Raw genomic sequence first — 144,179 nt, 5'->3', positions numbered from 1 at the left:
CCAGGATTAGAATTGGGATAAAAAGCGATACTTTAATTTTTACAATGTTTACATAATTTTACATAAAAATGCTTTTATGTATTACCTATAGTGCCTTATTTAAGTTTGAAAATAAATAAATGCTTAGAAATGGTTTCACATTCATAAATAGTGAAGATGACTAAGAAACTTGATGTACTGTTCTTGGGGATGAATTATACATTCTGGTTTTCTTATTCATTTTTAAAATGCTAGTGAACATAGTTTGTCTTTACTTTTTCATGACCATGCACTTTGACAGAAAATGCAAATAGGGCTCATATTCTATCGAATTTAATTAGGTTGAATGTCAAAACTTTCAACTCAATGACTAAGTTATATCTTTTACAGTGACACAAGGTATTTAATATATGAAGTGATACTCCATTTTCCATTTTATGGCATTTTCTGTGCTTCTGCATTTTCTGTTTTCTATTTTATGTCATATTTTCTACTTATAAGAGAAAAGATGACAGTTTACTCTGCCTCTTACAGAAAACAAAGCAAGATGTTTATTGTAGTCTTTGTTTTCTTTTGTGAAAAAGAGAGAGAATGTGAGTCAAAATTGTCAACCAACTTTTTGGCCTTTGTTCTCTATGTATTAGTCTGAGACCATCTAAGAAATTTGATCACTAAGAAAAGAAACCCAGGGAAAATTATGATAAAAATTTTAAAATACATTAAAATTCTTACTAAATTGTATATTCAAAGATTTCAAAATGCTAAGATGCTGGGAAGCTATGTTTTTCATCCTTTAATTCCATCATTATATTCCATTCATATATATATTATTATATTCCACTGGTGGTTTACCTTGTTTGCAAACCACCAATTTGGCCTTTTCTAAATAAAAATATAAATAATAATTAAACACTTTCAAAAATTACTTAAGATTTATTATTCTTTCTTTTGAAAACAATTATATATATAATTTTTAAAATCTTGATTTAACAAAAGTCACTTAAAAAATTAAGGTGCAGATGTCTCTTTCGTTTTGTATTTACTTTTAAATCATTATCTGTTTCATAAGCCTTAAGTTGCCATTGAGAATGTTTACAAGTCAAGTACCGAATTCAGCCTTCAGTCAGAATCTTGAAAAAATAGGCAGAAGAAGTTATTATTAGAGATAGTGTTATGCAGGCTTCCATTTTTTTTTTTTTTTGGACATCACTTTAAGTGCAGAGAAAATGGGGATAACTACTAACTTATGGGTACTCCAGAGTTGAGATATTCATCAGTTAACATTAACACGTTTGGAAAGAAATCTTGAAATGGTCTGAATAATGCAAGCTCTCTGGCATTCTGTTTCTTCAGATGTAAACTTGAGCTAGGGCATTCCAATACTGATTTCATGTGAAGTCTTGCTAGCTAGCAATAGACTGAGGCTAGGTCTTTCTGATCTCCTTTTTACATTCTGCCTTAATTCTGCTGTAAGTGGTGATTGTTTTCTCTTATATTCTCAAACTTAATTTATTCAAAATTGGTCAATTTCTTTTAGTAATTTTTTCCTATGAATTCTAATTCACTTTAACCGTGTTCACTATTAATAAGTGAAATAATTTAATCAGAACTCTTATTTAGAATGTTAGATTTTGATATATCAATAGTGAGTAAATAACTTTGGATTCTTTGGTATATCTCCAAGTCTTGATATTTCCATTTCCTCTAAGAGATAATGGGGTAGCCGGCACTGTGGCTTAGAGGGTAAGGCTGCTGTGCCAGCATCCCGTATGGACACCAGTTCAAGTCCTGGCTTTTCCACTTGGGATTCAGCTCTCTGCTATGGCATAGGATAGCAGTAAAAGACGGCCCAAGTCCTTGGGCCCCTGCACCCACGTTGGAGACCTGGAAGAAGCTCCTGGCTTCTGGCTTTAGATCTGCCCAGTTCTGGCCATTGCGCCACCTTAGTAGTGAACCAGCAGATGGAAGACACGTCTCTGCCTCTGCCTCTCTGTAATTCTGCCATTCAAATAAATAAATGAATCTTTTTTAAAAAGAGACATAGTGACTACTTTGCATCTGAGAATACATTTTAAATCTGTTTATACTTAGGGAATTGCCTCACTCCAGGAAAATTTGACTAAGCTTTTTGACTCTGCATCAGAATAATCAAATCCAAGCAACTTGAACAAATAATTAATGGCTATTTGCACCATTGAAAAAGAAAAAACAAAACTTAAGGAAAACTTAGGCTACTTTTTTATCAATTGACATTAGTAACTGAATATATGCTCTGGATTCTTCAAGTACCTGTTTTGATTTCCTCCTCAGGTGCTTTGCACCTAGAAAAATATGTCTGCTAAGAAAAACTAAAATATATTTTAAAAACTCTTGGGAAATGTTTCCCTATGTCCCACATACAAGCATTCTATTATAATTTGCTTCAGAAATTAAAGATGCAAGCCATAATAATTCTAGTTGATAATAAGCCTCTGGTTATATACCTATATATGGAAGTGAACTTGTGTTATTTGTAAATATAGCTTACTACCCTAAGTAAAATTAGGATGAATAGAAAAGTTGTTCCAAAATACTAATTATATATGCCAGCAAGGAACAAGCATGAACCAAAATAATAGAATAGCAATTCTCATCTGGATCAGTGTCTGCTCCTGACCTAAGTGTAAAGCACCCATCAGTAGTTAAGTCCATTTGTTCATAAGTTGGACATGACTCACATAAATGTTCCATGGGAAAAATGATCACAGCTACCTCTTAATATTTGGTAATGATTCATCAAGAATCTCCCTTCAATGTATTTTTTAATTTAATGTCCCTAAAATATTTCATTTTTGTAAGAAATAAATTTGTAAATGAAATTTACTGCAATTAAAAAGAAAATAGCACAGTAAGTCTATTTTCATTATCCTATAATTTCTATTTCCTCTAAGCCATATTTTTTTGTACCTGAGAGTAATTTTTTAAATATTTATTTATTTATTTGAAAGTCAGAGTTACACAGAGAGAGAAGAAGAGGCAGAGAGGGACAGAGAGAGGTCTTCGATCTTCTGGTTCACTCCCCAGCTGGCTGCATCGGCCAGTGCTGCGCCGATCTGAAGCCAGGAGCCAAGAGCTTCTTCTGGATCTGCCACGTGAGTGAAGGGGCCCAAGGACTTGGGCCATGTTCTACTGTTTTCCCAGGCCATAGCAGAGAGCTGAATGGGAAGTGGAGCAGCCGGGACTTGAAGCGGCCCCATGTGGGATGGTGGCACTGCAGGTGGAGGCTTTACCCACTACGCCACAGCGCCAGCCTCTCTAAGAGTAAATTTTAAAGCTGGTTACTTTCCACATTCAGTGGAATCTGAACTAAGCTTTATTTTGTCCTAGGGTACTATTTTTATGTAAGTCACACTTGCAAATCATATACAGTCTATAATTTGGTCATGTGCTAGTGAGTTGTGACCAGCATTAAATTAGAATAGAATAACAAAGAAAATGAAATATTGAAGTACCTTCTGAAGTACTATTGTCTTGTGACTCTTTCACTTAAATTGTTTCTGTCTGAATTTATGTGTCAGGAGGTAAAATGTAACTCTTACTACAGACTGAGGTCAACATATTTGAAAGCCACTGCTTGAGACAGCAAAATGACCGAAACTAAAAAACCAATGTGATTACGGAAGCATCAGTTGACTGTAGGCAACATTGTCAAGCCTACACTTGGGTGAGTGATTGGCCTAAAAACTTTCATGTTAACAGTTCTAAGCAGAATTTGTGCAACTTCAATAAGCCAGATCTTAACCATTCTAATATAGCTCAGCAAAATTCTGACCTCTGCTATTTCAACTTCTGTTTCAGAAACACAAAAATCTGACTGGTCTGATATCAAGAAATATTTTATGGGATTCCTTTTCAGTCCTTTCTATAATTAGGATCTCCCTTTGGTCTTTTAGTTGCTCAGCAAGAAAATAGTAATTGCCTTACACCCTGTCTTTCTTCTTAATCCAAGCAGAGCTTAGGCCTCCTCCATTAAACCACCATTTTCCATCACTGTCATTCTTGACTTTTAACTGTCACTTTTAGAGACAATCCATTTTCCAGTAACATGGATTTTAGATAATACACATCAAGGAGGGACACAGTGGGATATTGCTATCTGTCCCCTGTTAACCTGCTTATTCCTTACATCTAGTATAGTGGTAGGTTGCTTAGTTAATAACAGCTAAAGCATTATATGACTATTATTTCTATATGTACAACTTTTAAGTAGTTCAGTATTTTTCTAGAAATATGCAGAAAATGTAATGTAGTTCTTCTTTTTTTTTCTTTGACAGAGTTAGACAGTGAGAGAGAGACAGAGAGAAAGGTCTTCCTTCCATTCGTTCACTGCCCAAATGGCCACTTGTGCTGATCCGAAGCCAGGAGCCAGGTGCTTCCTCCTGGTCTCTCATGCATGTGCAGGCGCCCAATCACCTGGGCCATCTTCCACTGCCCTCCTGGGCCACAGCAGAGAGCTGTACTGGAAGAGGAGCCACTGGGACTAGAACTGGCACCCATATGGAATGCCGGCGCCGCAGGTAGAGGATTAACCAAGTGAGCCACCGGCCCCCGTAATGTAGTTCTTAATGTAATGGCCAAGGACTCATCTCTTTTATTCTGAAAACAGAGTGGATTTGTTGAAGTATGGATAGGAAGTGAGGTGGTGGGAAGTTTTCCCAGCCTCTTAGTTGCTATGATAGAAAATTTGACTTGATAGAACATCTACCAATTGAATGGCAATTAGTTGAGAATCAAAATAAGTTAATGATAGATGCAATCTAGGAATTTTGGTATTGCTCTTTTTCACAAATGTAAAGTATCTTAGGATTTGCAAACTTGTCCCAGAAAAACACATGGAAACTATTAAATTAATTTGAAACCCAGCCTAAGGTGAGATAAGGGGAGTGTGTGGATAATTAGATAACTGGTGATGTTCTATGATGAATATAATAATTAAACCAACTACCTCCCTTCCCAGAATTGCTCTTTCTTGTGTCACTGCCACTAATTATTTCCCCAATTTGATGTATAAAGATGGTTTATGATGTTAAAATATTATTATTCATGATATTTTTTAGAATGTTGTCCTTGGTCCATTGCTCATCTCATGTGTCAGTCTCTCTGCTCGTCTCATCTGTTTTCTTGCCTTCACTAATACCTGCATGTGAATGACTCCTAGCTTTTCTTTTCTTGCTCCAGTCACTCCTTTGAGCTTCCTAATGGATATTTCACCAGCACACCACATAGGCCTTTCAAACTTAACATATTCACAACAGAACTAACCCTCTTCTTTTTTTCAAAAAGATTTTATTTATTTATTTGAGAGGTAGTTACAGACAGTGAGAGAGAGAGACGGAGAGAAAGGTCTTCCTTCTGTTGGTTCACTCCCCAAATGGCCGCAACAGCCAGAGCTGTGCTGATCCAAAGCCAGGAGCCAGGTGTTTCTTCCCAGTGTCCTATGTGGGTACAGGGGCCCAAAGACTTGGGCCGTGTTCTACTGCTTTCCCAGGCCACAGCAGAGAGCTGGACTGGAAGAGGAGAAGCCAGGATTAGAACTGGCGCCCATATGGGATGCTGGTGCCACAGGCAGAGGATTAACCTACTGTACCACGGTGCCAGTCCCACCCTTTTTCTTTCTAAATACACTCTTCTTCCAGCACTCATTTTTTAGCAGAGAGATTACAATTCACTCCATCACACATGCTGGACAATGAAGCAATTCTTGGCTCTTTTGCCTAGCTTCTATATCCATTAGTACATCATGTGTCAATATTTCCTAAATTTGACCTTTTGTTTTCACCTCCATTTTATTTATTTTTTAAAGATTTAATTTATTTGAAAGGCAGAGTTACACAGAGAGAGAAGGAGAGGCAGAGAGAGAGAGGTCTTCCATCCATTGTTTCATTCCCCAACTGGCTGCAATGGCCAGAGCTGTGCCAATCCTAAGCCATGAGCCAGGAGCTTCTTCCAGGTCTTCCATACAGGTGAAGGGGTCCAAGGACTTGGGCCATGTTATACTGCTTTTCCAGGCCATAGCAGAGAGTTGGGTGGGAAGTAGAGCAGCTGGGCCTTGAACCGGTGCCCATATGGGATGCCAGCGCCACAGGCAGCGGCTTTACCAGCTATGCCACAGTGCCGGCATCTCCTTCGTTTTATTTAGCAAATGTAGCTAGCATTCCCAGTGCTACAGGTTTTTTTTTTTTGGACAAAAATGTAAAACTGTCATGCCTTTCTGGAGTTTATATTCTTTGTTGGAGGAGAGAATAAATAATATAATAAATTGTCAGAAACTGGTAAGTACTATAGATTAATTAATATAGAGCAAGGTAAAGACAGGAATTTAGGGATGGGGAAATTAAAACATTAAATGGATTTTTCATGGTAGATTTCATTGAGTTAGCCATCAAAATACAGAAGAATGTACCATGAAGTGGTAAGAGCCAAGTCAAAACACATGTGATAGTTGGAGGAATAAGAAGAACTCAAGTAGCCATGGGAATCCTTCTTATTTCTGAACAGTCTCTTTCCAATTGTGTTCCTCTTTACATTTTTACTAGTTCTCCCCATTTAAAACTCTCAACAGTTATCCACAGACCACAAGAAGCAGTTAAACTCTGAACTGATGTATAAAGGTTTCTATGATCTGGATAGTTTACACTTCTAAATGTCTACCTCATTTCCTCAATTACTTGATGTCCCAGAATTTTATATTAATACATTCTATGTAGAATTTCTACAGCTCTTTCCTTGACTAATAAGAATCATCTCTAACCACACCAATAGATCAAATTCAGTGCAGCTTTTTTCCTATCTACGCATATCTTTAACATTGCTCTTATTAATTGTGTTTATTATGTCTTTATGTTTTTTATTGGACTCTGCTGAGCTCCTTAGGTATCATGAATGTGTGCCTTGTAGATAATAGATGCCAGAAAATATTCTAGATAAATGATTACTATCACATCTAACTTCTTATAAAATAATGAGCATCACTTAGATTGCAAGGTGAACTTTTGTTTTCCATTATTGTAAGACAAAAATATAACATTTTTTATCTGTCATGAACCTCAATTTTTGGGTTCCACTTTTCTTTCAGGTTTTGTGTGTGTAAAATGTTATGTTCTGTCTTCTAACTAGTTTCAGTTACTTAGTAATTAGTAATTAGATAGGCAGTCTAAATAAGGAGTAAAGTAAAAATTTATCTTTTATTTGAAGGTTTCACATTTCCGTTCCTTTTTTTTTTCTCTCCTGACCTTTTCTCTGAAAGGGGGAATATGCTATGTACACTAATGTGCTTTAATTTATTCATTGAATACCAGCATCCTTGCATTAACAATAAGTTAAAAGATGATAAATCAGTGGTGAATCACAGTACATTTCCCCCAAGATAATCATTTTATGTACAGTAAGCATGTACAGAAGTACCACTATTCTCACACCCTGTGAACTAATTTTCAACTGTCTGAAAATCTGGTTCCCCTTTTACTTATAACTGGGAATTTAATTGTATTAAAAAGACACTTTAGGGATAACAATGAAAGAAGTCTTTCTTCAATGTAGGCATTGCTAATATCTACTTCATTTTGTAGAGGGAAAAAAATCCTCAAATCTGATTTTCTGAAAAAATATATGATTATTTATGACTGGTAACCATTTTATGGTCTTTATTATTAATTATTATCATTTATTATTAATTTTAATAATTAAAAGTTTTAATAAGGTAGTTATTTTCTCCTGAAGTGTCTTTGCAACATCATGCTGTCTTCCTCTAACTGGATTTTAAGTAGATCACAATGACTTCTTTTCAATAGGCCATCCCGGTTCCACTTAATCTATTGTAGATCTGAAGATCGCCTGTAAGGCTAGTTTTAGTACTAAACTGTGATCGATGGGTTTGGATCTGGGTTATTTCTCTGCCCAATATGGTTCCTGTCACATGAATACTGGATGCCAGGGGAAGTGATGTGTCCCAGAGGTCAAGCACACAGGTTCTGGCACTAATACTTAGGTTACACTCCTAGTCTCATTGTTTCTTATATTTTTACTTTACTTTTTCCAAATGTAAAGGTGAATGCTGATATTTATTCCTTAGTATTAAAAACTACATAAAAAACCACATGTGATCTCTATATAATTATACCTTGTCAATATAAAGTGCTTTAAAACTTTAGCTATTTTTACTATGACAATATCATCACTTTGACTTACTCTGTGTGTACCCTGTACCTAGTGATGATAAAACCCTAAGCTAAGCCACACCGAAGTTTCAGTTTCTTATTCAACTAAATAATTGTTACCCTCAGTAACCCTAAAGTACTCTGTAAAGACAAATTGATGAAACTAGCATTTGAAAAGGCAAGATGAGAGATGTTTTCAGGACAAAGGCGATGACAGAATCATATTGAATGGCAAGTTGAGCAGTTTCATACCTTTTTTTCAATGTCTTCCTTTTTCACATATTGGAGAATATAATCTAAATTCAATTCTGTGTGGTTATTCAATGAGAGGACGCCTGTGAGAGATTACTCAGCACATAGGCTGAATTAGAAAAATCCTGACCAGTGATGCAGCCCTGCGCATGTGGCTGAGAAAACTGTTGTCCTGGGAACAGCCTTGGACAAATACATATGTGTTCTGGCCAGCCAGGTGCTGGGCCTAGGGGAACATGCACACGTGTGAACAAAGGCAGCAGGACCATGGGCAGTTTTAACACTCTAAGAGCACAACGTTTATTAGGAATAGAATTAAGAAGACAGACACTCTTCGTCTCACTTTGAAGTTGTTCCCAAACCTTGCACCCCTACACAACATGGGCCAGAGATGATGTTGAAAATAACATCTGGGGTGCCACCGCCTGCAGTGCCAGAATCCCATATGGGAACCGGTTCGAGTCCTGGTTGCTCCACTTCCAATCCAGCTCCCTGCTAATGTGCCCAGAAAAGCAGCTGATGATGACCCAAGTGCTACGGCCCCTGTACCCATGTGGGAGACCTGGAAGAAGCTCCTGGATCCTAGCAAGTGAACCAGAAAATGGAAGACCTCTCTTTCTCTCTCTCCCTCTCTCTTTCTCTCTCTCTCTCTCTCTCCCTCTCCACCTCTCTCTAACTCTGCCTTTCAAATAAGTATATAATTTTAAAAAAAAGAAATAAACAAAATAACATTTGTAGGTACCAGCTCCACTGTAAATGTCTCCAGGAAGCTTTAAGAGCTATTTGCAGAGGGAGTGACTTGGGATGGGAGAAGGTTTGAGGGGCTTGGAAATACTGTAATTTTAAGTTTTAATGTAAATATTATCCTATTCATATCTCTAGTGACAAAAATAAAGTTTGCATTTAGTTTTATTGTTCTTATTTTTACTCTGATGTGTCTTTCTGTGGACAGTGCAAGCTCTTGAAGGACAATAATTGTGTCCTAGTGCTTTCTTTTATTCCCAGTGCCTTGAACACTGCAAGGAAAAAAAAAAAAAGAGTTATTCAGTGATATTTTTTAAGTACATAAATGAACAAAAGAAATTATGCAAAAGGTTGTCCTTGGCATTTCCTCCAAAGATATTTATGGGTTCAGATATATCAGAGTGATGTTGTTAACGCTCATACATCACCAAGAGAAACCCTTAGCAACTCTGCTCTGCCATGATAAGGATGAAGCTGGGGACTTAGAAAACAGAAAAGTTCATAGCACTTTTGCCTAAAACTGAGAAGATTCTAAATTCTATCTTCAAACGATATTTTTATCATCCTTTCCAGGAAAATTAGAGATTTTTTAGGCTCCATAAATACTATAAACACAAAGGAAGAGAATTATTTATGACAAACTATTTGAATGTTTTATAAACAGCAAAGAGTTAAATGAGATGCTATTTTAGGGGGAATTTATTCTGTTATTTGTCTGTGAATGCTGTAATTAAATATTCTAAGCAAACATGATCACCTTATATATAATAAATTTGTAATAAGCTAAAAACCTCTCATGCAAAGACTGAAACTCATAATTATGCAAATAATACACTTTGCTATATTTTGAGTTCATTGAGCAAAATTAATGATAATACTTCATATTTATGCTTAGAAAATTACATTATGTGAAGGATATATATATATGGGTAACTGGTTTCTCATTGAAAGTGTCATTTCAGGAAGGGAATTCTCTATAAAGTTGGTATCAGTCACACTAAACAAATTATATTATGATAGTTTACTCATAATCAATAAAGTTGGATAAAACAACTCTAACTTTTGTCTTGTTGAACGTTGTTTTGCTGTATATAAAGAGACAGGTGTTTTGTGAGTATTTTATGTGACCATAAACCTAAGAGCTACTCAAACAAGCTATTTATGCTTTTGGATTGGGATTGAAACATATGGTCTACCTTAAAATCTGTTTAGTGCCTCTAGAAATTATTGTTTGATAATTTAAATTATTTTAATTATGTTGTTATCAAATAAAGATGTGACCAAATAGAAGTACCTCTGTATCCCAATATGCCTTTACTTAAAAGAAAAAAAAATGGGGCCGGCGCTGCGGCTCACTAGGCTAATCCTCCGCCTAGCGGCGCCGGCACACCGGGTTCTAGTCCCGGTTGGGGCGCCGGATTCTGTCCCGGTTGCCCCTCTTCCAGGCCAGCTCTCTGCTGTGGCCAGGGAGTGCAGTGGAGGACGGCCCAGGTGCTTGGGCCCTGCACCCCATGGGAGACCAGGAAAAGCACCTGGCTCCTGGCTCCTGCCACCGGATCAGCGCGCTGCGCCGGCTGCAGCCATGCCATGGCGGCCATTGGAGGGTGAACCAACGGCAAAGGAAGACCTTTCTCTCTGTCTCTCTCTCTCACTGTCCACTCTGCCTGTCAAAAAATAAAAATAATAAAAAAAAAGAAAAAAAAATGACAGACTTAGATATTTGGTATTTGTTTTCTCAGTTCATCTCAGACTCAAAAACATCCTGAATTTTTTAGGACAGTAGAGGAAAAAAATAGTGGCCCAGTGAGCTGATCTATATTTTACTATGATTTTAATCATATTTGATTTCTTTTCTTCTCCTCCCTAGTTACCTCTGAAATTTATTACATAAATTTAGCAAGTGTTAGATACCCCTCTTCCATCTTTGTTCTCTTGCTCCTTCCTTCCTTTCTTCTTCATTACATTCTTTTCATTTTTCCTTTCCTTCCTCTCCTTCTGTCTGTCCCTCACTTTTTTTTCTCTCTCTTCCTTCTTTATTTGTCTGCTCTCACATCGCATATTCCCTGGACTCCGTACACTGTGGTTTGCATATTAGTTTTCATGTTGAAAGTCCCTCCAAAGGTCGCATGTTGAAGTTTTGGTCCCCAAGGTCTTAGGTTAATGGTACGCAGGGCTGGGGAACATAGTCAAATCACAGCACTTTAGAGAGTGATTGGATTAGAATGGGTTGTTCTGATGCAGCCTCCCTGATTAATCCTGGTGCTTTGTAAGAAATCATATAGAGATCGAAATAGACACACATGCTTCCTGTTGCCATGTGATGATCTGAGCCAGCTCAGGCCTCTGCCAGCAAGAACACCATTACCAAAGTTTGAGTCAATAGATTGTGAACCATGAAACACAAGAGACTTCCTTTCTTTATAAAATTAATTGCTTCAGGCACTTCATTGTTGCAAATGAAAATCTAACACACTATCAAATATTTTCACTGGCCGGCCAGGAGCCATAGTTTAATCAGAGCTTAAAGCTCTTATTTTTTACCCTTTAATCAGTAACTTCCCATTCTCTTCTCATCTGCTGCACTGTGAGGTTTCTAGAGTCAATAATAATGTACTGTAGTTTTCAAAATAACTGAGAGTAAATTCTAAATGTCTCAGCATTAAAAAGTGATAGATAAGTAAGCTAGCTAATGGATGTGTTAATCAATTCAGTTAAATCATTCCATATATTACAAAGATATTCACAAAGTTTCTTGGAAATGGAATTTTAAAAGATGGTATTTTAAAACCTATGCACAGTTTTTTTTCATAATTTCTGTATTCCATGAACATTTTGAAGACTCCTCTTAAGCACAAATTTCAAAAATGTTTGTGCCAGAATTAACCTTTAATTCTATTTTCCGTGAACATTTTGAAATACCCACAAATACATATATTGAAATATCACCTTGTATGCCTTAAATGTGTTCAACTATGATTCGTCAATGAAAAAATAGCATTAAGCTATTATCTCCCCCCCCCCAAGAAAAACAACACTCACTTAATAGATTCCTAGCTCTGATGTAATACTTTCTCTGGGTTGAAAGTTTTATTAGTGAACATTTAAATCAGTGTTTACAAAGCTTCTGGGTTATAAAAATTACATAGGAATAGCTTGATAAACCTATAGCCAGAACCAAAGGAAATAAATATCTTTTAATAACTCTGTTGATGATCCTTACGACATGAATCCTTCAGGAAAGACTAATCTAGGTCAACCCCCTCAGTCTATGCAGGATTTTTCTCACTGTCATTCTGACCTGTGGGCATACACCACCAGCTTCAGCCCAATGATAAATACACTTTTTAAGAGGAAGCCTATTCTATTGTAAGACTTCTCTAACTACGAAGGGAAAAATGTTCTTATGTTGTCCTAAAGTCAGTTTCCTATTTTTCAACTTACAGTTTTATCATGGGCAAATCCTGCTATCAATACATGAAAATCTATTCTCTTTATTTTAATAAAAATAGATGAACTACAGAAAAAAAAATCAAAGCACTCTAATATATATGATGTGACATGAACAGGTTTTTGTCAGCAGGAAAGCAATGAAAATGGGATCAAGTCTTCCCAGTAAAGGAAATTAACCAACAGGAGTCTGACAATTGTAGGCTTATTTTTAGGGAATGGTGATATGTTTTGAAGGTTATTAAGATGTAACCTCTTATTCAACTAGAAACTTAAATGTTTCTCCTTGAGAATAATCTTTAGATCTTCAGGAAAGTTGCAAATTGCTACTTCCAATGTGCCAGACTACTGCTATTATCACGTGATTTTAATCAGAAAACTTGACTTTAAATACATTGCAATTTAGACATAGTAGTCTTGTCATCTTGTATAAATGGTTTGACCTTCATGGACATTTGTTTTTCATGTGTGATCTTTAATAAGACAATTCTGACACACAAACCTAGATTTGAGCTAAGGATTTAAGATGAAAAGTGATATAAAAATTATCATAAAATTTAATTTTATAAATACACTACATGTGAAGAAACTCCACTACACTAGTTTCTCAAATATGTCTCTGGTAGGATTTTTTTTAGAATGAATTGAAAAAAAAAAGCATTGTGAATTAATTGACATTCATCTAAAATTACATGTTCCTAAATGTCACATCTATGGCTCTTGAAATATTATTCCACCATCAGCAGACATCTTTCTGTCTTTATTAGAGTTCACATATTTATTGAGGTGGGAAAATAGAGAAAAAGGAAGCCAGAGTAAGAAAGATTGTGCCTTAAAACCAAAGTCAGTTCTCACTTCTTTACACTGGCCACACAAGACAATAGAACTATAGATCAAATAATCATTTAATGGATTTAAAAGAAAATATAGAAAACTGCATGAATTATGGAAGTTCCCAAAGTTATCTTAAATGAATCCCCCTGAGGGGAACACATTCAGGGCAATTCTTTTATTGTACTTTGTGTGGCTTTTATTGTCTTGGCCAAAACTGTTTTTAGGAAACAAATTAAATTCCCCATTTTCTTTTTACATATAATAAATCAATGGATATATTCAAGACAATACTTCAATGTTTGAGTTTTTAAATTCAAAAGGGGTAAAATTATGTCTAGAAAAAAATTAAGCCCTGGTTTTAACATTAACTAGCTGTTTATTCTTATAAAGACATACCAACCAAAAGGTTTTCGATTGCTTTTTTTCTTTTAAGGTTTATTTATTTATTGGAAACTCAGAGTTACAGAGAGGCAAGGCAGAGAGAGAGAGAGAGAAAGAGAGAGAGAGAGAGATCTCCCATTTGCTAGTTCAGTTCCCAAATGATCGCAATGGCCAGGGCTGGGCCAGGCCAAAACCAGGAGCCAGGAACTTCTTCCAGGTCTCCCAAGTGGGTACAGGGGCCCAAGGACTTAGACCGTCTTCTACTGCTTTCCCAGGCCATAGCAGAGCGGAAGATCAGAAATGGAGCAGCCAGGATTTGAACTGGCGCTCATATGGGATGCAAGTGGTGGCTTTACCTGCTACACTACTGCACCAGACCTGATTGTCTCACAATGAGGCAATTATGTCAGTATCACTGAGTGATGCATCTAAATTTCAATCTTGAAATGATTCATATATGCATTTTAATTTAAAATATAAACAAAAAACTTGAGCACTAACAGAAAACAAGTAAAACATAGCCTTTTTTACATGAAAGACACAAAATACACCTGGATTTATATTTTGAGTTTGTTCTGTCAAGTATTCATCTGAGGAAATAATATCAGGAAAAAACAGATTAGGTGAAAATTTAAATATAATATTAAGAAAATATGACATTAAAATTCAAAAGGTACTATTTACTCTACTATTACAGAAAAAATACTTGTTATTTTAAGCCCAATATGAACATTAGCCTTTTAGTAGAACAAAGCTAAATTTTATTACAGTTTGAATATATACTGACTTTTAAAATATTTTTAATGTGTGTACAAAAAATTTAGACTCTAAATTATCTCAGTTTAGGTTTATTGTTTAATACTGGTGAGGTGGGGTTGCAGAAATACGAAGAATTTCAAATTGATTTTTGAGCTCCTTCTGTATTCAGAGTACCGGAGAAGGAAAAGAATTCAAAGGCAGCGTATTTGGGGCTGACATTGTGGCACAGTGAGTTAACCCACAACTTGAAATACTACCAGTTTGCCTCCTGGCTACTCCACTTCTGCTCCAGCTCCCTGCTAATGTGCATGAAAAGCAGCAGATGATGGCGTAAGTACTTGAGTTCTGTGGGAACTTATGACTTCTGTGGGAAATGCAAATAGAGTTCCTCCCTTCTGGCCTTGGTATGGCCCAGCCCCATATTATTGAAGCAATCTGGAGAGGTAAACAGTCAATAAAAGATTTCACTTTCTCTCTCTCTCAAATAAATAAAACCTTTAAAAAAAAAAAAAAAAGTCAATGTACTCATTCAACAATACTGAATGGATTTCACAACCATGCCAGGAAGACTAATGCATAGCAGAATTATTCTGTGAATACTCTAACAGAAATATTAACCAATTACCACTAGAAGAAAATGAAATCAGATTAATTTCTGCTGTGAATGTCTGAAATGGTTTTGTAGGACAGACTTATTAGAGTAGTCATCAACAATACCTGGGCAGTCCATCAAAGTCATACACAAAGTTATACACAAAGTTACACACAGCAGTAAAGGAAGAAAATTAACAAGTTTATGGACATCACACACGCATATTTTAAAGACATTTTTCTGAGGCTGATTCCGTGGCATAGGGGACTAAGACTCTGCCTGTCATGCCAGCATTCCAAATGGGCTCCAGTTTTTGTCCCAGCTGCTCCTCTTCCAGTCCAGATCTCTGATATGGCCTGGGAAAGCAGTGGAAGATGGCCCAAGTGCTTGGCCCCTGCACTTACATGGGGGACCTGGGAGAAAAAGGAAGGGAGAACATCGGATCAGCTTAGCTCTGGGTGCTGTGGCCATTTAGGGAGTGAACCAGCAGGTGAAGACCTCTCTCTCTCTCTCTGTAACTTTACCTCTCAGATAAACAAATCTTAATAAAAGAAAGATATTTTTCTGTATTTAATTTCAGAATCAATGTTAATAACAAGTTTAATTCTCCAAATAAACATTATTACTAGACATTCATTTCACAGAAATTTTGTTTTAAAACAACCTCTACATTTGCTTAGGATGTGTGGTTTAAGTGAAAGCTTTTGCTAGGAAAGTTTTATGGCAATGATGACAATTTTCTTATTTATAAAATTAATAAATTAATAATTGAAAATTAATAAATCATTATATTATTGAATTATTTTGGCTTTTCTTTAATTATCCACAAATTTCCAAGCTATAAGTACTAGATTTTACTAGGCTACAAGTCATTCTGTGTAAGTAAGGTGGCATATTTCACATTTATGTATACTTTTGTGATTTTATTCCTTACTATGTTAATTGAAGATTTCATACAACAAATTTGTCTATTTTGTGAAAACAATCTCAATTGCAAGATATTTTAAGACTGTAATTATAATTAGTCATTAAAAATTTTAATTCCATGAAATGATCTAATCAAATCATTATTCTTGCTCACCTTTGGTTCACTATAGTAATACAACTAAGATGATCTGCAAAAAATTGACTGATAAAATGTCATTTTTATTTTTTATCACTAAGCAGATATATTTTCATTTCTGGACTTTCTTGACGGGGTCTAACACTACCAATATATTTTAGGTAATTTTGTAAATTCAGTATTTTACTTATAAAAATTAGAATATTTAGCATTTATATTGTAACATATCACCTTTCAGCATACTTATGTCAATTTCTTCTTTTGCATTACTGAAACAGTCTACCATGACATTTCACTACTTAAACCTTAAAATCTGTTTCTTTGATCTTAACTTCATGCTTCATATAACTCAAGTATGATAATCCTAGTTCCAAAAGTTTTTTTTTTCTGAAAGAAGAAATTACTTTATATATTGATTTTAAAATTTAATTTTTTCATGACCATTTATTGAGCACTTACTGCATGCAGTATACTTCTGACATCTTTCATCTCATTGTACTTTTCAGAAAATGATAGTCACATTTCTTTTTAAGTGTTCAAATTATGTTCACTTGTTGCTTAAATGGCAGTTCATAAAGAATTAATGGAAAGTACAATGAGATGCAAAGTAAAATGATTACAAAGAGAAAAGTCATCTTTGATGCTTCCCATTTTGAAATTCGCTAGCGGCAGTCTATCACTGTGTTCAGCCATTTTTTTCCCCTAAAATGTCCCTCAGATTTGCCCTTTCTTTTCAATTCTGACTACTAAGACTGAAGCACAGCCTTTCATCTCTTCATGCTTGGAATACTACAACACGTATTTAATTGGTTACCCTTTCCCTAGTCATTTCTTCTTTAATCTGTCTTTCCATTATAATCATTTTTCGAACAGTCCAATATTGTTATGCCACTAGTCTGCTCAGGAAAATCTTACAATCTGCCTTCTGCATGCAAAACTAAATTCTCCAGCCTTACTTTGATGATCACTCATAATTTCGTGTCATTCTACTTGTGAAGCTTTATTTTCTAAGTTTTCCCAGGTTCATTCTCTCTGCCTCTGTCAAATCTGCCAGCTCATTTACTTCCTTACAGTATTATCCAGAGCTAGGAAGAGTAATAAAACATACACAGACACACACAGACACACACACACACACAATATTAATTTTGGGACTAGCACTGGATGATTACGGAATTCCAAAAGTCCCAGGATCTGTCATTGGCAAACTTGAGGCCCAAGAAAGCCCGTGAAGGAATTCAATCTGAGTTCAAAGGCCAGGGTGAGTAGTAGAAAGCCACTGTCCCACAGTCCCTGCTGTCTGTCATTTTATCAATGGCAACACAATCAAAGGCTTCCTTGAAGCTACTTGTGGCTAGGGACTGATTTCTAGCCAGCGAGGTGTTAATAAAAGTGACATTTGCTACTTCCAAGTTATTTTTCTCTTTATAGACATTTGCCCAGGGCTCTCTCTTCACCTCAGTCTCTAACTTGAGTTTGGTGAACACTTGGGGAATTCTTGGAAGTCATGTGTTGAAGGTAACAAAGCCACACTCCAGACCTAGGCTGCTTCTCTCTGAACTGCTTCATAGAAGGAAAAATCATTTCCCTTGTACTTTTGTCTTTCGTTCTCATTGAAGCTTGCCCTCCTCTAACCAAGCTCACAACCTAAAACCATACCCTTCTGCTGCCTTTCCTTAAAACAAAGTAATATTTTGGAGGCAATTCCAAGGTGTGGACAGAGCAATTAATACCTGCACTTTTGACATCACATCCCTTATAGAAAGAATAGAGTTTTCTCTCATAATTTATGAATATATATTTTCTTATAATACAAGATGAATAGTTGTCCAACACAGATAACAATTACGGCTCTTACACTTTTTTTTTTTTTATAAATTTGGGGTAGTGAGTGCAAAATTGATTTGTAAAATGTACATTGATTATCATGATTTAAGATAGCTGAGAGGCAATCTGTTTTTGACAATGACCATCATCATTAAGGCCTTTCTGAATTGTTAAAAATATAATACATTTATTCACTAGAGTTTGATTTGCAGGCATTATATACTTTGTAAATTTTGGCAAATTGTATTTTATGTCAATTGGTGTATTAAAAATATGGTATAGGAAAATACCATAGTACCTAATTAGAAGATGATAAAAATGAAATGTCCTTAGATTTACATGTATCTGATTTTTCATCAACGTTTGGTGGAACCCTTTCCAAGGTAATTAAACCTATTATTAGAGCCGGCATTGTTGCAAAGGGGATAAAGTTGCCGCCTGCAATGCTGGCATCCCATACAGACACCAGTTTGAGTCCTCGCTGCTCCACTCCCATTCCAGCTGCCTGCTAATGCACCTGGGAAAGCAATGGAGGATGGCCGAACTGCTTGGGCCCCTGCACCCACAAGGGAGACCCAGAAGGAGCCCCTGGCTCCTGGCTTTGGTCTTGCCCAGCCCTAGTTGTTGTGGCCATTTAGGGAGTGAACCAGCAGATCGAAGCCATCTCTCTGTCCCTCCCTCACTCTCTCTCTAACTCTGCCTTTCAAATAAATAACATAAATCTTTTAAAGAAATAAAATAAAATTAATGAAAAATTATTATTGTGTTGATAATTTATTATTTCTTTATTTTTAACCCCCAATGAATGTCATCATACAAGTCCCTTTTCCCCATGGATTTTCTAAAAATCCTAATGGGCAGGGGCCAGCGCTGTGGCGCAGCGGGTTAACGCCCTGGCCTGAAGCGCCAGCATCCCATATGGGTGCTGGTTCGACACCCGGCTGCTCCACTTCTTATCTAGTTCTCTGCTATGGCCTGGGATGGCAGTGGAAGGTGGCCCAAGTCCTTGGGCCCCTGTACCCCATGGGAGACCAGAAGAAGCTCCTGGCTCCTGGCTTCAGATCAGTGCAGCTCTGGCCATTGTGGCCAATTGGGGAGTGAACCATCCAATAGAAGACCTCCCCCCTCCCCGCCTCTCCTCTCTCTGTGTAACTCTGACTTTTGAATAAATAAAGAAATAAAAAAATTATTGGGGTGTATTTTGCTTTACATTATTTATATAGAATATTTATGTGTGGATTAGAAACAATTCACCTCTCCTTATAGAGAAGCTCAAAATATCTGGTAGCGAAGATGGTGGTATGTGAGAAGAAGAGGATTTACACACCAAAGTCTATGAAAGCTACTCAGAATTTTTATAGATTAAAAAATCCAGTGAAAATATACATTTATTGACATACAAATAGATAGAGAAAGGTAGGAGTAGAATATATATATAGGTATCTACTGTTAATTAAATATATCATTAATATCACTATTATTGGTTGTGATAGGCAATGTTCATCATTTCAAATAATCCCATGACTGTTAGAAATAAAGATAGTACATGTGGCAAAATCTCATGTACCTAGTTACTTGTAGAAATAAATGCATACATATAATGCTAATTCTCAGTCAGCATATTTACTTAATCAGATCTCACTCAACAATTTTTGATCAATAAGAGCTTACTCTTTTGCTCAGTATGGGTCACCAATCTATCTTATTGGTTTTTGAATTTAGAAAATGTAGAAGTATCAAGTTCCATCTTTTTCATGCATTAATGAGCAACTAACATGAACTTTGTTCTCACTGGGAAATCTAAGACCTTGAACTGTTCTTTTATTTCTGGTTTATCAGCCTCTATCTGACTTCACTTTTCTCCTTCACTTAGATGGTGATATCTGTGTAAGCTTCTTTAATTGTCTTATTAATATCAACAAATCCCTCATTCATTTGACTTTTGCTGTGTGTCTCCTAATAACCCCCAACTTAGAATTATCCTTATAGCCTTCTTTCTTCACTGCTTTGAGACAATTTTTGCATTTCTGGAGAAAGTAAACACCAGTGCCTCTAAAGATCCTACTGCCCAACACTACTCATGTTGCACTATTACTCTGTATTCTGATTTAATATTCCATTATTCTCTGAAGGAATTTCAACCCTTTACACACTAATTTATTCTATTTCTCCATTACCAGGTTGATATCCTCACTGTCCATTTAATTCTGTGTATCAATGCCACTTTAAATGATCTCAGCCATACAAAGACTTCATATATATCCAACTTCATATTCTCCCTTCTTGTCCCAAAGAAAAGAAGAAAATAGCCATAGTTCTCCAAACTCTCTATCTGAATTTTGATATTAACTCTTTCTTTCTTGAAAACATGTTCCATCAAATAATAACCAGGTTTTATAGTTTTCCATTTCTTTTCACATTTTCTCTGCCTTCAAATGTGCTAATTACATTTTCCCTTCTTAAAAAAGCTTTCCTCCCATTGCCATTCTCTCCAGTATTTTGTGTCAACCTCTTGTACTCTGGAGCTTTCACAAAAATCCCATCATTCCTTCACTTCTTGTAGACTAACTTTAACTTCTTGTGGCTTTCACTATAAATACTTGATACTAACTGTTCTGTAAACCTTTTCCCATTCTTTATTTTGATTGATTTTTTATATTTGACAACAGTAAATATCTCGTTTCTTTGTTGTTGTAGCTGTTGTTTGTTGATCTTGACCTTTACTGACCTTTATTTATTCAAAGTAACTGAAATTTTTCATAAAACTGATGACTATGGGCAAGCATATAGCAAGTTTTTGCTTTTGAAATGAATTTCAGTATAAGGTCATGCAAAACAAAATGTGAAACAAATAATTTAAAGAAAAACCAGACTGACACTAAATTACACATTCAGTGGTGGTACTGCTCCTATAGGAGATGCTGTGATGGGAATATTTTAGGCCTCAGATCAGTGGGAGAAAGAACAAGCAAACAGGAACCACAGGGAAAGCAGCAGGTATGGCTGAAATGGAATTTATTCTGATTAGGATTCTTCACAGAATAAAGTTGTGAAAGTGCATAGGCCAAGCAGGCTACCTTGTGCAGTTCCCTGGTCTGAGTTCTGTGCTAGTGCCTTCGTCTCAGTATGTGCTCCGTGGTTGGCCTCTGGTACGCAAACAGGCCACCAGCTATGACCCATGACAGCCAGCTTCAGACTCCTCACTCCAGTGTGCATCTCGTTTCTCTGCCACAAGTTTGATGAATTGAGAGTGACTGGCATAAAGCTTCAGTTTATCACTGATGTCCACCCATTTCACTTTTCCATCATCATCTCCAGCTTCTAGGGTAATATTGTCCATTATCTCACCTGTTTCATCATGGTAGTTCACAGCTTCTGTCTCCACCCATGCGTTATCAGTGTTCGGGGATCATCTACATATCCCTTATATATCACCAGATGATCCTGGCTGAAGAGTCTGTGCAACTGTTTCTCTATTTCTCTTTTCAGCGCTGGATTTCTGTAAGGAGTTGAGAGCTTCCTCACCAAATTCTCTTTTCAGTGCAGCACTAATCTTCTCTCCTGGGTCCACCATGCCCCCTGGGATTGCCCATTCTCCACAGTCTTTCCTTTTTATTGCAACAAACTGTAAGATGTGTTTCCCAGAAACAGGATGGGTGATTTTATTTCCACTGTTATCCTTTTTCCACCTGGTTATGATGGGATCTGCAGCATGATTTGGGCCCCATCGCCCCAAAAACCCCAGCCAACCAATCCTGTCCATCCTGCAGGATTTCTAGGTCTTCCTTTTTGAATCTCCTACAGGCCATTCTTGCTCTTTCTCTCAACATGCCCATCCTTTTCATTAAACTTGGGAGAAAAGTTAGTTTCACTGATCTGAGGATCTGCCCACATGGGTCCAGCCAGGACAGAGACAGCAGTGTACTCCACAGGGTTATAGTCCTGCCACTCAACTAGCCAGCCCACTTTCTCACTGGGAACCTGGCTTCATTCAACTTTTGAACATGGGTAAGGAGATGTTCGGGCCTTGTGGGAATTTCCTTTGATGCTATTAGAACCAGACATGATGTTGCAATTAAGATGAATCTAACAGGATGAAAATGAGTTTCAGCAGGTAAAGCTTCAGCGACCAGCGCCCAGTCCCGTGACGGCCTCGGCGCGTCAATATCTCGTTTCCTGAGAGCCATTTTACTCTTGCTTGAACACCATGGTTTTCATTTCTCTGACCATTCCACTCACTGTTTCTACAGAAAATAAATGGATTTGTAAGTTATTTCTGCTTTGGTTTAGATGTTTTAAAATGTACTCTAACAACCAATATCTTCACTTAGCTCCCAACAGTAACCATTTTCCGAAAGTCTATTCTTACCACCCACATTCTCTATGATTGGTGTTGCTTCTAAATGAACAGATCTCAATTCTTTATTGCAATCCCAGTACCTATGCCTTGACCTACAAACTTACACATCCACATATTTGCTCTTTGACTTTACTTTAATATTCTGATAAAGCAAACATAACCAATTGTCATCAAATATATGGTTCTTCTCTCCAAATTAGCTTTCCTTTCAGACTTTTTTATTTTTATTTATTTTTCTCATAACATATTCTTTGAGTATGTGTAGCACAACTTAAAATCTAAGAATAATCCTTTATGCCCCTTTTTTCTTCATTTAAAAGAATTCCAGATTTTTGGTTTCCATTTTTGATTACATCCTTTTAACCTTTCTCCTTTTCAATTCTTACTGGCATTGTGTTAGACTTTTTTCTTATTTTCCATTACTTGAGTTGTGGCCAAGCTTCCAAATGATATCCTTGCCTTCAGCAATTCTATTCCTAACATTTTACTTAAATGTTCTTTGAACTGTCATGGAGAACAAGGTATCTTTTTTTATTTTTATTTTTATTTTTTTTTTTTAGATTTAAAAGTATTTACTAGAATCAAGGAACTCCAGCCACAGTGGCGTGGAGGGGGTTTCCAAGACAGGAAAACCCAAAGAGGACCAGTGGCAGTTGGCTGTAAGTACAGTTTCAAGGAAAAAAAACTTGACCATCAGATTGTCATTCACTTACCAGGCAGGGACAAAAACCATCAAAAGACCTCATTTACAATTCTCCATCCTGTCTGGACTGCTAAGGGTGGGATAGGTAACTTGTTTTCACAATAAGCTGTGAGCTCAGGAAGAGCTCCCTGAACAAGGTATCTTTAAGACACTTAAAATTTGGCCCAAATTTGGCCAGCGCTGAGGCTCACTAGGCTAATCCTCCACCTAGCGGTGCTGTCACACCGAGTTCTAGTCCCGGTCGGGGCACCGGATTCTTTCCTGGTTGCCCCTCTTCCAGGCCAGCTCTCTGCTATGGCCTGGGAGTGCAGTGGAGGATGGCCCAAGTGCTTGGGCCCTGCACCCCATGGGAGACCAGGGTACGTACCTGGCTCCTGCCTTCGGATCAGCGCGATACGCCAGCCGCGGCGGCCATTCGAGGGTGAACCAACAACAAAAGGAAGACTTTTCTCTCTGTTTCTCTCTCTCACTATCCACTCTGCCTGTCAAAAAAAAAAAAAAAAAAATTGGCCCAAATTTACCTTCTCACTTCATTTCCTATTATTTGTCTATACTTTAATTCCCATGTCTGTTACTCATTTCTTTGAACATAGAGCATAAGTTTTTTGTTTATTATTTTGCTTGTGCTAGATTTTCTTGCCTGAAATGCTCTCCTCCAAAATAACTTTCAAAATTCAATGCAGTATTTAGACTCTTTTTTCATATGATAGCCTTTCAATGATGCTTGTTCTCAGTGGAAAGTTTCTCTCCTCACTTTGTTGAATGCCTGTTCTAGGATTTTGTCATTACTCTGCCTTGTAATGAGGCTTGTTTTTGTAGGTCTTAACTACTGTTACTTTTCTTTGTATGCATTAACTGAACTTTTTAATCATCATATCTCTTTAAATATATGTGTGTGTGTTTGTGTTTGGGTGTGGGAATAAAAATAGGCAAAATGAATAAATCATTGAATGACAAAGAAAATACTTCAAGACTTTTGAAAAGTAGTTTGAGTAGTCCCTTGCTTCTTGGTTACATCTTGTTTGGTAACTTTTATCACGAATAATAATAAATTTGTATGCATAAATTTCATTGTATTTTTAATTGATGCATAATTTTAATTGCTTCAGTGAATTTTTCCAAAAAGATTTATAAGGCTCTAAGACTTCTGAAATGTCTCAGATTCAGTTATACTGTTTATGTGTCCTGAAGCATCTATGCTGTTTGATTCTAAAATATGTAGGGCCTTCTGGTATAATTCAGGAAGCTATACATATGCTTTCTCCTTTTTAGTATAACATTTGTGGTATTTTCCTTTTATTCATTAGGAATTCTATATTTAGCTCATTTTAAATAAAAAAGACAAATATATACAAAAAATGTGGATGATATCATTTTCATCAGCAAAATCACAAGTGTGAATAATTAAAAAATTGTTAATAACAGAATAGTATGCCACATTATTCAGCTATGGAAAAGGTGAATTCACATACCTTTATCATATGATATCACCAAGATGAGTGTAAATTATTTTAGGACAAGAATCACCAGCTATCTCTTCTTGAATCCATTTCCTGAGCCACATATTGTGGTGTAGTCTTGATCTGTTCTTTTGTCATCTTTTTTACTTAAAGAGGATATTGGCAAGGAGATTGGAATCCAATAGATATTATTGCTACCTGCACTGCTCCCTCCTCAAATAAGTCTTGAATTCTGACTTTCAATTGCATCTAACTCTTCATGAAACTATCTACTTCTATTCAGTGTTAAAGATTGATTTAAAACGATTTTCTTGGTCAGTAGATTAAATTACTCTATAAGGTCAAAGGGCTGCAGTATGGAATTAAACCTGATGTACAGAAGAAATAAATTAGCAAGAGAATGTAAAGGGAAATTTTCTCCTTTATAAATAATGAAGTACTGTTTTATTGCTGAGATTAAATAATAATATTAAATTTTTTGACAGGGTGTCTGCACCTCTACCAGGCCTCTCCATAATTCTAAAAACATGACAGCAGATATTCGTTGGCCTATGTGAATATTTGGCAAAACATTTATTATTAGGCCCCCTCTTAGCAGACATTGTTTTCTTATCTGGTACTTAATAACTTAAATGAGTGTAAGAAAAAGCTTTAAAAGCCACTCTTCAAAATGTTAAACTTCATGAAATTTGAGGCATCACAAAATAGTTGTTTACATAGAGTTTGGCTTGATGTTGGAGAAGAAAATAAGAAGCAAAAGTCAAAGAGATCTTCAAGAGCAAAAAGTTTGTTGATCGTAATGTTTCTAGCCCATGGACTAGAACACAGTAGGCATGCCTAGGAATTTACTGAATAAATTAAAATTGAACTTTTTTAATAAAAGACTTATTTTTTATTTGAAAGTAAGAATTACAGAGAGAGAGAGAAAAAAAGAGAAAGATATTCCATTTGCTGATTCCCTGCCCATATAGCTAAAATGGCCAGTGTTGAACAGTGTTGAACCAGGAGCCGGGACTGTTATTCGGGTCTCCCACATGGGTGATAGGGTCCAAACACTTGGTCCACCTTCCATTGCCTTTTCCTGGCCATTAGCAGAGATTTTGATTCAAAGTGGAGCAGCCTGGAGTCAACTAGCACCCATTTGGGATGCTGGTGTCACAGGTACACAAAATGGGCCCCAGAATTAAATTTTAAATGCCAAAAATTGATATATATATGAGATATTACTGCAATGTTTCCTAAAATAATTACACATCTAAGCTCCAATAACTTTCATTTAAAAAAACTTCACATTTGTGTTACATTAAAAAGTTTACATAAGTACTTCTGTGGATTTCTGTTTTCACCAGTGAAGTCATAAAAGGAATAATTGATTGAAGGTATGAATTATGTTCTTCAGCATCACCTTTTTTAAATTTTTTATTTAGTAAATATAAATTTTCAAAGTACAGTTAATGGATTACAATGGCTTCCCCCCCCCCACAATTTCCCTCCCACTCACACCTCTCCCATCTCCCGCTCCCTCTCCCATTCCATTCACATCAAGATTCATTTTCAATTATCTTTATATATAGAATATCAATTCAATATATATTAAGTAAAGATTCCATCAGTTTGCACCCACACAGAAACACAAAGTGTAAAATACTGTTTCAGTACTGGTTATAGCATTACTTCACATTGGACAACACACTAAGGACAGATCCCACATGAGAAGTAAGTATACAGTGACTCCTGTTGTTGACTTAACAATTTGACACTCTTGTTTGTGGTGTCACTAATCTCCCTAGGCTCTAGTCATGAGTTGCCAAGGCTATGGAAGCCTTTTGAGTTTGCCAACTTTGATCTTATTCCGACAGGGTCATAGTCAAAGTGGAAGTTCTCTCCTCCCTTCAGAGAAAGGTACCTCCTTCTTTGATGGCCCCGTTCTTTCCACTGGGATCTCACTTGCAGAGATCTTCCATTTAGACCTTCCTTTTTTTTTCCAGGGTGTCTTGGCTTTCCATGTCTAAAATACTCTCATTGGCTCTTCAGCCATATCCGAATGCTTTAAGGGCTGATTCTGAGGCCAGAGTGCTATTTAGGACATCTGCCATTCTATGAGTCTACTGTGTATCCCGCTTGCCATGATAGATCATTCTCTCCCTTTTTGATTCTATCAGCTAGTATTAGCAGACACTAGACTAGTTTGTGTGATCCCTTTGACTCTTAGACCTATCAGTGTGATAAATTGCAGCATCACCTTTTTAACTCTAGTCTATTTTGTAGGTGAGCAGACTAATGTCAAAGATTCTCAAATGGCAACTCCTGACTCAGGGTCCAATTGGTCTTCATAGCTCTAAGAACAGAAAATATGTCTCTGTCCCTTACCTCAGTTTTGAATCTTGATAAACTACTTTGTAAAACAAGTGTAATACACTCCATCTCACATTTCTGATTTTTCTCCTCATTACTAACTCAATGATATCAATCATCAAATTAGTCCTTGTATTTGAACCATTATCTCTATATCTGTGTATCAACATATTTATGTGTCTATCTAAATAATGTTTCTATTTTTGTTGTCTCTATCTATCTATCTATCTATCTATCTATCTATCTATCTATCTATCATCTCCCTCTGGATTGCTTTATATGATGCCCTTAGCATGAGCTTAATCAAATAATTCAGCACTGACATAACCTCAGATACAACAAAATGAATGAACATATATAATTTGTTATTTGAAAAAAAGCATTTTGGTAGATTCTAAAAGAAAGAGGAGTGAGGAATTTGATAGTGAAGGGGAAATTAATTTCTGTACAACAACAAAAATTTATTTATGAAAGCAGTCTTTTAGGGTTTGTAAACATTAAATACTGATTACTAAAACTCTAAATCCTGTGTTGGCAGGAGATCTTGCAATAGCTTTGAAGAAATATATCTTTCTACTCACATGTGAAAGTATAATGACTCAAACCTATAAATTAAAATATTTAAAATTATCTATATTCATGTAAATTTTTTGATAAATTATATACTATACAAATATTTTGACTATTCAGAAAGAGGCACATTTTACTTCTTACTCATTAAATAAGCTCACACATGAAACCAATTATGAAACCATTAAAGTTCTGTGTTAAGTAAAATCTAGGTCACATACTAGTAGGGATGAAAATTAAGTCTAAATGCAAACTATTCTGAGTAAGCCTTGACTTTTATTTCTTTTCTGATGAAACAAGGTCATGTAAAGTTAAGGTGCAAATTAGTTTGAAAAATTCTTTAACTCTTTTTATAGTCAGGTAAAAATTTCATGTCCTAGGGAACAAATAGACATAAAGTCTAAGCATCCTTCAAATATAATGTAGAATGTCACATGTTTTAATTTAAATATTTCATCCTCTTCATTTTTTGGGGCCTTTTCTCTTTAAAGGTTAGTTTGTCTTTAAAGCAGTGAAGTGGACACTAGGGAAAGGAAAGTTAGCAGACACATTATCACCCCATCATTTAAAAAGCAGTACCTTAGTGTTCAATGATGAATTCTCTCACAAATGATGAAAATTAATGTGATGCAATTTCCTGAAGGAAGCATTGAGTTGCAATTACAAATCACTATGAAATATGCATATTTACATTTATTCTAATTACGCTGTTTTGAATTTTTAAATTGATTCATATACACATACATAATGTGTATATACAATAAAGGTACAAATAATTTTTAAAGTTCTTTGGTCTAGAGATTTAGAATATCACCTGTATTAAAAAGTCCATTGTAGGGGCCTGCGCTGTAGCATAGTGGGTAAAGCAGCCACCTGCAGTGCCAGCGTTCCATATGAATGCTGGTTTGAGTCCCAACTGTTTCACTTCTGATCCAGCTCTCTGCTATGGCCTGGGAAAGCAGTAGAGGATGGACCAAATCCTTGGGCTCCTGCACCCATGTGGGAGACCTGGAAGAAGCCCCTGGCTCCTGGCTTTGGACTGTCACAGCTCCAGTCATAGCAGCCTTTTGGGGAGTGAACCAGTGGATGAAAGATATCTCTCTCTCTCTCTCTCTCTCTCTCTGCATCTCTGCCTCTCCTTCTCTCTCTGTGTAACTCTGAGTTTCAAATAAATAACTAAATCTTTAAAAAAAAATCCATTGTAGAGCACTTGTAAACTCTTCATTATTTTCTAAGCCTCAGACTACCACGGAATGGGATGTAATGCCTTCTGATTGACGTTTCACTAAAGATACTTCAGAAAGAAGCTCCTGCATATGGACGATACTTAGGTAATTCAGAAAATTCTGCCTGCCAATATATGTATACATAAATATAAAACTCAAGGAGTCAGTGGTTCCCAAATGTCAACCTAAGGACCAGTTGCTTCCAAATAACCTAAGACATTTTAAAAATATTTGTTCACGGGCTCCAGTACTGTACATTCTGAAAATAATCAGTGTAGGATTCAAGAATCTTCACTTCTAAAGATATAAAGGATGGTTCATATATACGGCTACAGTCTAAAATCCATGTCATGTTTTCACACTTCTCAAGAATCAATAAATGTAGTCAAGTTAAAACAAATAAATAAGCACAGCTATTCACCACTGCTTCCTCCCACTTGTTCTCATTTCCCTGTTGGTAATCACTCCCAGGCTGACTTCTCAGAAATATCCCGCCTTGTCATCACAGAACAGCAGATGCAGAGATGCACCTGGGAGGTGTATGCAAAGGAGTCTTAGTTCCATTAACCAATTCTGCCCAGAATCTCAATATCGTGCAGTTTCCAGCAAAGGGACATTTAACCTCCTGTATCCCATTTGTGCAATTTAGTTTTGGATTGAGAATTGTTCCCGAATGGGATGAATTAATAAGAGGTGCATTTCATTGGTTGGAAACTGGCCCTGACCTGCCTGGTTGGCAACATGAGAACTTTCTCAGTGATGAGGATCCTGAGGAAGAGGGCTTGGAATAGATTGCAAATGCTTGTGGTGGACTGGTGGGAGAAGACAGAAAGAAGCAGGGGCCTACAGATGCACCGCATAGCAAGATGAGGCACGGCTAGGTTCAAGACATACTACCCCAAATATGGTACCCTGGCATTTGAGAAAACAGAATAAGCAGAAAAGCCACTCTCCCTGCCCCCTCCCCCTATTTTCCTAATCTAGGCTACGAGACCTGGGAAACTCACGGTCTGCCCTTCTCCCTCATTTTACCCCTAAAGACTCTTATGTGACAAGTGGTCTGTTGTATACCCAAAGGGAAGGAACGGCACACAAGCACCCTGAGGAGAATGCAAACATGCCTTGCTAAGTTCCCCCAAATTTATAACCATTAAATCATACATTTTCCTCTTCAATCATATTTCTGTACAACTGTCTTTTTTTTTCTTTTTTTTCCAAGAGCCAAAGCAGAAATTTATTAAAGTCCCTCTATGTAGTGTTCTACAGACAAAACAAATGTACAGAGTCCTCCACATTCAGACTCAAGAGTGCTTGATGAGCAAACGGACTGCTCTGCCTTCCCCCAGGAAGATCCTGCTGCCGTTCACTCCTGAGACGTGTTTAATGACACCACCAGGAGAAGGGCAACCCCGTGGGGATCCCAAAGCCTCTGCAGAGAGCGAGGAGATACTAGCAGAGGTGAAGTGCAAGAGAAACAAGAGGCAGCTCTTCGGAGGAGTGTGCACACCCCGTGGGGTGGCCTCAGCTGCGGAGTGTGGCCAGGAGCAACTGCATGGCTTCCAGGGCTTCCTCCTCCTCGTCGTCTTCAGATGCAGCCATTGCTCCTGGGAGCTCGGGCTCCGGCAGGGCGTCGGTCACCTTACTGGGCGCTTTGCCCAAGGCCCCTGCTGTGGTTTCAAGCAGAATTCTGTCAATTTCCATCTCTGCCGCCTCTTCCATTTCTTCCTGATCATCCATGCTTTCAAAAGTGTCCTCCAGCATTTCTTCTGTGATCCCAGCCTTCATCATCTCTTGGACAGCTCCCTCATGGTGGCCTGGATCTCTGGGATCTTCACAAGGCTCTGCATGGCCTTCATCACCTCTGTGCTCTTCTGCAGGGAACCAGCCACGCGCAGGACCGCGAGCTGTTCTTCATCCCCACGAGGACGGCGTTCATGTGGGCTTTGGACGCATACAGCTTGCTCACGGCCTTCCTGGAGCGGATCATTTCCTTGGCCAGAACCACACACACATCCTTCTGGCCCTTCTTGGCGGCATCCTTCACAGATCCTTTCACCTTTTCTTCTTCCCTTTGTATGTCTCTTATTTGTCTATCATTTCTCATTTCTTTTCTAATCTTCAGTGACCATTCATTGACCAGCTCTTTGGGCGGCTTCTCCTGGCTTTTCCCAAACAGCCCCATGGCGAACGGAACTCATCTTGCCCCTTGTATACAACTGTCTTTAAAAATACATGGATTTCCCTGTTTATGGGATTCTTCATTTCTGATGGCTCCGCTGTCTCATAGAACTTATGTTACCGCCGGCGCCGCGGCTCACTAGGCTAATCCTCCGCCTTGCGGCGCCGGCACCCAGGGTTCTAGTCCCGGTTGGGGCGCCAGATTCTGTCCCGGTTGCCCCTCTTCCAGGCCAGCTCTCTGCTGTGGCCCTGAGTGCAGTGGAGGATGGCCCAAGTGCTTGGGCCCTGCACCCCATGGGAGACCAGGAGAAGCACCTGGCTCCTGCTTTTGGATCAGCGCGATGCGCCAGCCATGGCGGCCATTGGAGGGTGAACCAACGGCAAAGGAAGACCTTTTTCTCTGTCTCTCTCTCTCACTATCCACTCTGCCTGTCAAAACAAAAACAAAAACAAAAAAAGAACTTATGTTACGTAAATTAATATGCTTTTCTATTGTGAATCTGCCTTTTGTAATTGGAGTCATTGGCATGATCTTGTGATGGGTGAGGGATCACTTTTTTAGTTTGTATTTTGTTTCAAAGGTCATTTTCTAAGTTTATTTATTTATCTTTATTTATTTGAAAGGTAGAGACAGAGACAGAGAGAGACAGAGACAGAGAGAGACAGAGACTATCCTCTGATTCACTACAAAATGTCAACAATAGCCAGGGCTAGATCAGACTGAAGCGAAGGATTCTATCTGGTACCCATGTGGGTGTCAGGACCCTAGAATTTGAGCTACTACCTGCTGCTTCTCATGATGCATTAGAAGGAAGTTGGATCAGAAGTGGATGTGCACCTGATCAGCCCAATATAGGATGCAGGCATCCCAAAATGTGGGTTAACCTGCTGCATCACAATGCCCTTTCCAGGGAAAAGTTACTACATTTTATCTCCTACAAATGGAAGATTCATATTAGCTCCAATGGAATTTTGCTCTGCAACATTTCTACGGGATTTTATTTTCTCCATATCACAAATAAAGAGGTTTATGATATACACTAAATTGAAAATTCAGCTTAACAATAATTTGGATAGGCATAGTAGAAAAGCAAGCACATATTTAGGTAATTAAAATACAAGGAAGGGTATAATTTTTTAAAGCTGCAATTCTGAAGTGTGCAATTGAAGGTTTTATGTAGGAGGAAGCATTTGAGCTGAATGTGTGAAATTTTGACAGCTTGAATTTAGGAGAAGGGCAAAAAAGCAGAAAAGTGGAAAAATGGAGTAAGCTCTAAGACAAAGATGGGTTGTTTTTGTATGCCAAAAATGAGTCGTGGCTTGGTAGGATCATGATGTGAAATTTAAGACAAGAAAAGGGAGAATCATATATCAAGCTAAAAATTATGCATTTCATTCTGTAGGCAGTATTGACCCATGTGAAATGCTGAGTAAGAACATGACGTGATCAGACCTGTACTTCAGGAAAATCAGTGAGAATGGGAATAAGAGAACCATTTAAAAGTTAAATGCCACAGTCTGGAGAGCCGACAACTGTGCAACTAACCAATCAGAAACCAGCCAAAATAATTACTGGACAAAGCACTGTTTGAGAATTTGAACTAATAATAAGACACAATGGATAAAAAGAACTGAAGAGTTTCAAAAGGCATTGCAGAAATAGAGAACAACGCAGTTTATAATTATCTTACTCTATATTGCTTTAACAAACAAACAGCAACAAAAAAGTCCTCATCATATTTCTTTTAACAGTTATATTGAGACAATTTACATACCATAAAGTATATCAGTCTAAAGTGTGCAATTCAATAGTTTTTATTATATATACAGTTGTTCATACATCACCATAATGTAATTTTAGAACTTTTTATACATCCTAGAAAGAAATTTTACATCCTAAGTACCCATTTAGTCACACCCTTTTCCTCTTCTTCAAACCTTAAGCGACCACTAGCTTACTCATCCTTTTTTATTTTATTTTCTGTTGAACTTTAAGTTACTCAGGGAAAGTCTCATTCTTTTAATTAAAACATACTACTTAATAGTAAACATTTGTGTCAATTATTATTTTAACTCACTTCTTTTCCTCAGTTGCTGTTACACACACACACACAGTGGTGTTTTCAGGGAACACTACTTTACCTTCTATTTTTTTTTTTGCTCTTGCCTAAACCAGAAAGCCTTTGATACTGAGGCAGAGTCTCGCAGAAGGCAGCAATCCGTACTGCAGGAACAACGTGATGCAGGAATCTTACTCTAACATTTCTCTCCTCGGGGGTTTCATCCTTAAACTTTAAAAGAAAACAGCGTCACTGACTCTGGTCAGTGCTAGTTGGGAGGACCTGGAGGCCCTAGGTCCACCCAGGACTATGAAACACACTAAAATTGAGCCTAGGTGATCCCGTCCAGATGAAGCCATGCAAGGAATGCAGTAAAAGTCTGCCTTTAGGAGCATAGGAGATCTTTCATCAGACTCTGAAATTCCCAACTGAGCATCCAGAGGCCTTATGCCAATTTCTCCTCCGTTTTCTAAGAAGATTTGAGCTCCCAGGGGCTTGCAGATCTCTTCAAGCTACTGATTAGTCCTAGTGGTTTTTGGAGCTCTATAAATTTGGAGATATCAGTATCCATTTTATGATTATAATGGTTGTAGAAAGAAGGACAAGTGTTATAGATAGTATTTTTAAAGATTTATTTATTTATTTGAAAGTAAAGTTACACAGAGAAGAGGAGGCAGAGAGAGAGAGAGAGGTCTTCCATACACTGGTTCACTCCCCAGTTGGCTGCAACGGTTGGAGCTGTGTCAAACTGAAGCCAGGAGCCAGGAGATTCTTCTGGGTCTCCCATGTAGGTGCAAGGGCCTAAGGACTTGGGCCATCTTCTACTGATTTCCCAGGCCATAGCAGAGAGCTGGATCAGAAGTGGAACAGCCGGGACTTGAACTGGCACCCATATGGGCTGCCAACACCGCAGGCAGAGGCTTATCCCACTATGCCACAGTGCTGGCCTTCCTAGAGAGTATCTTTAAAAATGAGGAAATCTAAAAAGCCAAGTCACAAGGTACAGTCACAATAATTCTCTGCCACATTCTATGTGAACTTCTCAAGTCACTTAAACTTCTCCCAACCCTCACAGATTGCCTTTCCAAGGTTTGTTTAGGGTTAAGAGACAATGAATGGTAGTATAATTTGTAAAATACAAGGCAATGCGTAGTAGCGATATGGCATTTCTCCATGAAATAGTCCAGTTTGACTTGGATTTATTAGCATGAAGATTCATATTGAGTTCTTTGAATTTTCCTGGCATCCAGAAGGCTTTCCAATACACAGAGCACAACACATCTGATAGAGTATTGGGTGTTTATTAGCCCTAAATGATTCTTTCTGTTTATTAGCCCTAAATGATTTCTTTCTTACTCTACCAGCCAACTGTAGCATACCATCCACTATCCCTCGAGGGCTGTCATGTGACAGGGCATCCAGATTCTCCACAGCTGTGAAAGCAACAGGATCCCAGTGCTATCCATCATCCCTATTCCCTGTATGTGTTCTGAGTCAGCATTTAATGAGTCTCTGGTGTGAAATGTCTCCTTAGCTATGTTTCAGAACTGAAGGATTTTGAACAAGATAATTGCATATTTCTTTATTGTTGTGCTTTATTTTTATAGGTATCAGAAATAATGATTTATTATTCACATTTATTCAAGTTTTTACAATGCCTCTCTAGATGTTTAACATGATTTTAATATGGAATAAAAATATGAAAATTCTTGAATTTCTCAAGTTAAGGTCACTTCAAAGATATTTATCCTGGGGCCAGCGCTGTGGTGTAGTAGGTAAAGCTGCCACCTACAGTACTGGTATCTCATATGAGTGCCGATTTGAGTCCTAGCTGCTTCACTTCTGATCTAGCTCTCTGCTAGGGCCTGGGAAAGCAGTAGAAGATGGCCCAAGTCCTTGGGCCCCTGCACCCACATGGGAGACCCTGAAGAAGCCTGTGGTTCCTGACTTCATCCTGGCCAAATCCCCACCATTTTTGCCATTTGGAGAGTGAACCAGTGGATGAAAGACATAGGAAACCTGGATTGAGTTCTTGGCTTTTGACTTCAGTTTGACCTAGCCCTGGGCATTGCAGACATTTGGGGAGGGAATCAGAGGATAAGATTTCTCTCTCTCTTCTGTATGTTTGTATGTGTGTCTGGGTTTCTCTCTTTTAAACAAGAGTGTCAAATTGTTAAGTCAACAACAGGAGTCACTGTATACTTACTTCTCATGTGGGATCTGTCCTTAGTGTGTTGTCCAATGTGAAGTAATGCTATAACCAGTACTGAAACAGTATTTTACACTTTGTGTTTCTGTGTGGGTGCAAACTGCTGAAATCTTTCCTTAATATATACTAAATCGATCTTCTTTATATAAAGATAATTGAAAATGAATCTTGATGTGAATGGAATGGGAGAAGGAGTGGGCGATGGCAGGGGTGCGGGTGGGAGGGAAATTATAGGGGGGAAAGCCATTGTAATTCATAAACTGTACTTTGGAAATTTATATTTACTAAATAAAAGTTAAAAAAAGTAGAAAATTTAACCAATAATCAAATTGGATTTCCTTCTTCACTGTGATTTGAAGCTGTGCACCAGAAAAAATTCAATCTATTCTCAAATGGACCAACAATTTACTGAATTCCAGGTTTTTAACAAATATTCTATTTCATTTTTATAAAATAGTTACTGTTTTTGTTTTCTTAAAATGCTAAACTTTATTTTTTTTATTTGACAGCCAGAGTTAGACAGTAAGAGAGAGAGAGACAGAGAGAAAGGTCTTTCTTCTATTGGTTCACCCCCAAGTGGCCACTACAGCTGGTGCGCCTTGCTAATCCAAAGCCGGGAGCCAGGTGCTTCTTCCCAGTCTCCCATGCAGGTGCAGGGGCCCAAGCACTTGGGCCATCCTCCACTGCCTTCCCGGGCCACAGCAGAGAGCTGGACTGGAAGAGGAGCAACCGGGACTAGATCCCGGCACCCATATGGGATGCTGGTGCCACAGGCAGAAGATTAACCAAGTGAGCCATAGCGCTGGCCCCAAAATCATAAACTTTAAACTGCAACCTCTGTGACTTTCTTTTAGAGGTAGTAAAATTAAGTAATTCCTTTTATGACAATAGAACTCTTTATATATACAGGGTAAGTCATAATTAATGGCTTTTGTGTAGGTTTTGCTTGTTTGTTTGTTTGTTTGTTTTTCACAGGCAGAGTGGATAGTGAGAGAGAGAGACAAAGAGAAAGGTCTTCCTTTTGCTGTTGGTTCACCCTCCAATGGCCACTGCGGCCGGCGCACCGCGCTGATCCAAAGCCAGGAGCCAGGTGCTTCTCCTGGTCTCCCATGGGGTGCAGGGCCCAAGCACTTGGGCCATCTTCCACTGCCTTCCCGGGCCACAGCAGAGAGCTGGCCTGGAAGAGGGGCAGCTGGGACAGAATCCGGAGCCCCAACCAGGAAAGAATCCGGCGCCCCGATCGGGATCAGAACCCCGTGTGCTGGCACCACTAGGTGGAGGATTAGCCGATTGAGCCGCGGCACCGGCCTGTGTAAGTTTTTTAAAAGCATCTATCATCCTGTAAATACAAGTGCTTGCCTATTTAAGGTTTCCATTAATATTAGAAGCTGAACAGTTGACTTACATCAATTAGTGTTTCCATTAAGCTTTCAAGGGGAAATAAAAGCAAATGGATGTGGTACTATAAGATTAGAGTAGCTGAGAAAAAAGAAGTAATTTTTACATTGATGTTTAAATACACATCAAATTTATGGTCATTATAAATTAATTATTAATTAATTAATTATTAATTAATTGCTATAAATCTTATTTGCTCATCATATCCTACATAGAGTTCAACTCCCAAAAATCAATAGTTGAGCTCATACAGATTAGAGAAATTGGCTGATCTACTGCATTTTCTAAAATCCTCAGTACACTGATGGTCTCTCCGCACAAAAACTACAAAAGTTGTGGAGATTGATTACCATTTCCACTTGGTTTCAAAGCAGCACTTCTTCTTTAACATAAATACAGACACGTAACCAGTAAACCAAAGCTAAAATGGTTTTGGATCATTTGATTTCCTCCATGAAAGCTACCGTGTGCTAGGTCACACTCACTAGAAACAGAAATCAAGCCACCCGATGGAGACTTTTGATTGCTTCAAATTAAAGGTTCTTCCATGACTAAATTCTCATCAACTTTCTCTCTAAGGTCTTCAGGAGAAAGGTGACAAGGATGGTACATTCGAATCAAGTTTACTGATAACAGAGGAGGCTCTCCCTGATTATTAAATATTACGGATGCTGTGTTTTTATTTTGGAATTCTACCAGGTTGGAAACAATGTTTTCTTTCTGCCTATTATACCATACTCACAAATGTCTGCAGAAAACATATTTCTTTAAATCCAAGTCTATTGATAATATACTTTATTAATTCTGTACTTTTGGAAGTATACTGTTATAAACTATTGTTGTTTCTAGCTTTTGTGTGTGATTAGATTAAACCATTCCATTTTCACCATTGAATATTTACTTTGTCTTTGAAATATTCCTATAATCGCCTCTTACCTTATTGATTTTGTTTCTTGCTTCCTGCTCAATATGATTTCTTCACAAGGCAATATGTGCCCTTATTTATTTTAACAAATGAAATTATTCACTTATGCCTTTGATACTTGAAATTCCCTTTCATTTCACTTCGCTAGTAAAAGTCCTCTGCTCTCTTCTAAGTTATGAAGACACATAAGAGAAGACCCCTCTTGATTAACCATATATCAAGTTCAAACTGGTATTTTTGCTTTGGGATCTCTTTAAGAAATCAGGATTTTCAGATGTGATATCAAGAGATTTGAGCATCACTTTCTATTCATAAATCAGAGTAGAGCTGATTAATCATGTGTCTCAAAACTAAAGTGAGATAAAGTAACACAGCTTTTTATACCTTGACATCTGTTAAAGAGAAACATTAAAAGATAGTTTATATTTTTCAATATTTAGAAACTATATTTTAGATAATTTTCCTTTAATAACTAACAAATAAAATTTACTAATTACTGAGGGATAAATACAAGCTCTTCATTTTGATAATAAGGAAGTACAATAAACACAAATTAAATTTTATCTTTAGTCCCAGTTTATTCACAAAATGAAAATGAAAACTTAGTAGCATGTGTTTAGGAATAAACCAATCACCAGGATAATTCCCAAAAGCAAAGACAGAACTTTTCTTCCAGTGTTTCCAGGTGCAAGCAAAATTTTGCTCTCTATTCTTAGGCAACCTCCATTTATAAGAAAAGATAGAAATAATACCCAAAATAGGAAGAAACAGGAAACACTCCAATTTGCACACAGTGACTCCTTCTGAAAATGTCAAATTGGTAATGATGACTCTACAGGGATTGAGATTCCCTTTGCTAATAAAAAACAAGTCTAATTGAGAGACAAATTTCCTGAAAGTCATATTTTATACTCATCCCACCATAATTCCCAAGCAACAGGCAACAGACCACCTGCTCATAAACCACAAAATGCAATTATTTGCTGATTATTTTATTTTGCTTGCATCTCTAATGCTTTGTTGAAAAAGGAAAAGAAAACTACAACTTTGTTGGGTATCTTCTGTGAATATGTTCTTGTGGCCTGTCCTATCCCTCTGCACACAGGTTTGCATCTAAGTTATAAAATCTATAACAATGTGAATATGTGCCTTGCTTTGAGTTTTTTCCCCAAAGCTACTAGTCATGTAATGAAATCACAACAGTTAGTTTTCTGAACAAATTATTTTTAAGAATATTATGACCTGTTTTTAGCCCTTGTTTATACTCCTATGGAACTGTTGTCTTCATACTTTTTACTTGTTGAATAATATGGTTAATGGTTAATCAAGCCTGTTGATTATAGAGTGATTTGAAATTATATCTTTGCAAAAATTGGAGGAAAAAAGAGAGGAAGGAAAGAGGGAGATTGAAGAAGTGTTAAGGGATTGGAGTGAAGAAGTATGGTTATCTTCTTTTTTTTTTTTTTTTTTTTTTTTTGACAGGCAGAGTGGACAGTGAGAGAGACAGAGAGAAAGGTCTTCCTTTTGCCGTTGGTTCACCCTCCAATGGCCGCCACGGCTGGCGCGCTGCGGCCCATGCACCGTGCTGATCCGAAGCCAGGAGCCATGTACTTATCCTGGTCTCCCATGGGGTGCAGGGCCCAAGTACTTGGGCCATCCTCCACTGCACTCCCGGGCCACAGCAGAGAGCTGGCCTGGAAGAGAGGCAACCGGGACAGAATCCGGAGCCCTGACCGGGACTAGAACCCCGTGTGCCAGCGCCGCAAGGCGGAGGATTAGCCTAGTGAGCCGCGGCGCCAGCCTGGTTATCTTATTAGAATTGTACCTATTAAATGCATGAAATTTGCTCTCTTTATATCAATAAAAATTAAATATATATATGTTAATGTTTTTCTCAAATGCTATTTGTTTCCTGTGTTAACATTTTAAAAAATAATTTAATATTAATTTCTTTAATTTCTTGTATTTTCTCAGTCTCTATTTGCAAAGCAACAAAGACTTTCCAACTGTTTAGACAACCCAATTTCTGGAAAAATGTAGTACATAGTATCAAAGAGAATAGTAGATGCCTAGATGGTCTGTCATTGACCCTTCTTGGTTGAACATCATTATTAATGGCTAATTCATAGGAGGTGATGGCAGGCTTGAGATATTTTTATTATAGTTGCCATGAATATGGAAGTTTGAAAAATCTAACAGATGATAAAATCAATATTCAATACATTCTTGGACTTAACAAAATATCAGATCTAACTAGAAAGAATATATAACAAAATAAAAATTAGGGGACCATTTCTGTGGCATAGCATGGTTAAAACTGATGTTTACAGTGTCAGCATCCCATATAGGCTTCAGTTTGAGTCCTGCCTGCTCCACTTCCCATTCAGCTTTCTGCTGTGGTCTGAGAAAGCAGTATAAATGGCCCAAGTCCTTGGGCCCCTGCACCAGTGTGGGAGACCTGAGGGAAGTTCCTGGCTCCTGGCTTCAGATCAGTGCAGCTCCAGCACTTGAGGCCATCTGGGGAGTGAATCAGCAGATGGAAGATCTCTCTCCATCTCTCTGCTTCTGCCTCTCTGTAACTGACTTTCAAATAAGTAAATAAATCTTCAAAAAAAAAAGAAAAAATATTTGCCAAAGTTTTGGGTCTAAAATATCAATTTTGAGAAGGCAGAAGAAGACAGTCTAGACACAGTAAAGAGAATTCAATGGCATGTTTTGGCTGCATATAAGTTCAATATAAGTTAATTTTGCACTGTAGTTTTCCCAAAAAATAAACTGAGTGAGGAAAGAGAGATGAAAACATCTTAATGTACACTCTCTGTGCTTTCATTCTAAACATCACAGTTTAACGGTGAAATCAAGGGACTTAAAAAATTGGAGGAGTATATTGACGATGGGAAGAATAGTTGAAACACTGTATAATAATTAACAACTTGTATGATAATAAAAACATAATAATTAACATTGGGGAGAATAAACTAAGGAAATAAATTAATGTGGTCCAAAAATATTTGTAGGTCTGTCAATTTAGAACAGTAAGGATGAAGAAGAAGTCCCCCAAAAAACAAAGAGTTTAATTTGAAAGAGGGCAAAGAGAGGCCACATAACAGACTCATAGAATGACAAACACCCTAAACACCACTCTGGTCTCAGATTCAGCCCTTAAGGCATTCGGATATGGCTAAAAAGCCCATGAGAGCATTTCAGGCATAGAAAGCGAAGACACTGTGGCAAAAAATGACCTACATGAAAGAGTGTCAATTGTTAAATCAACAATGGGAGTCGCTGTGCACTTGCTCCCCATATAGGACCTCTTTCCTCAATTAGTTGCACTATGAGAATTAACAGTAAAATTAGTTTTCAAACAGCTAGATGTAACTACTCAAAGATTAGTGAGGGACATCCATTAAAATGATACATCATATTAGGTACAGAAGTTTCTGTCCTTGTACCCTAAACTTTACCCATATCCTCCAAGATGTGTTGAATAGCATTCAAGGGAAAACATAATTCATCATATACCCCTTTGCCCTTCCCTTCCCCCTTTAGTATTATTACTCTATGCTAATTAGATTGCAGCCTTCCTGGGTTTTCTAATGAGATGTAGATAGGTGTGCCCAAGTTCTACATTTGCTGAAACGTTCATAGTTCTACCTTCAGAGTTCTCTCTGAAGTCTTCTTGTGTTAAGAAACAGTTACTGATGATACACAGGGATATGGATTGGCACCTGGACTCCTCATGAGTGAAGCTTCCTTCTAACTTCTAGATCTCCTCAAGTGCAAACCTGTATTTACCAGTAGCAGGAAAATCTGAGATGATCTCTTATGATCTCTAACTCTTGGTGCTCACTCCTTGTGTAATTCTCTCCCCCTTGAGAATCTGTGAGTTGCTTCTCATCAATAGAATGTGATAAATGTGATAGGAAGTCACTCTCATTATTATGTTGCTTTACTGTGTCCTGCAAGCTGACTTGTCCTAGAGATTCTCCTTGCTTACTTGATGAAGTACAATTGGCTGGGTGGCAGGCATTGCTGGTGCATTTGTAGAACTCAAAGAACGCTACAGCTAACAACAAAATTAGGGCTGTCATTCCTATAACTGCAAGAAAATATAGTTGTCTAAAAATAGGAATATTCTGTAGTGACCTTGGTTTTCTGGACACCAGGTAGACAATCAGCCTGATATAAATGAAGTTGGAATTGGATTCTCCCACAATAAACTCCAGATGAGAAGAAATATAGGTTACACCTTGATTGCAGCCTATGAAATGCTGAGGAGGAGATCCAGCTAACCTGTGCCTAGAGGCTTGATTCAGTGAAATGTAAAATAATAAATGTGTGTTGTTTAAAACACTAAGTTTGGGGTGATTTCTTAGGTATCAAAAAATTAACTGAGTAACTTTTTTGTTGTGGCAAATTCTTAGCATCATAAATGGGTTGATCGGAACATATTCAACCCACAGCTGGAAAATCTGATGAGACAATCATTTGGTGTCCTATGGCAAAGGACTCAGTATTTACTACAGCCTAGTTTGCACAGTGTACAAGGCATGGCTGTTATCCATAACCCTGGAAGACTGGGCTGCAACTCTTGAATTTTGGCTTGTCAGAGACTCCACAGAGCATCATTACTTGTTATATATACATCTAGTACTATCAGATATACTGAGTATATCAGATATACTGGTCCAAGAGGCAAAACAGACTGTCCCACAAGGCCTCTATTTCTCCAAATCTCTGTATCTTGATAGCTTTCCAAGTTATCCAAACACTGTGTCCAATATCCAGAGTTCATCAAGAGTAGGGCTTCTTAGCGATAGAAGGTACAACATGCAAACATTTCTTCTCTATCTTGTCTTAGTCAACTAAGAGTGTCACCACCTTGGGACACTGATTTTCCATGAATCAGTTTACCGCTTCCTCTCTTTGATGCATGTACTCACATATTATTATATTTGCACTCCCTTTTATAAAGCCTAACAAAGACAGTGTTATTTAGGGAATCAGGATGATGCTGTATGTAAATTCTTTTTTTTTTATTTTTTGACAGGCAGAGTGGACAGTGAAAGAGAGAGACAGAGAGAAAGGTCTTCCTTTGCTGTTGGTTCACCCTCCAATGGCCGCTGCGGCTGGCGCACCGCGCTGATCCGATGGCAGGAGCCAGGTACTTCTCCTGGTCTCCCATGGGGTGCAGGGCCCAAGTACTTGGGCCATCCTCCACTGCACTCCCTGGCCACAGCGGAGAGCTGGCCTGGAAGAGGGGCAACCGGGACAGAATCCAGTGCCCTGACTGGGACTAGAACCCGGTGGGGCACCGCAAGGCGGAGGATTAGCCTAGTGAGCCACGGCGCAGGCCGATGCCGTATGTAATTTCAAGATAGCCAATATATATATATTGACAATTTAAATATATGTAAAAATTTTATATAAAATACATAAATACATTTCATTTATTTGTTCATTTGAGGAATAGACACACACGCATGTGCACACACACATACACACACACAGAAAAAGAGAGAGAGAGAGAGAGAGAGGGAGAGAGAGAATCTTTCTATTGGCTTACTACCCAGTTGCCCACAACAGCCAGAGCTGAGCAGTTCAAAGCCTGGAGCCTGGACCTGAATATGGGTCTTTCACATGGGTGGCACGGATCCAATTTCTTGACCCATCATCTGCTGCCTCCTGAGATGTGCACTAGCAAAAAACTGGAATTGAAAGCAGAGCTTGAACTTGAACCCAATCCCTCCAATAACTGGATATTGGTGTCTCAAGTGGTGGTCTAATTGCTATGTCAAATGCCCAACTCTGTAGATTATATTTTGACAAAGGACAGGGTAGGGAACTTAACCCAGTGACTGTATACTTCATCTCATTATTTGCAATCTGTTTTTGAACTTCCTTAATCTAAATTACTTCTTTCCTGGAACTGTTCTCTGAACTTGACCAGCCAATAGCTCCTTTCTTTGGGTATCTTCCTCATCCCCAGTTCCCAAGCTGCTATTTCATCCTGACCCCCAGATACATTAAATTCTTCTTTTCATTTCATATTTTTGTTTAAAATGTATTGAATTCAAAGCTCAAATCATTAATGTAAACAAAACTTGCTTTGCTCTATCTTCCTTCCTTGAGGGAAAGGAAACATTAATTTTAAAACACTGTGAGGAGTTTTTCTAATGTAGTGAATAAAATAAAACAGGAAGACAAATTTCCATATTATACATATTGAACATTCATATTCTCCTATTGTTGTTTTAAATATTTTCTTTGAAAAAAGAATAATTTTACAGAACAGAAATGTTCCAAGCTTTGGACTCAGGCAGCCAAATAGTTTGCAGCTACTCTCTGAACTTCATAATAGTTAAGTTATAAAATTCCATGTTGAGTTATTGCAAGAATAAATGAGATATATACAGAATTCATATATCACATGGTAGTATTCTATACAAATATAGATGTGTTCTCATATGTATTAGAACTAATTATCAAAGTTATGATGTGTATTTCTGTAAAAGAAAATATAAAGTACTTCAAAAAGCTAATAAAAATATAAGGTGAGTTTGGTTTGGTGCAAAAACATTAAAATTCATACATAGCTTTTTCCAAGAACTTTATGAAGACCTCTTCTGCATGGATCTCAACATTTTCTCACTCCAAAACACACTTTTCTTTGAATTTCAGTTTTCACAAACATCTTGAAGTGTCATATATTTTTCTCTATGGAAAACAAATACTTATTTCATTCTCAAATCACTGTGAAACTATATAAAATTTGGTATTTTCAGTCTAATACAGAATCATAATCCACAATTCCTAGAAATGACACTAAAGAGATATGTCTAGTGAATGTGCCTCCTAGGATATTATTAAGCAGAATATATTGTCATAGTCCAGTCAAAAAAAAAAAAAAAGACCCCCACAAACCATCTACTCTGTCTGAAACAGAAAATTTAGTGCTCAGAATTGCCTGGCAGGGTGGTGCTGAGAAGTCAGTCAAGTCACCGTACGGAGATCAAGAGCACTGCAAGACACTCTCTCCCCTCGGCTGCAGTTTCAAAGAGAGAAGGTAGAAGCAGCATTTTTCCTAGCAGTTAACTCACATGTTACGATAGACACCTGCATCGTACATCAGAGGCAGGAATGAGGGCTCAAGTAATTGGGATCAAGTCACCCATGTGGAGCCCTGGATTGTGCTCTTAGCTGCTGGTTGTCTCAGCCCAGGCTGCTGTGGGCATTTGGTGAGTGAACTAGAGGATGAGAGGTCTCTATATGTCTCTGTCTCTATTGCTGCCCCCTCCCCTTCTCCAGTAAATAGATTAAATTTAAAAACAAAAAGAAAGGAAGAAAGGCAGCGTTTACTAGAGCTCAGAGGCAGACACAGATCATCTGATGGATAGTGAAACCACAGTGGATCTTTCTGAGCCACCCTTGAGGAAGAAGAGTTGGGAGAGGGTATCCTCTCCTCTTTTTTTTTTTTTTTTTTTTTTTTTTTTTGAAAGACAAAGTGAACAGTGAGAGAGAGAGACAGAGAGAAAGGTCTTCCCTTTTGCCGTTGGTTCACCCTCCAATGGCCGCTGCAGCCGGCGTGCTGCGGCCGGCGCACCACGCTGATCCGAAGCCAGGAGCCAGGTGCTTATCCTGGTCTCCCATGGGGTGCAAGGCCCGAGGACCTGGGCCATCCTCCACTGCACTCCTGGGCCACAGCAGAAAGCTGGCCTGGAAGAGGGGCAACCGGGACAGAATCCGGCGCCCCAACCGGGACTAGAACCCGGTGTGCCCGCACCGCAGGTGGAGGATTAGCCTATTGAGCTGGGGCGCTGACCTCTTTTCCTCTTCTAGCAGTTGAAATCAGATTGAAGTCAGCATAGAAGATAGTCTGGGCAATGCAGCCTGTATGAGTATAACCACAGTCCAGGTTCAATCAAGGAGTTCACATTAGGTGGCCAACATGGAGACTAGGTAAGCAGTTTCACATCCTGATGATATATTTGGGAATGTTTCAGTGTGAGACAGTGAAGTTGGAGACCAAAAATCAATCAGTACATGGCTGAGAATAAATGTGGACACATAGCTGTAATCTTTTACTTTGATTTATTTATATTTAAGTAATGATTTGCTTTTCCAGAACTAAATACTAACATTATTGACATTTTACCATGACTTAAATTACAAGGGGAATTAAATCATTCATCTTAATGTTTGGAAGTTTAGTATCTAGAGAACTATTTTTGTTTAAGATTTATTTATTTATTTGAAAGTCAGAGTTACACAGATAGAGAAGGAGAGGCAGAGAGAGAAAGGTCTTCCATTTGCTGGTTCACTCCCCAACTGGCCACAAGGGCTAGAGCTGAGCCAATCCGAAGCCAGGAGCCAGGAGCTTCTTCCGGGTCTCCCACGTGGTGCAGAGGCCCAAGGACTTGGGCCATCTTCTACTGCTTTCCCAGGCCACAGCAGAGAGCTGGATCAAAAGTGGAACAGCTTCACTTGGCTAATCCTCCGCCTGTGGAGCCAGCACCCCGGGTTCTAGACCGGGTTGGGTGCCGGATTCTGTCCCCGTTGCTCCTCTTCCAGGCCAGCTCTCTGCTGTGGCCCGGGAAGGCAGTGGAGGACAGCTCAGGTGCTTGGGCCCTGGACTCGCGTGGGAGACCAGGAGGAAGCACCTGGCTCCTTGCTTCAGATAGGAGCAGTGCACTGGCTGCAGTGCACCAGCTGTGGCAGCCATTTGGGAGGTGAAGCAACAGAAGGAAGACCTTTCTCTCTGTCTCTCTCTCTCTCTCTCTCTCTCTCTCACTCTGCCTGTCAAAAACAAACAAAAAAAAAGTGGAACAGCCAGGACTCAAACTGGCACCCAAATGGGATGATGGCACTGCTGGCGGAGGCTGGACCCTGCTACACCACAGCGCCGGCCCCCAGAGCACTTTTATAAAAAGACTATTATTTTGCAATAGATGGTCAATAAATGCCAATGAATAAATAAAAAAATAAATAAATAAATAAAAAGACTATTATCTACTTAAAAAAATATTGTATGGTGGCAAGAACATCTAATATGAGATCTACTCCCTTAACATGTTTTTTAGTGCACAATACTTTAGTGCTGCTAATGGTACAATGTTATACAAAAGATCTCTAGAATCTTTTTACCTTACTTCACTAAAACCATATGCCCACTGATTAACAACTCCCCATGAAATGAAAACCCTGTGTAGGAAGTGGTTAGAACTATTGTACTGCCATGGATAGTATGGATAATTTTTCATGTACCTATGTATATCAAATACACATGTACACACACCTCAACAGCTTAGTTTAATCATCTGTATTTTAAGGGTTTTTAAACACACTCTCTAGTGTGTTTGGCGCAGTTGTTAAGCTGCTACTTGGCATGCCCACATCCCATATCAGAGAGTCTAGTTTGAGCCTCAGCTGTTCTGATTCCCATCCAGCCTCTTACTAATGCATACCTGGAAAGTAGCAGAGTATGGCTCCCTGCCATTCATGCTGTGGACCCGTGGATTGAGTTCCTGACTCCAGGCTTTAACCTGACTCAGTACTGTCTGTTGTAGGCATTTGGGAAGTGAACTAGCTGAAGCAAGATTTCTCTCCATCTGTTTGTTTTTCTCTATCTTTCAAACGAAATGAATATGAATAAATTAAAAATATTGAAAAAATAAATTAAAAGTCATCCCTGGAAAACACTTCTAAATTTACATAAAAATTAGATTTTATTTTGAGTACAACCTTTTTTTGCTCACTCCATGCAATTAAAAGCAAAGACAAACCCCAAAATAAAAAAGGTGGAAGACAATAACAGTAACAAACAACAAAACAATAAATAGATATTCATATTAATCTAAATGCATCATTAATCAAAATTGAATTTCAGTGGTCTGAATGCACCACAATTAAAAGAAAGACATTGATGCAGGCATTTAGCTTAGTGGTTAAGATTCTGGTTAGGATCCCTGTGACCCGCATGAGATCATCTGGATTTGATTCCTGGCTCCAGCTCCTGATCCTAGCTTTCTGCTGATGCGTACTCTGGGAGATAACTGATGGCTCTGGTAATTGGTCTCCTGCATTCATGTGGGAGACCTGGATGGAGTTCCTAGCTCCCAACTTTGGTCCCAGCCACCTGAAGCCATTGTGGACATTTAAGGAGTGAATCAGTCAGTAATGGGAGAGTTTTTATCTCTCTCTCTCTCTTCCTCTGTGTGCATGTGTGTTTGTGTCTCAAATAGTTATATATACACACGCTTTTTTTTAAATTAACAATTCTTAAAATATGTCAGAATTGATTATAATATGAGACCCAGCTTTATGTTGTCTATAGCAAACTCACTTGAAGTATAAAGAAGGATTAACGATGTACAATAATAACAAAAGGGTGTTGGCCTGTTGGCCGGCGCTGCGGCTCTATAGGCTAATCCTCCGCCTGCGGCGCCAGCACCCCTGTTGGGGCTCCGGATTCTGGTCCGGTTGCCCCTCTTCCAGGCCAGCTCTATGTTATGGCCCGGGAGTGCAGTGGAGGATGACCCAGGTCCTTGGGCCCTGCACCCGCATGGGAGACCAGGAGAAGCACCTGGCTCCTGCCATCGGATCAGCGTGGTGCTCTGGTCGCAGCGGCCACTGGAGGGTGAACCAACAGCAAAAAGGAATACCTTTCTCTCTGTCTCTCTCTCTCTCTTACTGTCCACTCTGCCTGTCAAAAAAAAAAAAAAAAAAAAAAAGGTGACAGGGATAACTATATTTGTTTCCAACAGAGCATATATCAGAGCAAGGAGAGTTACCTGGGGTTTCAAAGGGCTTTACATAATAATAGAAGGCCAGTTTCCCAAGAAGTTATCACAATTTTCAGTGTACATTCCTAACAACTGATGCTGTGCTTGGGCCATTTGTGCTGCTAGTGGTAGCTCATTGCTTTCAGCTTTCTCGTAAATGCAGTTGGTGCTTGTGAACTCCGGAATGGTATGAATCACACGCTTGGTGGAGTCAAGGGAGCTGAGCCTGACCCATGACCAGTACACCTGTGGCAGTTTGAGTGACCATTGCTGCCACAGGATTTGCAGGCCATTATGTTTTGTTAACCACAAGTCATATGCCACCTCAAGCAAAACAAGTTTATTCAAGTCTACCAAAATCTGTTTTCAGTAGTGACTTTTACAGAAGTAGGTTTGAAATCAAGATGACAAAACAAGAAGTAGCATTAATTTTAGTTATAAGCTCTACTGCCAATAAAGGAAAAAATAAAAGATGGTCATTGACAAAATATGTTTTTAAATAACCCAGACAAAGGAGATCTCATTCTCTAGCAACCAAAATCGGTGAAGCTAAAGATTTGCAAGAAGGTCAAGCTGAAAAATGTAGTAAATATATGGTGACTTTTCAGTTCATATTGGCGTATTTATATAAGTACCAACTTTTAATAATAAAATGTCTTTGAGCTACAATTTAAAAAAAAGAGAGAAAATGTAAGCTTAAATTATAGTAAGTGAAAGAAGTCAAGCTTAAATCTACATACTGTATTATTCCAATTCAATGACATTTTTAAAAAGATACAACTGAGGGCTGGCATTGTGGCATAGTGGGTAGAGCTGCCATATCATATGATCCTGTATTCTAGCTGCTCTGTTGCTATCCAGACACCTGCTAATGCCTGGCAAAAGCAGCAGCAGATGACACAAGTGATACCTAGAAGAAGTTCCTAGCTCCTAGAATCAGATCAGCCCAGCTCCAGTCATTGCGGCCATCTGGGGAATGAACCAGTGGGTGAAAGATCTCTCTTTCTCTCTTTTTCCTCTCCCTTTCTGTCTCTCCCTCTCTCTCTGCAACTCTTTCAAATAAATAAATAAATCTTAAAAAAAAAGACACAACTGTAGAGACAGAAATAAGATGAGGATAAATAGTTGGAGCAAAGGATTTTTAGGGCAGTGAAACCACTGTGTGATATAAAAAAGGTGGATACACGTTATTACATGTCTGTATGGATCCATAGAATGTACAACACCAAGAGTGAACCCTAGGATAAACTGTGGACTCTGGGTGCTAAGATGTGAAGATATAGGCTCATCTATTGTGACAAATGCACAACCCTAGTGGGCGATGTTGATCATGGGAAGGCTATGCATGTATGGGAGCAATGGGTATATGGAGGATCTCTGTCCTCTGCTCAATTGTTTTGTAATCTTAAAGCTGATCTAAAAATAAATTCAAATTAAAAAAGACAAAGAAGGATTTCAGAAATCACAATTTCCTACTCTGTTAGAAATGTGTTTTTGTGGGGTCTCACGCTAGATCCTGGCAAGTATCAATAGCTACAGCCTGGGGCTTGGAAGAAATATGTATGAGAAAGCACATACTGCAGTCAGACATTGATTTGCTGATTCCAGATTTCACACTGTTGATATTTCTTTACCTCTACAGAAACAGATTTACTGAGAGCAATTTTTGCTGAACTGAGTTAAGTTCCTAAAAACTAATAGCCCAATCTGTCATTTGAAAGTTAACATTATGCCTGGTTCTAATTTTTTAAAGTTCTTTGCCAGTGTCTTAGACATATCAGTATTTATCACTCAAGGGAAGATTAGAAATATATACCAATTACCTTTTTGACTGGCTTGAGCAAGTGTCAACCTCCATCCTTCTACTCCTGTTTTCCTCTCAAGAGAAAAATTACTGCCTCTCTAAAATGAACTTGTAATTTCTTCACATTCACCAATCAAAAGAAAAAGAGTAATAACATAGATTGATGCTCATTTTACTGAGTACTAAATTGTTTTTCCTGAGCTCCAAAGAATAGCTGATAATTAACTGTCTTTAAATTAACACTTGAGAAATGCTTAGGGAAAAATAAGATTTAGGATTTACAAAAAATAATATTCTGCTGCATGTTCTTGTCAGTGAACCAACTGAGACAATTTATATCTTCAACAACCTTATGTCTTTGGTCTAAAGACAAAGTTTAGACAGGAGATTGTGACCCTTTCTATTTATTTTGGTACAATCTGCCCATGGATAATAGCTACAACGTGAATTAAATACTCTGAAGGACAAACTGAAAATTGTAAATATATTATAGTATTATAAAATTATCTTGTCTTTATTATTATCTAGTTTGAAGAATAACAATTGGAATAAACTGTGCTTTTTTCCAATTCTGTAATTTTATAATAATCTAAATAAATACATTTTAATACAGATGCTTATGCTCCTTTATATTTATGATAAATACTATAAATTCTCTATATTAACTATGAATATATTAGAATTCTGATTTGTATCTTGTTATGCTATTCATTGATACAATTCACTCTTTATGAAGTGATTTTTTCCTCTGATTTTGTTAGGTTTTAGGAAATAATCTGCATACATAAGTAAAAATTTATATCTGTTGATGGCATCTTATCAACAACAATATTCCCACCCATATGCATTTATTGGCAGTAGGCCAAGCAACACAGGTAGGCATTTCCCATTTAGTCAAATTCTGATCCTTTAGATGATGTCTTGAAAAAAGAAAGAGAGGTGGGCTTTTGGCGCAGCGGGTAAGTCCCTCTACTTGAGACATTTGCATCCCATATCAGGATGCTGAGTCGAGTTCTGGGTATTCTACTTCTGATTCAGCTTCTTGCTAATGCACACCTCTGAAGCTGCAGATGATGACTTAGGCATTTGTGTCTTTGCCACTCACATGGGAGACTTGGATTGAGCCCTCAGCTTCTGGCTTCAGCCTAGCCTTGCCTGGACTGTTGTGGCATTTGGAGAATGTACCAGAAGATGAATGGTCTCCCTCTGTCTCTCTTTCAAGCGAAATTAAAAAAAGAGAAAGAATCTTAACTGAAAGGAAAAAATAAGGGCAACAAGTACCGAAAGGAGGGAATTTCCTTAAAAAATAGAATATTTTATAAGTATGCGTTTTATATTTATATTTGGAATTTGTATCTTATGAGTACTTTTGTGTTTTGGATGTTTTCATTTTTATATTTTGATTATTGTTATTCTATATTTATGATGTTTATACATGTATATACATACTGCAAAACAAATAAATTAAGCTAATCAACACATCCATCATACATATCTTCTTTTTGTGCATGCTGGGAGTATTTAAAAATCTACTCCCAGTAATATTCAATTACATACTACAATATTGTTATATATAGTCACCATGCTGTACAATGAGTCTACAGAACTTATTCTTCCTAACTCAGACTTTTTACTCTTTGACCAATCCTTCTCCCTCCCTCACCCCTCAACCCTGGGTAAGCACCATTCCACTCTACATCTATGAATTCAACTATTTCAGTTTCCAGGTATAAATAAAATCATGTAACATTTATCTGCTTCTTGCCTATCTCACTTAGAACAATATCCTCTAGGTTCATTTATGGCTATACAAATAACAGTATTTCTTTTTATTTTTTTTAGGCTGAAGAGTATTCCATTGTATGTTTTCTTCTCCTTCATCTATTGATAAATATCTAGATTGAGTCCATATCTTGTCTCTTGTAAATAATGCTACCATGAATATAGTAGTGCAGATCCCTTCAACGAAAATATTACATTTTCTTTGGATACATACCTATACCCAGAAGTGGAGTTGCTAAATACTGTTTTCTATTTTGAAACTGTTGGGAAACCTCCATACGGTCCCATATGGCTATACCAAATCATGTTCCCACCAGCAACGCAGAGGTGATGCCTTTTCCTCTGGAAATTTTTTTTTTTTTAAAAGATTTGTTTATTTATTTATTTTAAAGGCAGAGTTACAGACAGGCAGAGATGGTGGTAGAGAGTTCCATCCACTGGTTCACTCCCCAGATGGCCTCAACAGCCAGAGTTGTGCTGATCCAAAGCCAGGAGCCAGGAGTTTCTTCCCGGTCTCCCACACAGGTGCAGGGGCCCAAGGATTTGAGCCATCTTCCACTGCTTTCCCAGGCCATAGCAGAGAGCTGGATGGGAAGTGGAGCAGCCGGGTCTCAAACTGGTACCCATATGGGATGCCGGCACTACAAGACTGTGGCTTTACCTGCTATACCATGGTACTGGCCCCAGATTTTATTTTATTTTAAAATACTCACTTATCTAGTTAACTGTTTCCCATCAACCAGTGGAAATTAAGGTGAAGAAATTATTTTACATAATCATAACAAATTATTTTATTATGATGTTGTTTCATGCACCATTAAATGATATAACTAAATATGATTTTCAAGTTGTGTTCCCCAGAAAATGATATGTTGCAAACCAGTGCCAATCATACCCTGAAAAACAAAATTCTGATCACCATAATCTCAAATGTACAAAACCCAAAAGGTCAAAATTCCAAAAGTTAAAAATCTCAAAAATCACTATCCCAAAAGACTAGAATCCCAAATGTTGTAAATTTTATGTTAAAACTTTTAGCTTTAAAATCTAGTCTTTTTTAAAAATTCTTTTAAGTATCAGTTGATAATCACTAGTGGTTTAGTGCAGAATAAACATTACATTTAAACACAGAGATTAATACTTCGTGGCTTTTCTTCCGTCTCTGTCATTTTCCATTATAATTCTTCCTCTCTGACCTCTCACTTATTCCTTACTTCTCCAACTAATTTCTATTCCTAAACAGTGTATGTGAAAATTTCTTTTTTATCCATCTCCTCTTTCCTTGATACTATCCTACACCCATGCCAACTACTTTCATGTAGCTCGTAATTCCATAGCCAAGTTCAAATATATCTTATTTTATGGATGTTATAGAAACGTGACCAATCGAATTCTTTGCAAGGACCTCTTAGAGCACTTGAAGGGGCTGGGGCAATTGAAACTCCTTGAAGTTTAATCCCCATATGCACCTCAGCAAATCTTCCTCAACTCTGAATATTAGCTAAATCTTTCTCCATAATTCCATGGTCATGTATTCAATTACTCGTTCACCAAACTTTCCTAGTGCAGTTAGTACATATAAGGTGTTATTCTAAGTATGAGGGTCACACAGATGTACAATAAAAAAAAATCCCTCTTCTTCCTGATCTTTTCTTTCACTGCAGAACAAGCAAATAAAGAAATAAATTAGAGTATTTTAAATAGTTATAGAAGCTACAGAGAAAATGAAATGAGAGATGATAAAGATATCTGGGTAATGAGAAACTTTAAAATAGTCTTGGAAATTGACTCAGAAGATGATATTCTGAGGCCTCACAAACATAAACCAGCTCTGTAAATGTTTAAGGAGAAATTGTTTCAAATAGAGCAAACAGAAAGTGCAAAAGTTCAAAGGCAAGATAGTGTACGTGTCCACAGAATATTGGTTGTGTGTGGTTAGAGTAGGATGTAGGATGGTAGAAAATGAGAGGCAACTGTGGGATTGTACAAAGCTTTAAAGGCAAGATTTGTGAGGCTGATGGATGTCATTCTAAATGGAATAGGCCATTCCCTCCTGCATGTTCCAAAGCACAACGGCAAGAGACCTAAACCTAATTTGTCATCTTTCTTCCAAAACATATTAATAATCTTTGTTGCCCATCTCAGTTAATAATATCATCTCCTCTCAGTTATAAAGCCTAAAAAAAAAACCTCCAACTCTGTCCCATAATTCTTTCTAGATTTTCAGTTCTCGTTAATTACCAAATCCTATTAGTTGCTTCTTCCTCTTAAATGTCCCTCATTCCACACTCCTTTCCATATGACTGTCACTGCTCCAGCTTGCAACTTAAACATCTTTCTCTAGAATCTCATCCCACCTCCTTAAAAGACCCACCGCCTCTAGTTTTATCCTCTTGACTTAGTCTTTGCATAGCAGCCATCGTAACCTGTCTTAAACAAACATCTGTCATGCCATGTCTCTCGTATGTTAAAGCTCCCCAATGGTTCATTACTGTATAAAGTGTGTATCTTTAGGCACGGAATTGAAATTGTTTATGCTTGGTTCTTACCTACAACTCTGATCTCCAACCTGTCACAAAAATTAATTCTCCAACAAAACCAAACCTCTTTCAATTTCTTTTATGTTTTCACTGTTCAAAACTATTCTTAGTGCATTTTTTGACATTTAGAAAGACTCACTTCATTGTATCCCTTGTGATGAGCCTGCAAAATTCATCCTTAAACACAGAGTTCTGTGTCACTTTTTTTTTATAAAGAATACTTTCCCTGAACACTCACACTCTCTTCACTCCCCCACCAGCCCCCTTCTCCAAACAAACACACACAAACCATCACTACCAGCATCACTTGATTTACTGCCTCTGGGCCATCTCTGCTGTACTTTGCAAACAACTTCAGTGCTATTTCTTCCCCAAGCTGTTATCCTTTATAAGGATTCTATCTGCCTCAAGCAATATGTGATGAGAAGCCTCCAGAGCTTGTGCCTGAACAACATAATGATCAATCATAGTCATAAAATGTTAGACATACAAGTGATTTAAACATCATCAAGGTCATTCCTGCACATTACGAATGAGGAATTTGAAAACCTCTAAATTATGTAGACAAGGTCACCATAGATAGCTTTCTTCAAAGAGCTTATCTTTTTTAAAAGAGATTTATTTATTTATTTTATTTATTTTTTATTTGAGTTACAAAGAGGCAGAGACTGGGTTGGAGAGAGAGAGAGAGAGAGAGAGAGAGAGAGAGAGAGAAGGTCTTCGATCCACTGGCTCACTCCCTAGATGGCTGCAATGGCTGGAACTGTGCCTATCTGAAGCCAGGAGTCAGGAGCTTCCTCTGGGTCTTCCACATGGGTGTAGGGGCCCAAGGACTTGGGCCATCATCTATTGCTTTCCCAGGCCATGGCAGAGAGCTGGATGAGAAGTAGAGCAGCCAAGTCTCAAATCTGCACCCATATGGGGTGCATGCACTGCAGGTGGTGGCTTTACCCACTACTCCACAGTGCTGGCCCAGAGAGCTTATCTTTTTTTTTTAGATTTATTTATTTATTTGAAAGAATTACACACAGAGAGAAGGAGAGGCAGAGAGAGAGAGAGAGTGAGAGAGAGAGGTCTTCCATCTGCAGGCTCAGTCTCCAGTTGGCCACAACAGCCAGAGCTGTGCCAATCCGAAGCCAGGAGCCAGGAGCTTCTTCCAGGTCTCCCACATGGGTGCAGGGGCCCAAGGACCCAGGCCATAGCACAGAGCTGGATTGGAAGTGGAGAAGCCGGGTTTCCAACTGGTGCCCATATGGGATGCTGGTGCTTCAGGCCAGGGCGTTAACCCGCTGCGTCACAGAGAGCTTGTCTTTAAAACCCACCTAACAGCCTGGATTTAGCCTGGAGATTTGTGCTCCAACTGACCTTGCTTCCTTCTCCCATATTTACTCTCATGGATAGTATCTTAAACAGAGAGCTGATGGATAGATACATATTTATTCATTTTGTTTATGCTAAACACTGAATCAGTATTTGTACAACAAATGAATGAAGGGGCTAGCACTATCTTGTAGCAGGTAAAGTCATCGCCTGTGGCACAGACATCCCATAAGGGCACTGGTTCCAGTTATGCCTGCTCCATTTCCAATCCAGCTCCCTGCTAACGTGCCTGGGAAAGCAGCAAAGGATAGCAGAGTCCTTGGTACCCTATAACCACCTGGGAGACCCTTAAAAAAGTTCCTGGCTTTTAATCAGTCCAACTCTGGCCATTGAGGCCATTTGGGGAGTGAACCAGGAGATGGAAGTTCTCTCTTTCTCTCTGTCCCTCCTGCCTTCCCCCATAACTCTGCCTTTCCAATGAATATATAAATCTTAAAAAAAAAAGAATGAAACAATAGTCTTGAGCTTGCCATAACCTACTGAATACCATTAACAAGTGTGCTTCCTTATTGCTTTATTCATTAATACTTTATTCAAAAACTTATTTTACCACTTTTATATGCTTTCATACAAAACGATGTATTTTGCGACTTGCCCCAAACGGTAGAGTTAGAAACATACCAGGGGATTCCAATTCAATCCCATCAAGGTGACATGTACCAATGACATCCCACTAGTCCAAGTGATCAATTTCTGTTCACAATTGATCATAATGACAGGACTAAGAGTCAAAGGGATCACATAAACAAGACTAGTGTCTGCAAATACTGATAGAATAAAAAAGGGAGAGAAAGATCCAACATGGGAAGCGAGATACACAGCAGACTCATAGAATGGCAGATGTTCTAAACAGCACTCTGGCCTCAGAATCAGCCCTGAAGGCATTTGGATCCAGCTGAAAAGCCCATGAGTATTTCAGGCATGGAAAGCCAAGACACTCTGGGGAAAAAAAAATGACCTAAATGAAAGATCTCTGTGAGTGAGATCCCAGTGGAAAGAACAGGTCTTCAAAGAAGGAGGTACCTTTCTCTGAAGGGAGGAGAGAACTTCCACTTTGGACTATGACCTTGTCTAAATAAGATAAGAGTCGGTGAACTCAAAAGGCTTCCATAGCCTTGGAAACTCATGACTGGAGCATAGGGAGATTACTGATGCCATAAACAGGAGTGTCAATTTGTAAAGTCAACAACAGGAGTCACTGTGCACTTACTCCTCATGTAGGACCTCTGTCCTTAATGTGCAGTACATTGTGAAGTAATGCTATAACGAGTACTCAAACAGTATTTTTCACTTTGTGTTTCTATGTGGGTGCAAGCTGTTGAAATCTTTTCTTAATGTATACTAAACTGATATTCTGTATATAAAGAGAATTGAAAATGAATCTTGATGTGAATGGAAGGGGAGAGGGAGTGGGAAAGGGGAAGGTTGCCAGTGGGAGGGAAGTCACTGGGGGGGGGAAAGCCTCTGTAACCCATAAGCTGTAATTTGGAAATTTATATTCATTAAATAAAAGTTAAAAAATGTATTTTGCATGGAGAAAAAAGAGAATGTGGTCTTTGCATTCCAGAAAATCATAGAGAAATGAAACATAACCAAAATACTAAATACAATTAAAAGAAGAATGAATATACTAAGTACATGATTTTACTAAAAAAAAGGAAACAGATTTTTAGAGAAATTTGTATTTGAGCTAATGTATTCATTCATGGCCAAGCGTCAAGTTTAATAACAATACTGCAATAAAAGGAAACTACAAGATCAAGCATGAAATCATCAAGCGGTGTTGTTTATGCTCCTTTCTTGAATCAATCTCATAACTGACAGAACTATTTGTTTATTGTTCTATAAAATTAGAACCTAGATAAGTGAAATAATATTCACATGACCATACAATTTGGTATTGTTTTATTTCTTCTCTCTTTATTCTTACTTACATAGTTTCAAACATTTCAGCTTTACAGTGTAATTTAGTTTTCCTTCTGAACCCTCTGAGGTCGGGATAAGGCCAGAATTCATTTCTGATTCCCCTTCTGCTGATATGAACAACACGCTGATTTTGCTTGCCACAAGAATTACTGTGATGAGGTTCTACAAATGAATGGTTTGGCAAATTGAAATAAAATAGAAATTTCTCTTGCTCACATGATGAGACTGTATCCTATTTCACAGTTTAACAAATTCAGACAAACTTTCTTTTTCCACTTGGTTTTTCATATTTGTTCACTCGATCTGCATCCAAAGACAAATATGTATGTGCATAACCCATTCTTAGTCATAGATTTCTGGAAGTCTAGAAAGGAAAGAATTACTGGAAATCACCAGCCTAATTTCCAAATATAAAAGTTTACAGAGTCCACATAAACATCCCAAAGCTCTAGCCATGTATTTTATCTTATTTACTGTAAAGTTGCTCACATCACTTCTCAAGGTTTTCTATGGTCATTTTAAAACACTGAGTCAAATCTTTCCCTTGTTCCTAAAGGATGTGGTAAGATTTTTTATCTTTGATTTGAGTTCTATTTCATGTAATTAGAAGATATTTCTAATTCTAATAATTCATGAATAAATAAATATAGTTAGTATGGAAAAAGGAAAGAATAACCATCTAACTCATATCTATACACATAGATGTGATACAGATGTATGTGAAATTAACATCCTACTAATACTTAAATTAATGAATCATGGATTTGCTTTAATAATTTCAAAGTACTTTCAATACATACCTCACTATATCTCCACAACTTAGTTATTTAAATGAGGATGTTGAAACTAAATGACTTATCCAAGGTCATATATAAGTTTTTCACATAACTGGATTGTATTAAAATAATATTTAAGCCGTGTTGTAGATTTTTTTACATATGCAAATTTACTCCTTATACATGATCTTTTATTTTGTGATTAAATTTCCAAAGGGCATTTTTGACATTCACATTAGCTTAGTTCAAGTGGAAATTAATTTTCTCTTGACAAGTGTTATGAATTTCAAAACAGCCCCTGTGCACATTTCTTAAAAAGGTTATTTGTATTACAAATATTCATAGCAGAGATATATAAGCTTTCATTATGCAGACATATCTTTCTATACATAGCACCATTTTAAGTTGATGAAATCAGTATTCTGTGATGTCATTGGGAAACTGGTCTCCCACTTCATCATTATATTGTTGTTTTATAGCTTACTTAAATATTTTTTAATGTTTAATTTTAATCTTGTATATTTGATAATGAAATTGATACAAATTCACCTGCCAAGAAATAAAAACAATTTATCCATAATAAATCCATGTACTAAAAGTAGCTACTCCTCGCTATTGTGATTAGTATTTGAGCACTCAAGCTCAAATGCTGGAAGTGTGGAGTTCCTCTGGACAGGAGCTGCACATTACACAGCAGCTGTAGGGGACCATACAAACACAGCAGCAGCACTTCCGTAGACTAAGTTTCTTCATTCCTGCAACCGTGAAATAAACCAAAATGCTGAAGCATCTGGCAGGATATGTGGCAGCTGGAAAATCCCCTAACCACACATTTTAAAGCCCTTAAGATGCCTGTGGTTTAACTCACATATATCATTATTCTAACATTCACTAAAATAAAATGTATTTATACATTAATGAATATTGACTTCATGTATATCAGAATGACAGTTTGCAACAATTTCCTCATAGTGCCTTAGAATTTGTGTGCTAGGTAGCAACTTAAAGAATAATTTAGCTTTCTTTCTAGTTTGAACAAACCTTTAAAAAAAGAAAATGTCTCCAAGCACTGATCACTCTTGTTTTGTCTTCTTTCATTCAAAATATTGAAATATTCAAGGAGTATTTCATCTTCATTCATAAAATGTAATATTCATTTCCAGGGAAGTTTTAGTTTTAGAAAAATATTTTAGCAAGGTAAATTTAATGTGTAAATATTTGTATATGTATAGATGTATACAAAGGCACTTTAATAAGTATGTAGAAAATCAAATTAGAAGATAAGTTTGTTTTGGCTCAAAAAATCTTGAAATTCACCCATAGATTTTTTTCATAAAACACACTTCTCATTAACATTTGGAAGATCCCTTATGCAATTTTACATAGAATTTTCATAAGTGCTCACTCTTAGTTTTTCTTCAGTAAGTCATTTTGTTGCTACTTTTTTTTTTACAAAGAGGAATTAGATGTGAACATGCATGTGTTTTAATCTTTCCAGAATTTCCATTGCTAAAAAGAGTTTTCTTCTATAAAGTTTTTTTTTCACTTAAGACAAGTCTATCTTTTGCCCACCCAGGTAAGAATTTTTCCACTGAAAAATAAGTGGAAGATTCTCAGCCGGCACAGGATAATGCCTTGTTTGACACTGGGAATTATACAAATCTGCACAAATATGTGTGGCTGTTTCCCATCAGTAAATGGTCTTTCTTATTAGGGGACCACCTGCAGTTTCCTGGCTGCTGTCTCCCCTTGCCATAAACCATTCAGATAGATTATGAAGATCCATTGAGTGAGCACTGCACACTGAAAATGTCGTTCTAAAACTAAGATGGCATGTACAATGGCTCTAGACATGAACTCTTAGGACCCAAACCAGCTCTAATGAATCCGATTCTCACATTTTTTGTTCAGCATTGGTGGTGTTTTTATACCAGTTGAGCCATTTAATTTTATTTTGCACTGAGTGCTTCTGGTACAACATGAAATGTGAGTGAAGCACTGTTCATTCTGTCAGATAGTTCCTTATCCCATTTTCCTTCTGGTGGCTGTATAATGTTTTCTTCTTCATTTTTATTTGAGTATCTAAGATGACAGATTTGAGACTGTCCAGGCTAAAATTAAATATATGTGAGTATATGCTTGATAGAAACCAAGTCATCTAGAAGAACACACAACAGAAAATGCAAGGTGCCGGTGCTGTTGTAAATGGGTTCTAGTTCAAGTCCTGGCTGCTCCACTTCCGATCCAGCTCTCTGCTATTGCCTGGGAAAGCAGTGGACAATGTCCCAAGTCCTTGGGTCCCTGCACTCCTATGGGAGACTCAGAAGAAGCTCCTGGCTCCTGGCTTCGGATAGGCTCAGCACCAGCCATTGCAGCCATCTTGGGAGTCAAGCAGTGGATGGAAGACCTCTCTCTCTCTCTCTCTGCCTCTGCCTCTCTGTAACTCTGCCTTTCAAATAAATAAATAAATAAATCTTTAAAAAAGAAAATACAAATAATTAGAGATTATGTTATCACCAGAAGCCACACAATTATCTCTAACTTGGAAACATTAAAAAATTAAAAATCCTTAACTTCTCAATGCTAGTAACAAGATTATTTCAATTTCACTGTAAATTCAGATATGTGATAATGTATTTTTGTAAATACATCCATCATTACAAAAATTTTAAAACATACATTTTAATATAAGGAAATCAAAACAAAAAAACCCTTGCTTTTTGAAAACTTCTCATGACTATTTGATAAATACAAATTTATGCCCTTTGTGGGGGGCAGTGGGAAACGGAGCACTGATAACTGTTGTGATCACCATCTTTTCTTCCACTGCTCCTCACCATATGTGAATTTGGTCATTTAGGAAGCTGCATTTCTTCCAGTCTTGGAATATAGGTGTTTGTTAGCACATTTGCATTCCTTGCTTACAAGACCTTAGATTTGTCTCCTCTGGAGCTCTCTGTCATTAGGACCAGAAGCTTATCACTTTGAGCTGTCTCTGTGATGGAGTTTTCTTAAAACTGCCTTGAAACCCTCATCCTAAAATACTATGCTGGGATCACTTGTTCATTTTAAATAGTCTTTAGAGCCATCTTTTATAAAAGGAAATTGAAAGCCTCTTTATCTGAGTAATTAAATGAGGTACAAGTTGTTGGATATGAGAAGAGACATTTAAACCCTACAAATAAAAGCCTTTCTGGGAAGAGTCGATTACTTTTCAGGTTGAATAAGTGCTGTAGGCTTTATTGCTATTAATGAGAATGTTATCAGTTTAGAACTTTAATTTTGATTCTAACCGTGGTTTTAGGAGAAATTATGTCTTCTATAATTTACTTGAATGAATTAGTTTTTTTGTGAATAAAAACTAAAGAGTTTATCTAATGAGCTATATTAAACAGCCGCTGGTATTTATATAGCACTTAACTATTTTGCTCAAAGTATTTAAAGAATAAAATTCAAAATTTAACAACAAATACAGAAAAATTTCATTATCGCAATATAGAAAATGTGGGCTGGATGGATAGAGATAGTTAGATGGAAAAACAACCTCGATTAATGGATGAGAGGATTGGTCTTTTTTGATAGTCAGTAAGAAGCCTGCCCAAATTTAGAATTCATGGAAAAACTTATTAGAATATCTTATATCTTTTAAATAAATGATCTATACTGGTAAGTTTGCCACAAAGAAAATGTAAATCCATATGGCTTCATCAATGCACAAATTCTTCAAATTAGTACTTGAAAGAATGTAAAAGTAAGTAATGAAAACATCAATATTCACAGATAGAGTGATCAAGAAGAGAAAATTAGAGCATTTAATTTTTACAGAATGTCCCAAACAAGAGCAATCTCATGTTCTATTACTTGATTGATGACATAGGGGACACATTGGCATAGTTGCAAAGACTAGACTTTTTAATAAATGTAATGCATGGGGCAGAGTCAACTATATATCAATATTTGGAAAAAAGAATAATGTATCATGAACTCCACATTACACACAAAGAACATAAAATCTACTTCTAGCTGGACTGCAAATCTAAGTTTGAAAGGCAAAATAATGAAAATCATAAAATAAACAAAGGAAAATATCTTCACAGTGTCGCTCCCCCTCTTCATGGAGGAACGACACTAAACCCTGCCTAGGCTTCATATCCGAGTCACGGCACCATTATGTCGCTCCCCCTCTTCATGGAGGAACGACACAGGACCCTGCGCTGTTCTTTCATCTGCTCGGCCCTCCCCGGGTTTGCTGCTGGTTCTTCCCGGGTTGGCTGCCGTCCCTTCCACCTCCGTGGAAGGGCGGTTCCCCCTGGCCACTTTCCCCACTTCCGCGGGGGAGCGGCACACCGCCGGCTGGCTCTCTCGGGGGCTGCACAGGTGTTCCTCAGGTGTTCCCCTTAGATGTTCCTCGTGCATGTTGTCTCTCTCCTCCTTTATAGTCCTCTTCCACCAATCCATGCTCTGCTACCCACACACTGAGTACGTTGCTCTCCTTCAATCAGGAGTAGGTCCTACAGTTTATTGGTTGAACTGGAGGCAGCTGTGTAGAAGCTGTTTCTCCCTTCTCAGCGCCATATTGTGGGAGAGCAGATGCATAGAATAAGTCTTAATTCCAGTAACTTAGTCTAGTCCGAGTTGCTCCCCACATCACAGTCATGGGCTTGAGGATCTGTAAATAGATCAACAAAGTTCTGTAAATAAATAAGGCACCATTCATATTAAAAGCCACGCATGACCAGCTATAGAATTAAAAGAGGAAGAAAGGAAGAAATGAAGAGAGGGTTGAATGGAGAGAGGAAGGAGGAAAAAGGGAAGAAAGGAAGGAAAGAAGGAAGAGGGAGGGAGGGAGGGAGGGAGGGAGGGAGGGAGGGAGGGAGGGATGGAGGGAGAGAGGAAGAAGGAAGAAGGAAGAAGGAAGAGAGAGAATAAGAAAAGAAACTGTCAAGCTGTTTGGGCATTTGGAGAGTCAGTCAGAGGATGGGAGCTCTTCTAAGCAAAATACATTATAGCAGGAAAAACTATCCCTATTTGTTTCTACCTATATATTTATATCTCTGTCTACAATTGTATATATCTTACATACATAAACATAGGACACAAAGGTCAAGGCTGTGTCAGAACTGAAACCAGGAACTGGGGACGCAGTCCTGGTCTCCCACATGGGTAACAGGAACCCAATTACTTAAGCCATAAATGCTATCTCCCAGAGTCTGCATTAACAGGAAGCCGGAGTCAGGAGCTGGAAGCTGCAGTTGGCACTCAAATCTCGGCACTCTGATGTGAGATGTGGGCAACTTAACTTGCTAGGCTACCCGCCTGCCCCAGAACAAATTAAATGTGCATCAATAGGTGAATGGCTAAACAAAATATGGTATGTATACCTATACAAGGTAATAACACTCAATAATCCATAAAGGCAAAAAAATGAGTAAATCTCAAAACAATTATGTTGGAAAAACCCAATATACACTATATATTTAAAGTAACTAGATTTAGTTTTATTTTATAATGTCAATATATTTACATAAAATTTATATAAATTCTATAAAATTCAATCAAATATATGGTGACAGAAAAAGTCCAGTAGTTCTTGGGGATGAGAACAGCGATTGGATACGTATTGATAGTAGGGGCACCAGGAAACATTTTATGGTCATATTTGCTAGTTTTATTTTCAGAAAGTTTACCAATTGCAAATTGTATTAGCTTCCTAGAACTGATGTACAATAAATTGGTTGACTTAAAATTGCAGATATGTATTGTCTCACTGTTATGGAGAATACATGTCCAAAATCATGGTGTTGGCAGGACCATTCTTCCTTCGAGCCTTGTGGGGGAGAATCCTTTCTTGCCCAATTTAGTTTCTGGTAGTTCCAGATGTTTCTTGATTTGTAGCAACTTCACATCATTCTTTGCCCATATCTTAACTTCACCTATTTTCTTCTGTGTCTGTGTCTATTCCCAAATGTCCCCATTCTTATAGGAACCCAAGTCATATTGGATCAATGACCCACCATACTCTAGTACAACCTAATCTTAACTAATTACATGTGTAGTAACCCTATCCCAAATAAGGATCCTCTTCCCTAATGAGATCCAAGGGCTCAAATTTTAATATATCTTTTTGGGGAATATATATGTTACAATTTGTCAAATCGTAATTTAACACATATACTTAATTATACCCAAAGTCAGTTTGGTAAATATAAGCATTGAAAAAAAAAAAAAAAAAACAGTTCTCTGGGGAAATAAAAAAAAAAGAAAAAAAAGCAGTTCTTATAAGCAAATTACATATTAATAGGCCAATTCTAAAGCAGATTTACAGAAAAAAAATAGGAACAAAAGTGTAGCTATATCATATGCATTGAAAAAGAAACTGAAAAATATCACATAGTGGGTGACAGGTATTTGGTCTAGCAATTAAGAAACAAGTTAAAATCCCTGAGTCCCATATCACAGTGCCTGGGTTTGAGTCCCAATTTCACCTTTCTACCAATGCACAATGTAGACTCTGTGAGGTTGGGTCCCTACCACCTTGTGGCAAATCTGGATTGAATTCCTGGCTCCTGACTTCAGCCTGGCACAGTCCTGACAGATACACATATTTGGGAAGTAAAGGGCAAATGGGAGAGCTTGTTCGTTCTCTTTCTCTCTCTCTCTCTGTCTCTCTCTCTCTCTCTCTTTCCCCCTTTGCCTGTCAAATGAAAAAAAAAAAATGTTTAAAAAGCCTACAAGACACAAAAGAGGAGTGAGTCCCATGAGAGTTTCCCTCAGGAGAGAAAGAGAAGTTGTCAAAAAGATTCAGAGCTACATGATTTTGTCTGTGGGTGTCGAACATATGTGTGATGCATGACTGACTTCCTGTCTGAAAGGTATTTTGCAAAAAATGGTGGTATAAAACACCAGATTTTGAAAGAATAAAATAGCATTCTATGTGTTCAAACCTTAAAGAGTTGTTTCAATGGCTGGAAAGATATTTCAAACATCTACATAATGAAAGGAAATACTTTTACAGGAATATTTAAGTATCTTCAAATATTAACATCTATAAAACAAGAAAATAATTTAAAATAAGAAAAAATATTTAAAAATAAGTTTAGCTCACAGTGATTATTAAAATAAATTTATATGTTTAGGAATGCATTCTAGTATTTGACAGAATGAAATATAAACCAATCAAAATAATTTTCATTTAGTGCAAAAATTTTGATTTTGGGGGTAAGCAATAATGAGAATGAAATATCCTTGAATGTTTCATAATTAGAAACCACCTGGAAAGATTAAATGGGAATTTCATATCCCAAACAATAGAAAATCATAAGAAAAGCAAATTAAACATAGAGTTTCCTTCCATGTTTTAGAGTTTAGAATGAGTTCCAAATGTCACCTGAATTTAGTCTCTAAGAACTGTGTTACCCAGAGAGATTGTTTACTTCCAAAAATTACTGGATTTATTTTCCTTCTGGATAATTCTTAGCAGCATCTAAGCATTTATGATCCCCAGGCCATTTTTTCACCTACAAGACCTCTTCTTGTTTCATTTTGAGATTTTTACTAATAAAATTTTTGAGTGTCTACTGACTTAGTACACGATTTGTTAATTTATTGCAGTCAGTGTGCTTAGGATCAGACATTACTGAGTCTGCAGTTACACTTTCAGTCCAAAGTGACATCTTGTTTTTCCTGTTGTCCCAACATTTAACACAATGTGATGCCCAGAAATAGACTTTGACTAGCTCTCTCCTCTGGTTGGAGGTCTAGTGTAGTTCCAGGCTCTGCCAGTAACCAAAGAAATCCATGTCATAGCCCACTGGGGTTGAGGTTTGGCACTAATCTTTGGATGCATCCTTATGGGAAATCCTTCCATGTGTCAAACTGTCGCTCCCCCTCTTCGTGGAGGAACGACACAGGACCCTGCGCTGTTCTTTCGTCTGCTCGGCCCTCCCCGGGTTTGCTGCTGGTTCTTCCCGGGTTGGCTACTATCCCTTCCACCTCCGTGGAAGGGCAGTTCCCCCTGGCCACATTCCCCACTTCCGCAGGGGAGCGGCACACCGCCGGCCGGCTCTTCTCGGGGGCTGCACGGGCGTTCCTTCAGCTAGATGTTCCCCTTAGATGTTCCTGGTGCATGCCGTCTCTCTCCTCCTTTATAGTCCTCCTCCGCCAATCCTAACTCGGCTGCCCACACGCCGAGTACGCTGCTCTCCTCCAATCAATAGCAAGTCCTACAGTTTATTAGTTGAACTGGAGGCAGCTGTGCGGAAGCTGTTTACTTCTCTCCCAGCGCCATATTGTGGGAGAGCAGATGCATAGAATAAGTCTTAATTCCAATAACTCAGTCTAGTCCGGTTGCTCCCCACACAAACACCATTTTCACTGCTGGAAAAAATCTCTGAAGGTGGCATGAGAGTAAATGGGAGAAATATATCTTATCTTTATCAGTTTTAAGAGACTAGTTTTTTTAACTGTCATTCTTTTCTCTGTCCCTCATCCTCCTAAACTTCAGTGATCAAGAAAGTCAATTTGTTCCACTTATGCATTTAACAATGGAGAACAATCCTTGGGGGCTCTTTTAAGATTACATTATGTGTAATTATCTGGTCTCAAGTGAACAAGACCCTAATTACTTCTGAAAGAAGGTGCCTAAATGATATACATTGACCCTACTTCCAATTTGTTTTGCTCACAGCAACTGAGGAAAACATTTGGTGACAGAAATACAATGTATAGTCTAATTTGGCATGCAATGAATATTTTCAGCAAAGCTAATCTCAGTCTTCTAGAGAAAAGACTAATCTTCCATTGCCATTGACACAATAGGTCAATAACTATGTTCACATTTTTCATATGCCTCCTGCTATGTGCTCCAATAAGAAAATCATGAGTAGATATTAAACACTTATCATTTATAATGCAGTTTAGAAATGTAATATTACACTTCATTCATCTATTTCTCAAAACAAATATGTAAACTAAATAATTTTTGTCATTTCCAGTAATTAATTTAAAGCTTTAGTCACAGAGAGTTTGGGAATTCATCTAAACACAACATAAATAACAACCAGTGCTAATACTGAGTTGTGGAATACTGGTAAACTGCATTTTAATGTGAAACTGTGATAAATATTCAAGTTGCTCTCTGATACTTATAAAAGTTCTGTTGTATTATCATCCTCACTGGATTTCTAATCCTTGCTTGATAAAAAATTCAAAATGGAAAGATTAAATATTATACTTCTTTATTTTTGCTTGTTTCTTTTCTTTTTAGTTACTCTTTCTTTTATTTGATGATATAGCCACTGTATCTCTGTGTGATAGCAAATGAGTGTCTTTCCCTTGATATGAGCATTAACTTTAATGTGTTTTATTTTACCTGTGTTTTTCCCATGGGCACTGCTCTGAGTGCATACTCTGCCTCAAGTACTTTGAAGTCTACAAATTCTCTTAGAAAACTTCATGTAGTTCTTATCAGTGTGAATCTTTTCTCCAGTTTCCCAAATATAGTTTCAAAACTTCAATCAGAAGTTATAAACTGGCAGCCCTTGAGGGAAATTCTTTCAGCAAATGTATTTCTATTGCAATGATTGTTGTGTGTTTTGGTTTTGGTGCTAGTATTTTCTAATTGAGTGACTTCACATTTAAAAATCAGAACATCAACATCGGCTCAACACAGATGCCAACAATTGCTATTTTTCTTACTTGACCCACTTTGTCCATGTATTACTTGCCTGTCCAAACTGCCAATGGAGAGTGCACTGCATGATTAATTTGCATCCAGAGAGCTTGTATATAGTAAATTCTAAAAGTTTTCCCTTACTCCCCACTTCACACTGAGGAATTATACCTCTCCTTTTCCTGCTAAAATTGGATTATTGTTAAATTCAAAGCTGGGGCCTTGCAAAATTTTAAAGTACATAGTAAAAGGTTACTGTTACCCTACAACTTAATTTCTATACCCATTTGAAACCTGTTTCAACTTATGTGTATATATGTTCCATATATAGGTATATGATACATTATTCACATATAAAACTCACATTGTAGTTAATGGTTTTTGTTTCTGTGTCCTAGTATTTGAATTATAAAAGAATTTTGGACCAGGAAAACACTTAACAAAAAGTATTAAATCATTACTAAACCAGAAGAAATATAGTAAGGGGCAAAATGGTGGCAGGAAAATAAATCCTCTTGGAATACACAAATTGTATTGTACAGTTGAACACCTTGCTGTGAGGTTAAATCTCTCTATGCATGAAATATTGCTTGAATAGTGTTAGAACAGCACAAAGGAAGTATAAGAGCAATTTTGTTGATCCAAAGGCTGGTACAAATGCTGGCCAAGTTGTTTCTTGAGGTCAAGGTCCTATTCAAAGGTTAAATCATTCTGGAGCATTTGGGGCCTTGAGTTTACCCTAGTTTCTGAGAAATATCCACATGGGAAGAGCTGTAGAATAAAATCATCCTGGGTGCCTGCATCATGGCTCAGTGGGCTAAACTGCTACCGGCAACACCGGCATTCCATATGGGCGCTTGATCGAGTCCTGACTGCTTTACTTCTTATCCAGCTCCCTGCCTGTACACCTAAGAAGTCAACAGATGATGGCCCAAGTGCTTGAGTCCCTGCCACCCACATGGGATACCTGGATGGAGTTCCAGGCTCCTGGTTTTGGCTTGGTCCTATTCCAGCCATTTGCAGCCATTTGGGGAGTAAACCAGGAGATGAAAGGCAAAGATTTATTTTTCTCTCTCTCTCTCTCCCTCTCTTCCTCTCTCTCTCCCTCTCTTCCTCTCTCTGTAACTATGCATTTCAAATAAACAAATAAATATTTTTAAAAAGAAAGAATAGAATCATTTTAAATTTTATTCTGAGAGAAATCCTACTAGTGTTGGTGAAGTCAGGCAATTCAGGAATTTCACACTAACAAATTCAACGATTCTGAAATCAGTTGAATTTGGGATGTGCGTGAGTAAAACTTGGGCTCAATGGAGCTCTAGAAAATATAGACATTTGAATAGCATTGTCTCAGATGAATTATTCAATCTATCTATAGCATAAGAGCTCAGCAATTGGAAAAATGGTTGGGCAGCAGAATGTGGAAGTCTGCTGATTTAGAGAATGGTGATGGGTAATGAAGCCAAGACAGAAAGGGCAAAAGAAATAAGTGGGACAAATGTTAGTGACTAGGTCAGCTATTTCTCATATCGTGGGATTATGACATGGGGGTGGTGAGGAAGAACCAATGAACCAGAAGATTAAAGGACCTAAATCTATTCAAATCATTTTTTCCCTTTTCATCTTCCACTTCCTCTTCCTCCCCTTCCTCCTCTTCTGTCTCCTCCTCCTCCTTCTTCTTTTTTTTCCCCCATGTTTCCCTATTGAGAACTTAGCAATTGTACAAATACAACATGAAAAGGCTCAGGTTCCAATAGTGATTTAGAATTGCAGATCTGAGCCATAAAAGCATTCGTATAAAGAACCTAAAGGTGTTGGAGGTGCTCTAGCACATAGAAGAATGAATACTAATTCTATCAGTTTGAAGAAGTGTATGTGAAGAGAATTATATGAGTTTACATCTTTAGCCGAATTCTACAAAATACTGAAAGAATTTGCTTGAGCTCACAGCTACAATTTGATTAGTTTGTACTAAATGATATATCTGTCTGATGAACAATGAAAGTGCCCTGAGAAAATTTTCTTCATATCTATATTTTATTAAAATTCAAAGAATTTTCCCTACATACAGCTAGCTGATTATTAGTTAGGGAAGTAACTATGGATTGAACAGATCTGTAATTGCATGAAAAAATAAAATGACATTAAAGTGAGATATAAAAAATGATTTGTAAGACTCAGTCTAAATTTCCTTACCTAACTGAAACTTGCTTTTTTAAAATATCATTTACTTATTATGTAAAATCAGACTGACAGGGAGAGAGAAAGAGGGAAATCTTTTATCTGTTGATTCACTCACCAAATGCCCACAATAGCCAGAGTTCAGCCAACCGAATCTGGGAACCAGGAATTCCACTTGGGTCCCCCACATGGGTGGCAGGGGACCAAGCAATTGAGCCATCCCAACAGCTTCCAGGAAGTCCTAGTAGTAGGAAGGTGGATGGGAAGCAGAGTACTCTGATATGGGATGCGCATACCAAACCACAGCTGAACTGGCAGCACCCAAATGCCCACTGCTGAAATATGTTTCTCTTGCTGGATGATGAAGATCCTTTAACTTTTCAGATACGCTTTGGCTTTTAATAGCCATAGGTCAAACACAACCCTCTTCTGCCTAAAATTTCTACTCTTGGCCACATGTCAGAACATATCTCTGCTGACTACAACATCATTAATTTTAACTCTGGAGATCAAATTACCTCTGAATCTCTAGAGACTGAGTTATGTTTATGTTTCTCTGTACTCTGCCTTTGAGCCATTGTTCAGGGTGAATGCTGAAGTCACATGCCATGCCAAGCCCTCCAGCTTCTTACTATCTCCTTTTCACACTCTTTCTAGCTTATCTGAATGCTCATTTTCTTTATTCTGAGAGCTCCTGTTGAAATCACAGCCTTCCCAACCTCCTGTCCTCCACTGTTAATCAATTCTCAGAAGCAAAGTTTTGATATTCATTTGCTTCTCCAGAGAAGTTTTAATAGAATTCTCACATGAGTGCTAAGCAATGCTTAACCAGTGTAAAACAATTTTTTTAGATTCTGTATGCTTCTCTTACAGCATTACTCCCTCCATCCTTCCCATTACTCCGAAGAACACCTAGTCCTCAGTGCATTCTACGTGTGCTCCAAATCCACATCCTTCTGTTTTCCAGAATGCTTCCTGTCGCTCCCCCACTCGCGGAGGAACGACACCGGACCCTGTGCTGTTCTCTTTGCCGGGTCCTTCCCGGGTTTGCTGCCGGTCCCCCCTGCCTCCGTGGAAGGACGGCACCCCCGCCACTTTCCCCGCTTCCACGGAGGAGCGGCATACCGCCAGCCGGCTCTCTCAGGGGTTGCTCAGGGGTTGTTCAGTTGTTCCTCAGATGTTCCTGGTGCATGTTGTCTCTCTCCTCCTTCATAGTCCTCTTCCACCAATCCCAACTCTCCTGGCATTCACTCCCCACGCGCTGAGCACGCTGCTCTCCTCCAATCAGGAGCAGGATCAGCTCCTGCAGCTATTGGTCGAATTGGTGAGGCAGCTGTGTAGAAGTTGTTTACTCTCTCTCAGCGCCATATGATGGGAGATCAGATGCATAGAATTAGTCTTAGTTCCAGTAATTTAGTCTAGTCTCGGTTGCTCCCCACAGTGCTGTTTAGGACATCTGCCATTCTATGAGTCTACTGTGTATCCCACTTCCCATGTTGGATCGTTCTCTCCCTTTTTGATTCTATCAGCTAGTATTAGCAGACACTAGACTTGTTTGTGTGATCCCTTTGATTCTTAGACCTATCAGTGTGATCAATTGTGAACTGAAATTGATCACTTGGACTAGTGAGATGGCATTGGTACATGCCAGCTTGATGGGATTGTATTGGGATCCCCTGGCATGATTCTAACTCCACCATTTGGGGCAACAAACTTGCTTTAAAAAAAAGATTTATTTACTTACTTATTTTTTTATCTTTTATTTAATGAATATAAATTTCCAAAGTACGACTCATGGGTTACAATGGCTTCCCCCCCCATACCGTCCCTCCCACCCACAACCCTCCCCTTTCCCACTCCCTCTCCCCTTCCATTCACATCAAGATTCATTTTCGATTATCTTAATATACAGAAGATCAGCTTAGTATACATTAAGTAAGGATTTCAACAGTTTGTTCCCACACAGAAACATAAAGTGAAAAATAATACATGATTTTTTTTAAATGATGATGAAATCAGATCAGACCTATTGTCATGTTTAATCCCAGTGAGAGTCAAGTTGGGAATTGATAATTTCTTTTTTTTTTTACAGAGGATCAGTTTAGTGTACATTAAGTAAAGATTTCAATCGTTTGCACCCCCATAGAAACACAAAGTGAAATATACTGTTTGAGTACTCGTTATAGCATTAAGCCTCAGTGTACAGCACATTAAGGACAGAGATCCTACATGAGGAGTAAGTGCACAGTGACTCCTGTTGTTGACTTTACCAATTGACACTCCTGTCTATGGCATCAGTAGTCTCCCTATGCTCCGGTCATGAGTTTCCAAGGCTATGGAAGCCCTCTGAGTTCTCTGATTCTTATCTTGTTTAGACAAGCTCATAGTCAAAGTGGAGGTTCTCTCCTCCCTTCAGAGAAAGGCACCTCCCTCTTTGAAGACCTGTTCTTTCCACTGGGATCTCATTCACAGAGATCTTTTTGCCAGAGTGTCTTGGCTTTCCATGCCTGAAATACTCTCATGAGCTTTTCAGCCAGATCCGAGTGCCTTTAGGGCTGATTCTGAGGCCAGAGTGCTATTTAGGACATCCGCCATTCTATGAGTCTGCTGAGTATCTCACTTCCCATGTTGGATCACTCTCCCCTTTATTTATTCTTTCGGTTAGTGTTAGCAGGTACTAGACTTGTTTATGTGCTCCCTTTGACTCTTAGTCCTTTCATTATGATCAATTGTGAACTGAAATTGATCACTTGGACTAGTGAGATGGCATTGGCACATGCCACCTTGATGGGATTGAATTGGAATCCCCTGGTATGTTTCCAACTCTACCAATTGGGGCAAGTCAGCCCGAGCATGCCCCAAATTATACATCTCTTCCCTCTCTTATTCCCACTCTTATGTTTAACAGGGATCACATTTCAGTTAATTTTCAACACTTAAGAATAACTGTGTGATAATTACAGAATTAAACCAGTCATATTAAGTAGAACAGACAAAAAAAAATACTATGAGGGATAATGTATTAAGTTGTCCATTAGCAGTCAGGGCTATGTTGATCAAGTCACCATTTCTCATAGTGTCCATTTCACTTCAGGAGGTTTCCTTTTTGGTGTTCAGTCAGTTGTCACCGATCAGGGAGAACATATGGTATTTGTCCCTTTGGGACTGGCTTACTTCACTCAGCATGATGTGTTCCAGATTTCTCCATTTTGTTGCAAATGACTGGATTTCGTTGTTTCTTACTGCGGTATAGTATTCTAAAGAATACATATCCCATAATTTCTTTATCCAGTCTACCATTGATGGGCATTTAGGTTGGTTCCAGGTCTTGGCTATTGTGAATTGTGCTGCAATAAACATTAGGGTGCAGACCGCTTTTTTGTTTATCAATTTAAACTCCTTTGGGTAAATTCCAAGGAGTGAGATGGCCGGGTCGAACGGTAGGGTTATCTTCAGGTTTCTGAGGAATCTCCAGACTGATTTCCATAGTGGCTTGACCAGTTTGCATTCCCACCAACAGTGGGTTAGTGTCCCTTTTTCCCCACATCCTCGCCAGCATCTGTTGTTGGTAGATTTCTGTATGTGAGCATTCTAACCGGGGTGAGGTGAAACCTCATTGTGCTTTTGATTTGCATTTCCCTGATTGCTAGTGTTTACTTACTTATTTATTTGAAATGCAGATATTCTCTCTCACACACACACACAGACAAAGAGACAGAGACAGAGAGACAGAGAGAGAAATATCCATCTGCTGGTTCACTTTCCAAATGACTGCAAAGTTAAGTTCCAAGCACTTGGGCCATCTTCCACTGTTTTCCCAGGCACATTAACAGGGAACTGGATCGGAAGTGCTGCAGCTGGAATTCCAACTACAGTCCACATGGGATGCCAGCTTTGCAGATGATGACTTAACACACAGCACCACAAAGCTGCTCTCCAAACTTTCTTTAGTATTAACTGCTGAATTAAATTTGCTATCAGATGATGGAAGCAGAAAGGGAAAAAATGTTGATAACGTTGCATCTCTGTAAAGATAGAACTTTATTTTTATTGGTTCATCCCACAATATCTGATATCTCATGAAGCTAGGGAAGTGAAATACACTTATATTTAAGGCATTTCCCTTGGTGTGTCTTTTCAATATGTGTTTTCAGGTAGAATTTGCATGTCTCTCTCTTTTCTTTTTTTTTTTTTTTTTTTTTTTTTTTGGACAGGCAGAGTTAAGACAGTGAGAGAGAGAGACAGAGAGAAAGGTCTTCCTTCCATTGGTTCACTCCCCAAATGGCCGCCACAGCCTGTGCGCTGCGCTGACCTGAAGCCAGGAGCCAGGTGCCCCCTCCTGGTCTCCCATGGGGTGCAGGGCCCAAGCACTTGGGCCATCCTCCACTGCCCTCCCGGGCCACAGCAGAGAATTGGACCTGAAGAGGAGCAATCAGGACAGAATCTGGTGCCCCAACTGGGACTAGAACCCCAGGGTGACAGTGCCGCAGGCGGAGGATTAGCCTAGTGAGCTGCAGTGCCGGCTGAACTTACATGTCTTGAAATAGATACTTCATGGTTGTCCAAACAGGATGATCAACTCAGTTTACTTAAGGGTGAATTTTAGACAATATTGTCAATATTTTTTAAAAATTATTTTTATTTAATACAACTTTACACCAGCAATAAAACTGGAATAGTCAGAGAGCTTCATTTAGCATATTTTACAAATCTAACATACCTATCCTTTAACTTAATGAGTCTTTTCTAGCACTGCATGTTAATTTTTATTTGAAAATGAAATCATTTTAATGAAATGAAAACAGAATTGTAAGCTAAGAGAAGGAGAGACTGGGGCCTGATAAAGTCTACATCAAAGGCACTAGGGGACATGGGGACTCAGTTTCAGTTCTCATGGACAGTCCAAGAAGACTGTGGAAGTGTGTTCAGCCTGGCGAGAAACTTGGCATGAAAAAGATTTACATCTGGAAAGTGCACAAATGCTGAGAGGCAGAGTCACTTGTTCTCAACAGAGAGCACACACATTGGTCGTATATTTACCAGAGGTGTAGGTTGAACTAGGAGCTAAAATCAATGGGCTAGCAGTCTGCCAAATCTCTTAAGCTATGGGTAAATATAAGAGTAACCCACTTAAAGTCACTTTTCCTTAGCAGCAGTTTTCATTCCTTTGGGAGTTCTACTTTGTGAAATTTGTGCTAATTACATGCTCAACCAATTTTTTGAGTATTTTCCCTCCACCTCTATTGAATATTTTTCTTGATGTAAATTATCCACTTAAATAAACTTATTATATTTAAAATCACTTTTAAATGTATGTCCCTTTAAATATGAAATATGAACTTCACTCAAAAAATATAAAATTTTTATACCTTTTATTGTGCATATTAAAATTTACAACATGATTTTATAGGGTCCATAAAGATAGTAAAATGGTTACTATAATTAAAACAATTTAATATATTTACAATGGTTAATTTCATAATTATTAATTGTAGAAACATGTTATATTTTCCTTGCAAATATTCCTATTATAACACTTAATTACTTAAGTACATATTTTTTGGAACACATACAGCAGATTATGATTTATAAAAATATAATTATCCCAAAGTTATTTAAAAAGATATCCTTTTATTTACAGTTTTTTTTTAAAAAAATGGCACCTGGTGGCAGGTGTTCAGTGCTGTGGTTAATTTGCCATTTGAGAGCCTGCAACCAGATGCTTGATTCGAGTCCCAGGTTCTCTGCTTTCAAGTCAGATTTCTGCTAACACACACCTTGAGAGGCAGCAGGTGACAGCTCAAGTAGTTTGGATTTCTGCTACCCTCAGGGGAGACCCAGATTGAGCTCCAGGCTCCTGACTTTGGCCTGCTCCAGTCCTGGCTATTGCAGGCATCTGGGGAGTAAACTAGTAGATGGAAAATTTCTCTCTGTTTCTGTCTGTGTCTCTCTGCATTTCATTTACAATGGCAATAAAGTTTTTAAAACTGTACCTGAATATTCATATTAAGTTATTAGGGCTACTCACTACTTATGATTCTGTTTCTTCCAAACAACGCTTTTCTCTCATTAACACTCCCTTATCTTCTAATCAAAGTTTGTACTTATTTCCAAAGACTTACTGATTAGATTCCAAGGAAAGATCAGATTCAATTGGAATTTGAGTACATTAGTCCCCTTTTTTGATATTTTGCTTTCCACTGTTTCATTACCTGTGTTCAACAGTATTAAATGGAAAATCTGGAAATAACTTATAGGTTGTAAATAACTTTTGTAACTTTATTGTTCTACTTTATTACTTTATTGTTCTACTCTATTACTAATTTATTATTGTGATTCTCCTACCAGGTCTAATTTATAAATTAAACTTTATCATATAGGTGTGTATACATAGGAAAAAACACTGTGTCTGGGGTTTGTATCTGCTTAGGGGTCCTGGAATGTTTCCCCCACAGACGAGGTGGGCTACTATGGAGGCAGTGGACTGCCTTAGAAGCAACCAGAGGTTACCAAATGTAATTTTGCAGAGTTTGGAGAGCTCATGCTTACAAAAAAGCATGTTACCAAAAAAAAAAAAAAACAGACAAAACACCACATGACCAGCATTTAAAAAAATACTACCTCTATACTAATGATCAACCATCTTGATGTGGATCTGAGAGTAATTTCAAATGATTGCTCCATTTCAGCCTGTACAGTAAAAGTTAAGTTCTATTGCATTTAATGTATTCAACCATTCAATGGGACACATTTTGGAATTGTTGGTGTCAACTTCCCTTCCATTCCTACCCATTCACTTGCTTTCCCTACCTCAGATAAAAAGTCCTGTAGAATAATTTTTGCTGATAAGCAACTACTCCTCAGTGCTCTATATTTGATTTATACCTTTTGCTGTTACTCAGTAATAATTTAAAATACATACAGAAATATTTTCCTATCCATCCATTTATATGTCTCTGACATTTGAAATTTGCTTCATTTAAAGCGGTTAATTACATAAAAGAGCATTTAGAATCTTTTATTTTGTTTTTTCTTGATTGCTGTATGTGGACTAAATGTTCTAATTTTCTTTTATATTCTACATTATTTCAGAGACATTGACTGAAATTGAAATCTTGATTAAAAGCACATCATTTAAGTAAATGATAGGGACTAATTACCTTTGGGGTAGAATTATACACTTCAACCAGCTGAATACAATCAATACAGACAGACTATTTAGAGGACTAAATTGGAATTTTAAAAATCTGATTATTTTATTCATATACAAATTTCACTCCTATCTTTTATTCCTTGTCAAAAATTATCTGTATGCTTCAAGTTGCTTTAGGCATTCACATTAAGTCCTTGGATTTTAAACTATGACTTCAATTTTACAAATTGAGGTCTACACTGCCAGAATACAGAATACAGAGACAGAATACAGATTTTATCCTATAAGAATCGTCCAGACTTGTCAAATTCTCTCTCTCTCTCTCTCTCTCTCTCTCTCTCTCTCTCTCATTTAATTGCACAGAGACAGTTCCCTGCAAAGGCATCTGAAAAGGAAAAAAGTATAATTTTATTTTTAAAAAGGTACAGGTGGGGACCAGCACTGTGGCACAGTGGGTTAGCACCCTGGCCTGAAGTGCTGGCATCCCATATGGGCACCGGTTCAAGACCCGGCTGCTCCACTTCCAACCCAGCTCTCTGCTGTGGCCTGGGAAAGCAGTGGAGGACGGCCCAAGTCCTTGGGCCCCTGCACCCATGTGGGAGACCCAGAAGAAGCTCCTGGCCCCTGGCTTCAGATCAACACAGCTCCAGCCATTGCGACCATCTGGGGAGAGAACCAGTAGATGGAAGACCTCTCTCTCTCTCTCTCCTCTCTCTGTGTAACTCTTTCAAATAAATAAATAAATCTTTAAAAAAAATACAGGTGACATTTGGTGCAGCAGTTAAGATGCCACTTGGGATGCTCACATCCTGTGTCAGAGTGACTGGATTTGAGTCCCAGCACTCTGTTTCCGATTCCAGCTTCCTGCTAATGCATCCCATAGGAGGCAGCTGGTGAGGGCTCAAGTACTTGGAGCCCTGCCACCCCTGTGGGACACCTGAATTGAGTTCCAAGCTCCTAGTTTCAACATGACCTAGCCTCGACTGTTGCAGGCATTTAGGGAGTAAACAAACAGATGGGAGATCTCTATCTCTGTTTCTCTGCCTTTCAAATAAATTAAGTAAATAAATAAAAATTAAAAAAGAGGAAATCTATTGTCACAAAATAGCAAAGCCTTGAGTTGTTACAATATCTGCAAAATATTATTGTTGAATCCATCTCATGGTAATTGCTGGACTAAATCTATATATCATTACAGACAAGACTCTTCCTATCGTATCTCATTTATTTACGAGATTTTGAGTCTACAGATAGAAATCATCTACTAGAAAACTAGACAATCTCAGTAAAGATACAAAACCACAAAGTCTTACATAATCTATCTCATAATATGGCAACCAGAATAAGCATAAGAAAAATATTTTGAAAAATGCATTTTTTAAAAAAAGATTTAAAAAAAATAAAAAGAAGATTTTTTTTTTTTAATTTGGAAGACAGTGTTATATAGAGAGAGGACGAGGTGGAAAGATCTTCCATCTGCTGGTTTATTTCCCAAGTGGCAGCAACAGCTAGGGCTGGGCCAGGCTGAAGCCAGGAGCCAGGAATTCCATCCGGGTCTCCCATGCGAGTTGTCAGGGTCGGTACTAAGACCATGATCCACTGCTTTCCTAAGCGCATTAATAGTGAGCTGGATGGGAAGCAGGGTATCCAGGATTTTAACTGTCACTCTGATATGGGATGCCAGCATTGTACTTGGTAGCTTAACCTGCTGCACCATGATACCAGCCACAACAAATACGATTCTAATTCTAAACATCATCAAATGGATGTAACCTACATCTTCTGCACCTTAATTTTACTTGAGTCCTTTAGGGTAATTATTGAAGGACTTGGGTTCATGCCACTTTCTATTCCAAATGAGAACACAATACCCTTCTTTATACCAACAATGAGATTTTATCACTTAGAACCAGGAAAAGTCTTAGAAAGAATAAGCCTGTTTACTAATGCCTGTGTATTTAAATATTAGTCTTGTAAATGAGTAAAATGTTAAATTTTACTCAAGCAGAAAGATACCAAGTTTTCCAACAGGGTGCTTCATTCATTATCCTGATGATACATTTTATTTATTTCACACCATTAACTGTCTTAAGACAAAGTTCAGGGCCAGCGTTGTGGTAAGCAGGTTAAGCAACCACTTGAGACAACAGCATCCATATCAGAGTGCTGGTTCAAGCTCTGGCTACTCTGCTTCCAATCAGCTTCCCACAAATGCACCTGGGAAAGCACCAGAAGATGCGTGGGTTACCCAGGTGAGAGACTAAGATGGAGTTCCAGACTTTGGAGTGGATCTGGTTTTGAACTGGCTATTTGAGGAGTGAACCAGTAGATAGATAGATAGATAGATAGATAGATAGATAGATAGATAAATTGATCTCTCTCTCTCTCTCTCTTCTGGTCTCCATTGCTCTGCCTTCTTTTTTTTTAAAAAAAAGAAGGCAATGTTCTATTAAAAATATAATATTGCACAGTAGCTATGCTTAGCCAGTAAAAGAGTTGAACAAAGTTTTCTCTCTCATATTCTGGCAATCAAATTAAATATTTGCCCAAGAATATTGTTAATCTTTGAGAAGGTTCCCAGAAGCAGTTCTACAAAAATTGGGTTATTTTAATAGAGGAAGAATCTGTCATACTCACATTTTTATCACCAACAAAGAGCCTTGAAGCTATCAGAATTCTTTATTTGACAGGTATCCGCATTTTTCAGTTTTGGGAAAGGAAAATCTAAAGGAAGTATTATCTTCTAACCAGTAAGTGAAATGCTTTGATGATACCATCTGGTTGTCTAAAGAAATACATATTGATGCATAATTCAGCATTAACACCTCAACTTGCATTTATATATATATATATATATATATACACAAACACTTGGAAATGTTTATTAATGCTATTCATCACATCCTATGTAGGTTCCATATTCTACTTAGAATTAATTGACAGGAAATAAACTGCCTTAATCACAAAATAATGCTTCAATATTTGAACATACTTCCTTCTTTACATTAGTTCTTACAAATTTGAAGTGAATGAGGTATTAAGCTATAATAACTGAAGGTAAAATAATGAATCCATTTATCCACTTCTTGAAAATATATTTCTCATTTTTAAAATATATTTATATATTTTTATATATTATATATTATAATATATAATATTATATATTATAATATATAATATTATAATATATATTATATATAATATTATATATAATATTATATATATAATATATAATATACAGTATATATGAATATATACTTATATAATTATATATACTATATACTATATAATGTTAATTATTTTATTAATATTAATATTTTATCAGATAAATATTTTATCAGATAATATGCAAAAATTTTCTCTGGCTCTGAAGGTTTTCTCTTCACTCCCTTGCTGTTTCCTCTGCCATGCAAATGCTTCTTGAATTAACATCATTTCATTTGACAAGTTTGCTTGTATTATCTGTGCTTTCAAGGGTCTTACCCCCCAAAACATTGCACATACCAGTATCTTCAAGTGTTTCCTCTGTTTTCTCCTGGTGGTTTCATAGTTTCATGGGAGTGGCAGGAGCCTAACTACTTGGACCATAGTCTGCTTCTTTCCCTGGTACACTAGCATGATGCTATATTGGGAGCAGAATAGCCAGGACTCAAACCAGCCCTCCAACATGGAATGCTGGTATTCCAGATGGTCCCTCAACCTGATGCACCATGATGATGACCACCAACATGTGTTTGTGATGTACTTGTGAGAATCAGTCATCTACAGATGTGTAGGTTTCATAGGTCTATGTGTCTGTTGTTATGCCATTATGATGCTGTTCTTGCTACTATAACTGCAGCATTTCCTTAAATCAGATGTTGTGATGCCTCCAGCTTTGTGCTTTTCAGTCAAGATTTCACTGATTATTTTAGACACACCATTCATATTCCAAATGATGTCTGCACATTTGGAAGTAATTGAAATTCTCAACTGGTTGAATCAATTCTCTTACATTACTACAACTATTAAAAAAAGTAAGGTAGCTCTTTCCACACTAGTGTAGAATAAAGGAGAGAGGATAAAAGAGAGAGAGGGGGATAGAGAGAAGACTGTGCTTGTCTTTGTGTGAATAGCTAAGTAGTAAGAGAAAAGCTGAAATGAACATTTGTAGGATTGTGTTAAAAAGTTTTAGACAAAAAAGAAAAAGAAATCATGTTTGGATATTTTCTCTAGAGGGATTTCACTATTTAGCTGGTAGCCAGAGACAAATAAAAGATGAATTATTTTTCATTCTGTGCTTTTGTTATCTTTGACAATATGTGCTATATGTGACTGTGTGCTTATATGCTTACGTATATGTGTGAATTTCTTTGTATGTATACGTGTCTGTACATGTGTGTGTGTTAACTTTAGTAGTAGTTCTGATTGTTCTTCTTGGGTGTTTTTTAGATGTTGCCAAATGAGTTTAAATTATTCTCACTCTTCTAATTTTATCTTGTTTTACAATGAAAGAAAATTTGATATATGTGCACTGAGTTATATTTATCAAAGGGTATCGAAGTATTTCCCAGAAAATAATTGATTAGTTTTTCTACAATGATAATAGAATACCTAAAATAATTTGTAAACATGACACAGAGTATATATGATGCAGCTGTTCAATTTAACTACATATGTTAGCTATGGTAATCATTTAAACTCCCTTTCTTTATTGTTGAATTGCCAAAACTTACTCTAACATTAAATATCATAAGAGTTCAATGGTGTAAAAATGTATATAAAGTTGGTTTGTAGTTTAAAAATGAATATATGCAAATAAGAGTATTATAAAATGTGAATTTTATAGAAGAAAACTTAAATGAAGCTAAAATTTAGGATAAATCATCAACAAAACTGATACAGATTTTCCTATTTCCTAATTTGCCACTTCTACCTCTGGGCACAAACCTTCCATCAAATGATAGCTACTATTCTACCTGTATCTGTCCTGGGAAATTCTTAAGAACTGTAATAAATTAATTGCACCTTTAAGTTTCTTTCAGATCTCTACAAATGATCTCCTTCTATTCAGGAAAAGCATAATAGGTTCATTCTTTATCCAAGGGGAATACATATTTACTTAGTAATGATAGTAAAATTGAATCCCTCAGTAAGAAATCCTAGATTCTTTCTAGAACTATATTAGACTTCCAGGGAAGGTGTTTCAGATTAGGATAATCTTAAAGAATAAAGGAAGATAAATAATTACGTTAGCTGATTTGAGAGAAACTCCACTTGCATTCAAGTACTTAAGATGTGGAATTGAAGCAAATGTAGACTTTTTTTGAAGCAAAAATGTTCAATAGGAATATCAGTTCTAAATGGAAGTGACCTAGTCTGATAAAAGACTTCAGCAATATCACTATTTAAATGCAACATGACTTTTAATGTCTGTCATGAAAATTTCATTTTACTAGATATGGCACTGGAGCTCTGAGAAAGCCTCGCTCTGTCTTTATAATAAAGTGAACTTGTGCTACCTACTAGGAAAAGTTTTAACATACACTGCATATTGTTTAATTCAGAGTGTATTTTTAAGCTCTCATTGCTTCACTGTAGCTTCTGACATTTTCAAGCTTTTTCTCAGAATTACAGAACTCTGAGTTTCAGCAAGTTTATAATTGCAATGGCTACAATGGAACTTTCTTTTTATAGACAGAACAAATAATAGATCTGAGAAATGATCGAATGTGATTGATCTGGAAAATTAATAGTAGGAAATTCAAGTTTATAGTGTTCCCATTTCATGATTGGTGGTGTTTATTTACACACTGAGTTTTTGTTGGGGTAGAATGATTCTTGGAGAGGAGAAAGGCGATGTTGTGTGAGCAAAGGATGACTTAATCCACACTGGAGTCAGTCTAGAATACTTTCCAAGAAACCAAAAACAGGAACTTTAAGATTAGTACTCCACCTGCTCTGTATACTGTTATGATCTTTTATCTCCTAATTACTGCCTCTTATTTTCTTCATTCTGGTATGGATAACCCTACTGCTTTTATAATATGGGGTCAGAAAGTTAACAGAGCAGTATTTAATGTGATTCAATTTTAGATATTTGGAGACAAGGCAATTTCTATTCCTATGTTTCTAGGAGGGAATGAGAATTGCAAGTGAAAGGAAGTTCAGCAATTTCTTCTTTCATTCACATTATATAATGCTTCATTAAAAGCATGACTATCCCAGAGGACATCACTTGGTGCATGTAACAGTTGCTGATGGAAGTAATTTAGGTTGCTAATTTTTGAATTATAAATGGCTTCTTACCAGTATAATTGAATCTAATTTTCTGTTGTTTCTATTCTTTCCAATGTCTCAGATCAACTTCCGAGCAACCACTGGCAATCCATTTTCTATATATAACTTTATTTACTGTTCCTCTAGCAACCATTTTGTCTAAATGCAGAGAGGGATGTGCTAGACAAAAACAGAGGTGCTATGGTTTGAATGTGTTCACCCAAATTCATTTCTTGGAACCTTAATTTCTCAATGAGGCATTGTTAGAAGATCAGGCCTACAGGCAAGTCTTTTAGTAATAAACTTTCATTAATGGTTTAATTCCTTTCTCCCATGAGTGAACTGTCACTCTTGCAGGTCTGGACTCATTAGTCCAAGAGTGGATTGCTATAAAGAAAGTCACCATTCACACTCTCCCTCTTCCCATGCACCCACTTGTTCTACCAGTTTCCCTCATGGGTTGAAGCAGTGTGAGGCCCTCACCAGATACAGCCTGAGAATCTTCTAATTCCCAGCATCCATCATAATGAGCAAAATTAACCTCTCTTCTTTATATATTACCCTGTGTCTAGTAATCTGTTACAGCAACAGAAAATGGTATGGTTATCTTGCTGTTGTACAGTAAGTCTTTTCTATTCATGAAAGGTATGTCCTGAATTAATAATTACCACTATTTTAGAGACAGACAATGAGTGTCAGAGAACCTAGCAGATTTCCCAACATAAAGGTTCCTCCAACTGACAGGTTACATATATGTTAGGCAAACAAATATGTTATAATAAGAAACTCATATACAACCTATAGGGTAAGTTTTTAAAAATAGTTTCCCAATTTAAATCATAAACTTCAGTGTTGACTGGGTAAAAGAGGGAAGAAATTTTTAATCTTAAAATGAGAGAGTGTATTATAGATACAACGTTTTGTTTTAACTGTTTTCATTATGAAGCACTTGTTCATCTTGAATCATGACCCTTTTGAGAATCTAAGTTAGCATTGTCACATGGTCTAATATGCAGTGCACATTACCTCTAAATTATAAAGATCAATAAAAATCCCACAGCTTAGGGGTTGATATTTATATAACATTTCATAGTTTCTCAGGTGGCCATAGGTCTTTGTTCTTCCACTAAATATCAGTGTGGCCTCCAGCACAGCACTGAACTTTTATTTGTCTCCCTTTTTCTGGTCAACAAAACTATGCATCAGGTATCCTTTCAGCTCTAAACTTCTATGGGGTCATGCACATTATCATCCTGCTACTCTTCACTACCACTGCTATCATTTCAGATCTTACTAACAATTCCCCCACTGTCTACACTCGATTTATACTCAAGAATACTTACCCAGAAGCTAGTGATCAGCCACTACTCCCCAACACACACAGGTTTAGATGCAGTTAACACTTGACCTTATGTAATAAAAACATTTTAATTACCTGGCCATATAGATAAATGCATTTTTTACATTTTTCAGCAACTATAAAGCTTTGTGGGAAATGTCTTTCTTTAATTTAAACATATATTTTAAATGTTACAGATGGGCCGGTGCCGTGTCTCACTAGGCTAATCCTCTGCCTTGCGGTGCCGGCACACCGGGTTCTAGTCCCAGTCGGGGCGCCGGATTCTGTCCCGGTTGCCCCTCTTCCAGCCCAGCTCTCTGCTGTGGCCAGGGAGTGCAGTGGAGGATGGCCCAAGCGCTTGGGCCCTGCACCCCATGGGAGACCAGGAGAAGCACCTGGCTCCTGCCTTCAGATCACCGCAGTGCGCCAGCTGCAGCGCACCGACCGTGGCGGCCATTGGAGGGTGAACTAATGGCAAAAAAGGAAGACCTTTCTCTCTCTCTCTCTCTCTCACTGTCCACTCTGCCTGTCAAAAAAAAAAATAATAATAATAATGTTACAGATGAAGTGAAATATTCTTTATTTGTTGTTTCTAATTCCTGTCCACCATAGATGATAATGTAGGTCAAATAATATGTTTTAGATATGTGATATCAAATAATTCACATTTTGCATCTTGATTTTCAGTTTTCATGACTCCATGACAGCATATATATCTTCCCCATCCTTTGTAAATCCTATATAGCCTTCTGTAGTGTATTTAGCCAAAATGTATTCACCATCCTCCTATAGTGAGTCATGTAGTGCACTCTGCATCTGCCAGTCTGAAGATGGAATACATTTTTCTCTGGTCTGTGTGCTGACAGATGGAATCTTGATTCATAGAGTGTATGCATATTTCACTCTTCTAAATTGAACCAATTTTTCTTTCAAATAGATTGTTATCAATTCTTATTTTTATCCACATTTCTCCATATTCTCACTTGCAAGTAAAATAATCAAACAGTAATATTTGTTAATTTTCTAGACAAAAAAACTCCATTGCTATTTTAGCTTGCCATCTTCTGTTTTTTGTCTGATTATTAATGAGATTGTATATATCTTCCTAAGCTTTTTCAGAATATTGAGTATAATTATATAGGTTTATATTGAAATTTGCTATTTGTTTATCTATTTTCTCTATTCAATGTTTTGTTATTTATTAATTTATATATATTATCTATAATAAATCAACATACTCTAATATAGTACAGAAAAAGAGTAAAATAATAGAAAAAGAGAGTAAAAATATTTTCTTCCAGTATATTATCCCAGTATTTTATTTGTCTTAAATATATGATATCTTTTGTCATATACAAGATTATAAAGAATTGAGGAAGGCATTGTAGCATAGCAGGCTAACCTGCCACACTGTGGGCACCAGTTCAAGTCCCAGCTGTCCCACTTTTGGTTCAGCTCCTTGATAACATGTCTAGGAAAGCTGTGGAAGGTGGCCCAAGTGCTTTGGCCCCTGTAGCCATATGAGAAACCTGGATGAAGTTCCTGGCTCTTAGATTCAGCTTGGCCCAGCCTGGCCATTGCAGCCATTGCAGCCATTTAGGGAGTGAACCAGCAGACGTAAGATCTCCCTCCCTTCCTCTCTCTCTCTCTCCATTTCTCTCTCTCTCTCTCTCTCTGCATTTCAAATAAATGAATAAATATTTAATTTTTTAATATTATAAAGAATGTTAAAAAGCTAGTTAACAGTGACAGCATAATTCTTTATGCAAATTCAACATAACATATGAAAAATCCAGCAGCTTATCAAAACATTTCCTTATCCTCAAAATTGGTGATATTAAAAGTTTTAGAATATAATTGTCATAAATATAAAGGAATACATACATGCATATATTCCTCATTGTAGGAATGCAATCCTTTTAACAATTGTCTTAGGCAGTTGTTAGTATTTTCATATGAATGGAAAAGAAAATGTAATTCAAAGATTGTTAAATAGTTGGCACAGGAACACTTTTTTTTTTATCTTGTCTTCTGCCTTTCCTCAAATCTGTGATTTCCCTATATGTTTCACTGAATTGTCATTGTCAGTCACATCCTGTTGTCTTCAGCTGAAAAGATACAGCTGCAGTGGAAAAGGTTTTCACTGAAAAACTTAATTTATGGTCAACATTAACAAGGAGTATAATCAGGGCTGTTGCTGTGGTGCAGCAGGTTAAGCTGCTGTCTGCAATGTCAGCATTCCATGCTAGAGTGCCAGTTCAGTCTCAGCTGCCCTAATAACTCGCTTGGGAAAGCAGCAGAATTCATGCCACCCACGTGGGAGACTCAGATGGAGTTCCAGACTCCTGAGTTCAGCCTAGCCCAACCCCAGTCATCATTTAGTGAGTGAACCAGCTATTGATTGGAAAATCTCTCTGTCTCTCTGATTCTCTCTCTCTCTCTCTCTCTCTCTCTCTCTCACAGCTACTCTGCCTTATGACAGAGGACAAGTATCACAGGTGGACAGATAGAATGTCAGTGTGAACCTAGGGTTACAGGTTGGTAAGTAACATCAGGCAAGTCCAAAACTACGTGGCACCTGTCTGGGAGTCCATAGTAGTGCTTGAGGCATAACAAAGGTTATCATTCCCCACAAAGGTCTGTATGGATTATAGGGTGCAGATAAGCATTGTATGAACTGACAAATGGACAAGATGAGAGTGATAAGAACTTGAACTCAGATCGATTAATTGAGTAATACTCTAAAAGAGAGACTTGGCGGAGAGATGGAATTTTAAAAATTGGTCAGAAATCCTTCAAATGAAAAGTACATTAAATGAAATTATAAGTATGATGGAAGGTATCAATAGTAGAATAGACCAAATAGAAGAATCAGTGTGCTTGAAGACAAATTGCTTGAAAATACCTAGCTGAAGGGGACACAACAAAAAAGAATAAGAGGAGTGAAGAAAGTTTACAGGAACTTTGGGACAACGTGAAAAGGGAAAATTACTGGTTCTCAAGAGGAACTTGAGAACACCGAAGGACTAGAAAGCCTGTTCAAAGAGATAATAGCAGAAAACTTCCCAAACCTAGAAAAGATACAACTTCCTTTACAGGAAGGTCAGAGACCATAAGTCAAATTCAACTCAACTAAGTCTACTCCAAGACATATTATAACCAAGTCCTCCAAAGTTAAAAAGAGGATTCTCAGAGCTACACAAAAAAATAAGCAAATAACACAAAACAGGGTCCCAAAACCTCCTGACTATAGATTTCTCAGCAGAAAACTTATAGTCTAAGAGAGACTGGGAAGAGACGTTCATAGCACTGAAGGGGGAAAATATGCCAGCCAACAATACTGTATGCAGTAAAGCTATACTTTAGATGAGAGAGAGAGACTGACTCCCAAACAAAAGCTTGGAGGACACTGCAAATGTGATACACTGCTACAACTCCCTTCCTAAATGGAGTGGATTCCTGGATTCTTCTGATTTTTAGGGAACAGGCCAGACAGCATCAGGGTACCACACAGAGGGAGAGGCAGCATTGATCTTACTTACAAATTGGGCAATCTCCTATAGTTACTTTCTCTAGGCAAAATGTAGTGGGTTGAGTTTTGGCAAAATTTAGGAGAGGCAAGTTGTTTTTTACTTTTCTCCCTTTACCATGTTTATTGGCTATTATTTACTCTAATATCGCTGTTTTCATTCTTCCCCAACACCTAAACATTCATGTTGCCCAAAATTCATCTCTACTTTTCATTGAAAATTCTACTTCTTTCTTTCAGACTAATTGTAACTTAAAAAAAATAAACTTTTCTTGAAGTAGGAATAATTACAATACAATATCTTGTTTAAACTTCCTAGAATTACTTGCATATGACAGTGCAAGTGGATGTCCTCTTGGCTGAAATCCCAGGCAGTATGCAGTGTAACAATTTCAGCCTAGCTGGAAAAATGTTCATTGCGTCCTAGAAAGCCTTCCTACATTCTAAATTCACTCAAACTGATGATGCTTCTGAAATTGCTGGCTCCTGTGTCTGCCAGTGTTTGAACCTACAGTGAGGAGAGAAAAATCAATATTGATATTATACATTATGCATTAAATCAACTTATTATGTTTTCCAAATTCTGAATATTTCTGGCACTTGATTATCATCCCTAGTTTTGATCATTTTGCTTTTATTTATTTCTGTTAACATCAAGAGAACATATTTAATGTAGCTTATAGATACAGTTCTAAGGTACAGTTATCTAAGATGACAACCATATTTCCTTCCCTCCTTATCTCCCTCCCACAATCACCATCTTGATGAGGAGCTAAACAGGAAACAAAGCATGATACTGTAAATACTGATTCTGACACTAGCTCAAGGACACATTCAGTTCAGGAGGGTACAGTAAAACACACACACACATATAAATATATATGTACATACACACATGTATATTTCATTTATATATTTGAGCTGCACACATTAGCTAAGGCCTCCATTTGGATAAATAAGTCAGTTTTATTTACATTTGATTCTTGAAATATTAAATCTATTCTTTTGTGACCAAAATGGCCCCAAGTTGTTTATGAAATATTATAGCAATGCTACAATAAATTTAGATGATTTGTGTATTCAAGAGGGCTAAAATTGCTATGTAAAAATTACAATGTAACTATAAGAATGTGTTATCAATGTGTGAGGCCAAATTTTATTGACAAATCTAAAAAATGGTCACAAAAATAATGTAAATGTGTATAAAAACATTGACTTTGTATAAAAAATAGAGAGCATGTGTGAAACATATGCATATGGGGAGTGCACAAGGTACATTAAGGGAGCTATTTTGACTACAATTATTTTAAAATATATAACTTTATGGGTTCCTGAACTCTTCTGGAGTTTCATAGGTTCACATATGCTGTTTATATTAAATTGGTCTGTTTATAATTGTTAAAGCCTACCCCTTAAGTAAACACTGTTTTTCTGTTTAGTTGGAATGAATTTTTTCATTGCCTTTCTTTGATGCTTAGAAAAATATCACTCTCCACAAGGAACCAATATAAAACATCTTGCACATTAAAAATAAACTGTTATCTCATGTTAGATAGTTACATATGATATATATAGCAGGGTGCATTTTATCAACTTACAGATATGGTAATTGATGACAAAAGAGGATTGTGTCTTGCCTGAAGTACCACTATCCGTACTAGAAGTGCATTTTTTTTCATTTTTTTCTTTTCTAACTGAATAAAATTTCACCAAGTTATATTGCTTTCTGGAATAGCATTTCATCACTTTTCACTATGTGTGTTGTGTGCGTGTGTGTGTGTGTGTGTGTTTTAGTGCTTACTCATGCATGCATACATACATTTTTTTTCTTTTACTTGAGAGGTGGAGAGACAGATAGACAGACAGTCCCCACCCCCAAATGTCTGGCTGGCTGTGAATAACCAGTTCAAAGTCGGCTTGCAGGACCTCAGTACAGGTCTCCCAGGCTGGGGCAGGGAACCAACTCTTGGGTTCATCACCTGTACCACAAAACATGCACTTCAACAGAAACCTGAAATCAGGTGAAGAGCTGGACTCAGACGTAGCAAGTCTAGGATGAGATGCAGGCATTCCAAGCAGTCACTTGACCACCAGGCAAAACAGCCATCCCAACACTGCTTTAACCTCTGCCTTTTCCTAGTATTCTTTCCTATGAGTGGACAAGAGGTAAAGTAATTTAGATTTACATTTAGTCACATCTCTTTTTCACTTCTTGTATTTCTCATGTATGCCCCTTTATACTTATTTTTTCCATAAGAAATATGTTTTTCATATAATATCTCTGCTTCACCAGGTGCCATACTTTTATTTGGCTTGTTTTCTTCTTTTGCTGTATTTTTAACATCAGCAAAATAAAATATCTTAGCTTTCATCTTATTTACATTTTAGCACAAGAAAATCAAACATTTTTGCAAGTATGGAATATTATATGACTTTGATTGTGGATGATATTTAGTTACATTTTGGAAAACAAAGATAAATGTTTGATCAGATCAAACAGGAACTTGGAAGATGCATAGAGAATGTGTGTTTAAGAGGAAATTATGATGTTGTTACAAATCACATGCATGTTAAGTAAATGGCTACTCAGAATCTCAAGATATTTAAAAAATAATATCTAAACTCTATAGTAAAATGCTTTCCATAGCAGAATAAGTTAAGACAGAGTGCATTTTATGTGTTTTATTTTCTCTGCAACAGCCACCACGGTCAAGGACAGTATCATTTCTTACCGGAATCAGTCTCCCTGATTCCATTGTTAATTTCTCCATAAAGCATCCTTTCTACTCTAATCTGGATGATCTTTCCATGTTGAAATATGATCATGTTCTCCTCCAGTGATACAACTCAATGTCAGGGTGAAGGCCAAGTTCCATTTTAAGTTGACATGATATGACCAAAATGTGTTACAACTGATCTGAGCCAACGGCTTTCTCTGAGTAGAGCACTCTCTCACTTTCAGGACCATAATCTATACATTTCCTGAAACATACGGACTGGCTTAGATGTGCCAGTAACATTCCGAATAAACTCCTATTTTATAGTTTATCTCACTGGTTAGAATGACTCGCTTATTATTGTTCTTACTTGGCTATAAGCTCCTAATGGAACACAGTGATGTATTTATAAATCTATCTTGGGTTCCTGGGCAGGCATTTAGACTAGCAGTTAAGACATTGTGTACCACATCAGAATGTCTGGGTTCAGTACCTGGCTCTGGTTCCTGACTCAAGCTTCCTGCTATTGCAGACCCCCGGAAGGCAGCACAAATGGCTCAAGTAATTGGATTCTCCATGATGGAGATCTGGATTGAATTCCTGGCTCCTGGTTCCAACCTAGCCCCAGCCTAGTCCCAATCCTTGCAAACATTTAGAGTGAACCAATGGATGGGAAAAATGTCTGTCAAATAAATAAATAAACGTCTTAAGGTCTAGCATATAGGTGTTTGATAAACACTGCATTAGTGAATGATGTCTAATTACATTTTATCTCATTATGTTATCAACTATGAATATCTTAACAAATACAATTGCTGTCAGCATCATAGATACTGTGACTAATGAATGTAAGCCACTTCTGTTCAGTTAAATTTGAATGTTAGTTTATTCTGAATCTGAACTTCAGATTTGTGCTATATATTTTCTATTTCCACAGTTATTTCAGCTTTGACTATGACATAAATATATCAAAACCAGAGGAAATATTTCTTGAATTAATGGCATTGCATAATAACATAAGATACCATATTTTACAATATGCATTAATGGCCTAATAATATCATTCCTGATAAACTTTCTGTCAGAACTAAAGTGGAGCTAGTATAATAATATGCTTGCCTTATATAAAAGCATTGATAAAAGATTTTTATGACTGATGATAAATTTGAACTGCCTTCCTACAAAATAATTATTCAGTTATACAATGACTTTCCCAATGAACACATTTACATGATCTTGAAGGTCTCTGCTGGAAAGTCTGTAAATAATAATCAGGTCATAAAGCCACAGAAAGGTGTTTTAGATTGCTAGATAATTTGCACTGGGAAACTGGATAATTACAAAGAGGCTGGGCCTTAGTAACCCGTCTTGGATAATTATGGAAATAATCAGGAGGGCTTCAAACAGTCTGTGTGAAAGTGTTGAGAGTGAGAGAGTAAGAACATTGAAAGTTGTTTGATGGGTCTGTTGGACAGATCTAATCAGAGAAGTTTAACCTGGTTACATAAATTGGGTCTTTGCTGATGAAAATGAAAGCTATGTTGCAAAGAACATTCAAATTCTTGTGTATGTTTCACCTGCTTGAGCAAATCGATTGGAAAATAATGATGTACCTGCCTCAAAGATTCGGCCATTCAAATTTGTTATTCAATCAGAAGAAAACTGGAAACATTTTCAAAGTGAGCAAAAAGAAAATTTCAAATGGTTAATTTTATTTTAGTAATTTTATTTTATTAATTAATTAAATTTATTTTATCAATTTTTGTAAGGCAAGACTCAATCAGAGAAACTGTTAATCAAATAGCCAGTAGAGTACTGAATTTCTGAGATTTATTTGTATATCTTCCATTAAATTATACCATGTCCTTAGGATATTTTTAACGACACAAGACTATACTACTTCCATCTTATTTTTCTACTTCAAAATAATATTTATCAGAATGGGGAAAAACAAAATCAATTTAAATTAATGTAGGAAACTTTCTCATTTTGAAATCTGTTTATCTGCTTTCACACTAGTGGAAATTTTAGAAATGTGCTCTTGGTTTGTGAGCACAATGGCCATAAAATCAATACCAACTAGTACTTGACATAACTCAGATCTAATCCAGAAACTTGCAAAGTGAGAGCATCAAATAACCAGGAGCAGAGCCAGCTGCTAAGGGACCATTTCTGAGCAATGTAGCTATTCTGGAATCTATTGAAACAGTATTGTTTTTTAAGGTTTGTTAGCATTTATACTTAACTCAGCACATTCAGGAGTTCAGACCCATGAGAAAGACACATTTTTAAAAATCTTTAAGCGTTAAACCTTTTTACTGTAATGTAAATTTAACAGATGTTATTTTAAAAACTAAAAAAATAAAGAAAGAAAGAAGGAGATGGAGAGAGGGAGAGATGGGGGAAAGGAGTAAGAGCACTTATTAGAATTGTGTCTACGAACTATATTGAATATGTTAAAAACTAGTTAAAATCTTAAAAATTAAGAAGTATTATTCATGAAGCCATTCTTGCGGCTTATCGAGTTAAGCTGCCCCCTCCCATGCTGGCATCCCATATGGGCAACAGTTTGAGTAGGGATTGCTCCATTTCCGATCCAGCTCCCTTGCTAATGGCCTGGGGATGCAGCAGAAGATGGCCCAAGTACTTGGACCTTGAATCCACATGGGAGACCCAGATGAAGCTCATGACTTCCAAACCCTGGCCATTGTGGTCATTTGGGGAGCGAACGAGCAGATGGAAGACCTCTCTCTATCTTTCTGTGTCTCCCTCTCTCTCCGTAACACTGCCTTTCAAATAAACAAAACTAACCTACACTACACATTTGCTTATAACACTTTAAGCATTCCAGTAAGTTTTGATGATATGCAGTATTTCAGATTTATTACAAATGTCAAACCTTGTGGAAAGTTTTCCATGTATCCTCAAAAACAGAACAAGGCAGTTTTCTAGATCCACCTCAGTAATTTTCAGCAAGGAATTTATTGGACATATACGAGTTGAGGTGTTTCGATGCCATTCTGACCAAGAACAACTTTTAATCCGAGAAGACATCCTTCTTTTCTTCTTTTATCTGAGAAATATAGGCAAGAAGATAATCACTTGATCCCTAACAAGCTCCATGTGTGTTTGTGTGAACATACATTTTAGTAACATCTATTGATTTTGACTTCTAGAAGTAAGTAAAAGTGGTGAAATCAACAAATGACATATCATGACCCTTTCTACAGTGGGATGTTAACAGAAGTTTATTGGTTTCAGCGACTGTTCATAGAAACACAACAACACCTCTAAGTGTATTCAGGGAAAGAAGGAGAAAAGTAGAAATTGTTTTCTGCCATCTTTCTGCAATCACTCAGTTATCAGCTTACATTTTTCAGGGATGTGTCATTTTGCAACCCCTTAACCACAACATGTTTATAGACTCCATTAAATGCATGCATTTCAAACATAGATAATTAGCTTCCAACTGATACATGATGAAGTTTCGGCTCTTTCTTCTGTAAGAATAGTATTTATTCCAGATCCATTAGTTTTGAGAATACATGACCCATAGTATTCTTATTCCATTCCTTCCCAAATTTTACCCAATGTTGAGTGTCGTCAATGTTTTATATACCGTTCTCTGCTCTTCCAGTGTTATTAAATGCCTTCAGAATACATTTAAGGACATTATTCTGCTTTGCTTCTGGGTAAGAATCACTTCAACATGGGAAAAAATTGTGGTACAGCATGTTAAACCTTCACTTGGAACCTCTGCATTCCATAGCAAAGTGCCTGGTTCGAGTCCTGGCTACTCCACACTTCAAACTCCCAACCCTTCTGCTAACATACCTGGGAGGCAGTGAATCATGACCTAAATATTGTCTGAAATATGCTGGTTTTTACTTGGGGGACCTAGATGGAGTTCCTGGCTCTGGCTTCAACTGGTCCTAGCCCCAGCTGTTGTGAGCACTTAGGAAGTGAACCAATGAATGGAAGACCTCTCCCTCTCTGTCGCTCACTCTTCATCTTCTTATCTCCCTTTCTCTCTCTCTCTCTCTGTCAATCTGCCTTTCAAATAAGTAAATAAATCTTTAAAAAAATGAGTCATTAGGACAGAAACTACACAGAGGAACTTCAGAAGTACCATAATGTATCCTAAGACCCAAGTTATCTCCCTTTCTGTGTTGTTTTGAAGCAAAAATAAACTTCTTTAGATTTGAAATTTCACCATTGTTGAGTCTTTTTCTTTAAAAAAACTTTTATTTTATTTACTTGAGAGGCAGAGTTACAGAGAGAGGGGGACAGACAGAGGCAGAGAGAGATCTTCTACTCACTTGTTCACTCCCCCAAATTGCTGCAACAGCCAAAACTGGGCCAGGCCAAGGCCAGGAGCCTGGAACTCCATCCAGGTCTCCCACATGTGTGGCAGGGACCAAAGTACTTGAGCCCTATTCTGCTGCTTCCCCGTGTGCATTAGCAGATAGTGGGATCAGAAGCAGAGAACCTGGAACTTTCTGGCATTGCAGGAGGTGGCTTAACCCACTGCACCACAGTGCCAGGCCCTGCAGAGTCCTTTGATAAAAGGAGCTGTTATTTCTAGAATATTATTTAATATCTGTATCTGTATAGCGTCTCAACCAAGATAATTTATTCCAGTCATGGACAAGTCTACTAATTAGAAAGCTTTTTGATATTTCGAACATAAATCTTATAGCTTTAATTTTCTTTCAGGTTTCCTATTTCTCTCTTTTCTTTTAAGTCTCCCTTCCCTGGAATCTTTAACACGTTCGATCCTTCTTGTGCCATATGATATCCTTTGTTCCACTGTCACAGTCCTAAAATTCTATTCTCTACTCATTGCCCACATTTTTCATTGACCATTCTTGTTCTTTAAATCTGAGCATTTTCCCCACCAATCTCCAAATACCACCTTCTGGATCCAGGTGGTGCTCTCCTAATCAAAGCTGTTTCTTCATCTTCAACTTTCTCTAGGCCTTTCTCTCAGCCTCTCCATCTGAAACATGAGCTCCATCTTCATTTCTGAGACTCTCTCTGCTTTGCCTAACATTGACCTCCTGTTCTTACTGGTTAAGAATTTTCCTGGTGCTCGTTACCTAGAGACATTTTTAGAGTTTGCCCATGGAATTCATCTGCCTTCTTGACTTTTTATTACGATAGTTTTCTGTCCTGTCCTTTCATCTGGGCCCTTTCACTATATTTTTTTTTTCACATTGTCTATGTCTTTGGTATTTCAAGGTCAGTAAATCTCAAACTGAACTCATTTTTTTCTATCCCATATTCATTTTATCTTTCACATTTCTTTCTCTCTCTTTCTCTCTAGTTCTGTTTTACAAACTCTCTTACTGAATTGATAACCTCAAAATAATTTTATTTTATTGTACTTGTCTTTCTTCATCATATATATTTTTATTGTTAGCATTAGCATATCCCCTTGTGTTTTTTTTTCCTTAAAAACTTCCTTGGATTGAATTTTCATTTTTTTACCATCCTAGCATAATATGCCAGTTCTGTCTAGTTGATCTTCACTTACTCCATACATTTTGCCCCAATAATCTAATTTAAAAGGTCACTTTATTTATAACATTTTATTTACCTCCTCTCAAAAATTCAGAAACTTTTTCTTAGATATTTAAAACTCATATTTGTCCATTGCAATCATTTTGGATATACATCCATCCCCCAAATAAGGTCACATTTGCTCTCTTTTCACAGAATCTCACATGAATTATGTATATTTTTATATCAAATATTCAGACTGTGAATGCATGCATGTGTGTGTGTATGTCTGTTAATGGATGAATCTGGAGCCACAAGATAGAAACTTGTCAAATAGGGAGGAAGAGAGAATACATGCATTTTACATATTGAAATACCCCTTTTGAAGTGAAATACAATTTTACGGTTTGATTCTTTGTCAGAAATACTGCTTTCAGACCAAAGCTTACAATCATGACCAGTAAGGGAGGAGAGTCAATGATTCTGACTTGAAATACTTTTTGTTCAGACTTCTAAATATTTTAAATAGTGGTTGGTAGAATGGTGCAGCAGGTTAATGCACTGCTGCAACATCAACATCCTGTATGGGCACCAGCTCTAGCCCCAGCCACTCCACTTCAGATCCAGCTGCCTTCTAATGCACCTGAGGAAAGCAGCAGCAGATGGCCCAAATACCTGGGTATCTGCCACCATGTGAGAGACAGGGGTAGAGTTCTGGGCACCTGGCTTTGATCTAGACTAGCCCTAGCTGTTGAGGTCATTTTGGGAGTGAAACAGAAGATGGAATACCTCTCTCTCTCCCCCCTCTTTCTTTTTCTCTTCTCCCTTTCCCTCAGTTCCTTCCGTATTTGTGTGTGTGTCTGTCTCCTTCTCTCTCTGTAATTCTGCCATTCAAAAAATAAATGAATCTGTTAAAATGTTTTATAACCAACAATGTTCAAATACTCTTTGAAAACACTGCTTCTGGGACCAACATTGTGGTGTAATGGACTAAGCTGCACCTCCGGCACCAGCACTATTCAAGTCCCAGCTGCTCCACCTTCTATCCAACTCCCAGTTAATGCACCTAAGAAAGCAGTGGAGGACAGCTTGAGTGTTTGGGATCCTGCATTCATGTGGGAGACCCAGAGAAGCTCCTGGCTCCTGGCTTTAGCTTGGCCTAACCCCAGCCTTTGCAGTAATTTGGGGGAGTGAACCAGCAGATAGAAAAAGTCTCTCCCTTTTTCTTTCCCTCTCTCTCTGTAATTCTGCCTTTCAAATAATAAAAATCAATTTTTAAAAATTTGTTTCTAAATATAAACCAATTCCCTGATGAACACAGATGCAGAAATCCTCAACAAAATTGCTAGCTAATCAAATCCAAGAATACCTCAGAAAGATCATTCACCGGACCAAGTGGGATTTATCCCTGGTATGCAGAGTGGTTTAACATTTGCAAAACAACCAATGTGATATATTACATTAACAAACTGAAGAACAAAAACTATACAATTATCTCAATAGAGGCAGAGAAAGCGTTTGATAAAATACAACATCCTTTCATGATGAAAACCTTAAGCAAAATTTGATATAGAAGGAACATTCCTCAACACAATCAAGGCAATTTATGACAAAACCACAGCCAGCACAGTGTTGTATTGTGAAAAGCTGGAAGCACTTCCCCTAATATCTGGAACCAGACAAGGATGCCCAGTCTTCCAATTGCTATTTAATAGTCCTGGAAGTTCTAGACAGAGCCATTAGGCAAGAAAAGAAATCAAAAGGATACACATTGGAAAAGAGGAAGTCAAAATATCCCTACTTGCAAATGACATAATTCTATATAAAGGGGATACAAAACACTTTTCTGTGAGATTATTGGAACTGATAAAAGAGTTTGGTAAATTGTCAGGATACAAAATTAAGAGACAAAAATAAATAGCTTTTGTGGCTATTTATTTCAGCTTTGTGCCTTAAAAAGAAATTTTAAGATCAATCCCAATCCCATTCACAATAGCTACAAAAAGAATGAAATACATTGAAATAAATTTAACCAAGGATGTCAAAAATCTCAACAACGAAAATCACAAAATATTAAAGAAAGAAATAGAAAAAGACACACAAAAAATAGAAAAATCTTCCATGTTCATGGATTGGAAGAATCAACATCACCAAAATGTCCATACTATCAAAAGCAATTTACAGATTCAATGTGATCCCAATCAAAATAATAAGGATGTTCTTGGTAGATCTAGAAAAAAGGATGCTAAAATTCATATGAAAACACAAGAGACCCTGAGTAGCCAAAGCAATCTTATGCAACAAAAACAAAGCCAGAGGCATCACAATACTGGTTTAAATACAAACTACAGGGCAGTTATAATCAAAACAGCCTGGTACTGGCAACAAAAAGAGACATGCAGATCAGTGGAGCAGAATAGAAACTCCAGAAATCGTTCCGGGCATCTGCAACCAACTTATTTTTGCAAAGGAGCTAAAATCAATCCCTGGAGCAAGGACACTCTCTTCAACAAATGGTGCTGGGAAAATTAGATCTTTGCATGCATAAGTATGAAATAAGACCCCTACCTTACACCTTACACAAAGATCTACTCAGAATGGATCAAAGACCTAAATATATGGCCTGATACAATCAAATGACTAGAGAACATTGGGGGAAACTCTGCAAGACCTTGGCATAGGCAAAGATTTCTTGGAAAAGACCCTAGAAGCACAGGCAATCAAAGCCAAAATTGACAAATGGAATGTCATCAAATTGAAAAGCTTCTGTGCTGCAAAAGAAACACTCAGGAGAATGAAGAGGCAACCAACAGAATGGGAGAAATTATTTGCAAACCATGCAACTGATAAAAGATTGATAACCAGAATATAAAAAGAGCTCAAGAAGCTCAACAGCAACAAAACAAACAACCCAGTTAAGAAATGGGCAAAGGACTTGAATAGGCTTTTTTAAGGGAGGAAATTTAAATGGCCAACAGACACTTGAAAAAATTTCAGGATCACTAGCCATAAGGGAAATGCAAATCAAAACCACAATGAGATTTCACCTCACTCCAGTCAGAATGGCTCTCATACAGAAATCAACAAATGACAAATGCTGATGACGATATGGGAAGAAAGGTACCCTAACCCACTGTTTGTGGGAGTGTAAACTGATACAGCCACTGTGGAGGACAGTGTGGAGATACCGCAGAAATTTGAATATGGACCTACGATATGATCCAGTCATCCTACCCCTTGGAATTTACTGAAAACAAAAGAAATCAGCAAATGAAAGAGTTTTCTATACCCCCAAGTTCATTGCAGTATAATTCACAATAGCTAAGATATCGAATCAACCGAGATGACCATCAACTTTTGACTGGATAAAGAAATAGTGGAATAAATACACTATGGAGTACTATACAGCAGAAAAAAGGAAATCTTATCTTTCACAACAAGATGGACACAACTGGAAACCATGATACTTAGTGAAATAAGTCAGTCCCCAAAAGACATAAATCATATGTTTTCCCTTATCTGAGGTAACTAATAGAGTATCTGAATTATAATGCATTGTAGTAAAATAGACATTGTGTATTCTGTTGAGGAACAGTGGTTTTTTCTTCATACTGTCTGTTGAACTCTTTTAGTTAGTGTAGGGTTAACTTTATCATCATTAAGTTAACAAATCTTTGTAAAAATTAAGAGTGGGAATTTGAGAGGGAGGAGGAATAAGGGTTGGAGCATGGGCAGGAGGGAGGGTAGGGAGAGGAGTATCATTTTGTTCCTAAATCTCTATGTATGAAATACATGAAACTTGTGTAACTTAAATAAAATTATAAAAACATTTCTAAGCTACTAACAGAATTAACTAAAAGCAATGCCATTGTAGGGAGATTAATTGTAATCTTGATATTATTAATAAATTCTCATGAGACTGTCCAAGTTCAAAAATAAATTTAGCAAAAGTTGGCAAATTTTGTGAGTATAAATCAGTCAGGATATGTGAAAGCTTTTTTCCCCTGGGAAAAAAAGTTTAATAGGTATAATGAAAGAAGAGAAATTAATAACATGCCCTCTAGTTTCTATCTGAAAGACACATGACACAGTAGAAAGATCACAGGGCTAAGAATGACTGGGGGCAAGTCATTTAATCTTTGCTTGGTAGCCAAGGGGGTTGATTATAACTCTTTTAAGTTCTTCTGTAGCCCCAAAATTCTATGATTTTTTAATTAAGCCCCATTACTCACATTCACTTTTTAAAATTTTTGCTGCTTTGAATATTGGAAAAACTGAAAGCAAAAAGTCAGCTGTGAAAGGAAAGAGAAATGGCAATGGCAAGGCAAGGATTACACTAAGTGCATAGGTTCCTGCACTGGGAGGATGGTGCAAGCACACTCCATCCCATCTCTCCCTGTGCATGCAGCTAAAAAATGTATGTCTCTAGCTGTAAAAACCATGTGGCTGCTAATACATTGAGGAAGACAAGAATTTAAAGCACCACCAAAGTGTTAGTGAGCTTTCCATAAGGCAGCTTGGGAACAGGAAGGACAGAGTGAGTTCCAAACACACCATCACACTTCTGGTTTGGAGAAGAAAACAGCAGGTGGTTGAAGCTCAGAGACAAATTTCCCAAATTTTCTTTTCTACTGTCTTTTGTACAAATTCCACAACTGCAGTGACAGCAGCAGCTGAGTGCATGAGCCTAGACTCCAAGGCTGAGGACCCTTCTTTAGAGAAAAGGGTGAAGCAAATTCCTGTTCCCCCACCCCCACCCCCTGCTCAGAGCAGTCACAGATGCAGGAAGTGCACAGCAGAGCAAATCCCCACCTTCTGGCCAAAGGACCAAAACTTGGAAAAGAGGAAGCCTGGCAAGGGAGATGACAGACAGTGGAGAGAGAGGCGCTGGGGAAAGCAACATTAGTGTGGTTGTGGGCAAAAATATAAATGCAAAAATTAATGGGACAGGATTAAAAAATAGCAAAGAAGTTCATGCAAGTAGAGTCAGTTAATTTTTATTTTTATAAAAGTCCAAAACAATGCAATAGAAGAAGTATAGCCGTTTTTTCTTTCCTTTTATTTTTAGTTTTATTTTCTTGAGAGGCAAAGAGACAGAAGGCACTCTCATCTACTGGCTTACTCCCTTAAAGCCATTATATTATTAAATGACTTTTAGTTTTAGAAGAAAATAATCTCTTTTTTAAAGACTTTATTTATTTAACAGGCAGAGTTACAGACAGTGAGAGGTAGAGACAGAAAAAAAGTTCTTCCATCCACTGGTTCACTCCCCAAATGGCCGAAATGGCAGGATCTGGGCCAATCCAAAGCCAGGAGCCAGGAGTTTCTTCTGGGTCTTCCATGTGAATGCAGGGGCCCAAGCACTTAGGTCATCTTCTGTAGTTTTCCCAGGCAGAGAGCTGGATAGGAAGAGGAGCAGCTGGGACTAGAACTGATGCTCATATGGGATGCCAGTGTTGTAGGCGGAGGATTAACCTACTGCACCACAGTGCCAGCCCCTAAAAATAATCTCTTAATATTGCTAACCAATCTGCTAAAAATAATATATCCATATTAATTACTCAGAAAATAAGATATCAAATCCTGGGGGGAGGGGAATCTTTTACTCCTAAAATTTTCCTGTATCATATTAGTGTTTCTCTACAAAGATTTCCAAAGAGAGACAGAAAAAATTCTGCTTCATGTACAACTCTGTGTAAACTGCTCCATATAAACATCTCTGAAATGAAACCTTATTTCCAGACCCTCTGAACAATTCGGTGAATTTGGATGTGAACTCCTGACCCTTGGTCCTTCAATGTTCTTCACATGCTTCAAGCATGACTGATGGCTTGTTGAGTCCAATTATTCCTTTAATGCCTGTGGGATTCTTAAAAACCCTCACATTTGCAGGAAGTGACCTTTATCCTCTATCTTGCAACATCTGTCAGAGATGCTTCTGCTACCCACTCTGTCATGCAGAGATATGGTTTGTCTAGTAAGCCTCTGTTTTTGGAGCTGTACAGTTGTGAAGACTTCATTTTTTAAGAATCTTCTTCTGACATTGATGAAGATACTAGGTGACAATAACAAAGATAAACGTTAGTGATTTACAATGTGGGATTTACAGATAGTCCATGTCCTGCAGGAGTGGGGATAGTTGAAGGCTAAATAAATCCTACAAATCCTAACTTTTTGCCTAAGAATAAATATTGAGAGTGAAACCAGGAAACATTTAGTTGTCAATTATTTGGCATTAAACCAAAAATTCCTCACAGACTCAACTCATTTTACTAATCCGCTTACCTCAACCCTGAGCACGTAACAACCTGAAATATCATTTTGAGGCCCAAATGGAGCTAAACAGGAAATCAAAATAATCAGAGGAAATTTAAGAGTAAGTGGATTTACTGAATTGTTATTTTTGTTTTCTGCCAGCAAATGAAAGTCAGACCACTGAATTTCAGCTTAGGTTAATAAAACATAGTCTAGTAAATATATACCACTTCCATGAAAAAATTGATGCTTCTCTTTCATATTGCTGGTTTTCCACAAGCATTTGGTGTTTCCTGCCTATTAGGTGACGTTTATCACCCAGTGAGTAAAATGTGTGGTAAAGGCAACTAGCATAGCTTTTCTTGACAGTCGTATCCGTCTGCATCCTCGTAGGACATTCCCAGAATGAGGGTCTTGGCAACACTCTGTGGATGAAGAGGATGATCACAGTGGGTCTTGCCTGTGGGGGCACCAAATGCAGAGCAAGTGACCAGTGTGTTGGGAGACGATGCAGTTTCCATGTTCAAGACTTTCTGGTTAAATGGCTCTACTGCACTTCATCTTCAAGAAGGTTTTTATTCATCTTTTCCTTTTCTTTCCCTTCTTGCTTTTTGAGGAGGCTCCACGTTACCTAAAGCTCTTGGTACAACATTCACAACGTAGAACAGAGGACAATTTTCCAGACTGAATACTGGGGGCAAAAGCCTAGAGGCACAGCTTTGAGTTAGTACCAGTCTTTTTTCCATAATTCTTTTCACATGTCATATTTATGCTGTTTTATAAATTATAAATATACCCCATGTCACTTACCATATTTGCTAATGCACAGTTTCTAATAGGTATGTGATATTCTATTTATTGTCACTACTCAAATTTATTCAGTCCTGCCTCCCTTATTGGACATTTAGAATATCTTCACTTTTGTTATATTTCACACTGTAATGAATATAATTATGTAGAAATAGTTGATCATCTAAAGGTACTTCCTATAATAGAATTGTGGTTAGAAAGTGAGTGAAAATCCAGGGCACTGCATGAAACTCTCTTTTCCCCTCTTTTCTACTGCATGCTTTGTTTTGTTTTTGGTCCTTGACAATTTTAACAGTGAAAAGATAGTGCCATTTATTTAGACCTTATTTTTGTTACTTGTGCATGGAGTTTTTTTTTTTTCTTTACACCTACAAGCCACTTAAATACAATTTGTAGATTTGCAGTTCTAGTCTGTTTTTTTCAATAGACAAATTAGCTTTTTTATATTGGTTTATATGAACTCTATGAGATAAGAATATTGACATTCTCAGTTTAGTTTATGATATTTGCTTAGTCAAATCTATTTTGCTGCTGTGCTTTTGTTTTCTGGGGCAGGCATTTGACCTAGTGGTTAAGATGCCAGTATTTCATATTGGATTTCATGCCTGGCTCTGGTTTGGAATCCCAGCTTCCTGATGGGCAGATGGATGGCAGCAGGTGGTGGTCTGGTAGCTGGAGCCCTGTCACCTGTGTTGGGGGGGGGGAGTATAGATTGAGTTTCCATCTCCAGGTAGTTCTCTTTCTGTTTATTTCTCTGCGTGTGAGTGCCTCTCTGCCTTTAACACAAAAATAAAAAAGATAAAGTGAACAGATGTATTAGGCTTGATATAACTGCAATATTTTCTGATATTTTAATTCATTAAAAAGATTTAATTTCATAAGCCATCCACATATTACTTCCATTTTCTATATGATGTAAAGAAAAAAGTTTGATGTGTTTCTTTTCTCTATTTATTCAATATATTTACCAATTACCTTTCAGAATTCATTACATTTTTCATTATTTTCCACCTACCTAGAATGTCATCTCTAATAAAATCTGGACAAGTACTATACACCATACCTGCAACCTACGTTAATTAATCTGTTTCTAAAATGTATCTTGTATCTGTTGATCTACCTATTCTCCCATTAATGTTGGATTTTAATCTTATAGATTTCAAACTATGTTTTACTATCTGTCTGTAAAATTCTTATTTTTACTAGACATTATTTATTTGAGAGGCACATTTACAGAGAGAAAGATCTTCCATCTGCTGGTTCATTCCCCACATGGCCGAAGCAGTCAGAGCTGGGCCTATCTGAAGCCAGGAGCTAGGAGCTTCTTCTGGGTCTCCGACGCAGGTGCAGGGGCCCAAGAATTTGGGCCATTAACAGGGAGCTGGATCCAAAGAGGAGCAGCCAGGACTCAAACCGTTGCACATAGGGGAAGCCAGTGCAGTAGGCAGGGGTTTAACCTACTATGCCACAGTTCTGACCCCAAAATTCTTATTTTTTATTTATCCTTTCCATATTTTTCTTAATAACCTTCACCTACTTTTTCCACTATAATTTTCTGATTATTTACACATAAAAATGCAATGTAGAATTAATTATAAGTATACTTTTTAATTTGAATAATTGACATGTTTAAAATATTGTCATATCATGCAGTACTCCGGTTTATCTCTCTATTTGTTCAACTCTTGTTCCCATGTTTGTTTTTAAAAGTAAGCAGTTTTCTTTACATTGTTCTCATGTATTTCTTGGAAGACTTATTTGCAGGTAGTTTATAATTTTCTTATGACTCCAGAAGTAGTTTCTATTTCTCTTTATATTTTCTATTATACATTCTAAAGTTTCCCACAAATTGTAAGCCTCTGCTTAAAACATTATCATGAATTTCCATTGCTGCTAGGAAACAACTCAAACACTTTTCAAAATACTGTCCACTGCCCACTTCTTCATTCTTAAATAATTCCTGCCTCCTTCTCACCCACTGCCTACGACAGATCCCAAACCATGTTCAACTTTTTCCACTTCAGGTTTTGTGCACTAGCTGACTGACCCTTAAATCTGGCTGATTTCCCTCTAGTTCCTTTGCATATGGCTCTTTCTCACCAACAGTCTTCTTTTTTTAAGATTTAATTATTTGAAAGGCAGAGTTACAGAGAGGCAGAGGCAGAGAGGAAGAGAGGAAGAGGTCGTCTGTCTGCTGGTTCACTCCCCAATTGGCCACAATGTCTGAAGCTGAGCCAGACAGGAACCAGGAGCCAGGTGCCTCCTCTGGGTCTCCCTTATGGGTGCAGGGGCCCAAGGACTTGGGCCATCCTTGACTGCTTTCCCAGGCCATAGCAAAGAGCTGGATTGGAAGTGGAGCAGCTGGCGTTCATATGGGATGCCAGCACTGCTGGTGGCATCTTTACCCACTAAGCCACAGCGCCGGCCCCCTGATGTCTTATTTTACAAGTATCTCATTAGCAAAGTCTTCCTGACCACCTGTCAATATTAAACTCCTTCCACAACAATTCTTAATTATAGGCCACTGCTTTCTTTTTGCACAGTAATTTTTAAGGACATGTAATTATAGGTTTACTTGCATATTTTTTTCTGCTTTCATGATTCAAACTAAATGAGACCAGGATTATTTCTATCTTTTCCAATTACTGTGCAAATGACCTAGCATGCCTATTATAGGTCAACAGCTGTTGAGTTTGATTATCCTATTTTGTCACTACAAATTTTACCTAACCCTTATTATTTGAGAGTTTTAAAAATTAATTCCTTTAACTTACCTATGCATACACTCAAAAATTTCTATAAATTATCATAAATATGTACATTTTCCCAATATTTACATGATGTAGTTTGTTTCCTGTCTTTTAAAATTGAATAACAATTTTCAAAAATTTTTAAAGGTTTACTTTATTTATCCAAAGGGCAAAGATAGGGGGAGGGAGGGAGGGAGAGAGAGAGAGAGCGAGCTCTTTGATCTCTGGATCACCCCCCAAATGGCTGCAACATCCAGGACTGGGTCAGCCAGATGCCAGGAGCCTGGAACATCCAGGTCTCCCACACAGATGCAGAGGCCGAGGCACTTGGATCATCTTTTGCTGCATTTCCCAGGCACATTAGCAAAGAGCTGGATTGGAAGTGGAGGAGCCTGGACTTGAACCAGCACACATAAGGAATGACAACATTGCAAGTGATGGCTTTAACCTGCTGCATAACAACGCCAGCCCTGAAATTTTAGAATTTTTAAAAAAATTAAAGTGATGATGCAGATATATTTTCATGTCTTTGAGTTTGATTGGATTTTGTGCTGTGAATTTCTTTTCATTAAACATTTCCCTACATGATATTATAAGCAGTATTAGCTTGTAACTTATATAAACCTCTCATATATCTCTATTTCTTTTGTATGAGAATTTGAAAAACAGATCTATTTTATACACACTGCTTTACAAAAGCAAAGATATTTTTATACTTAACATACAAGGTATCTCATATACATGGATCTTTGAAGTGATTTGCTCCTAATAACAACTCAAAACTTCATAATAGGAGTGGGTAATTTGGTGTATCAGTTAAAATGCCTCTTAGGAAGTCTGCATGCCATATTGGAGTGATGGGTTCAAGTCCTGGAATGTCCTCTTCTGCTCATGTCCAGATAATATACACTCTAGCAGACAGTGGTCAATGGCTCAGGTACTCCCTGTCACCCACACAGAAAACCCAGACTGAGTTCCAGGCTGCTGTTGTAAGTATTTGGGGAGTAAACCAGTGATGGAAGAAGGATTTCTCTCTCTGTTTCTCTCTTTGTCTCTTTTAAGTAAAGTAGAAATAAATAATTTTTTGACATTTCATAATAAATTAACTTGCCTAATTACTATTTATCTGATTTAAATTTCTAGACTAGTAAACTAGATAACTTAAAATAAAAATTCTAAAAGCTAAATAAAAAATGAAACCATAAGGATAGGGAGCCATAGTTTTGAATTTGATTTTTTTATGGTTGCTATGGCATCTTCTTTAAGGAGATACTAATTCTTATTTCTACTCATAGAAATAAATGATGATGTGTTCTATAAACTAAATATATAAAACCCAAGTAATGGTATCATGAATATATGTATATGTACAAATTCAACAAATATTTAAATATGTGCAAAATTTATTCAAATTACATCTCAATAATATCATCTTTAAAAATAAAATAAAGCTCCAATTAAAAACATATAAGCTCCAATCTTATATTTGACTATAAAATTTTCCAACTTTGAAGTAAAATAAGAAAAGGGGCTTCAATAATTTGTAAGTCTATTTTTCCTTTCAGTAGTAAGAAGAAAGGCTATGGAAATTTCCTTTAGAAGGAATGACAATAAAAATGGAGTTTCTTCTTCATAGATATTTTCCTGAGGGAGTTCAGATTGGTTTGTTTAATAAATACATTAAAATTAGGTCGTAGAATCAAATAGTTCTCTTCCATCCCATGCCTCAGAAGACCTTGCTGGCACTATTGAACACTTCATTAAATAGGGGTGGTTAGCACAGAACGAAAAATACCACAGGATTGCACTTATATGTGGAAGTAAAAACAGTTGATCTCAAAGCAGTAGAGATGAGAACAGTATTATCAGAGATGGGGAGGTTTAGAAGAGGGGGTGGAAGAGGATGGTTAACAGGCACAAGGTGGGAGTTGGAGAGGAGGAATAGCTTCTAATGTTCTCTAGCACAACAAGGTAACTCTGGTTAGCAACCATTATTTATATATAGCAAAATAGCCAGTAGACAGGATTTCAAGTGTTCTCAAGACAAAGAAAAAGGTAAATGTCTCAGGTGATAGACATACATTGTACTGGCCTTTGTTAAAAAAAGAAGAGGAAGAAAGAGAAGAAGAAGAAAAAGGAGGAGGAGGAGGGAGAGGAGGAGGAGAAGGAGGAGGAGAAAGAGGAGAAGGAAAAGAAGAGATTGTTACAATATAAGTGACTACCTCTATCATACTAGTTAAATCTGATGTAATGTAAATTATCATCAATTACCATAAAGAATCTGAAACTGTTGCAGAAAAAGTCAGAGAAGATTTCTGATTTTCAAAATACATTGAGATGCTCCGTATTGCAATTCACACTATCTAAGCTATGAGTTTAAACAAAAGTAGCACAGAATGAGCTTGCGTGATTTTATGCTAAAACAATCTGTTCTTTGTTATTTTATTGGCTGGATTAACTGTTCATTTGTTCCATGGAAGCCCATGCTTCTAATACATAAATTTATTGAGAGATGCTTCATTGAATTCATTTAATCCCTGGAGACTACCAAAAAGAGATTTCTTATTTTTTCCCCAGTGGCATCTAGGTAGCAAGAAAAAATAAGAAGTAAATGCACAATTAGATTGCTGTACCTGAAAGTGCAGCCAACAGAAATGAGGAAATATAATGATGATGATAAAATAGAAAAAGAGTCTGGACACAATAAGGAAAACTCAGTGAAGTTGTTCCTAAACACTGTTTTCTTCTTTGCTTTCCCATCCCCATGGCCATGAAGAGAATCACAACAAATTAGTCCCATATGTACTCCCACATCCTTCATGAAGACAAGGGGCAACCCCACTGACTTGGCTCTTTTGCTGTAAACTACTTGTACCAGTCATATTTCCACTCCAAAAAAAAAAAAATGTTCATTTACCACGTCATTCACAGGCTATAAGAACCGTACCTAAACAGCAAACTAAAGTACCACTGAAAATATTATTTGTTGAAGAAAAATTGGAGAAAATGAAAGGGGGGGGGCAAGAAAGATTGGGGAAGAATAAAACAGGACTACAAGAATCTATAAAAGTAAAAAGAAATACTAACAATTTTGGTATTAGTCTCTGTTTAACTGTTCCTAATGTTTTCCATTATTTTATTGATGTTTGCATTATTGGCCTATGTTAAATTCACTCCTTTAGTTTGGGTTTCTAGTTTTTCTGTTATGCTCAGGGATTTTGTGGTTGGCAAACCTTCTTGTCTTACAAATCCCTTACATGCACAAGATGCTTGTGTATCTCCACACATAATCATGTGGAGGAAATGGAGGAAGGGCATAAGTGATGAAAACAAAGAATGAAACAATAAAAGACAAGTAGCAAAAGAAAGTAAATAAGAAGATAGATGAAGCTTATATAGAAGAAAGAGATGGCTAGAGAGAATTATATGGAGGATTTAGGGTTTAGCTCATCCTCCAGAGATTAGGAGAATTTGAACTCCAGTTTCTATCACTGAAGCCTGTGTTCTCTGAACTACTAGCTAAGTTACTCAGGCTATACATTTATATCTGTATTTTTTTATTTGTTTAATTTTTTTGTTGGACATACCCTCAAGTTCTATAATAAAGAGACAATGATGACTCATTGTGCCTTCCAAGGGTACAAACTACCATGTTATACAGGCTGAATAAAAGTGTAAGGATGGTTGATTATAATTTTACAAACAGACGGTGAGTGCTTTTTGTACACAGGCACTGTTCAGAGCAGTAGAAACACAAGACAGACAGATGATAGATACAGATTCAGCAGACAGAAGTTAGATACATGGTGATAGATGAAAAGATATAGATAAAAAGGATAAAGAACGAGATAATAAGATTTAATCTCTGCCCTCAGATAATGTGTAGTGTGGCAGGAGAGTTTATGAATTAGAAACAAGAAGTCATGGGAGAGAACTGGGTGGTGGGGATGGTATAGCAGTGACTTTCATTAAGGGCTTTTCTGAATTGATGCAGGCAAGGTCAGTAGGGTGATAACAGCATTGCAGAGAGAAGGAGCAGAAATGGCAAAAACAGAGAAAATACAGTACACTAGGGACACTGAAAGGAATTTATTATTCCTGGAGATAGTGCCATAAATTATTTGAGAAAAGCACGCTGGAAATGAAGTCCAAGCCAAATCATAGAACTTGCCAGATACGCAAAGGACTTTGGCTTTAACCTCTAATTATTAGTGTGCCATTGAAGGTTTTGACAGTGTACTACTGTGAAGAGTTTTGAGTGAAATTTACATCAACATTATTCTGACCATGCGGGAAAGTACATATTAAAAGGCTGAGAAGATCAGTTAGAAAGACAGGAAGAAAAATAATAAATATCATCAGATGTCTAGGAGCTAGACAGAGGGTGTGAATATCTGATCTGGTCCACATGGCCTTGCTGGCTGCGAACATTCTTTGTCCTAACAGCTCGTGTGGGGTCTTTAAAGCTACAAGTACGTGTTTGTCTTGCATTCAAAACCCAGGTGATAGATCTTATCCTGCTAGCTCATTTGTCAATTCTGCTTCTCTGTTCACACCTTTGAACTGATACTTATGCATGGTTTTTCATTTTGACGTGGCCCCTATAACATTTTCTTTGAATAACCTGCAGAACTACGTGATCTCCAGCTAGTCTTTCTTTACCCTGTATCCAAGATGAGAGAGAAAGGAGACCATATAGGTAATGGCATATAGAAAGTGAAAAAGCAAAAGTGACTCTTCAAAAAGATATTATTTTGATATGGGGGATGTTAGTGAATAAAAGAGGGTGATTTTTTATAGGGATGATTGAGAAAGGTGTTATCGCCTACAATTCTACCCAGGGCAACAGGATAGGAGGTGGTATCATCTATTGATCTAGAAAATATATGAAAAGGAATAGGCACCATAACCTGAGGATAACAAGTTCATCTTTGTCTGTGTAAGGATACTGCCTTGTAGCAATATCCAAAAGGCAGTTCAGTATGTGCAGCAGTAGGAAGAGTTGGATGCCATGAACATATTAGTAGTAGATGAAACCATAGAAATTGGTGAAATCATTTAAGTTAATGCATACAATAAGAAGAGGAAAAATCACACATGGAAATCAACTTTACAAGAATGGGAAAGGAAAATGAACATTAAAAATGGTCTGGAAAAGAGTGGTTGGGCTCAGGAAAAACAGTACAGGTTGGTATCATGAAAGGTGGACGAGATGTGTGTATTCAGAAGAAACGAGTGATGACCAGCAGCAAATGTAAACAGCATATAAAAGTGTTCAGTGGAATAGGTCACTAGGAAATTATATTGCTGACCTTAGAGAGGGGATTTTCTATAAAAGCTGTCAGAGTGGACACTAGTTAAATGGGAAATGATGCAAGAAGAGATTATGAGCTATTCTGTAGATTAGATTACCTGTATTAGTAAAGTAAGAAGGTTGAGGAAAAAACATTTATAATTTTAAAAAGATCTTGTTTTTGTGTTGAATAGTATGAAGGCACTTCAAAAAGCTTATGGTAATAGAATTAAAAAATAAGTTTGTGAGTAAAATTTTCAAATCCACATGTAGTTTTCTCATAGACATATTTTCAGTAAACTTTATGAAGATAATTTTTATAATCTAGTATTGTAGTGAAGGAAAGGAAAATGCATTGATAGATTTCTAGAAACCAAGGAAGACAAAAAAAAATCATGGCCCACAGAAATAGAATTTTCATTTCTAGCATCGAATCCAGAATGCGAGCAATGCCTTGGCTTCCTGAGTGTTCACAGGCAGTCACACAATTCAGCAGTCACTGGAGTTGAGCATCGTGGCTTGCTTGGTTCCTGGGGGAAAGTGTGTGTTTTCCTGCCATACTCACATTGCAACTGCTAGCATTTCTTTTTTCCTGTTTGCCCGCTAAGAGATGGAAGGAGAGAAAAAAATGTTGCTGCATTAAGGAAATGGAAACATAAAAGCAGAGATTCTTACCATACCCCCAAAGAAATCATTGGTAGACTGAAAATAACTGACTGTGAATTAGCATGAACAACCTCAATTAAACAGAGAAACACCTCAGTGGTTATTCCAAATATACATATTACATCTAATGTCTCCATATGAATTTTAAGTAGGCTGCTCCCCAGGAAGCACTAAGGGCTGCTATTCACAATACAAAAAAATGGCCCTGAATGCCAAAAAGTGCCTTCAAAACCACAAAACTACTTGATATACGATTCACCTGAAAAAAAAATCCCACAAGGTATCATAAATTGAATTCCTTAAACATACTTTCCATAGATTAAGCAAAATTGTGGTTTAAGCCAGAGAGAATGCTGCATTCCTTTATATAAAATTGCGTTCAAGAGGAAAAACATGGAATTAAACATGTTATATTAAAGATACTATTGTAAAGTTTAAATTGCCTTCTGTTAAATGAAAAACACATAATTTCAAAGAAAGTGTGTGAGAATTTATCTTCAAAATAACCTATATGGAACTGAATTTTTAAATTGCATAGTTCAACTGAGTTAGTCCAATATTTAAAGACTTCTCTTAAAATTAAGTGCACGTTATGCATGGAAGACCTGGAAAGTTAGGGTCCCTCAACAGGAAAGAACATGGATTTATCTAATCAGCATATTGATTGCACTTGACTGGTTGATAAAGATTTTAAAATCAGTAAGAACTGAGGTTGTCTTTTTAAAATCATTCCTTTAAATGTGAATATAATTGTGAAGCTAAAGAACATGCACATATGAGTATAGTTCGGGGATTTTTCTCATTCTTCCATGGGTGCTGGGAGTGCATAAAAAAAGTTGCAGCATGGTGCAGGTTCATTACAGTAATGTTCTTTCAGAGGCAACCATATGTGGCTGTCCTGTATGGATTTCTGAAATGGCAATGAGACGAGACTTCTACCAAACAGGATAATTCACAGGAACCTGCTGTCACTTGGATACCATCCAGAACACTATCTCAGTCCTTCCAATGATGATACCAGAGTCTCCACAAATACTTAGTGAATGCAAACTATATCTAACTCCTCGGTCATTATGAACTTCCAAGGGTGATAAATTATTTTTTCTGAAATACAACTGAATATCAAGCCATTTCTTATCTCTAAGAAGTGGATATAAAGTGTTGGTATGCAAAACGAACAATCTTTGAGAGATCCTAAAGCATGTTGATAGAAGCTTTGGAAAGTTAATATCCAAAGTGTAAGACTAGTAGAATACTGTGGTACAGATCAAACTGGAGGATTGCAAAGTAATTTCATGGGAAATATTTAATGCATTATTACACACTGATAACCATTATTACACACTGATAACCAAATTCACTTTCATAAAGGGTTTTATTATTTGCCATTTAGAAAATAAGCAACACATTCATATTTAGACAGCTCTCCAAGACTGAGACTATTCTGTAAGTATATTTGATGATATTTAAGATCATGGGTCTGGACATATATTGAAAGGTATGGAACAGCTCATGAAATAAAAATTTAATTTTCCAAGAACCATAGATCAGAAGGGCCCTTTTTCCCCCAGTGATAACTTATTTTTTCCAATGGAAAAATTAGGTTTATTAGGGCATAAATATCTAAATGTTTAGGCGAACATTGAAAAAAAAGACTGTAAAGGCAAGATAGAGTGGACAAACGACTTGGGAACGGCTCTGTGTCATGTTTTTATTTTGGTTGATTATAATTTTGTTTTAGTTTTAAAGTAACTTCACAGTAAATAATGAAAGATAGTATAACTTAGCACAAATGGAAATAGAGTATTTAAAATAAAGTTTTGATCAGAAGCAGATTTTTCTTTTTGAATTGCAATATATACTATATATTTTTAGTATTTTGTATATGGAAAGTAATCATACTCTATCCCCTACAGGCAGGCAGGGAGAATTAATTCCTCTAATAATGATGCTTATTTATAACAAGTTTGTCAGAGCAGAAAAAGATGGAAGAAAATCATCATTCTTCTACATTACTGTGAAAAGTTAAAGGAAAAGATATTTTAATATAAAAATGTTTCCTAGTTCCATAATTTTTAAAAATTGACATAGTTGCCTTGAGCACAAAAAAACCTTAAGCTTTAAGTATAACATTAAGTTCTAAGGCAAATGAGGTGTCTAAAGATGTATAGAATAGAAGCTTTAATTCATACTTTTATGATATATTCAACTTGATTGATGATGCTTTAAATAATAGACATAAGTTAAATGAATTTGCTGAAAATGAAAAATAATTATTCATATAAAATTATCTCATTCACATAATCTCTCATTTAAAAACTGTAATGAATTAGCTTTGAGTAAAATATATCCTTTGTTCTAGAACTGCAATCCTCTTATATTACATCATCCATTACATTTCTTATAATATTTAACAAATAGAAATTAATAATGTTATTTTACAAACTGGGAAAAAAATCAACACTTGAAAAATTAGTGATAAGACTATTACTTTAGTTATTTATTCCATAAAATAATTATCAGACTACCAAGATACATGTAAAATTCCATTTTGACAAACATAATAGATTATGAGATACTAAGCATTTTTATGCCGTGATGCACCAAGCTTTATCATTTAAAAGATTTGTATTATTTTTCAGACTCTGTCCCTAATGAGTGCCATAAAAATAAGCACTTCACTGCCCCACTTATTTAGCATATATTTGTATCTGGTCATGTTCAGCAACACAAATCCAGAGTCATAATTTGGATCTTCTCATCACCTACCTATGTTTTGCCTCTTAACGACTACCCTCCTTCTAACTTCCATATTCCCATTTTTTTCTCCATGAATTCACTGAGTCCTCCAACCTCTTACTTCCTTCCATCTTATCCTAAATGTTTAAGCCAGTTTTGGATGCACTAGTTTGGATGCACCTGTTTCAGGACCCGTAGTCTGTTGTCTAGTTATTTCATCCAGATATACAGCATAACCTTCAGTATTGTCAACCATTCACTTGTCTCCCCTGAAAATTCCAATCTTAGAGCCAGTATAGCATACTTAAAAATGGAGAGTTATATTATTTATTTAGAACCGAGTATACTGGCCTTATTATTTAGTAAAACATTATCTTTATTTTGCAAGATCCCAATTGGTCCTGTCACAGAAGGGTGACCATAATAAAAACATGGTAAGAGATGTTGCAGAGACTAAGGGCCCTGACTGTACATACATTCTATAGTGTCTGACGCTTGATAGCTGTACTTTTCCACTTCTATTCCTTCCCAGGCTGCTGAGCACAACACATGCAAAGCACACTTGCTATGGCTAAGAGAGCTGCTACACAGGTATTGATTCAGAGCTGTGAAGGCAATGAGCATTGTACAGAACAGGATGTTTACTTGCTTAGTTACCTTTTTTCTGATTACCTTCAGATATCCTATCAAAGCTTTTCCTTCTCCAATATCTTATGCTGTCAGAATTCTGTAGCCTTAGGAGATGTTTTTGACCTTTATTTTGGAAAGATTACCAGGATAATCTTCAAAGGATCATAAGTCTCCCTCTGCCCTCAGCCTCCAGTCTCAGATTAACCATACAACCTCGGTCTGCTGATGTCTTCTGATGCTGTAGGAATTAACAATGTTAAGAATCTGTATTTAATGAAAATAGATTTTCTTTTTCAATGACTGGCATGCTACTTTTTTTCCAATCAAAATAGGTAATGTATATGTAATAGGAATTTGGACTCCAACATCTGAAGTTTAGCTGGGTCAAAATACCTACCAAAGTAGTGCTTGCTTTTCTGTTTCTCCATATACAATTGTACAGTGTTCACACAATCCAGTGAATATGAATGCAGATCAGCCATGGCGTCTCCACTTACATTCGTACAGTTTATTTTTGTGTAATTGAAAAGTTGGAACATTGTGTATTTTTTGGCCCTTAAGATATCATTGTCAAAGAAATAAGTATATTGAAATTGCAGGTATAATTCTGATTACACCTGAAATATTCTAACTTTTTAAGTTCTTTCTACGTTTAAGTGCATGCATGATTGCATACCAACTGGAAACATTATGCAGAACTGATACTGCAAACACTGCCTGGGGAATGCTTATGGTCTTCTGACATGCTACCTTCTGTCATTCTACTCAGTTCACGACTCTTGAAAGCTAGCAACTCTCTAATGTACTTTTGAGGAATTATCGATCATAATGAAAATTGCAGCCCTTATTCCCTGATGCATGGATTGATGCAAGTGTGCATAGCCAAAAGTAACAGGACTAGGAAGAAGAACACAATGCTGTCTGGAATGTGGGCCTATTTAAACTTTATTCATGTTTTACCTATCTGAGGCTTTCTCCACCGTTGAAAGGGAAGGATTTCTAAATGATGACTTTATATGGAAAAACAGAAAAGCAAGCACTACTTCGGTCAGTATTTCGACCCAGCACCTGTTTCCTTCTTTGATTCTTGAGAAGCTCAGCATTTAACAACTTAACAAGCAGAAGCTATGTCATAACAATAATGAAGCGAACATAACCAACTAACCAACACAGACTATGTATACCTGCTGCTCTGGTTACATGCTTGGTTACTTACATCCTGCCTACGCTCAGAAAAAAAACAAGAGTACAATGGTTAAGCAAGAACATTGCTACTGGCAATATTAGGATCCAAATAAAATACCTATTTATGAGCATAAGCTATCATAAATGATGTGGTCATTATTCTTCTCAGAATCCATACAAATCTTAATAACCTAAATATCTTTATATTAACATGGAAAATAAAACATTATTTATATCATCTTTCTGATATCCTCAAGGTGAGAATATAAACAGAAAAGAAAATGATTGGAAAATAATTTATGAAACAGAGAATATTTTCCACATACAGGGACATCTGCACCAAGGTGGAGAAGAACAAAGAGACAACATTAACTTCCAGACCCTGAGCAACTGGATCAGAGTTCAGAGAATCCAGGTGTCTTGAAGAATGTCCTACATGGAAGAATGAGTTCTAAGGGATAGGACAATGCTGTGGAAGAAGCGGAGAGCATACCTTTTAAGAACTCAGAAGGAACTTCAGAAAGAGAGAGAATGGATTAGAATTTAAGGGGAGATTCCGCATGCACAGATCTCTAACCTCAAAATCAAGCACAGAGAGGGAAGATTATCTAGAAGTAAAAAGTGGGAAGAAGAAGAAAAACTGCCTTCAGCTTTGCACTGGCCTGAAACAACTGAGCTGAGAAATAAAAATAAAAAATTGTTAGAGGCTGTAAAATAAAGAGATCCTTTGTGAGATATGTTTGCATCCCCTCTGAGTGATCTGCTCAAACAAAGAAGGAGGCAAAAATCTGTAGAGAGAAGCGTCCTGGAAAAGCAGATCCAAAGTGAAGTGACCTATTTCCACTTCCCACCAAAATACCTACATAGTGAAAAGAAAATATTTTTAAGTGAGACAAATTGGAGCATACATACAACATATACAGTGTCAATGAGGAAAAAAAAACAGTCAATAGAAAGCTGGACAAAGGAAGAAATGAGACAAGAGATATGGAACTATTACATGGGACGATGGAAATTCTCATTCACAGATTGAGATATGTTGATTAAACGGTTGTGCCTGCTAATGTATGTGAGCCATTTGGTAAAGGACCAGAATCTGGCTATAAGACAGTGTGCAGGAAGTTGTAATAAAATGGGCACTCTAGTGTTACTTATTATTGTCAAGTACAGGTATAGATTGGAACTGCCTTTGGAGAACTATTTGGTTGTATCTTTTATTTAAAGATTTCACTCCTAACGGAATCTGGAGATATCATTGCAGAGATTTATTCTAAAATTTACATCTCATACAAATAATAGACACACCACCAGAAAAATGAGGGAAGGATATTAGTAGTGATATATCTAGATATCCATGATGTAAGACACAGTATTTATTTTAAAATGTAACTTTCACAAAGTGTGCATTGAATAATTCATTTACAATACATTTACTATTATTACACATAATACTTTCTATGAGTAAAAGATAACAAAATCTGTAAGAAACTACTTCCTCTGCCAGTGCCGCAGCTTACTAGGCTAATCCTCCACCTGAGGCGCCGGCACCCTGGGTTCTAGTCCCGGTTGGGGTGCTGGTTCTGTCCAGCTCTCTGCTGTGGCCTGGGAAGGCAGTGGAGGATGGCCCAAGTGCTTGGGCCCTGCACCCGCATGGGAGACCAGGAGGAAGCACCTGGCTCCTGGCTTTGGATCAGCTCAGTGCGCCGGCCGTAGTCATCATGTAGGGGGTGAACCAATGGAAGGAAGACGTTTCTATCTGTCTCTCTCTCTCATTGTCTAACTCTGCCTGTCAAAAAGCAAGCAAGCAAGCAAGCAAGCAAGGAAGGAAGGAAGGAAGAAAGAAAGAAAGAAAGAAAGAAAGAAAGAAAGAAAGAAAGAAAGAAACTACTTCCTCTGAGAACTAGGTTAAGGGTAAAGGGGATCATTCCTTTTTACTTATAAGCCTTTTGTATTCTGAACAAAAAATATGTCTTACAAGTATTCAATAACCTTAGAAGAAAAAAATTTGGAAATATTTCACATTCTTAAATTTTAAGATGACATCACTAAAAGTGACTATATTTCATTTTTATAATTTTACTCTGAGGTCAACTCTCAGTTGAGAGTTCTCAGCTCAGTTGTTTTTTGAGAAAAAAAAGAACATATTAATGTTTAGGTCAGTTATCTGTTCTGAAAAAATGAATGTACCTGAATTTGGCTAAATTATGTAGATAATAAAAATGATAAATTTGATAATATTTAAATGAGAACATTATTTTGTCTTGAAGAAAAATGCTGCAACAAATCAACAGATGAAATTCAATTTTTTATGATCTTTTGAATTTTGGAAACCATTTACCAGACTGTTTCCTTTTTTTCTCATTATAATAGTATTCAAATAAATAACAACAGCAACAAAAAGCAAACATAAGATACATCAGACATAGAAACTTACTTCATGATGAATGTCTACAGAATCATAAAATCTCAGTATAAACTATTCAAGAAAATAGTATTATGTAAACATTTCTGTAAAATTTTTATTATTTAAATTACTTTTGTTATCTTGAAAGGGAAAACATGTTAAACCAATTAGTTTGGTAGGACTCAGGAAATGTTGCTTTCTTCCGTTCTCAGATAGGTAGTCTTAGAAACCTCTGATCAGTAACACTTTTTCATGATTATTATAGAAATCTTAGTAATGAGGGTTTATATTGTTTGGTTTGTCGTTTGTATCTTCTACTACTGCTCACTGCTTCTCTTCTTATTTTTCTTCATTTGTTATTAATTTAATTGTACAATTTATGGGGTACAAAGATTTTTCAATATACATATTAAATGTATAGTGATCAAATTAGGCTAGTTAGCATTTCCTTCACACAATGTCATAGTTCAATAAATAATTAAAATGTGTACTTATTGAAAAAGTATAATGAATGGTTCCTTCTTGTCTTTACTTCATGTTTGGAGACTTTGAGCTTTTCTACTCTATTTGCTCATAAAATATAGAATAGATTACTGTGAACTCTCACCCCAGTATGCTGTGGCACACTAGATCATATTCCTTCTATCTCAATTCTCTTTTTTGTAAAACAACTTTATTGTGCCCAGATGTGAGACGAATCAAGAAGGAGCTATGCTGAACAAAACTCCCAGTGTTTACTGCACAAGATACAAGTAAGGATAATTCCACCTTTCTCACTGTAGTAGCCTCTGTCGTATGACAGAATATATTATATTGTTCCCCCCAGGGGAAATTTAAGTCTCTGCATTTATGGAATACTAAAATTGGCAAAAACGGAATTTATAACAGGATCAGAAAAATTGTTGACATTTCAAGTCTTATTCCTATTTAATTAACATGTACTTATTATTATCCTCATCAGTCTTCAAAATTACTAGTGTTCCTCAAAATGAATAAACCGAGTGTTCGAGCATGTAGGCTGATATTACACAGCTATCAGATAGTATGACAGAGTCTATCTGAACACAAGCTCATGTCTTAATCACCTGGCCACATTCGTGGAGGAGGAACATTGGTCTACAAACCTCTTAAATTCTATCTTAATTCTTGTGAAAATAAGGAACTCAAAAATGCTCATATATATTCTGATATTATATCAATCAAATTTAGTTTTTAATTTCTTCTTAAAGAATTTTCCCTTCATTTGTCGGATGAACAATTTTTATAGTTACATTATTTACTCTGTTTTAAACTTTTCATAATAGATAAAGCTTAGATACTTGCACTTTCATATGTTGTATATTTATAATGCCAAGTTTAAGAATACATTGGAAAAAATACATTAGTCACATTTCTAACTAAGCCTAGCTATTTAATTAATTCAACTTAAATTTCAAGTAAACTTTGTAACCTAAATTATATTACCATATAATTCTAGTTTAATCATGCTAGTTAATCAATACCTCAAGTTCACACTACTATTAACATTGCAGTTAATTATATCTTTCTTTAAAGATTTTTATTTATTTATTTGAGAAGTAAAATTATAGACAGAGAGAGGGAGAGACAGAAAGAAAGGTCTTCTTTCCAGTGGTTCAGTCCCCAAATGGCTGCAACAGCCAGGAACCAGGAGCTTTTTCTGGGTCTCCCACACAGGTGCAGGAGCCCAAGTGCCCACTGCTTTCGCAGGCCATACCAGAGAGCTGAATCAGAAGAGGAGCAGCCAGGACTCGCACCAGCACCCATATGAGATGCTGGCGCTGCTGGCGGAGAATTAACTTACTGCATCACAGCACAGGCCCCTGTTTTAATTATATCTAAGAAATATTTATGGGTATGAGACATTAGATAACATTCTTCTTGAAATAATCCACGTTGTATCCTTTTTAAAAGAAACTTGATAGAGTCACAGTCACAAATTACTTCTCTGTACCACAACTATTGACAGCATTATGCAAAATACAAGCAAGAGTAAAAGGTATAGTAAATGTAATTTTTCTTAGAAGTAGATATCTGAGTAAAAAAAGTGAATCTATTATTTCAAAGACTTGTCTATTTCCAGGTATCAGAATTAAATACTATGTTGAATGGAGACTTCCCGGGCACAGACAATTGGGCTAGGGAGATTCCGGGAAGAGGCAGGAAGAACCTAAACCTTTCACAAGAGATGATACAGATAATCAGTCACACCTGTAACCTGCATTTATCACCTAAGTGTTTTATTGTACCCTTGTAATCAATAATTAAGAACCTTATTGGGAACTTTTGTAACCTTAAGAGCCTTTTTGATATGTAAATCTTTTGTGCTCCTTCTTGTAAACAACTGGTCATGTTTAAATACTACTGGATTTATTCAATAAACGAGCCTTTATCAGGACTTGTCTTGGCTCCATTCTTTGTGTCCTTGTCCCTGCATTCCCACTCTCTGTTTCAGGAAAACCCAGTTCATTGTGCCGCAGGCCAGCACACTATGTCTTGAAAGAAAGAAAAAGAAGGAAAGAAAGGGGGGGGGGGGGACGGAATGGATGAAGGGAATATAATTATGTTCTTAGAACTGTATCTACAAACTGTATTGAATCTGTTAAAAATTAATTAAAAATAAAATTTAAGAGAAGTAAATAAATAAATAAGCCATTAAAAAGTTTGACTTCATCTCAATGCAATCTGGCTCTCCTCTACCATATTTACCTATAAAGTTAAAAATATTTTCCAAGTGGTTTTTACTAGTAGTTCAGAGAGGGTAATGGTTCTCACCAGAGAGAGAAGCAAGCCATCTGACATGGAAATAACAATAGTCTCTGTCTCATTGGTCAACTGCAGCTCCAGCAGTAGTTGGGCTGAATGTTCTCCAAATCTTCATTAACCAAGAATTTTTCATAATGATGTCTATGAGATGCCTTTTTCCTTTTCAGTTTCACAGACCACCTTTCCAAACAAGCAAGTTGATAGGAAAATTCTGATATATGTGTGTGTTTGTGTGTGCATGTATACTCTAATATGAACACCCAAATTTTATTATCAAAGAGAAAGTTTTGATAATGGTTGGCATGCATTAAATAAGCTATTTGTAATTTTATAAATGGTTTACATGATTCAAGACAGGTAGATCATGTTTGGGGGAAATATTCACATGTGCTATGAACTGTTTTGTTGTTGTTAGAGAACATACTGTATTATACCTTGTATTATTGGTATTTTTTAACAGGTTCATCTCTATTAACTCATAATCTTCTTGAATATGAAAAAAGAACTAAATATCATAGTCTCTTTTAATAAAGTAAGTGTTAATACTTTCTCTTGAACGAAGTGTAAAGTTTCTTTGTATGAATAAATTCCTTGATGCATATAGAATATGGCCAATTGAGCTAAATATATGTGACCAACATGATTTCCATATCTGTTCTTATTCCTGACTGAAATATCATTAGAGAAAATATTCAGTCTTTGAAGTGACTGTCAAATGAGCCCTGCCCTTTTAATCAATTTTTGATTATAATTTCTCAGTGGTCCCTTGGCCTGCTTTTTATCATAACTGATTTTATTAGTTGAGATGTCTCTTGACTCTAGAGAAATCTGGATATGAAAATATCATTTAACTTTAGTTCTTTCCCAGATAAATGCAACATACTTTTATCAAATGGGTTTCTTTGCTTTCAAAATACATTGTGAATATATTTTTTCTGTTTAAAACTCAAGGAACTGCATATTTAGCTTTCTTTTCTATTCATACTTTGCTATATACAACTTTAGTGCAGAAATTTCAGCTCTTCTTCCCCTCAGCTGCCTCCCTGACTACTGGGTATTTCAGCAACTATCTAATTATTGTAATTTAGCACACTCCATTTCATCTTGAATTTGTAAATTTTCATGCAATAGGGATTCCTTTATCTGGGTGTCCTCATTTGAAATCACCAAATATCACTTAAAATACTGAAAGTCAAGATATGCTTTATGAGTATTCATCAAATGGTTAGAACACACTTAAAAAGTTGTATGAATTTTATGTTGTAAATTCATCTTTAACAATCACAATACATCTCTCAAATTTAGGTCTCTCTTTAAAAAGATAATACTCAAAACAAAATTTGCAGTTCATCAAAATTAATTAGTAATTGGTTTAAACTCCTCAATTTATTTTTTGAGTTCTTAGTATACAAGTCATTTGTTTCCTTCATTCAGTTTATTTTTCAGTATTTTCCTTTGTTTTTATTATAAATTGAACTGTTTTCTTAATATCTCTTTGGATTATTCATTGTTAACATATAGAAAAGCAATTGATTTTTGCACATTGACTTTGTATCCTTCAATTTTACTGAATTCATTTATTAGGTCTGACAGATATTTTGAAGAAATATTTAGAGTTTAACATATTTAGTTTCTGATATGAGGTCATTTGATTTGTGCATAAAGATAATTTTTTTATTTTCAATTTCTTTTTTCTTACCTAATTGCTCTGATTGAACTTCCAGTATTAGAACTGACAAGTGAAACGGGGCATTTTTATCTTGCTCCTTGTGACCTCAGGCAGAAAGCTTAGTCTTTCATCACTGAGTCACACCATTGAGGTGAGGCCTTCTCATACGTGGCCTTTATTATGTTGACATTTTCTTACTTTCCTAATTTGTTGAATGCTATTATAATGTAAGTATGTTGAATCTCATTGCATTTCCCTGATGGCTAGTGATCCTGAACATTTTTTTCTTCTGTCTGTTGGCCGTTTGGATTTCCTCTTTTCAAAAATGCCTGTTGAGGTCCTTGGCCTATTTCTTAAGTAGGTTGTTTGTTTTGTTGTTGTGGAGTTTCTTGATCTCTTTGTAGATTCTGGTTATTAACCCTTTGTCTGTTGCATAGTTTGCAAATATTTTTTCCCATTCTGTCGGTTGTCTTTTCACTCTCCTCACTGTTTCTTTTGCAGTACAGAAACTTCTCAATTTGATGTAATCCTAATTGTTAATTTTGGTTTTGATTGCCTGTGCCTCTTGGGTACTTTCCAAGAACCTTTGCCTGTGCCAATATCTTGCAGGGTTTCCCCAGTGTTCTCTAATACTTTGATGGTGTTGTATTGTATTTATTTTTTCAAAAAACCAGCTCTTCATTTGGCTGATCTTTTGTAATTTTTTTGGATGTAATTCTGTTGATTTCTTCTCTAATTTTAATTATTTCTCTTCCGCTACTAGTTTTGGGTCTGGTTTGCCCTAGTTTCTCTAGATCCTTAAGATGCATTGAAAGCTCATCTATTTGGTGCCTTTCCAATTTCTTGATGTAGGCACCTATTGCTATAAACTTTCCTCTTGACACTGCTTTTGCCGTATCCCACAGGTTTTGATATGTTGTGTTGTTATCTTCATTTGCTTCCAGAAATTTTTTGATTTCTCTTTTGATTTCTTCTATGACCCAGTGTTCATTCAGGAGCATGTTGTTCAGTCTCCATATGTTTGCATACTCTCTGGGGATTCCTGAGTTCCTAATTTCCAGCTTCTTTCCATTGTGATCTGAGAAGATGCATGGTATGATTTCAATTCTTTTAAATTTGCTGAGAATTGCTTTATGGCCTAGTATGTGGTCAATCCTAGAGAAAGTTCCATGTACTGCAGAGAAGAATGTGTATTCTGCAAGTGTAGGATGTAAAGTTTTGTAGATATCTGTTAGATCCATTGGTCTATAGTGTCAATTAAATATGTTGTTTCCTTGTTGATCTTCTGTCTGGTTGATCTGTCCATTGCTGAAAGTGGAATACTTAGGTCCCCCAATACTATTGTATTGGAGTTTATTTTTCTCATTAAGTTCCTTAACATATCTTTTAAATATCCCGGTGCCCTGTAATTAGGTGCATAAAGGTGTATAATAGTTCTATCTTCCTGTTGAATTGATCCCTTAATCATTATATTGTGCCCCTCCTTGTTTCTCTTAAAAGTTTTTCTGTTAAAATTTATTTTGTTTGATATTAAGATGGCTACACCAGCCCTTTTTGATTTCTGTTGGCATGGAATATCTATTCGCAACCTTTCACTTTCAGTCTGTATGCATCTTTGTTGGAAAGATGTGTTTCTTGTAAGCAGCAAATAGATGGGTTATGTTCCTTAATCCATTCAGCCAGTCTGTGTCTTTTAACTGGAGAGTTGAGGCCATTTACATTCAATGTGACTATTGATATGCAGTGACTTTGCCCTGTCATTTTTCCAAAGATATTTTCTTTTTTTTTCTTATTTTTTTAACTTTTATTTAATGAATATAAATTTCCAAAGTACAGAATATTGATTACAATGGCTTCCCCCCCATAATGTCCCTCCCACCTGCAACCCTCCCCTTATCCACTCCCTCTCCCCTTCCATTCATATCAAGATTCATTTTCGATTCTCTTTATGTACAGAAGATCAGTTTAGCATACATTAAGTAAAGATTTCAACAGTTTGCTCCCACACAGAAACATAAAGTGAAAAATACTGTTTGAGTACTAGTTATAGCATTAAATCTCAATGTACAGCACACTAAGGACAAAGATCCTACATGAGGAGTAAGTGCACAGTGACTCCTGTTGTTGACTTAACAAATTGACACTCTTGTTTATGGCATCAGTAATTACCCTAGTCTCTTGTCATGAGCTGCCAAGGCTATGGAAGCCCCCTGAGTTCACTGACTCTGATAATTTTTAGACAAGGCCATGGTCAAAGTGGAAGTTCTCTCCTCCCTTCAGAGAAAGGTACCTCCTTCTTTGATGACCCATTCTTTCCACTGGGATCTCACTCGTGGAGATCTTTCATTTAGGTTTTTTTTTCCCCCAGAGTGTCTTGGCTTTCCATGCCTGAAATACTCTCATGGGCATTTCAGCCGGATCCGCATGCTTTAAAGGCTGATTCTGAGGCCAGAGTGCTGTTAGGACATTTGCCATTCTATGGGTCTGCTGTGTATCTCACTTCCCATGTTGGACTATTCTCTCCTTTTTTGATTCTTTTTTTTTTTAACTTTTATTTAATGAATATAAATTTCCACAGTGCGGCTTATGGATTAAATGGCTTCCCCCCCATAACGTCCCTCCCACCCACAACCCTCCCCTTTCCCATTCCCTCTCCCCTTCCATTCACATGAGGATTCATTTTCAATTCTCTTTATATACAGAAGATCAGTTTAGCATACATTAAGTAAAGATTTCAACAGTTTGCTCCCACACAGAAACATAAAGTGAAAAATAATAGATGATTTTTTAAATGATGATGAAATCAGATCAGACCTATTGTCATGTTTAATCCCAGCGAGAGTCAAGTTGGGAATTGCTAATTTCTTCTTTTTTTTTAACAGAAGATCAGTTTAGTATACATTAAGTAAAGATTTCAACAGTTTGCACCCCCATAGAAACACAAAGTGAAATATACTGTTTGAATACTCATTATAGCATTAAGCCTCAATGTACAGCACATTAAGGACAGAGATCCTACGTGAGGAGTAAGTGCACAGTGACTCCTGTTGTTGACTTTACAAATTGACACTCCTATTTATGGCATCAGTAATCTCTCTATGCACCAGTCATGAGTTTCCAAGGCTATGGAAGCCCCTTGAGTTCTCCGACTCTTATCTTGTTTAGACAAGGTCATAGTCAAAGTGGAGGTTCTCTCCTCCCTTCAGAGAAAGGTATCTCCTTCTTTGAAGACCTGTTCTTTCCACTGGGATCTCACTCACAGAGATCTTTCATTTAGGTTTGTGGGTTTTTTTTGTTTTTTGTTTGTTTGTTTGTTTGTTTGCCAGAGTGTCTTGGCTTTCCATGCCCCAAAGATATTTTCTAATATATGCTTTGAACTTCCCGTGATCTTTTACTGAGAGATTTTTTTACTTTACCTTCTTTCGTTTTGATAGCTGTGTTTCTGTGCTTCTGTGTGTAACACATCTTTAAGCATCTTTTGCAGGGCTGGACGAGTGGCGACAAATTCTTTCAATTTCTGATTGCTATGAAAGGTCTTTATTTCACCTTCATTCGCAAATGAGAGCTTTGCAGGATACAATATTCTGGGCTGGCAGTTTTTTCTCTTAGTACTTGGGCTGTATCTCGCCATTCCCTCCTAGCCTGTAGGGTTTCTGATGAGAAGTCTGTTGTGAGCCTAATTGGAGATCCTCTGAAAATAATCTTGCGCTTCTCTCTTGCACATTTTAGACTCTTTTCTTTATGTTTAACTGTGGTGAGTTTGATTACAATGTGTCATGGTGAGAATCTCTTCTGGTCATGGTTCTCTTCCTGTAATTGAATGTCTCTGCCCTTCTCCAAACCCGGGGAAATTTTCTGCTAGTATCTCACTAAAAAGGCCTTCCAATCCTTTCTCTCTCTCCATGCCTTCAGGAACTCCCTGAACCGGAATATTGGAATTTTAATAGTATCCTTTAGATTCTCTACAATATTTTTTAGATTTCTAATTTCCTCTTCTTTTCTTTGGTTTGACTGTATACTTTCCTGTGCTCTGTCTTCTAAGTCTGATATTCTCTCTTCTGCCTCACTGATTCTGTTTTTAATGCCCTCAAATGCTTTTTTTATTCTCTCTTCTGCATCACTGATTCTTTTTTTTAAGGCTCTTAACTGCATTTTTTATTTGTTCTATTGAATTCTTCATTTCATTTTGATTTCAATATCTCAATTTCATGTTCTATTAAATTCTTGATTTCATTTTGATTCTTCCGTAAGCTTTCATTTTCACAAGAGAGATTTTCTTTCATGTCCTGCATGGATTTCAGTAGTCCATGCATTTGTTTTTGATTACTTCTAAATATTCTTATCATAAATTGAGTTCCATTTCTTGCATTTCTTCTTTCTCATCATCTTCATAATCTTATATTGAAGTGTCATGTCCTTTTGGGAGCATCGTGTTGTCTTTCTTGTTCTTGTTTCCTCAGTTTTTGCATTTGTTGTTCAGCACTGTGGAGATATTCTTTGGTTTCTTCTCTTTTTTTTCACTGTGGCAGCTTTTCTTGTTATACTATGGCTCTAGATAAGTGGACTGTCTGCTTTCAGTGAATCTCTAGAGGCTTGTGGTGGGTGTGGCCAGAGAGCTCTGTTCAGTTCTTCAGGGTCAAGGGTGTGCCTAAGGTGACACACCCAGGTTTGGCGTGGTGAATCAATCTCTCTCTCTCTCTCTCTCTCTCTCTCTCTCTTTTAAATCAGAAGGGAAGTAATTCTGCTCAGCTGAACTCTTCTCCTTGATCGGGTTCAGTGCCTGAGTGCTAGCTCCTGTGGGTATAATATTCATCTGCTCTGTCCCAAGGACCACGCAGAGGATCTGTGCAGTCCTCATTGTAAGCTCAGATTCCCCTGCAATGTCTCTCACCAGGTAGCCAGGGCTGCTGAGCTTGTGGTGTCTCCCACCAAGACTACTTACATCTCAGGCACACCGTGTGATCTCCCACACACCCTTAGTTTTTTTTTTCTACAGTCCCAGTTCATAAGCTCCACACATTCACTAGGTCTTACTCTCCTGTTATTACTCCCCACCAGAGTCAGGTTTTTCTGCTTGGTTGATTGCCGAGTGCAGCCCCGAGCTGGCACAGCTGTTTTGTATGTCCAAAATTGTGCCAGCATCCCATATGAGCACTGGATCTAGTCCTGGCTGCTCCTCTTCTGATCCAACTCTCTGGTTTAGCCTGGGAAAGGAGTAGAGGATGGCCCAAGTACTGGGCCTCTGCACTCATGTGGGACACCTGGAAGAAGCACCTGGCTCCAGGCTTCATATCGGCCCAACTCCAGCTGTTGTGACCATTTGGGGAATGAACCAGTGAATGGAAGACCTTTCTCTCTGTCTCTCCCTCTCACTGTCTACAACTCTGCCTCTCAAATAAATACTAAAAAAAAATCTTAAAAAGGTACATTAATATAATTAATCATATGTGTAGTAAATGGCATACCTAGAAACAAATACAAGTTATCTTTGCTTAAATCCTATTCTGTGTTAATAAAATATGTGATGTATACATTTCCAAATCTACTTTTGGAACTTTTAATGTCATATTTAACATAACAGCATAATAAGGTATGCAATTGTTTAAAAAATAAAATCAAGGCTGGTTACCTTCAAAGATAACTGAAATGAAAGAGAATTGTCAAATTATCCTGATGTGAATATCCAAGAGAAGAGGGAGCCACAGATTAGAAATGAGTTCAGAGGAATGCACTTCAAAAGAACCCTTGAAATCTCCATAATTTTGTACATGGAAGGTGAGAAAAACTAATGGGACTAAGCAAGCCTCTGTATGTTGGGCTCCATCTCTAGTGCAATTTTCTCAGCAATAATTGACTTACTCCTGTGTGAAGGCAATTTGTTATATAAGCAAATTTGTTTGCAGTATTTAATAGATAGCATTTTCTAGGATAGAATAGGTAGTTATGGATTATGTATCATTTGGACAAATCTCTAAAATACATTTTTAAAAAATCAGGCAAGCTTCCATCTATATGTGTATGTGCCAGACCTGTCACTTACATTAGCATGGTTGGCATTAATTTAATTAACACTGAAGCTTGTAAACTGAAGTGAAGACTTGCCTGTATCCTGTGAGACGTATGTTACTCACTGCTAAGAATAATTGCACTTTCTGGAAAGAACTGAAAATTGGAAACCAAGACTGCAAATTTGGCTAATTTGACAGTAGTTATGTCTATATTAATTATCTTCTTTTTAAAAACTACATAAAATATTTCATTATCTCTAATCATTTGACACATATTTTATAGCATTGGGAATATTGATCATTTTTTATTTCAAGCCCACCATATTTGATTCATGATCATATTACCCAGCAATTATATATAAAAGCAAAACTTAATCTTCTCTAATAAAATCAAATAATCATTTCATTAGGAGAAGGATTAGCAGCTTTCTCCTTCTGTATTTTTTCTTCTATATTCCTATCACTTTAATATAAAACCTCATTTAAAATGTTCTTCAATAAAAAAAAAAAAATCTTGGGCCAGCACCGTGGCTCACTAGGCTAATCCTCCGCCTGCGGTGCTGGCACCCCGGGTTCTAGTCCCGGTCGGAGCACCGGATTCTGTCCTGGTTGCTCCTCTTCTAGTCCAGCTCTCTGCTGTGGCCTGGGAAGGCAGTGGAGGATGGCCCAAGTGCTTGGGCCCTGCACCCACTTGGGAGACCAGGAGAAGTACCTGGCTCCTGGCTTCGGATCAGCGTGGTGCACTGGCCGCAGCGGCCATTAGAGGGTGAACCAACGGAAAAAGGATGACCTTTCTCTCTGTCTCTCTCCCTCACTGTCCACTCTGCCTGTCAAAAAAATTTTTTTTTAGTCTTATTTTTGTAAAACAGTGTTAAGTCACTCTAAAATCAGTTTTATATCTTGCTTATCAGGCAGAGAGACTTCAAATTCCTGAGTTACTAATAATTCATGACTAGTTCTTTGGGATATGCAATAAATGTATCACTGTTAACAGGTCCAATGCCACCGTGCTCCTTTGTGCCTAAAGTGAGCAACAGTACCCAAGATCTAGGGCTCTCAATCAATCCCAGAGCCTGGGATTAAACATACTGCTGGAACAAATGATCATCTGTTCAGTGATCATCTTCCCTTTTGATTCTGTTCTTTCCTTGGATACAATGTGCAATTCATGTTGCTACCATTCTCTCAGTCATCAAACTCAAGGTCAGCTTCACCACTTCACCCTTGGACTCCCCTTCATTGGCTCTGGCTTATGTCATACTGACTTCTTCCTCGGTATTCATATTGGCATTGTCCTCACCAGCCTCTGCTTGGCCTTTTGAAGTAATGGCTTAATAGAGCTCCATTCTTCGGTTCATCTCTGTGAGCAACTCTTCACACTCCTTAATGTGGGCTTTTCCTTGCTATAAATTATGTGGTTGTATTAATTTGTTTGTCTTGTTGTTCTTTTCAAAAGAATAACATATTTGCATTTTAAAAGTAATCACCAGAAGTTTAACATTAAGACTTTTGCATAGAACTGTAGATTTTTAGCTTCTCAAAATATGAAAGTTCTGGGTGTTTATAGTAAACAGAACTTCCTAGATTGGAAATCGAAGACATAGCAATAAAAGTTTCTGCATTCTAGGTTTTTTTTAAAGTCAGCTTATCTTAGAATGAAAATTAGGCATCCAACCTTTTTTAGCCCAAATTAAATTCACCCACATTTAAGACCTTACCTCATTCTCAGATACAAACTCTGAAGAGCAAAGAATGCCTGAGTAGCTTATTGCATGGAGGAAACAGAAGAGAAAAAGTTGTCTGGGCGTTAGAAAGGCTGGGACAAAGAATTAAAACAGAAAATTATTAAAATAAGATCCTATTTTCCCTGTTTTCTAAATAATTTATGTCCTTCTTACTCCATGGGGCAGAGAAAGAAGAAAAGAAGATAATAATAGCTGGAAGAATTTACTTTTGTGGACATCTCCTTATGGATACCTTTAGTTAGGAAAACAATCATTAATAATCACCTTTCTCCAGAGCCTTCTTTAACAACTATAACTAAATTTTTCTATGAACTTGCCCCATCCTTCTCCTGTAATCACTAATATTTTTGTGCTTATTTTTAAAAATTAGCATTTTTCTCCTCCCATACAATGTAAGCTCCTTGGGAGAAGAGACCATATCCGTCATTCATAGAAAAACACCTGGCCTTTTGGCCAGCACCGCAGCTCACTTGGCTAATCCTTCGCCTGCGGCGCTGGCACCCTGGGTTCTAGTCCTGGTTGGGGCGCCAGATTCTGTCATGGTTACTCCTCTTCCAGTCCAGCTCTCTGCTGTGGCCTGGGAGGGCAGTGGAGGATGGCCCAAGTGCTTGGGCCCTGCACCTGCATGGGAGACTGGGAAGAAGCACCTGGCTCCTGGCTTCGGATCGGTGTAGCACGTGGGCCACAGCACACTGGCCACAGTGCACGGGCCGTGGCAGCCATTTGAGGGTTGAACCAACAAAAAAGGAAGACCTTTTTCTCTGTCTCTCTCTGTCACTATCTAACTCTGCCTGTGAAAAGAAAAAAAGAAAAGAAAAGAAAGAAAAGAAAAGAAAAGAAAAGAAAAGAAAAGAAAAGAAAAGAAAAGAAAAGAAAAGAAAAATGCCTGGCCCCAAAGTGGTTTTGGAGTGGATGAACTGTATAATCTGAAGAAAAGAAATGAATGCCTTTTATTCATAAGAAAAACAAGGGCATGATATCTTCATATGGCCTATAGTGTAACAGTAAAAGTTCTGGCCTTATTTTCAAGGTCTTGTGACCTTATATGACATCCTAAATTTACCATTTTAAGTTTTTTGCCCAATCCTTTTCTCCAAACAGTCTGTAGACCAGCCACAAGGGGATACTTTTATGCCCTGAACGTATTTCCTTGAACAGTGAAGATATTTTCACATGCTCATGCTTTCCCTTGCTTTCTCCTTACCTTTTGTTCCCCATCACTTTGCTACCTCGGATAGCACATTCTCACTGAGGTTTCTTCCATTCCCCTTTGTCACAATTAACATCCTTCCTTTAATTTTCCATGGCGTGATGCTCCTCCTGTACCTTATTGGGTGTTTTTTTTTTTCTTGTACTCACTGCCTTATGTTGGTCTCTGTATCACTTAATTGGACAATGCAGGCAGAGATTTTCATATCTGTGTTTCTCTTTATTTGCACAAATGACTATCCTAGTGCCTTCTGCAAAGTAGCAGGACAAACATTGGTGTGGTATGCCCAGCTAAGACCCCTGCTGGACATACTAAGGCTTTAAGTCTTGCTCTCAAGAATCTTCACTGTGTTTTTCATGTATTGAAGATAGGCAGTGATAGGCACCAATGCCATGGGGCTTCCATTATTTCCTCTTCTTTTGTATCCACTTGTGCCTGAGTGGGGGCCCGAAAAGGGCACAGAGGAAGCTCAGGTCCTGATTTTGCTGTTTGAGTGTTCACAGCAACAGTCTCCTTCCTTTCTCCACTGATTACTAACCGAGGGTGCGGAGCAGGCTCCGGGACCGACACCTGGAAAGGTGTAACTTTTCATGAACACTCCTGCATCTCAGTGTCTGGGTGCTTCCCCTTCCTGAATCCTGATGAGCTTGTTGTCTGCTCTCCTTCATGCAGGAGTAAGCAACCTACTTAATACAGTGACGCCTGATCCTTTGGCATTAGGGAGGGAGCTGGGAGCTCCTCTGTGTGCGGCTTGGAAATCCCCCCAGGTGCTCTGAAGTGAGGATAAATGAGATCACAAGGTCAAATGGAGAACATGGGACAAGAGAGGAGATGAGGGACCTGCAGATTTGGAATTTTATTTCTGGAAAATAGCAAGCAAGATCTGTGTGTGTGCATGTTTTGTTTATTTGTGTGCATCTATTTATTTGAAATGCAAGGAATAGAAAAAGAAACTCAATTGTGTAAGAATCTCCAGCTGATTCCAAGACTGCAATTAGATCAATGATTATAAATGGTACAGAAATTCCGTACCATGCATCCACTTATCCAGCAAACATTTATTGAATATCTGTCTTCATTCACCTTAAGAGGCTAAAAGGTAGAAGTCCCATGCATTAAATAAATTTTTTTAAGATTTACTTATTTATTTGCAAGTCAGAGTTACACAGAGAGAGGAGAGGCAGAGAGAGAGAGAGAGGTAGAGACAGAGAGGTCTTCCATCCAATGGTCCACTCCTCACTTGGCCGCAACGGCCAGAACTGTGCTGATCCGAAACCAGGAGCCAGGAGCCTCCTTTGGGTCTCCCACGCAGGTGTAGGGGCCCAAGGACTTGGGCATTTTCCACTGCTTTTCCAGGCCACAGCAGAGAGCTGGATCAGAAGGGAGCAGCCGGGTCTCGAACCAGTGCCCATGTGGGATACCGGCGCTTCAGGCCAGGGTGTTAACCCACTGTGCCACAGCACCAGCTCCTATAAATACAATTCATGTTACAGGAAAAAAAAAAAAAAAAAACCTACTTTGAGAGCATGCTCTGTGAGAGGAAGCCTCTGACAAAAAGTGATGATTAAGATACAACTTGAGAGCTAAGTGGCTGTAAGTTCCATAAAGGGAAGATTAAAGGAGAGAGTTACCGTGTGGGAAATCTCTGCGCAAGTCAGTTTGGTCATCCAGTAGAATTTCATTACAGCTGCAACAGAAAATAAGGAAGAGTGACAAGGCCAACGCAGTTAGTAGGATCAGAGCTTGGGAGCTGTTTAGAAAGGATTTGATCTGTATCCTCAGAGACCTGGGAGGCCAGTAGAGAGTGCTTAGCAGGCAATGACGGAGGCAGCAGATTTGCATTTTTAAAGTTCAGTCACTGTAGCAAGGTAAGAGGACAAAACTGAAAACTACGCTTTGGATGTTGGATGATAGTGTCTATGTGAACCTCAGTACCTTTCAAGCTGATTTATTCTACCATGTAGCAGTTTGTGTGTGTAAATATATATATAATCAGATTAACAGAGCGCTAGGTTGACTGCAATCATAGATTCAGCAAATGTGTGCTCAACCTGTATATCTAATATAAGGTATTAACGGAACTAGATATAAATTACATCCATTTTCCCCAATTTTTACCTTGTTCCCTTTCAAGATTATGATCCAACTTCCCTTATCTGATTTATTTGCTCCATCGTTCATACGAATGAGAAGTCCCTATTCACTTTTTGGGGCCTATACATTACTGATTTTTTGTAGGCTAAAGGATTCTGTCTCAGAGACTTTTGCTCAGTTCAAGGATCAGATAACAACTATGAAAGCGCTACTGCTTACAAAAACAAAAAACACATTCCTGCTCAACAGAAGAAAGGTGGTGGCCCCAATTCAGTTTCACGATAAAGCTATTAAGAAAAAGAAGACCTCTTCTCCTGGGTAAAAGTTCCCTTTCTTTTCAGTAGTTTACTGTCACTAGCTAACTGCCTACTTTGTATGGCCATGTTTAATTTTGTCCAAGTATTTGAAAAAACATACTGAATGTCCTAAATAATGTAGCAGGAGATTTGATCTTCCTTTTAATAACAAGGCATATTAAAGATCAATTGTAGAAAGGAACATCATCAATGTTATGGAACAAATATAAGGAATTGAGTTGTGAGATAGTTCAAAAGGATTCACATATGCCTTATTTCTCTTTTGAAATGAAAATTCAACATCATGTCAGATTTTTTTAAAAAATAGAATTTTAGTGATTCTAAGTTTTATAGCATATAGAAATTTCAGAATAGGAAATGTAGACCCGTGGGATCAGAAATAAATGTTAACTGGTCTAACAGCATCTGACATTTGAATCTTCTCCAGAGTTTTCCAATCAATTGGTAGTTTATCCTGCGCTTAAACTTTTAAAGCACCAGGCATCACAGTAATTTCAGAAAAGACTCCTGGAGATGACTGCTGTCTCCTGAAATCCTTGGGGTCAAGCTGAGCACACCCCCTTGCTCTTCACTGAAGTCTCGTAACAAACTACCTGATTCTCCACCTGGCACAGATTTGACATGGTGCCTGCTCCTTTCTTCCTGGCTGTGCTCTGTTGACTGAAAACTTCATCTGTTCCCTTCAATTTCCTTATTTTGCCAGGCTTGGCTTTTAATGTTTACTGTACAAGCAATCAACAGGATTTGAAAGGTCAGTGGAAAATAGATCTTAAAGACTGTTCTCTAAATGCCAGAACCCCATGAATCCCATTTTGAAATGTGCAGAGTCGCCCTTACAGACACTTGACCCCAGTCAATGGTTTTGGGGGTTGTGAGAGTCCAAACAGCATTAGCCAAACTGGCAGGAAAAAATCCTGAATTTGAATATACTTTATAAAAGTTGTTTTAGTATAAGAAGTTTAACTTGAAAATCAGGAAGATAAAAGCTCCAGCCCGATTCACTGCCTGGTCAGGAAAGGCAGTTATAACAAAGGAACACTTCTTTCCAAAGCTTTCCAAGACCTCTGTTTCCCCTGGCTCTTCTTTTTCACCCTGACTCCTAAACCAATTTTTTAAAAAATAGGTAAGCTGCTCTGGGCGTATTATTTCTCAAACAGTTAATATGGCTGTGAGAAGATAGAATATATAGTGGACGCTTTCTTATAACACAGCTCTGCAGGGACTCTTAATGTGTCCCTTGAGGCTTATAACTTCTGGCATTGATTAAAAATGCTTTTCCTATACCATAGTACCTTTAGCCTTGAGTTGTTTCAAATTACACCTATTTTCTCAATTGAAAAATGGGATGCGGTCTGTACACAATTCTTCCTCTTCTTAGCATGGTATAATGATTTAATGAGACTCACTGGGTTACAATTGGGATAAGAATATTTTTCTTTTATTTCCTTTTCCTCTCTGATAAAATGATCTCATGAAAAATGTCACTAACACATTTACTTCCTTTGGGAAGTATAATAATTACACTACCTAATTTTTCACTCTATTTGCTTTTAGCATATTCCTTAAATCCATACCTTGAAGCTACTCTAATCCAGTAAGTATCTGATACCCTCAGTTCACTCATTATTTTTGATAAGTTTAATAGAGAGAATGCCTTAATCTCAATTGTTTAGCACTTGACTATTTAATATATTTTACTACTTATGAGAGTGTAAAGACATAAGAATTAAAAAATTATTAGCTAATGAAAGATACTCATCTAATATATGATCATTCTTAGGAAGAAATGGTAGATCGATTTTTTTCTTATTTGAAAGCATTGACTTCAGATTAATTTATAAGAAAATGATTTATTTATCATTGGTGAACAAAGGAAATTGCTTTTTAAAAATAATAACACTATGATATTTTGTAAAAAATAAATAATTATGGTAGTATATAATATACTAAGAATTTCCACAGCCACTACCCTAATTCACCCTCCCCATCCTCCCAATCTGATATTTCCCTCAAAGTTTTAAAATCAGTATGCCTGAATTGCCTTCCCAAGGGTAGCTCTTCCATCTTTTTGTAATTTCCTGAAGTTGCTGTATATACATCTAAATGCCAATAATTGCCTTGAATAGACTGAACTAAAATAAATGAGATGGCTAAAATTCATTTTTATCTCATAAATGTTACACCTTGTCAATTAAAACAAATACTCCTTTTCCGTGCCAAGAAAACATTTTCCGTTACATTCACAATCTGCTTCGACTGCCATCGGGTACAAGAAAAACCTCTAACAGATGGGAATCAGTAAATGGCAATTGCAGCTAGAACTGACTATATGAATAACAAATGCAAGACGTAGTCTGGGAGTTATCTCGGCAGGCAAACATGGGTATAAGAGTGTTTTGAGATGTTATACCATCGATTATGAGACAAAAATTAGGGATTGGCCACCAAATAAAAGAATGAATGTAAATGTCTCTCTCTCTCTCTCTCTCTCTGTCTCTCTCTCTTTCTGTGTGTGTGTGTGTGTGTGTGTATGTGTGGTGTATATAGCTTTTTCACAGATTTCAACTCTGTTTCTCATATTACACAAAGTCGAAGTTGTTAAGACCTTCCTGTTGTTCTCAGGAATATTTTGGAGTAGTGAAATAAAGAAAAGAAAGGAGTGGGTATATGGTCTAGAGGTTGAGATGTCCCTATCCCATACTGCAGTACTTGAGTTTGAGTCCCAACTCTACTCCTGGTTCCAGCTTCCTGCTAATGCAGATCCTGGGAAGCAGGAGGTGATGGTCCAAGTGAATGGGTCCACGTCACCCATGTGGGAGGCTTAGATTAGGTCCCCAGCTTCTGGCTTCAGTCCATCCTAGACCAGCCTAGCCCTGGCCATGTGGGCATCTGAGGAGTGAACCAACAGATGGGAGCCCTTTCTGTCTCTGAAATAAATAAATTGCAATAAAATTTTAAAACAAAGAAAACAAGCAGTTCAGATTCAAAAAGGTATGAACATGTTCATCCAAATCTGGGAGTTTTATAGTCACCTTAGATATAAAGGTCACAATGTTCTGATGTTAACCTTTAATCACACTCTCAATGAGGTGTTGACAAAAATCTTACTTAGACTGTCCAATATGGTGATTACTCTCTTCCTAGGAACCCAAGTTGCTGAAGAACTTGGAGTCTGCAGAAATTGACCTCTACTAAGGCAAGACAAGGAAACTGTCCATCTTTGCTTTTCACTCCTCACCAAAATCCACTCCACGGTGCTCCTTGGGGATTTCTCCTCCAATCTTCCCAGTATGTGTATTAAAATGCCAATTATAAGAAGAGGTCATCCAACATTCTGAGGTCCGTAGAATAAGAGGGACCGCAGAGGAAGAAGGAAGAGACAGGTGAATGTCCTCCATGGCTTTTGTGTATCTCCATTCACTTTTTTTTTTAAAGATTTTATGTATTTATTTGAGAAACGGAGTTACAAGACAGAGAGGGAGAGACAGAGAGAAAAGTCTTCCATCTGCTTGTTCACTCCCCAAATGGCCAATTTGAAGCCAGGAGCCAGGAGCTTCCTCCAGGTCCCCCACATGGGTGCAGTCACCCAAGCACTTAGGCCATCTTCCACTGCTTTCCCAGGCCATAAACAGAGAGCTGGATCAGAAGTGGAGGCGATGGGACTCGAACCAGTGTCCATTTGAGATGCCGGCACTGCAGGTGAAAACTTAGCCTAACTACCCCAGCCACAATCACCTTTTCTTATACAATTAAGGCAAGGCATTTGGGAACAAAGTAAGCAAGCTCTCCCTACCTGTACTGGTCACAGCCCAAATTCTTCCCTATCCTTTCAATTAGACACCTATCTGGGAGAAAAGATTTAGAAGGCTGGAGGAAGTGGGGTAGAGGACAGAAGTGCCTGTGGGCAGCTGGGGAGAAGCTCTGCCTCCTTTGTTTCCCAGCCACAATGTCTCCTTTTACCTTCCCTTTCTCTTGCCTCCTAGAGGGTCCTGCTGCAATGCAATAGCTCAAAACGTAGTCAGCTTCACTTTGCTGCCAGCACTTTTTTTGTTCCCTTTTAGAAATACAATACTCCAAACCTTATATATTCAAGTTACCAGTGTGTCATTATTTGCGTTGATCTTTGAAACTCATTTAGTACATTCCTCTGAAGCAGCAGAATACAATTTGGGATGAAAATTTCTCTGTGTGAGATTTAAAATATCATTATAGCTGTCAAGGATTTAGAAATTAGCTTTTATGCTGATTGCTTTTCAATGGTTCAATCAGCAAAAGTGTAAACTGAGAATACACTGAGTTTCCTTAACCTCAAACTGATGAAGAATGTCAGAGATTGTTTTGTTTTTGTTTCTGCACAACACAATCTTTGAACAGATAACCATAATCATGTTATGTTTTTATTCACAATCATTATCATTAACTTCATCTTCCACTAAAAAATAATGTCTTAAAAATATTTTATCAGGGGCCGGCACTGTGGCATAGCAGGTAAAGCTGCTTTCTGCAGTGCCAGCATCCCATATGGGCACTGGTTCGAGTCCTGGCTGCTCCACTTCCGATCCAGCTCTCTGCTAAGGCCTGGGAAAACAGTGGAAGATGGCTCAAGTATTTGGGCTCCTGCACCCACGTGGAGACCCAGAAGAAGCTCCTGGCTGCTGGCTTTGGATCAGCCCAACTCCAGCTGTTGCGGCCATCTGGGGAGTGAACCAGCAGATGGAAGACTTCTGACTGTCTCTGTCGCTCTCTCTCTCTCTCTCTCTCTTTATTTCTCTCTGCCTCTGCCTCTCTGTAACACTGCCTTCAAATAAATAAATCTTTTTTAAAAATATTTTTTAAATTTATTTTTACTGGCAGATATGCAGATATTAGACAGTGAGAGAGAGAGAAAGGTCATCCTTTTTCCGTTGGTTCACCCCATAAATGACCGCCACCGCCTGTGTGCTGTGCTGATCCGAAGCCAGGAGCCAGGTGCCTTTCCTGGTCTCCCATGTGGGTGCAGGGCCCAAGCACTTGGGCCATCCTCCACTGCACTCCCGGGTCACAGCAGAGAGCTGGACTGGAAGAGAAGCAACTAGGACAGAATCCGGCGCCCCAACCGGGACTAGAACCTGGGGTGCCGGCGCCACAGGCAAAGGATTAGCTTTTTTTGTCCATACTTGACTATGCTAAGAGTCACACAGATTAAGCAAACAGGTCCCTGATGCCCCCTTTTCTTCTCTTGTTTTTGGTGTCTTTCCTTTCACAAATCTCTTTGCTTCCTTCCTGTCTTCTGTGTGCCTCTCACCACCTCTCTGTATCTGGCTCTAAGGCTAAGTTAGTCTGTTTCTTTTTATATCATCATAAATGTTGTTTTGTTCAACAGCAGTGTACTTATGGCCCGAATGGACAGTATTAGGAACATCCTTATATTCATATGGTATTCTTGATACGATCTGCTAGACTGCACAGGTGATATTCTTTATATAGCATCCTCCCCCATCTACAACATGTGTGCACCTCCCCATACACCTAGCAAGCACAATGAATTCCAAGCTATAAGGGAAAGTTTAACAGGTGTATTATCAAGACTGTGTTGTTATCAAGATTTACATTCCTGTAAATCCAGTCTCCATTTTAAATGACCTGGCAGCATTGCTCATTGTCACCCAAATGCCAGAGAGTTGTCCTTGTCCTTAGAACCCCAACCAGAGGGCTCTGCTTTGTTGGGAGGCTGCAGCTCTCTGCTGATTGCATCTTCAGACGGTTTGTTTATCGCCTTCTGTGACTCATGCTCAACTCTGTCGTCTGTGAATGTCGTTCCCTCATTTCCCTAAATTTAGCCAGGAGCAAGCATCACCCTTCGTCTTAGTCGAGAAAAAGAATAAATGCCTAGCACCTCCATTTTTGCCTTCATTAAACTAACAGCGTGGTTTTCCTCTGTGCCTCTCAGAAACAAACAAAACCTAAAACAAACAAACTCAGCCTCCAGACTACATGGGTATTTTTTCTTCTTTATCCTTTCCTTTTCTTCTCATTTCTTTTCAGTTTGTTTTCAAGACCCAACTGGCTCTATTTCTGCTTGCAATCTGCCTGACACTTTTACCTGAAAATCGCTTATGTGTAAATTGATAAAGGCTATGTGTGATTCTGCTGTATAAAATCCTGTTATTTTAGTAAGAGTTTTTTTTTTAAAGTATAACTTTCAACACAAGGGAGTATCATTAATGACAGAGATCTGAGATATCATTTTATACCTTTTAACCACTCTCCAGTGAGACTAGGCTAGTGCCCATCCCCTGTTTAGTATCTGGCCATCACTGCTTCTGAATCTTGACTTATAAGGTTCTCTTTAACTGGAATTTTCTTGAGCTTGTTTCTTGACTGCAGAACTCACTCTTTCTTCTCCTCTCCTCTCCTTGTTTTTTCTTGAAGGAGGCCCATGGCTCTGTAAGCTCACATTATTAATTTGGTTGTTATGGTTTAACAATTTTGTAGCCATCCTTTAAACTAATAATAAATATCAAATATACAATTATATACACACATACACAAAGAGACTTCCTTCACTAGGGAATATATATACCCCTATAAAATTTAAATAATATTTTGGGGATGATAGATGTGTTCACACTTTCAAGTCATATCGCATATGTAACTACTTTCTTTATCTGTATGTACAAATTCTTTTATTTTTTTTTCTTATTTTATTTATTTTCAAAGCTGAGTGACAGAGAGGGAGAAAGAATGCACTTCCAACCTTCCATCCTCTGGTTTACTTCCCAAGTGGCCACAACAGCTGAGGCTAGGCCAGGCCAAAAGTCAATAGCCTAGAACTTCATCCAGGTATCCCAGATGGATGGCAGGGATCCAAGCACTTGGACCATCTTCTGTTGGTTTCTCTGGCACATTCATAGGTAGCTGAATGAGAAGCAGATAAGCTGGGACTCAAATTGGTGCTCTAATAAGGGATGCCGGTATTGCAGACAGCAGCTTAACCTACTGTACCACGATGCTGGCCTCTATATGCACAAGTTCTAAACAGGAAGAACTTGTACTACACAATCAATGTAATGAGTTCTAATATAACAATGTATTTAGTAATATCTACATTCTCCATATAGTCTAGAAAAATTCACACAATAGAAATTTCAGCTGACAGTCTCCAGCATTCCACATACTGATTTTTATATATTGTCCCTTTCATAGAAACAGTAGAAATCTTGATGTCTAAAACAAAAGTAAACTGTATGATTATGTTTTTTAGGAGATAACATAGGAGTAACACACATTTTGATTCTCTATATCCAGTTAGGAAAACTAAATCAATTACATGTATTTCAAACAGATTGAGTTTGGAAATTGCTTATAAAAGTCACAAAAATCAGCAAAAAAAAAAGGGCAAAAAAGGGGAACAAGCAAGGAATGGAGTACCTTAGCGATTGATTAATGGAGACCTCGTTGCAATTAGTATTTTCAGGATACCACAACCATTCCTGGGGTCCAAGAAGCTGCATAGAAATGGTGTAGCCCCAAGTCCACACGGCTGTGCGGCTGGGAGGCTGGAGTGGCAGCCTCCTCCTGCACTGTGGCAGTTTGCACTGCCATCCATACTTTGTGGGAAGCCAGGAGCTCACATTCTCACTAGTGACGGAGGAAGGAAGGAGCCCACATTCTACTGACACCACAGGAGTAGGCACCAGGATTCCTGGTGCTCCTAAAGCTGTCAGAACATGCACTGCTGCTGACGCTGGTGGAGCTGGGCTGCCTAAGCAGGAACCCAGGCTTGCACACACCCATCACGGCGGTCACCGCTGTCAGAGACACCACCAGGAGCCAAAAATAAAATTTGAAAAATTGGCTAAAAATATCAGTGTGCTTTTCTTTTCACCTTCCAATTTCTCTCTAGTGCCTCCAATTGTCAGAAACATATTATAGACAAGAGACTCTGGAAAATGCAGTTTGAAGACATCCAGCCCTCTTTAATTCAGAAAATAGCACAGAACACTGGGGCTGAGAACCAACAAATAATCCACCCAGTACTGTATACAGAAAGCTCGATAGGAAGCCTGATTAGACATTTACCCCTCTCCCAGAGATTCCTGCTCATACAAACTGCTAGATGCTGTGCCTAACATTATGGTCATATTTCTCTCTTTCTCTCTCTCTCTCTCTCTCTTTCTCTCTCTCTGTCTCTCTCTCTCTTTCCTTTCTCTATCCCAGAATTCTCACAAATCATCAGGATATCCATGACTTTTTCATTTCTGTGTGGCCACTCCAAGATAGCAGGAGGACTCACTGGATCCTTGCCATACTGGCTCTTACTCTATTTTCAAGGAAGTATGTGGAATCTTAGCTTTGTAGTGTATCTGTATGATTTCCTCACACGAAACACACAACACTGCAGTAGGAAAACTGGAACTGGAAATCAGACATTGGCTGTAGTACAAGACCCATTAATCATGCATGGTAACTTGGGAAAGTTCTTTTCGCTTCTTTGAACATCAGTTTCTTCCTGTATAAAATCAAGGCATTGAATGAAATATCTGAATTCCTGCCCTAGTCAATTTTATGAGATTTTGTAAAAATTTATTTGCTTAAAATACCTGCTTTCTATCTCATTCATTTTGAAAACCTTTCATAACTAAGTCTGTAATACCTAAAGTGAAAGCAAGACAGAGCCTCATACAATATACACCTATATGTAATCAAGTATATGCATAGAGTCCAGAAAATAATGTGAAATATCTTTTGTTAAGTTCTGCAAGTTTCCATCATCCTCTAGTAAT

The 144,179-nt window shown here is 37.4% G+C and overlaps 3 pseudogenes; 1 reads left to right on the top strand and 2 right to left on the bottom strand.

The window, feature by feature from the left end:
- Positions 1 to 21,059: 21,059 nt before the first annotated feature.
- LOC100345482 (ADP-ribose pyrophosphatase pseudogene) lies at positions 21,060 to 22,174 on the bottom strand (annotated as a pseudogene).
- Positions 22,175 to 30,268: 8,094 nt separating this feature from the next.
- Positions 30,269 to 30,929, bottom strand: LOC100345222 (charged multivesicular body protein 3 pseudogene; annotated as a pseudogene).
- A 17,602-nt stretch (positions 30,930 to 48,531) lies between these two features.
- Positions 48,532 to 135,382, top strand: LOC100337955 (mitochondrial import inner membrane translocase subunit TIM14 pseudogene; annotated as a pseudogene).
- The last annotated feature ends 8,797 nt before the right edge of the window (positions 135,383 to 144,179 follow it).

This window comes from Oryctolagus cuniculus, chromosome 2 (assembly GCF_051225735.1).
Source record: "Oryctolagus cuniculus isolate XC-2025 breed Fujian yellow rabbit chromosome 2, ASM5122573v1, whole genome shotgun sequence".
Taxonomy (NCBI): Eukaryota; Metazoa; Chordata; class Mammalia; order Lagomorpha; family Leporidae; genus Oryctolagus; species Oryctolagus cuniculus.
Note: the sequence above shows the minus strand (reverse complement) of the source record. Positions and strands in the feature narration are given on the sequence as shown.